The sequence below is a fragment of the Platalea leucorodia genome, assembly GCF_965183815.1.
Source record: "Platalea leucorodia genome assembly, chromosome: 6".
Taxonomy (NCBI): domain Eukaryota; kingdom Metazoa; phylum Chordata; class Aves; order Pelecaniformes; family Threskiornithidae; genus Platalea; species Platalea leucorodia.
The window spans coordinates 43,851,831-43,974,270 of record NC_138828.1 but is presented as its reverse complement, the minus strand read 5'-3'; the positions used below and the strand labels follow the sequence as shown (position 1 = coordinate 43,974,270).

At 37.8% G+C, this 122,440-nt stretch overlaps 3 protein-coding genes across 10 annotated transcripts; 1 reads left to right on the top strand and 2 right to left on the bottom strand.

Moving 5' to 3' along the window:
- Positions 1 to 1,012: 1,012 nt before the first annotated feature.
- Positions 1,013 to 49,094, top strand: LOC309591879 (putative ATP-dependent RNA helicase DDX60; the record flags this gene model as incomplete). Of its 7 annotated transcripts, none has more annotated exons than XM_082314758.1 (39): positions 1,013 to 1,098; positions 1,518 to 1,647; positions 2,955 to 3,314; positions 3,449 to 3,518; positions 5,208 to 5,385; positions 5,528 to 5,869; positions 6,364 to 6,471; positions 8,011 to 8,172; positions 9,090 to 9,248; positions 9,741 to 9,882; positions 11,000 to 11,158; positions 12,555 to 12,657; positions 13,394 to 13,509; positions 15,747 to 15,910; positions 16,941 to 17,193; positions 17,645 to 17,808; positions 19,896 to 20,048; positions 21,146 to 21,295; positions 22,339 to 22,458; positions 23,871 to 23,966; positions 24,700 to 24,815; positions 27,208 to 27,353; positions 27,545 to 27,654; positions 27,762 to 27,866; positions 27,952 to 28,080; positions 28,894 to 29,021; positions 31,719 to 31,877; positions 33,144 to 33,288; positions 34,906 to 35,058; positions 36,315 to 36,419; positions 37,707 to 37,907; positions 38,964 to 39,068; positions 40,515 to 40,653; positions 41,355 to 41,476; positions 43,544 to 43,691; positions 46,066 to 46,208; positions 47,194 to 47,345; positions 48,828 to 48,890; positions 48,977 to 49,094. In XM_082314758.1, 37 exons carry the CDS (start codon positions 2,969 to 2,971, stop codon positions 49,077 to 49,079), a joined length of 5,457 nt encoding a protein of 1,818 aa, XP_082170884.1. In that variant the 3' UTR covers positions 49,080 to 49,094. The 7 variants fall into 7 exon arrangements, 6 of the variants coding, with proteins under 6 accessions (XP_082170884.1, XP_082170885.1, XP_082170883.1 ...); XM_082314757.1 differs by having other exon boundaries at positions 1,024 to 1,098; positions 1,591 to 1,647; XM_082314759.1 differs by lacking the exon at positions 1,518 to 1,647 and having other exon boundaries at positions 1,023 to 1,098.
- LOC309591880 (uncharacterized protein) lies at positions 49,002 to 61,866 on the bottom strand. 2 transcript variants are annotated; one of them, XM_082314763.1, is made up of 9 exons: positions 61,126 to 61,866; positions 59,629 to 59,715; positions 59,163 to 59,396; positions 57,325 to 57,347; positions 56,310 to 56,455; positions 55,633 to 55,733; positions 55,436 to 55,537; positions 53,040 to 54,836; positions 49,002 to 49,075 (listed from the first exon to the last, which is right to left on the bottom strand). In XM_082314763.1, exons 1-8 carry the CDS (start codon positions 61,669 to 61,671, stop codon positions 53,043 to 53,045), a joined length of 3,033 nt encoding a protein of 1,010 aa, XP_082170889.1. In that variant the 5' UTR covers positions 61,672 to 61,866; the 3' UTR covers positions 49,002 to 49,075; positions 53,040 to 53,042. The 2 variants fall into 2 exon arrangements, with proteins under 2 accessions (XP_082170889.1, XP_082170888.1); XM_082314762.1 differs by lacking the exon at positions 49,002 to 49,075 and having other exon boundaries at positions 53,038 to 54,836.
- Positions 61,867 to 63,818: 1,952 nt separating this feature from the next.
- ANXA10 (annexin A10) lies at positions 63,819 to 82,212 on the bottom strand. Its single transcript, XM_082315774.1, has 11 exons — positions 82,140 to 82,212; positions 79,589 to 79,683; positions 75,105 to 75,218; positions 73,185 to 73,275; positions 72,444 to 72,523; positions 69,546 to 69,599; positions 69,328 to 69,421; positions 67,785 to 67,880; positions 67,069 to 67,127; positions 64,775 to 64,897; positions 63,819 to 63,919 (listed from the first exon to the last, which is right to left on the bottom strand). The coding sequence occupies exons 1-11, from the start codon at positions 82,177 to 82,179 to the stop codon at positions 63,851 to 63,853; spliced, it is 915 nt and encodes a 304-aa protein (XP_082171900.1). The 5' UTR covers positions 82,180 to 82,212; the 3' UTR covers positions 63,819 to 63,850.
- Between the last annotated feature and the right edge of the window lie 40,228 nt (positions 82,213 to 122,440).

Here is a 122,440-nt window from a genome sequence, read left to right as displayed (position 1 = left end):
AAAATGCATCATCTAAAGGAATGGAAAATTGAATCTAAAGGTCTGTCTTCAGGGCCTAATTAAAAGCTATATTAAAAGCTGTTGAGGCATTGAGGCTAAAGATCATCTCCCGTTTAATTTGAGGAAAGGAAATAGAGTTCCAATTATTTCCTAGATTGTTCCCTACCAAAGAAAAAGAAAGTGTGCTGAAGGCAGGGAGCAGGGGCTTATCTTGGCTAGCTAAACAAAATAATTCTGATATGCTGGAGCACTGCGGGTGTGTTGCTATACTGTAAAAGATACCGTTCTCATGAGTTTCTGGAATCTTTGTACAGGTCTCAAAGGAAATGCAAGATGTGGAAAAGACCTCTGATCTGCTTACATGGCAAGTGTTACGTGCCAGCGGTCCACCGGGGGGGCTGTCGAAAACCTACCTGGATCCAGGAGGAGGCTATGTACGTATTCCACGTAACCCCAGCGGATCCCTGCCTGTATCCTGCATAAGGATCTGATCTAAAGAGGAGCTGGGCTTTTCACTTCTCACCAAGACAATCTGATACATAAACTCTGGTTTCCTAAATGTTGTTTCAACAGTACTTGGGTACCCAGGTTCCCTTGTGAGTCGAGGCTTCACTATTTTAAACTAAGTGACAGGGGTGTCAGTGACAGTGACTGTTCCTGCTAAAGGATTTGCTGGAAATGCTAAAAAGTTGTGTGAAGTATATCTCTTAGTTTATTTTTATATGGAATTTCCTACTTTAAGAAAGCAGGCTGTAGAAGAATAGATTGTGGTGAATAAAGGGACGGAAATAAGAATCAGTATTTATTTTCTGCGTTGTATATGCTCTTGGACTATTACCTGAAGCCGCCGTAACTGAAAAGCATAATTTCATGGCAGCAAGGAAATACCAGTGATACTTTGCAGTGCTGTGTTCAGGGACGCAGTTCCCCCGGCACCTGTGAAACGAAACCTGAACTTGGCGGCCGGGCCGTGCCGTGAACAGAAACCGAAAGCGGAGGCAGCGGGCGGTGGCAGGGCCCGAGCCCGGGGACGCCGGCGCCTTAAAGGCGGGGTGGCGGCGGAGCTGGGCCTGGCGGCGGAGCGGGCAGCGGCAGCAGGTACTGTCCGGGCCGGGGCTTTGTTAGACGTTGTGGTTAGAGTTGCCTTTAGGGTGGGGTTTGGGGCTGAGGCTGGGATTGGGGTTAAGGCTAGGATTGGGTTTAGTTCGGGGAGGGAGGCTGTGGTTGGGTTTAGTCATGGTGCTGGAGCTGAGGTTGGGGTTTGCATTAGGGTTGCAGTTGGTTTAGGGCTAGAGGTGGCTGGACAGCATGCAGGGGAGCATCTGGGACTTTGCAGGCAGCAAGGGAGCACGCTGCAGCGTGGAGGGGCAGCGAGGCTGCTGGCAGAGTGTCCAAGCCGCCTGGTTGCCTCTGCCCACACTGTAGCCCCAGGCACCTCAGATGTCAGTGTGTACACTGCAGAAAAGCACCGATGTAGCAAAGTATTTAAGCCTTTTTTTTTTTTTTTAAAAAAAAAGGAAATATATCAGTCCGTACATGAGTATGTACAGATACGGCTTGCTTTGAGAACGGCTGACTTTGCATTTTCAGATATAGAAACTCACGCTTGCTTAGGAGATCGCTGAAGTAGTGATGGCCATTTTCTAGGTAAGTGACAATTTCAGCTTGCAAAAATACATGATTCATCCCAGAATGGTGTTCTCAAGCCTTTGATATAGCTTTTTAAATTTAGATAAGAAAATGGACAAAAGTCTTAGCTTTATTGCTGCCTTGACAAAAAGTACCTATGCAGGTACACAAAAGGCGACTTTATGTAGCTGTATGTATATAAATAGCTTACATTTTGTGAAAATAGGTATTAAAGTTCAACTGTAAAGTCACATTAAGCACACGGCTGTAATATAGCACACTATGTGTACAGTATTTTACAAGTAGATGATAAAAATGTATTTTTGTTTCTTTTTTCTGCAACTTCATTTGCTAGGAGTTTAAACTAACACAAGGTGAAAATCAAAAAGAAAATTTCAGCTTAGTTTTGAGTTGAGTTTGTGAAATCTGAAAAATGGAAGTTGCACTTTAGTTTCTTTTGTTAGTTTTTTAAGAAAGGTTATAAGACTAAAAACGACATCTACATATGAAATCGTCCTTTTATGGTCTCAGGAAAATGAAGGATAACCATATCTAAGGCATATGAATACTGCAATGGCAAGTACTGCAAAGATAGACACTGCATGAGGCTGTTACCTGAATGGAAACTAGAGTAAACTAAGTTCAGAAGAACTGAGCTGATGTGGTAGGGAGTGTGCAGGGTTATCCCAAGCTGCTTGTTTGTTCTTTAGCTCAAAGGAACTGAACATCATGGTCTCATAAAGTGGGGAGTTACCCTAACCATTACAGCTGTATGATTACTCAAGATTTGAGAATTCTACCCTTGAAAAAAAAAAAATTAATAAAAAAGCTAAAACTGAATTAAAAAGTGGGATTGATACCAAACCATGATTACAGCCATCGTGCAATCAAGATGTTGTGGCATGCCTACTTGTGACTGGACTAGCACGAACGGTGTGGGTACAAGTCACTTGAACCAGGAAACATGGGTCATTCCTTGGAGCATGCCATGTAGATATAGCTAATATAGCAAATTATGACTAACCCCCCCCCAAGGGTCCCTTCATGCAAAGCACAAAACAGATATGTAATGCTCCTCTTTACTGAACTTTAAGAAAGACAAAAGCTGATGTTTTCCCTATAGTTCACAAAAATATTTATTGAAAATATGTCTCACAGGGACGTTGTCTCACAAGGATGTTCACAAAATGCTTTCTGATTTTTGTTAAAGTTTTATTCCAGTGTGATTACGAAGTAGATAATTTAATGGTTGAAGCCTCAGAGCATACCATATTTCCTGAAAATTATCTCTTGATTGCTTAAATTTTTCTTTTTTTGGATGCCAGAATCAAGATCTGTGATGGATTCTGCAGAAGGCCATTTCAACAAAGTCCTTCATAATGATGCAAATGAGAATGCTAGTGATAATGATAGTGCGTGTAGCGACAGTGAGAAAATAGACTTCATTCCAACAAAGGAACATAAAGAGAGTGACAGTGATGAGGAGGATGAGACCAGTGACAAAGCAGAAGCAGCTGTTATGCAGATGCTTAAAGAAGAGGAAGATAGAGAAAAAGAAGCTGAAGACCCAGATTACAGTAACACTTACAGTATCTCGACCACTGAAGAAGTGACACTGCAGGCATCACAAACAGAAGGCAAAGATTTCAAAGTTTTCCAGCATGAACGTGATTCCCAAAGCCCTGGTGAGGAGCTGTTATTAACTTACGCTCATGTCTGTGGCTTTTATTGCAGTGTCCTACCTTTTGGCTCTTTTGTAATTAATTGATGAGTTATGGTTATATAGTTCTATCAATAACCATATATGTGGTTATTTTAGAAATAAGAAAACATCTTGAATTTCTGAAGAAGTTGAGGCTACATGTTTGGGCATCCCTATCAAGAGCTCAGTAAGTACAGTGGGGTTCATGGAAAGAAATGTAAGAAATGGTAATAGAAATAGTTTCTTTGAACTAAGTAGACGTGATGGTGTAGTCCCCCTTGGAGAATGAAGCTATGTGCTTGTCACCTAGGTTTGTGGAAAACCAGGAGACCTAAGGCATGCTTAGGATTTCATACTTCTTCCAGCCACATGAAGGAAGATTCCCAATATAATAGAATGTCTGCCCAAAGAGTAGGGATCGTCTGCACATTTTAGGAACTGAAGTACAATTTTAACTATTGCTTTTTATTCTTTTTCAAATCCTCTGTCATTCTCTTTTTGAGCATGTTTCCTTACATGTTTTAAGGCTACTTCTTTTACAGCATTTAAAACAGTTTTCCTACAGAATTTTCCTTTTCGTATATACCTTCTGTGTTTTTGCATGTCAGTTCTCACGTATGATCTTCTGCATCTCCAGATTCTGATTCCTTCCCCTGCTTGATATGGAAAAGGATTAGCAATAGTGTCATTCACATTGACAGTGAAGTGTCTTCTCTGCATTCTGGAGCTGACATGCTAAAGAGATTAGTATTAATTAAAGGCAGACAATTTAAATGTTTAAGACAGAAGTTTACATAGTTTTTGTTCATGGAAGGCTACTCATTGCATCAGGTAACAAACTGGGCTTGTAAACCAGAGGCTACTGATCCCAGCCAGAAAGAAAAGGCGGGTCTTCCCAGGTGTGTATCTAAGGTGTGTATAAGGCATTTTTGACAGCCTTGAAGAAAACAAGCACATTCTTATCATTAGAGTATGGATGTTCTCATAATATGCATTAGTATTGTAATTAGTAATAGTGTAGTATGTAATAGACAAACATGAAAGCAGAGAACCTTTACTAGAAGGGCTTGCCTCTTCATCTGGACCTGCAGAAGTTCTTCTGACTCCTTGGTCTGTCCTGGGTAAAACATCATGTCCCTGGACTTTCATGGATTCTTAAAGAGCTGGAGAATGCAGTCCATTCCTAGGATGTATTAAAAACCACTGAGGTGCTGCCTGTTTATATTTGCCATCTTTAGTGAAGAGGATTTGTTTCAAGTTTGACCTAAGACTGATGAATGCAAATTTTATGAACTTTCATAGTTTTCTGAAATGGGAAGGGGATGAAGAAGTCTTTTAATTCTTTCGTCTCTTGAAGGCATGTATTGTGATTGGATTCCTCTTGCTGTTAAGGTATTTTTCTTGGCATAGACATTCCTTGGATGAGGGAGGTAGTTGTCATTGTCGTGATAGTTGTTGATAAGCCACTTGCTATTTTTAGCTGGAAACTCAGGCCGGAAGGCTGTCAAAATGTGTTTTGTCGTTATCTCCTGTGGGGTATTTCTTATAGAACAGATAACACTTTCTGCATAAGCAGACACGGACAAGAGGTGCTACATAAGTCACAGAAGCCTCAGATGCTACAAAAGTATCTGGAGCTGTAAAGGAGAAAATTGCTAATACATTCAATAACTGAAAGGATTGCAAGCTATTTAAGACTAACCTTAGATCCAAGAAAGATGGTTGCTATTGATTTAATTTATACATTTAATGCTTACTTGATTTAATTAACAAAAACATTTATTTTAAAATCTATTAGTAAGTAAATTTCTTCTGTCCCATGTCCCCAGCTTTTCTTGGAGTAATATTATGTACATGCTATTTCTTTTTCTTTCAGGTATGTCAGTCTGTTAAAAGACTTTGTTGAGTCTGAATTCTTTGTGATAGATGGGGATTCCTTACTCCTTATGTTTTTAGATGAGGAAACACAATATCTAAACTTCTTCTACCAAATTGAATGCTTCCTGCAGGATTTCACTGAAAAAGGAGCCAAATACGTCATTGTTTTCTTCAAGGTACTGAACAAGTGCCATTTGTCTGCTGTTTAAACCACTGCACTCCTTCAAAACCAACTGCTTGATTGTAATCAGGATTAGGAAACTGTTCATTGTGTCAACAAATGTAACTGGATAATTTCATTGGTTTTATTTCCCACAGGATGCAGAACAGATGTACTTGCCGTATCCTCATTTTCTTTTCTTACGTACTGCATTAATAGAACACCTGAGGCATAACACAGGCACCACTGTTCACACAGAATTTTCCAATTGTTTATCATCCAAATGGAAGATTTTCCTGAAGAAAAGCTATCCTTACTTCATCATCGTATCTGACATAGGACTGACCTCTCTCCAAACTGACTATTTATCTATATTAATTGCTCATTCACTGTCAAAGAAAATCAACGTTGTGCTTGCTTCAGGACAGGAGTATGATTTTCTTAGAGTTTATGGATATCATGTTCAGAGTGTGTATAAACACAGATTATTTTTTCAAATGGTAAGTTACACAACTTTGTTGTTGGTTTGCAATAACGGTGTTAATTCTGCTTAGCAGATTTAATTAAAATATCTCAATATGAGTATTATATTTTACATATTAAAATTATAAAGCACTGATACGTGGCTCATTTTATGTATCTTTAATCTACTGGTCTTGAAATCCTTAACAGGCAAACATTGTGATTGGTGGCAAATTCCTGCCCTGTCCTCTGTAGTCTCATTTCACATCCTTGTTCACTTAAAATATGGTAGTCTCAAATACAGCCTTTCCCTTAACTTCAATATCATTTGTCTTCGTTGACTTGTAATATGCCAGACGAGACCAGCATTTAAGCCAGGGATGTGATGTTTAAAGGAGTTTTATTTACAATAGATGTTTCTTGGAGGCTGAGGATTGTTATATATCTGAATGGTTTCTGTCTGTGGCTAGTAGTCCCTGATGCATTGTATCTATTGACTTTTGCATATAACTTTGACTTCTGCACTTCTTAGTATGAAGGAGATCTGCGATATGCCTGTGAAAACCTAGTCAGGTACAAAGAACCATTCGTGTGTCTATATGAACATCTCAAGCTGAGCCTGAAAACAATACAAAAAGAGGTAATTGGACTTCTTTGATCCTTTTTCTTTTTTCTCCTCAAGCCGACTGTCTTCCTCCATTCCTTTGCCTGAAATTCTTTCCTAGCCAGAACTGGGCGCTCTCTTCCTTATCCTGAAATTGACACTCTGAGTCTGAGAAGGTCTCCTCTGTGCCCATTCTCCTTCACAGAAGCTTGAAGCTGTTTCTTTCTTTAAAGTTCACTAAAGTAGGATGGTTCAGCTGGAAGCTGATCAGTGGGATGCCACTTAAGGGATTTTTCCCTCTTGGTGACTGCCTTTGTCTTGTTGAAGATGGGAACCAGCCCATTCGGCAGAAAACACCATCTGTGGCATAAATCCAGCTTTAGCCACCTGGGGGGCTGTGGCTACTACCCTCTGGGTGTGCTGTGGCCCTTGCCTCCCCCCCCTTGGCAGCAGCTGGCTCCTGAGGGTAGGATGTAGGAGGGTATGTTCAGCAGCGGCGGGCAAGAGTCGGTGCTGCTGCCAGCAGCAACCTTGTCTGTAGAGACATCTCAAAATCTAAACCTTTCTGTTGCAGCTGCCAAGGCTTGCACACTCTGTTGACTATAAAAGCATGCACGATCTGGGAATTTTTTTTTAAGAGCTTGATTACAATTGCTAGGTCCGTGCTTGTGTGATTAAAGCGATGGATTCATTAATCTCATTTTACAATATTTTAACCGTAAAAGTTTGGTGGTTTTATGTATATATTATACCTTTAGTGCCCAATATACCCCTGCCATTTTCCTGAGTGTTAAGTTGCACTGCAGGGTTGTGACTGTACCTCTGCTCCTGCAGAGGACAGCAGCAAGGCTTCCTTGGACTTCAGTGAAAATGATACTGGTCCAGCAAGCTGATTTTTTTTCATTCCAGAAAAAAATGGTGTTACTTAGAAAGCATTTTAAAGTCAGTAGAAACATGGCTGCCTGGCTACTGCTAATACTTTGTTTTATTATGATTACCTTTCCTGAGGCAAGTTCAATAATTGCATACCCCATGAGCAGAAAAACATCAGGGTGCGGTGAGGACAGGTGGCTGCTCCCCTGGGGCCCAGGCTGTGGGAGCTCCCCTGGAGGCGGCAGGGCAGGGCCTGGTAGCCAGGGCCTATCCCACTGCCCCAGCCCCAAGCAGGGCAGCCGGGGGGCAGCTGCCAGCCCAGGCATCAGGCACCTCCCTGGGAACAGGCTGAGGCCAGACCGGGTTGTCAGCCTGCTGGGCTGCGGTGAGCTGAAGACTGGCACTGCTGCAGCATCGCTGGGGCAGGGACTGACGGTCCCAAGGGGCTGAAATGGGGCCCTGGGCAGCAGGTGGGGGCAGGCCCCAGGGGTTGGGCAGGGACAGTCAGGGCTGTTGGTGCCCTCAGGGGCATGCCATAAAAGAGCTATTTTTACTAATGATTGTGCCCACTTTTCCTTCTGTAGTTTTCATATCCTTTTTTTCCCTTCTCTGATGGAACTCTGTAAAGGATAAGACTTGTCCTTTTTTTTGTAATTTTTATTATAGCGGTCATTTGTGCTATTCATCATGTTATGACTACAGGTTTGCCAGACTGTCCATTTGTTGAAACAACTGTGGCCTGAAGGATCTGACATTCGCCGTGTGGTCTGTGTTCTTGCTTGTGCTGTGGGATTAAAAATATACAGCAACATGTTGGAAAATGCAAATACTTCCATGGGACCAAAGACAAAGCTATCGGCAAGAGTAAGAATTTTTTTAATATCTTTTCAGCACAGTGACCATAACCATTTTGCTAACAGGAGAGATGATTGTACTTCTAGATCCCAAGATGAAGAGAGGCCCAGCTGCTTCCTTCGTGACTGCATTCTGTAAGTGGTCTGGTTCAGATAATTGCTGTGGCCACAGCTTTTCCAAAGGAGCATGGTCTTTCTGTGGGTCACACTGTGCCCCCTGCTGCAGTGGCTATTCCTGGGGAAAGTTTTACCTTAGGACCAACTACTTCCGTAGGAAGTTTTACCTTAGAAGGTAGTTGCGCTCATCATTTTTCTTTTCCTAACGTTCAGTGGCATACTAGCTTTTACAGAATATGCTTTTCCTCAAGTTAGCAAGACATTTCAGAAAAAATGTTTCTTTCTAGATGTGGTCATGACATTGTTTTTGTGACCATACTGCAAGCCTTATATTTTCATCAAGTTAACACAGACACAATATATCAGTAATATTTTGAGACACATATTCAATGGACTACAGGATAGCTACGAGTGGTTAGCACAGCTGGATTTCTGTACAGACTTTTTGCTGTGCAGTTGAGAAAAGAGCATAGGTCTATACATAGATACTAAATTTTCCTCTTAAAATAATAACATTTCTAGCCAGACACACTGACAATTGTTTGTAAGTTTTGTCTTGATTTTAATAGCCGTAATCTTTTCAGAAAAGAGAATTTTTTTTACATTATAACTGATCTGCATCTACCAGCACTATAAGAATGTTCATTTTGAAGTAAGTGTATCCACAAGTAATTAAAATGCACAAATTTTTTAAATAGATCAAAATTATTAGCTGTTTTAACAAAGTGCAAACCATTCAATTAAGTAGAGGTGAACACAATTATTTTACTGAAGGACGTGGTCAACTTTTTATCTGTCATCTCTCAACAGGGAAGAAGTAAACCCCTCTCTCCAGAAGAAGCAGCTGACCTCTGTAGAATGCAGTGTCTTACAGTGGCTTTTCTTCTTCATATGCCTCTTTCACAGAGAGCTCAGATTAGGATCATGAAATCCTGCTGGACTAAGCAAGTTTTGCCATTAATAAAAATGGTATGTGTAGCACTGTCTTACTTCCCCTGTCATCAGGTACAATTGTCATTTCAGTTTTCATTTTCCTTTATATGCTACTTTAGTCATCTGATGAGATCAAAGAATGTAATGTACCTGTTGGAAACAAACCTTACCTGGTTCAGGAATCTTGTGAGCCACAGATCAGTTGGGCTAGGATAAAGTTTGAGGCAATATCTCTATACTTGACCTCTTCTTAGACATCTCCAGTTAGTCAGCATTAGTGTTAGGGTGCTGGGCTAGATGGACCTTTTGGTCTCATCCAGTATGGGAAGTTTGATGGCAGGCCTTTTTATTGTTTAAAGTTGGTTATAACAGTGAAGGCGGTTTCCTGATCACAAAGAAGTCAAGTAACAGTGTGTTGGTTTTCATGTCAATAAAATCTGTGGTAGTTAACCTTGCTTTGGAGATGCTTTGATCCCTCCACATGAAAAGGTGCTCCATAAGAATTAATTCTTTGCTTTATTTTAACAGCAGCAGTTGTGTATGCATTTTGCCCTGACACAGCTAAGTGATACAAGTGATTGGAAATTGGATTTAACTTACCTGCCTGACTTAAATGATGATTCACTGCTCATAAATCTTGCACATTACTATGAGGTTGAATACATTAAAGGTATTTATCTTCGTTGAACAGTTTGCTTTCTTACATTTCTAACTTTATTAAGCTGCAAAATGAGAATGAAACTGCTTGTACAAGCAGAAATGAGCACAATTTTCTAATTACCCATATAATGGATACATTTTATAGAATAACAGGGAAACTTTTTTCTATAGCCAAGTCTAGAAAATCACATCTTTCACCAGTATTCATTCTGAATACTTTTCCATATCATACCTTCGATGTGCCACCTGTACTGATGCAAAGGAAGAGTGATATAGCATAGGTAGTAAGAGCTCTGTGTCAGTGTTGTTGGGTATGCTCAACCTTTTGTTTTTTAGCCAGTTTTCTATCCATTTAATTTTGTCTTAGTGCAATGCAGTCAGAATGGAAACTAGATTTGATCCCTAATGTCACTGTGACATTGGATTTTTAATTTCATGTGAGATTGATTCAGAAAAAAACATATATTGTCTTATAAATACATTGATTTGGGAGTTGGAGCTTTAAGAACACCATCCCATGTGTTAAGATTCACAAAAAAGTTACAGAAGCTGACAGAGCAAGAAAGTATGGAAAAAGAATTGTAGCAAATGTTCTTTCAGAGTAATTCTCTTTACCTGAAATCCTCTGCCATGAGTTTGTCTGTCTGTCTGATAGTAAACCAGAACGCTTTCTTTATGAATCTGGTCACAAAATGTCCTGTATTTACCTCAGTAGAGCAAGTGTAGAGGAATTTTTAAAGGAAGTATAAGTTAGGAATATGAAACATTTGTTTTTATAATGATACCTATTATTGGGCACTAAAAAGAAAATTCTCAATTCAAGATCCTGCCCTGCAGGGGGTGAAGGCGAGAAAACTCTTCTTTAGCTGTGGAGCTTGCAGACTTCCACAGACAGTCTAAATCTGGTGTTTCCAAAATACATCTTCTCAGTACATTTAGTTATTTATATGCTGGGCTATTAAAAACTGTGAATGTACAACATTCTCTCCTAATTTGTTCTAATGACCAAAGACCTTGGATACGACTGAAGTCTTTGTGCCTGATGCTGCACAGGTGAATAGGTAGGTTCTGTTTGAGGAAACTTTTTTAATTTTTTTTTTTCTTTTCTTTCTTCCCTCCCTGCTCAGGATTAGAGTTGAAAAAGGAATTGGGGAAAGAAATGGAGAATGAATACCAATGTTTATGGGACACTGTAACAAAATTGTCTGTGAAATACAGTTTTGGAGATGCTTTCCCAATACGAAAGACCTCCCAACTCTTTCTTGAACAGAAACAGACATTTAAAGGTACAACTGACAACTCCACAAATTAAAGAGTTAGAAGCATGATCTTCATTTCTAGAATTTCTAGTGATAGCAGTAGTGATCTGATTTTATCCTGATCACAAATCTAATCCATGCTTTATGGATCCTCTCTTTCCTTTCAACCCACTAGCAAAACTTGCAGCCGATGCCAAAATAAGTCTGACCAGGCCTTATGGGTGAAATTCTGACTCCACTGTAGACAGCACAAGTGTTGTTATTGACTTCAGTAGGAATTGGGTTTAGTTTCATGATTTGCTAGCCCAAATCTATTGTATGTCCTGTAAAAAAAATTATGATTAGTGTAATACAAGTAATAGTAAAAAGCATAATAACTACTCATAATTAAAGTAACGATTACGCTGCAGGAAGACTGTCTCTGAAGAACATCTTTGTACATGTTGACATAGGGTTATGCAGGTATTGGGCACGGGAGCAGCAAATTAAGTGAGATATAGAATTGTTACCCTAACGGTAGAGAGTCCAGCCATCACTGTAGCTCACATTGCCATCCTTGAAGGTTGTAGAAATGTGCCTTGCCCATAAGTGTCTTAAGTTACACCATCATCCTGTTTAGTAGCCCATAATTGGGGAAGTTGGCTCAGAGATTATTTATTTTCTTCCCTCACTTACAAGACCTGTTCTGAATATCTGAAAGGAGTAGGTAGAGATTTTTGCCTGATATCTGACATTTCTTGAGAACCAGTTTTGTTACCACCTTCAAATGTTTGTTTTAAATCTATCAAATTGTATAAATCTTTAGAAGAGACAGTTGGTAAGAAATTCAGTAAAGGCTGGAATATAAGTCTGCTGAAGTTTGTGAGTGTTCTTCAGCTGATTTCAAAGATGCAAAGTGGGCAAAAAAAGACGGTTTCTTTGTTATCTGTGGGATATTAAGGCATCTTCTGGCACAGCATTTGTGTTGCCTATTTCTGTATCTCCTTTGGAGACCTTGAAGACTGAAGTTGTGGCTAGACTTCAAACGTGGGAAGGATGCACAATATGATGTTACATGTCATCTTTAGTCGTCTAACATAAGTGCAGTTGAAAGTGCATATTTAGGAGACTGTGGTCTTTATGGAATCAGTGCAGGAAAGTACATGCCTGTGAGATGGGATGGGTTGTAACATTCAAAAAGCGTAGGTGTCTAAAATGGATTTTGAGAATATCTACTCAGAAGCAATGATGATGTCTGCTTCATTCTTCTTTCCATGCTTGAGAAGAAACAGGAAGAGGGGAACTAGTGAACTGCTGCTTACTTTTAGGAAATTTTGCTTTATAGGATTTCATTTATAATGTAACTTGACAGAATTTTCAAGTATGATATGCAATTATATATATTCTTAATTAAACTATATTAATTATTTTTTACACCGTGAAGACTATGAAACAGAAATTCATAACATTGGACTAATCCCAGTGAAATCTGGTCTTGTTGAAGATTATGCTGGAGACGTTTTGAAAGACCTACCTGTTTTAGAAAGGTACATATATGAGTTTTATTCTAATGAAATAACATTATATGGGCTTATTTTCTACTCCTCTGCACTTTACATCCGTATTATGCTCAATTTGTATAAATGTAGAAGTGCTTTTGCTATGACTGGGTAAAATTTCACATTTACATGGTGTAAATATTAACAGAAAGTTCAGAACAAGAATGGATAAGAGTCAATATATCCATATTTTCTCATACTGTTATTTGTTTGCATTATAGTCTTTGTTTCTTATTTTACATTCTGGAACTGTTTTTCTAGATGTACAATTTGTATTTGAAAGGTCTTATCCTAAATTGCAAAGCTCAGATTGATTTCAGGAGAAGAAAAACATTAAATAAAAATACTGGAAAAAAAAGTAAGAATAGATTATCCTTTTCATTTGCTCTGCTGCTTGTGGAATTGGGTTCTGTGCTGCACAATGAGTATTTCTTAGCCAGTGTGTGAGTTATGTAGTTACATTGCATTCTGTGATTAGTCTGTATGAAAAGAAGTGAAAAAATGGAGTTTTACTTTGTTTGTTAGTAATTCTTTCTGAAAAACTGAGGCTATCTTGACACACTATATTTGGAGTAGAATTAAACCATATGTTGGTTTTCTGCCACAGTGAAATTGTATTTCTCAAAATACTCTTTTTTTTTTTTTTTTAATGTTTTGAATGTTTCATTAGAGATGCCAGAAAACACTTTTTGTTTCTCCTCTATTTAATGTTTGTAATTTTCAGCAATGATCCTGCAGTTACTTCACTTATTAAATACAAGGAATTTGATGAGCTTTGTCACTGGCATTCTGGCAGACCTTTGAGTGAGGAATACGAGCGAGTACGGTGCAATGCTGATGGTAAGAAAAACTGACACAAAGCCCACGTGTCTGTGTTGGCTAGCACAATATTGTAAAGGATATCGTGGTTTTGGAGGACTTCTCATTTCAGAAAATATTTGCAGCTGTATAAATACTTGCCAAACTAGAGCTACTGCACTAGCTAAATTATACTTAAACTGATGTACCTGTGCATTATGCGTATGCATTGTGTATTATCTTAAATAGCTCTGACGAGTATAACAGAATGAACATTTGTGGTCAGATGTTCATGATACATTCCCTTTTCCTTGCAAAATGTTTCACAGATTTATATAAGCAAACTGTATGTACATATGCAGTTTAATGTTTAAATATACAGTTTGGATAATGCTTGGTAAGCACATCCATACGTGTGCAAAATCTGCTCAGATATTTGCACAGTGCATGCATAGCGAATCTTATCTTTTGAGAACAGAATTAAAATAAGAAGTAAAAGAAGTTGTTGTGGTTTAAACCCAGCCAGCAACTAAGCACCACGTAGCCACTTGCTCACTCCTCCCTACCCTGGTGGGATGGGGGAGAGAATCAGAAAGGTGAAAATAAAAAAAACTCATGGGTTGAGATAAAAACAGTTTAATAGGTAAAACAAATGCTGTGCATGCAAACAAAGCAAAATGAGGAATTCATTTGCTACTTCCCATCTGCAGGCAGGTGTTTAGAGCCATCTCTAGGTAAGCAGGGCTCCATCGTGCGTAACGGTTACTTAGGAAGACAAACGTCCATCACTCCAAACATCCCCCCACTTCCTTCTTCTTCCCCCAGCTTTATCTGCTGACCATGACGTCATATGGTGTGGGATATCCCTTTGGTCAGTTGGGGTCAGCTGTCCCAGCTGTGTCCCCTCCCAGCTGCTTGTGCACCCCCCGCCGGCTCGCTGGTGGGGTGATGTGAGAAGCAGAAAAAGCCTTGACTCTGTGTGAGCGCTGCTCAGCAATAATGAAAACATCTCTGTATTATCAATGCTGTTTTCATCACAAATCCAAAACGTAAGCCCATGCAAGCTACTGTGAAGAAATTTAACTCTATCCCACTAAAACCAGCATGGAAGTAAACAAAAGTTGTTTGTATCTTAATTCTTGATTTTATGCATTATGGTTTCCTGTAAGTTTTTTCCAGTTTGAGACACTAAGGAAAACAAACCATGGACTTAGTTTTGATCTTAGATTTGCATATTTACATGAAATGAATTATATGATACTGTATGTACCAGCAAGTACACAAAACTTTCTCTCAAAGATGTTCCCATCATCTATTGCATTATACAGTGAATTAAACTGTGAAAAACCTACCAGGAGTTCAGAAGTCATGGATTACTGTTGGTACTTCCAGTGTTGCTTATGGTTTTCATTCAGTGACTTAAAAATGTTGTTTCCTCAGTGGATATTTGCACCACTTGACCTATGAAACCAGGGTACCATCTGCTTATCTTTCTGACCGGGTGATTTTTTTGCATTCTTCCATGCACTGCGATTTCAACAGGAAGTTTGGAGAGTATAACATGCAGAATAGTAGCTAGAGCACCTTCCATAATGTTGGAGTTGAAGGTCTATGTCCACTCCAGCTGAAGAGACAGCCCTCTCTCTCCCATGCCTTGCATGAATACTCTGAATGCTGGCATGTGTCATCTCAGTCTTTCTTGTAAAAAACAGAAAGATCTTCTGAGATGGGTCTTCACGCTCAAACTGACTCATTTTGATTTTTAGGGCAGAGAGAAATACCTAGCTTGAGTGTGGAAATATCCATATGCTCAGTTCACTATCTTCCATTGGCTAGCATAAGTGTTCTTCCAGCAGTTTTATTTATGTTCTGATGGCAGAGTCTTGTTTTCATGGGGAAGAGGTCTCTCTCTGATCACCTGAAATGCCTTTGGAAGACACCTTCCTATTTTCATGGACTGTGTGAGAAGCCTAGGCATTTTGCTCAAACAGTTATAATTTCTTTCCAGGCATCCTGCTTGTTAAGTTTTCCAGTATTTTTAATGTGTGCCTAAAGTAGTTTGAATTTGAGTCTGTTGCGTATCTCTCAGATAATTCAAAGTACTGTTGGATTTCAGTGAGTCTTAGTAGCCAGCCTCTTTCAAAATGTGATTTTGGCCTTTAGGTCAATGAGGAATTTTTAGGAAATTTATCCATTACCCAGGTGTCTTTTCTGGGAAATAGATTAGGCTGTAATTCTATCAATCAGAGTGTTTTTTAATCAATTATATTTGTTTGCAGCAAAATCCAAAGATCCAGAAGAAAGAAAACAAATACAAAAGTTACAGACTTTTCGCCATTTTTATGGTAGCACTTTGGAAAACAGCGCTTCAAAACTTATTGTACATCAAGAGGATGTGTCAAGGAATACCAATGCTGCTGTCAAAAAGACACAAAAAAAGCATGTGAGTATATTCAAGTTGCTCTTTCCAAATCTTTTTTCTGTAATCCAGGAAAGGATTTCTACTCTGAGTCTCACAGCTGAAGTTTTATGTTCTGAATGCACTAGTAGTTCTCAGTTGAAGAAATTTACATTGCCTTTGTACTTCAAATTTAATTAGCTAATTGGCAAAAGTATTTTTGTTCTTAGTTAGGAATCCTGATGAGTGATTATATTTTTACAGGCACAAGTAAATAGAAAAATTGATAAATGTGAACTCTGTAAAGGCTGATAGGGTTTGGCTCATGGCCAGTATTATAATGTGGAGTGAAAGAAACTGGAGTTCATGAATTTAATTTTACTTTAAGAAACTACTAAGAAATACTGGAGAAAACATTATTCAGTTATTTATTTCCCTGCAGTATTTGGAAACATTCTCTGTGAAAGATCCTGTAGATATTGCAATTGATACTAACTATGTGAATGTTGTCAGACATCACAGGGTATGTAGCATGTACTTGCATACTCATGAACAATGCTGAGCAATAGTAATTTGAGTAATATTTCATAATAGACTCTATTATGGATTACAGGTTATGGCTTGTTGAATTACCTGTAAAAGTCTGTATGTAAAATAACTTTGTTAACTTCAAGTAAGGTTGAACTCTTAATTTTATTTAACTAATTGAAAAGCATCTCAATATGATCAGAATTACTGTTACCCATGTATAAAATAAAAGCTTGAAATTTTACTTTCAAACATCAGCTATTTTATTTTTCCGCATGTGTGCTTTTTTATGCTACTTGTGAAGCTTTATACTGACTTAAAATGAAGCTTAGGGAAGCTCTTTCGAGCAACATAAATTGGGATTCAGAAATTATATCTCCTTCAAAATAAGGTTCCATTTTAAACAATTCCCAAAACACAATGCATCACACACATGAATTGAAACCTATAATGTACCTGCTGTTATTGAGTTTACGGATTAACTTTTTTTAGATGATGCTTGCACACAGTGATTGTTATTTCTAAATATCTTCCTTTTATTGGATAGAAAAGTAAAGCGGAAACAATTGCAGAGGAAAACAGCAGGCGACTAAAAGCTAAAGAAGAAAAGAAAGAAGAGGAGCAATGGAAAGCCTTGTGTATACCAACTCAAAAGGAAATAAAAGCAAATCTGACTGTTGGTATCAATAAATTGGAGAAGTTTCTCAAAACTCTTAAAAGTAAATCTGTGAAGTTCACCGTAGAAATGGCAGGACTGTCTGCCTGTTTAGAAGTGTGGAAGGAACACTGCAGAGAGCAAGGTATGATAACCAAATTTGTGTTCTGTATTCAACTTCCATTCCCTTTAACCAAGAGAGTTCAGTGACTTTGGACAGTCTCAGCTGGAATAAAGACGTGTAAATACAGCCCTGTTTCAGGACCATGAGAGGTGTGTTTAAGTATTAACAGGCTCTGGTCCCCTTTTGCAATTTCAAGATCCTTTGAAAGTATCCAATGAAATCAGATTGTAGCTGTTTTCCTGTTTTGCTGAGCATGCAGAAGCAGAATTATTTGGGTGCTTGGTCTTCAGTGGCACTCCTTGTAGAGGTCACAGGAATGTGGGTTGTCTTCGTCTAGTTGTCTTTAAATAAAGTTCATTTTTAAATTGTCATAAATGTGGTTGGATATATAAGGTCTGTTCTAAATGTCAGAAGATTCCCAATGATACAATCAGCTCTCAAATAACTGTAAGCTTTTTTTTTTTTTTTAAAGGTAACAAATCTAAAGATTTAAGCAAAGCTGTTCAAGTCATGAGGAGAATTCATATCCTCCTTGAAAAATATCAAGATCTCTTGGAGAAACCACATCTGCAAAAGCTGACCAGATATCTAAGACTTCTTGGATTTGAGAATTTGGCACGTTCTCTATCTGGCCAGGTAACTTTATAGACTGTAATGATTCTACTGTGGATCTGTAGCTGAATATCAACAGTGTTTTCTTAAGCATTGAATAGTGTGTAGAAGATCTATATTGAGCTTATTTTATTTTGTATTGTGCCATAAGATTTAGAACTGTGTATTCTTGCTTCAGTTATTAATCTTCTTTGGTTCCATGGATACATTTCTCTGCTTGATGTGAGGGTTAGCTGGTACAATAGGTCACTTCCCCTTAGTAAATAGAACTTTATATGGCTGTGAAGGTACCCTTTGAAACATGCATCAAGATTAATTTGCTCTAGTTATGTCTGCCTGAGGCCTTAGACATCTCTGAGAGGTACCTGCTACTCAATTCATCACATCAGCTGAACTCTGCATCTTAAAAATAACTGTTAAAAGCTAAGTGGTGAGCACCTGCTCTCTAACAGGCCCAAATGTGCTACTTCAGAAAACAAAATCTTTGAGACTGCAGAGGTGGATGACAGTCCTGCCATTTCTGTTTGCTGTTGTGGTATTACTGATCACCTCTAAAGGAAACAGTTTGAGGTACTGAACTGTTTGTCATTGCTAGCACAGCTGAGACCACCAATAGCTACACTGAATTTGACTCTGAAGTAATTTCTCTAAGGGTTGACCTTAGGCTTTTCTGCATGTTAGCAACCTGCCCACTGGCTGATTTAGTATTAAGAGCAGTTACCCTTGTGTGTAGATGGGATGTTATTAGGGAGAGGGGATGCTAAAGTGGATCTCTGAGGCAGAAGAGGGAGGATATAACTCACAGCCTGCAGAATTTGGAGTCACTAGCAAAAGGAAGGAAGATTATAGTGAACTGTGAAACCAGTATCAATCACTTCAGAGTCTCATTTTTCAGGCACAGTAGAGTTAGGAATTTTTGGAAGCTTATTTCTGGAAAGTGTTTATCATCCTTCGTTGAGGATCAAGACTAAGAGGTGAGGGAGGAAGTGATTGTTCTGTAAGAAATTTTCTTCCCTTGAAGAGTGGGAATTATTTGTCTCTTTTTCTATGTCAATTCAACTGGTGTACGATGATAGTTTGCTCTTGGCTACATAGTTATTGTAAGGGTGTTTGGTGCACCAAATAAAGTATATTACGTTTCAGGAAGTAGAACTGTAGGATCTGAGGATCTCAAAGTCTGTTGTAAAAGTTTGTGGTGATAGAAGGGATGTGTTGGCAAGTTTAATGTCTTGCTCAGAAGGGCTCTAGATCAGTCAGTGCATTTTGGACCTACTTTTTTTTTTTTTTTTTTTTTTGCAGCTGCTTTTTTCTCATTATTACTTTTGCAAAGTTGGGGGAATTTTAGGAATAACTGAAATTTTCAGGAATAACTGAAAATATTTCTTTCAAGAAATTGAAGTTGACATCTCCATCCTTGGAGATAGTAAAAACTCGGCTGAACACAGCCCTGAGTAACCTGATCTAATTGCACCTGCTTCTAGCAGTGAGTTGGATTAATTGACATCCAGACATCCCTGACAACCTAAATTATTATGTGATTTTTCTGATCTTCTGGTGTATGTTGTAAGATGTAATGCTTTTATAGAGAGCTTTCAGGATCAGATGTTGTAATCAGACGTGTCCATGAACGTTAAATTTGGTATGTCTTAGGGTATACAGGCATTGTTTAAAAATACAATGCTTTAAAAAATTTGGGATCAGACTCAGTCTTTATATTGAATTCCTTTTCCAACTGTGATTCATTGCACAAGGGGTCAGGCCAGGCTGAAGAAAAGAGACATAAATATAGCTTTGGTAGGCAATAGCTTGAAGAGGCTGAGCTTTGCCTGCTAGCCAGTTTTCTTAGCTCTTCTGACAACAAAACCAACACCAAAACCACCCCCGGCTATGGAAGACACATTATTTTTAGAACATTTTCTCCTTTGGAGAGGTACAAGCATAACCCTGACATAAGGCTATATGGTGTAGATTTCTGCAAGAAATTATTTAAAAATCACCTGCACTTTCATATGTTTTTCAAAGCTTGCAGAGTTCCACAGAGCAAGAGATGTGCCATTTTCTAAATCTCTTGCTAGCTTTCAAACCAACTTGAATTTCATTTGACGTTATAGACAGAAGAAAGTAATGATCAGAGCATAAGGAATTATACCGTTGAAGTGGGTCCAGCTCGCTTTCAGCTACAATACATGGATTATTACTTGCTCAGAGAAGAGAGAAATGATCCAGATCCCCGAGTGCAACATTTCATACCAGACACATGGCAGGTAATGAGACTCAAACTTTTTGCATAAAGTTAATGGACTATCTTTGATTTTTTTTCTTGTATTCTTTTTTCCATTTAAAAATACACATTATTATACTAATTGTCAAAAATAGTGTTGTTTAACAAATTTAATTTAACAAGTTTAACAAATTCAGTAGATAATTTTGGACCGTATTCCATGTTCTTTCTACACTGAGAGCTTTTCTACAGAGAGCTTGGCCCAAGGAATTCAACATAAGGCATGCCAACTCCATGGGATTTCACTGCTTATTACCATATCCGATGGTAGTAACGCCCCATTTGGATAGTCTTTGAATGTTCATCCTCTGCTCATTTGGCCCTAAAGAATTACCCATAGTATGAGTTGAGAAATAACTTTTCTGTCTAAAGCAGACTAAGTCTAACTTAGATTTTTTTTTTTTTTTTTTTTTTTAATTATTATTGGACTGGGTAGGCCAGCTGAATTCTCCTTTGCATGTCCATATCTGCAAAACAGTTGTTAGCTTGAACAGCAGCTTGGAACTTGGTATATGTGCTGATAGAGAAAGATAGTGTTAGTGCTATTTCTGTTTCCTCTTCTGTACTGCTTCCCCCATCCTTTCACAAACCTATATAAGGTGAGAGAGCATAGAGGAAAACAATAACAGGAAAGAAAACAGGTTAATAAACACTGTATGCTGGGAGCAGAAGAGAGATTTGGACAGTATCGATGTAACTATTATAATGCAAGAAAAAAATACTGCCTTGTCTAAAACAATGAAATTTTTTGCACTAAATTATAGAGTGCTGAGTTAACTGGTTTTGTTTTTTAATTTGAAAACGTCCAGGTTTGGACTCAGAATGTTCTGGTATCAGTATCTCAAACCAAATGATTGAAATAGACAAGTTATAATTTGTAGTTCCATTTTTTTCCACTAACTGTTTAAGACAAAAGAATACAGTCATAAAACAACTAGGTTAACTCTAACTTTCTGTAGTCTAAAATCTGTATATAAAGTCTACATGCAAAAATAAGAGATGTTTTCATAGACAGAGCTCGTTTACACAATAAGAACTTAATAGCAAGGCATTTTGACAGAGTAACCGCTTTTCTCTTAGCGAGAACTTCTTGATGCTGTAGATAACAATGAGTCTGCGGTGATTGTTGCTCCCACTTCATCAGGAAAAACATATGCATCATACTATTGCATGGAAAAAGTTCTGAAAACGAGCAATGATGGAGTAGTTGTGTATGTTGCTCCTACAAAGGTAAGGCTGCATCCTACTCCAGATTCTGTATGTGTGACTATGGTATGATTCTGAAACTGTTCGGGGTAACTTGTTACACAAATTTACTTGATTTTTTTTTTTTTTTTTTTAATTAGAAATGGAATCTTTACTTTCTGTTTTACATTTATTAGAAACAGCATGTTTAAAAAAATCTTCAAAATATTTAAGCTCATGTAGAGTCTATTAATAACTGTATAGCTAATTAAAGGTCAGAATCACTAATATATATGAAAGTGCTGTAAGTAGCATGTTAAGTAAATAGTGAGTACGAAAAGCCTACCAACATGGTGAAAGTAATATTAGAACAGAACAATGACCAAGCAAGTCATGTTTTTCTAATTGAGTTCACCATTAGATGCTTCAAGAGAAAATTTATGAAACTCTAGGCAGTGGGATATTCTTAATGAGAGTTCTATCCCAATAGTTAAAAACTTACTTAAGTGCTGAGGCACAATGTTTTGATTTCTTCCAAAACTTATTTTAATGTTCAATAATATAATTTTCGGATATTAAATTACATGTACTATAATACAATAACAATCTCTATGGACTGTTTTCTATAAGTAAAATTTTTTTTTTTTGTGGTTATACTCAGGTTGGGCGTGAAAAGCATCTTTTCATTTGAATATCAGTCTGAGTGCAAAGATGTATTTTATACCTGCAGCCCTAGGCCTTTGAGATCATTAAAGTGCTGTAGATGCAGTAGAATGTGATCTATTTTTAACTGCTTTGAAAATAATTAAAATACAGAATTGATAACGTATGACTCACTTTACACAACACTAAATTTCTTTGAAAGCATTTGAGTATAATTGAGAATCAAGTACCAGATCTTTCTAAAGGTAATATTGTTGATGGTCTAGACCTAATAGTACATTACAGTCTAGTACATTACAGTCTAGTACATTACAGTCTAGTACATGAATACTGGTGCCAAAATTGAATGCTTTTATATGTCTCGGAATATCATATGCCTTTAGACATACACTGTCTAGTTTTGTTAATGACCTGCTTTATTTAAGGCCCTTGTAAACCAAGTGGTGGGAACTATATACAGTCGATTCACCAAGAAACTTCCAGATGGATTGGTAGTGTGTGGAGTCTTCACACGAGATTATCGCAATGATGTCATGAATTCTCAGGTATATTTTTACAGGTGTTTTAACACACAATAATAATGACTCTTGTATTCCATCTGGCTTCTGAAAATGTTAATTCTAATCATAACAATTGTACCATTACTAAATACAAAGTTCAGGAAAAATTTAGGCGTATCTGTACTGCTTACCAGAAACTTTCAGTCTGTGGCATACAAACTTACCTATTCATCCTTAGGGGGCATGCAGTTGATTACTTGCTCTGGTTAAAAGAAAAAATATTAAAATCCTTTGGTTGCCAGCATATAGCAGATGCCTTACAGAAGTCCAGATAGAATACATCAGTAGCGCTTTCCTTGTCCGCTGATGTAGTCACTCCACCATAGAAGGCCACTAGGTTGGTCTCTCTTATAGTGGGGAGCCCAGAACTGGACACAGGACTCTAGGTGTGGCTTCATCAGTGCTGAGTAGAGGGGAAGGATCCCCTGCTTTAATTTGCTGGCAACACTCCTCCTAATGCAGCCCAGGATACCATTAGCCTTCTTTGCCACAAGGGCACTTTGCTGCCTCCTGTTCAACTTGGTGTCCACCGGGACCCTCAGGTCCTTTTCTGCAGAGCTGCTTCCCAGCTGGATGGCCCCCAGCATACACTGGTGCATGGGGTTGTTCCTCCCCAGGTGCAGGACTTTGCACATCTCCCTGTTGAACTTCATGAGGTTCCTGTCAGCCCATTTCTTCAGCCTGTCTAGGTCCCTCTGGATGGCAGCATGACCCTCTGGCATATCAACCACTCCTCCCAGTTTGGTGTCATCAGCGAACCTACTGAGGGTACACTTTTCCCCATCATCTAGATCATTGACAATGTTAAACAGGATCAGACACACTATTGAACCCTGAGGTACACTGCTAGTTACTGGCGTCCAACTAGACTTTGTACCACTAATCACCAACCTCTGGGCCCAGCCTTCCAACCAGTTCTCAGTCCACCTCACTGTCTGCTCATCTGGCCCATACTTCAACAGCTTGTCTGTGAGATCTTATGGGAGATGTTGTTGAAAGCCTTACTGAAGACAATATCCCCTGCTTTCCCCTCATCTACCAAGCCAGTCATTTCATCATAAAAGTTGGTCAAGATTGGTCAAGCATGACTTTCCCTCGGTGAATTCATGCTGAATACTCCTGATGATTTTCTTGTTCTCCATGTGCTTGGAAATGATTTCCAGGATTAATTGCTCCATCACCTTCCCAGGGATCGAGGTGAGGCTGACCAGCCTGTAGTTTCCTGGGTCCTCTTTCTTGCCCTTCTTGAAGACAGCAATGACAAATCATTCATTCATTCTTGCTTATCTTGAAATCAAATACATATATATATTTAAATGCTTTCTAAATACAGAATCTACTTATAGTTGATTAGTCAGTTTACTTGAAAATAATGCTTTACAAACCTTTCTTCTTAGATACTAGTGACCGTGCCTCAATGTTTAGAAATCTTGATGCTGTCTCCTCGTTGCCAGGAATGGACCAAACGGATTCAATATGTTATATTTGATGAGGTAGGCATCCTTTAATAGTAACCAATCTAACAAATACACAAAAAATCTTGAGGAAAAATGCTGGTGACTCAATTTTTCATTACATACCTTATTGCTGGTAAAAAAAAAAAAAACAAAAAACAAAAAAACAACCTTTCAGAGATGTTATTTCAGACTTGCTTGCTTTTTTCTGTTCGCTGATAGTGTTTATGTACTCCAGTGAATGAGCTTAAAACTCTGTTAGTCCTCAAGAGGACATAGAGTTAAGTCAAAGCTACCAGGAACTTCCTTTATTTCTCTCAAACCAGTCAACTGAAAAACTAAAAGCCACCACTGTAGTCTCAGTGGCACAAACAGAGCATTCCAGACTGGGATCATACACATTTCATATCATACAGTATTTGTCAGTCTTTCCAGGGAAAAAAAATCAATGATTAATCTTGCTGAATTGAAAATTCCTTCTGTATTCTTTCTTTTTTGTAGAATTAATTGCTAATGATGCCTGTGAGTATCTAGGGTACAAACGCTAGTGAATGTAGTATTGAAATTGAGACTAATTTGCTATCCGGTGAAATCTGGAGAGGGATTTACTGGACATTTGATTTGGATCTCATGGTCATTTGCTACAACATAAGAATTATTCAGTACTGATCTTGCCAAACTTTTGATCTTTGCAAAACACAAAACTCCTCTTATGGATACACTTTGATAAGAAACACTTCTTTTCTTTTAATCCTTTTTCCCAAAAACATAGGTCCATTGTCTTGGCGGTGAAATTGGAGCAGAGGTTTGGGAGCATCTTCTGGTAACAATTCGGTGTCCGTTTTTGGCACTCTCTGCTACTGTCAGTAACCCAGAACACCTAACTGAGTATGTGTGGAATTTTCTTGCTCACAAGAGCGTATTTAAATTGGATATGAGATGTTTTAGACAGATAGAGACGTCAATTACTACTGGGAAGCAACTGATTTGGAATTACATTGTTATTTCTGTTATGCTGCCCGTACTCCCCCAACTGAAACAAAACAATACTGTAACTCTTAACTCTGTAATGAGAACAGGCACTACTATTCCTTCAGACCCTATAATTGAGCTCTGAAGAGGAATTTAGGAGGCTTTTACACCTCTTTGAATTGCCGAAGCCTGATAATCACACTGGCCCATCATCAATCAGAGAAGACATCTGCACTATGTTTATATATATATATAATGGTGCTATTTCACATTTTTTATTTGCACCCTGGGATAAGCTGGAGAAAATTACAATGAAGATGGTGAGAGGAGGACTGGAAATGCTCTAGGAGAAATCATAGAATTGTAGAATCGCTTGGGTTGGAAAAGATCCTTAAGATCATTGAGTCCAACTGTTAACCTAACACAACCAAGTCCACCACTAAAGCATGTCCCTAGGCACCACATCTAGCCATCTTTTGAAATACCTCCAGGGATGGGGACTCAACCACTTCCCTGGGCAGCCTGGTCCAGTGCCTGACTACCCTTTCGGTGAAGACGTTTTTCCTAACATCCAACCTAAACCTGCCCTGGTGCAACTTGAGGCTGTTTCCTCTTCTCCTGTCTCTTGTTACTTGGGAGAAGAGACTGATCCCCACCTCACTACAACCTCCTTTCAGGTAGTTGTAGAGAGTGATAATGTCTCCCCTCAGCCTCCTCTTCTCCAGGGTAAAAAACCCCAGTACCCTCAGCAGCTCCTCACAAGGCTTGTGCTCTAGACCCTTCACCGGCTTCATTGCCCTTCTTTGGACACGCTCCAGCACATCGATGTCCTTCTTGTAGTGAGGGGCCCAAAACTGAACACAGTGCTCGAGGTGCGTCCTCACCAGTGCCGAGTACAGGGGGACGATCACTTCCCTAGTCCTGCTGGCCACACTATTCCTGGTACAAGCCAGGATGCCATTGGCCTTCTTGGCCACCTGGGCACACTGCTGGCTCATATTCAGCCAGCTGTTGACCAGCGCCCCCCAGGTCCTTTTCCACTGGGCAGCTCTCCAGCCACTCCTCCCCAAGCCTGTAGCGTTGCATGGGGTTGTTGTGACCCAAGTGCGGGACCCGGCACTGAGCCCTGTTGAACCTCATACAGGTGGCTTCAGCCCATCCATCCAGCCTGTCCAGATCCCCCTGTAGAGCCTTCCTGCCCTCCAGCAGATCAACACTCCCACCCAACTTGGTGTTGTCTGCAAACTTACTGAGGGTGCACTCGATCCCCTCGTCCACATCATTGATCAAGATATTAAACAGGACTGGCCCCAGTACTGAGCCCTGGGGAACACCACTCGTGACCGGCCGCCAACTGGATTCCACTCCATTCACCACCACTCTTTGGGCCCGGCCATCTAGCCAGTTTTTTACCCAGCAAAGAGTACGCTCGTCCAAGCCATGAGCAGCCAGTTTTTCAGGAGAATGCTGTGGGAAACGGTGTCAAAGGCTTCACTAAAATCCAGATAGACCACATGCACAGCCTTTCCCTCATCCACCAAGTGGGTCACAGGAGGAGATCAGGTTGGTCAAGCAGGACCTGCCTTTCATAACCCCATGCTGACTGGGCCTGATCCCCTGGTTGTCCTCTATGTGCCGCGTGATAGCACTCAAGACGATCTGCTCCATAACCTTCCCCCACCACCAAGGTCAGGCTGACAGGCCTGTAGTTCCCCAGATCCTCCTTCTGGCCCTTCTTGTAGATGGGCATCACATTTGCTAACCTCCAGTCAACTGGGACCTCCCTGGTTAGCCAGGACTGCTGAGAGATGATGGAAAGTGGCTTGATGAACGCTTCCGCCAGCTCCCTCAGTACCCTTGGCTGGATCCCATCCGGCCCCATAGACTTGTGTGTGTCTGCGTGGTGTAGCAGGTCGCTAACCATTTCCCCTTGGATTATGGGGGCTTCATTCTGCTCCCCATGCCTGTCTTCCAGCTCAGGGGACTGGGTACCCCGAGGACAACTGGTCTGACTATTAAAGACTGAGGCAAAGAAGGCACTAAGCATCTCGGCCTTTTTCTTATCCTGTGTACTATGTTTCCCGCTGCATCCAATAAAGGATGGAGATTCTTCTTAGCCCTCCTTTTGTTGCTAATGTATTTGTAGAAACTTTTTTGTTGTTTTTTATGACAGTAGCCAGATTAAGTTCCAAAGCAGAAATTGAGCAGATTGTAGTAATTAGTCTGTTACAGCTCTATCAATTTTCTTAAAATATTTTTTACAACTAATTTTTTTTTTTTTTTTTTTTTTTTTATTCTTGCACTGTAGGTGGTTACAGTCTGTGAAAAGGTATTGGCAACGTGCTGAGAATAGAACAGAAAGAAGCTCTAGAAACTCTGGGAATAACTTTACTGGAAAATGTAAAGTGAAATCTAAAGTACAAGGACAAAAGAAATCGTATCGTGTTAGACTAGGTGTGTATCAGAATATTTTGTAACTAAGAAATTTCAGTGTTATTTCTGCAAAAACTTTAATCATTTGCAGAACAAAAACAATCATATTTTGGTTTGGTTTTTCTTTTAAATAAAAACAAGTCTTGCAGGATTAAGTACTTGCTTTTTAAAACAACCATGTACGTCATGACAGCATTTCTGTCTCTTCACAGTCTTGTATGAAGAGAGATACAATGATTTGGAAAAGTTTGTGTGTTCTCTAAAGGGTGGTGATTTTATCATTGAACATTGTCATCCATGTGCTGCATTAACCGTCAATCATGTAAGCATAATACTGGTGTCAACATTGTCTAGCAACTGTTATATTTAGGCAACATGGATTCCATCAAAAGGATTCCTTTATTTTTCTTTTGTTTAAACTCCTTGCAGATTGAGAACTATGGTATTCCTTCAGATCTTTCTCTGTCTCCACGAGAGAGCATCCAGCTTTATGACACAATGGTAAAAGTCTGGCAAAAGTGGCAAAGGGCACAGGTGTGTATACACAGCTGTGAGCAAAATATATAAAAGTGAATAGATAACAAAGTACTGCAATGTTTTATGTTAATGTTGTTTCCAGGAGCTAGATCCTGAGGAGTTTGTCTCTTTCAAGAATAAAGTAGTAATAAAAAAGGCAGATGTGAGGAAATACGAAAAGGAACTGAAGAAAGAACTAAGCAGATGGATTGTGCTTGGCCAAAGACAGAAGGTAACAGTTGTTACAGGGCGCTTTCTTAAGATTGTGTGCAGCTTTAAAATGATGATAATTATATGTAATAATATAATTCTGGGAGTTTCTCCTTCCGTAACTATTATTTATTAGGTTTAACTGCTGTTGTGCTTGAAAGATAAGCACTAATATTTGTGGCATTTCCATAAGCGTTTTGAAGGTGGTGTTTTCACAAGCTTCTCTGGGAATCAGACTTCTGATCCTGCTGTGAGATTTCAATTCCTGATCCCTTTAGGTACCTCCTACAATTAGTGAGAATATTGTACCACTGCTCTGCTTTTTTAGTATACCTCCTTTTTGCTGCTTATTTGAAACCTTCTGTGTAACCACAGACAGTATGTATGTTTCCATGTAAAAGATAGGAATTAAAGCAATGAGCAGAAAATCAATTAGAGGCCACCTATTCCCATATCGTAAAAAGTAATATGAGGAGGTCGTGAATCGACAACAAGGAAAAAAGAAAGAATATCTGGGGAAAAAACAGATTCCTTGAAATATGACATTTAAATGTGAAAATATATCATAATCAGTATGTTAGTAATACTTTATTATTTGCACAGTAATGGTAGCTATGAATGCTACAACAGTTTGCATTTTGAGCTCTTACCAAAGTCAGTTGAAAACTTGCAGACCTCTTAGTCTGTAAACCATATGTGGCTATTGCAGTTCTGAATGATTTAAAAAATTTGAGCTGATAGAAGTGGGCACAGGAAAATGGAGTCTTCATATTTGTTAGCCTCTGGCCGGAAGCTTCTGCCATTAAAATCTCCACAATAATACTACTTTGGTCAGGTGAATGAGCTACTGGAGCACCTTAAGCCAAAACCTGTGGATTGCTCAGAACAGGAAAAGTGGAAGCATTTTGCAAGCTTTGTTGATAAATTACATGAGATGGATAAGTTGCCTGCCATATTTTTTATGTAAGTATTTACATGCCATGTATTATAAGTGTATCATCACCTATATTCAGAAAAATGAGTTTTAGAGATAAGCATTGATATGGCTTGGCAAATGCCATTTATATGGTATTTGTTACCTTTGCTTTAAAACATAAAAAGTAAAGGCCTACAAGCTCTATCAACCCTTGTATCTTTATGGCACTAAAGGTTTAGCTGAAATAAAGCGTTTAATTTCTGTGTGGAAAGGGTAGAATCCATGGGTGATATCTGAGAAAATTACAAGAAACTGAGTCACATTAAAATGAGAGTCAGATTCTCAGTTGCTTTGCCCCAGCGTAGTCAGTGAAACTTGTGGAAGGTGCATGCTGTTTATTTGGAGGTGCAAATAGTGTACGTAGGGGCAGATGTGCTAGGAAAAAGGATGGAACGAGATTCTGTTAATGTGTGCATTTGTCACATGGTGATGGTTCCACTGCATAGCCTCTAACAATCTCATCATACATCCAGTGACCTGCGTCAATCAACCTGTTTTGCATCTATGTGAGGTGTAATTACATAACATCAAACATGCACAGCTTTGAGCCTACTGACAATACCATTATTGTCAGTGATATTGCTAATATTAGTAAAGAAGGTATGTACCTCTATGCTGGATTTAATAATAAAAAGAAGCTGCTTATCTAGTCTAGTGCATATTCTCACTGTAATAATGCATAGGAACAATCATATAAAACAGAAAGTTTTCTCATCTCGGTATGAAGCCTTGCCCTTCCTTACATTGGACACTTTGATAGTTAGGGGTAGAATGCTCACTGCCATTTTAGTTCTCACATGCTTGATGCTGATAAAAAGGCATTTCTGAAAGAACTCTACAAAAGAGGAGGCAAAAAGTGAATATACATATTGATGGCACATCTCAAATTACTCTAGTTGCTGGTAAATTATTTATTTTTCTATTTCTCAGTGACCATCTAGTTATTAGTTAATGTTATGGCAGATTTCAAGCTGAAACCGGTAGTTTTAGAAAGGACTCAGATATTTGTAATTCCTTCAAATAAGGAAATAATTTCAGGGCTGCTGTATGAACTGCAACATCATTTTTGGGCACTCAGTAGGAAGTTCCAAGGTGCTTCTCCTTAGGGGAGATGGATAAGTGCCTTCCTCTCACCTACCTTGGAATGATGGGTCCTTAGAAATTCTTGGTGACTTAGGGCTTTGATAAGGGACTGTGAGTAGAGTATGAATATCCTAGACAACTGATAAATGATCATGGTGAGACAAGAACACATCCCAGACCAGTGAACATGGAGGCAGAACCTAGTGGTATCAAGTTGGGGGATGAGGTACAGCAATCTGTTATCTAAGGGTCTTTTAAGGCACAGGTGTAGTGTAACAGCACTTGGTAGACCTCCCCAGTGTCTTCGTAGTCAGACAAGGGACAAGAGTCAGACAGAATTAAAAAAAAAAAAAAAAAAAAAAAAATCCTGTAGTTAAATGTCCCAGTCCTGAGAAATTATGATGAAGATGAAGAGGATGAGTAGCCCTCACAAGTAGTAGACAGTGACTTGGAGTCAATATTATATTGATATATAATATTAACTTATATATAATACTATTGATTGATATATAATATTGACTTGATATTTATGCTTCATTGGTGCTGGTAAGCTTTTTCTCCCTAAGCCATTATTGATGAATGAGGTTGCAAAGCAGTTATCTTATATGGTGTTATGTTAGCATGGAATTAATGGACACTCCTGAGAGAGCAGATATCAGAGCTGTAGAAGCCAAATTGCAATCGCAGCCATTGGTGGTAGGGAAAAAAAACAGTAATTAGAGTTTGCTTTTCTTTTCTTAGAGCCACAAAGGAAATGAACAGGCTGGCACCACTTTAGTACTCCTTATGGCTGAATAAACTCAGTGATAGAGAGAAGTTAGATCATTCAGTCTGAGCTTCAAAGGGAGAAAAAAAAAAAAAAAAGAGTAAATGGCAAATGACTGTTATTGAGCTCTGTCATCCGTGAAGATGTGAAAAGCTTAAGTCAAGGAGAGGTTACCTCCTAGCCTTAAAATCTGTATTGGTCTTTCTGGATGAAAGGATAAAGTCCTTCAATTTTTGCTCCTGTTCTTGGGGACTGCCAGATTTGAACGACTTGTGAATATTCTAATGGACTAGGATGCAACCTCACCCCATGTGTTGCCAGCACCTTGTATGGTGTTAGTTAACAGGATCTGCCTGCTGCAACAAGAATAAAAATACTTTTTGAGAGTACAGCTGGAGAAATCTTCACCCCAGTTAAACTCCAAACAGTCCAATACTGAAAAAGCTATGAGGGAGAACAGCTATGTAGAAGACCAAGACAGACAGGCACTGATTCTCAACCGGGTAGTTGAGAAGAATTAAAATGACTTAAAATGACAAAGCTACACTTTGTTTTATCTTTATGTCCAGGTGTCCAGCTTAGGGAAAGATAGAGTTGAGCATACTTTCTATAGATAATTTATTGGCAGAACCATTTTACATTTTACCACTCAGTTTTGGAATACTAGCAGTTTGAAACTGAATGCGGACTATGATTTGGAGAAGGAATAGGGATGTGCTTCTAATGATTAGATTCTATTGTCAGATGATAAGGCTCACTGAATATTATTGTAACAGCATTACATACATATTAGAGTTCACCTAACTGATGTATATTATATATTATTTACTTTAAGATTTAACGTGAATTCAGTGGAATGTGCAGCCAAGAATGTATTCTTCAATTTGCTGAAAAAACAAAAAAGTGAACAAGACCCTAATACTGAGAGGCAAAAAGAACGTTTAAGGGATGAACTAAGAAAAGTGAAAAAAACGCTAAAAAAATTCAACCCTCAGTAAGTATTATAACTATATATTATTAAAAAGCTTACATATTACAACAGAGCATAATTTTGTGATAACTTATTTCTGGGGAATGTACGTTACAGCAGCACATTCATCCAGCTTGCAGTATAGTAGTCCCTGCTCCTCTTGGTGCTCTAGCAACCTGCGCAATAGGAGCATCTGTATGGCAGGTATCAATCAGCAGTATGCAGTCCCTAGTCAGGAAGCGGGAAGATACCAGTGTTGCTGACATTGTGTAAGGTGCTGGCACTGCAACATAAGAATCAAAGAGAGACACCTGAGTATATGAGATTGGTCAGTTTGGAATAATTCACTACTGAGATATCAAGATATCAGAATGACTCTTTCTCCAGACAGTAACTTTTCTCTTCAAACCAGTGGAACATCTGACCCTGGTGCTGGGTCAGCCACTGTGAAAGAATATTTTCATAGTTTAGCCTCACCATGGCTGGTTACAGTGGTAGATCTCTGAAGTACAGATTCACCTGACTGGTGAGATGTTCTTTGAATATTTGTCATCCTTTTGCTTGGATTGTACTATATTTGTTTCCCCCTTAACCTTGAATTTTCTCGATTTTGTTATAATAGAGTATGGATTTTTATAAGGCATTTGGCAATGCGATATGGTTATAGTTATCAGGATTGTCAGGAACATAAAGCATCATGGTTTTGTCCTCCTAATCATGACAATTTACAGTGCATTCTTTGGACATAATATCATGAAGGAATCAACTTAGCTGACTTTAATAGTAGCAAGTGAGAACTTGAAAATCCAGTAGGAATTTAGACACATTGACATCACTAGACATTGAAGGAGCTTAAAAATCTGTCTCTAAATAGTTTTCCCTCTCCTCTTTTCTTCAAATCCTGCTCTAAATTCCTACAGTCCATGTAATTATTGGCAGTAAATCCATCACATTTCTCTTTCATGTTTAATTCTTCTACCATGCAAATCTTGTTAGCTTACTAATTTGCTAAATGAGGTACTTACAGTTGCTGTCTTCATCTTCCTTCATTTTTGTATATCGCCATAATTCTTCCTCTCTACTAATTACTTGCTGTTTTGCGTACAAGCCATGATAAAAGGAAGCTGTTAGCATTATCAGTAAATTTACAGTAACAGATCTGCCTACATGTTTGAGCCTACAGTTTAAAAGGGAATGAATCTGCATCTTTCAGTACCCAAAGAATATTTTAAAATTGAGAAATGTATGTTAATTACAGAAATACTATTTTTAATTGCATATTGTATACAGGGATACCAAAAAGTTGAGCTCCAGTAAAAAGGAAGACATGGTATGTCTCTTGACTACAAAACAACAGTTAGAAAAAAGGCTTAAAAGGCTAACTGCTATCCCTTCTGTGTGCACTTACGCTGATTCTAAAGCAGTGGATGAAGACGTAAGTAATTCACTGATAATTATAACATGGTTTTGTTTTTGTATGTCTAAAATGCATGAATTTATGCATAAATACATAAAAAGCATATAATGTGTGATGCAGTTGTACTTCATAACAGTATGCATTGACTTCATGAAATATTCTCAATATTTCAATTTAAATTTGATTCCAAGTATCAATCTTAGGTAACTTTATTTTTAAGATGTATGGACAACTTTCATTCTGCCAAATAAAAAGTTGTTGACTTGTCCTTGTGGTAGGAGTCCTGGGATGCATACTACAATGAATTCATTTCCATGAACTACCAGCAATGCTGTTCTATTACATGTTGATTCAGGTATCAGACTCCTATTTTTCTGACTGAGTCATCAGCATATGGCCCCTTTGTGTGCTTATCAAAACATTTTTAAGCTCTTCATATCTTGTAAAAATACTAAATAATAAATTATTTTAGGCTCTAAAAGTTCTAGTCCCCACAAAGCAAAATTTTCCATGCTCTTCAATGTGTTTATACCCTCTGATGAGAAAAAAAAAAAAAGGTGAGAAAAGCACTGAAAATCTGCAGATGTCCATCAGAAATACTAATGTGTATCTTTGTATACAAATAATTAAGGAATAATTTATGAAAGAGATTTATATGATGTGGTTTCCAGCAGTAGTGGGGGACTGGGCCTTGATCCAGGAGATCCCCTCTGGTCTAAACTTCCTGAAACATGACTGTGGTTCATGTAGCTGTTTCTTCATAGCTGGGTTTCTTTAATTAAAAAAAGTAATTGTGATATATAGCTCTTATTTCGGAGAAAAGGTTCTCAAAATTTTGATGAAGTGTCTCGATAATGCTTTCTGCTTATTGTGATATGTCTTGAAAGAGAGGAACGTTCTGTGTATTGGGACCAAACTTGAAAATTCTCATGATTCCTTATCCTGGCAACTTGGGATCCCAATGGCATTTTTGGGCTGCTGTCAGCCAGCATGGAAGGAACACTGCTTCCCACAGTTGCACATGGGTAAACACAGTGAAGAAGTAGCTTGGACTTTAGAACAGGTGGCACTTAGCTGTAGACTGAAGTTCAGAAAATACTGAAAAAGCTTAATTCAGTGCTATTTCAGAGTTTGGGAAAGCGAAGCTTCTAACTGTGCAGTGAGATGAGATGAGATGGTGGCACCAAGCAGGGATGACAAACAAAAGCAAAAGAGTATCAGCTTCATGTAGCTACTTAGGAATTTGTTCTGTGATAGTAGCACACAGTACATGGTCATGAGGCCATGCTTCAAGTAGGAAAGTAATGAACGTGCAAGCTTGCAATGTCTGGTTGCATTGAGCTGCATGCTATGACAATTGGGACTGTTGTAATGGCATTTGTTGCAAAGCTGAAAAAAACTGATAGGATACAGAAGCGTACCGAAGAACCTGGATTTGTCATCATAAAACATGACGTACATTAGGTGGTACACATCCAATTATATACTTTGGGCTTCAGGCTCACTGAAGATTATAAACAGCTATATTTCTCTGTAGTGCTTCAGACTTTGAGGTAAGACCTTTTTTTTTTTTCATTAACAACATCTGGTTGTGGTTAATACTTAACTTTTTTTTTTTTTTTTTTTTATTTGTAGACTTTGTGGAAGATTTTTCATCGACTTCGGTTTGAGAGAAGAGGTTATCTGCAGCAAATGATGGCACTGAGGGGCATTGGGTACCATCATGGATCTATGTCCGCCAAGGAAAGACAAGTAGTGGAGATGCTTTTCAGATTGGGATATATCAAGGTTGGTAAATTGGGATCAGTTATTTTTTTTAAATTTTAGTTTCTCCATATATATATAATTAAAAAATATAGTGTACCTTTCACCAGTGGTACAATATATTGCATTGGCTTTCTCATGCTCATTTAAAAAATGTTGACGTGAAGGTTTCAAAAAAAAATACAATAAACTGAATTGATAGATGTAGAACGTTATTTCTATCCTTCAGATTAGCATATCATAGAATCATTTAGGTTGGAAAAGAAAGACCCTTAAAACCATTAAGTCCAACCATTAACCTAACACTGCCAAGTCCACCACTAAACCATGTCCCTAGGCACCACGTCTACCCGTCTTTAAAATACCTCCAGGGATGGGGACTCAACCACTCATTGTACTGACTACTCTTTCACTGAAGAAATTTTTCCTGATACCCAACCTAAACCTTTCCTGGTGCAACTTGAGGCTGTTTCCTTTTCTCCTATCACTTGTTACTTGGGAGAAGAGACCGACCCCCACCTCACTACAACCTCCTTTCAGGTAGTTGTAGAGAGCAATAAGGTCTCCCCTCAGCCTCCTCTTCTCCAGGGTAAAAAAAACCCAGTACCCTCAGTGGCTCCTCATAAGACTTGTGCTCTGGACCCTTCACCGGCTTCCTTGCCCTTCTTTGGACACGCTCCAGCACCTCAATGTCCTTCTTGTAGTGAGGGGCCCAAAACTGAACACAGTACTCGAGGTGTGGCCTCACCTCACCTCACCACAACTGGTCTGACTATTAAAGACTGAGGCAAAGAAGGCACTAAGTATCTCGGCCTTTTTCTTATCCTGTGTACTATGTTTCCCGCTGCATCCAATAAAGGATGGAGATTCTTCTTAGCCCTCCTTTTGTTGTTAAAGTATTTATAGAAACATTTTTTATTGTCTCTTACTGCAGCAGCCAACTGAATGTGTTTTAGTTAAATGATATTTTGTACTGTCGTCACGGGAATACTTCAATTTGTGTTCAATTTCAACATTTTTTCAATTTGTGTTCTGTAAAAGATGTGGTATAAACTTCCAGGATGCATAAGTTTAATATGGATATGTAATAGATATATGAACTACACTAAAGAGTGAAACTCATGTATGTTCATAGCTCTGTTAAATTAATCAGGTTAAAGTTTAGCTATATGAAACATGATAGTAAAATTCCTGTTGATTTAAGTTGGATATTACAGGTGTTTTTTTTAAATTGTATATTGCCATTTCTAATAGATATATTCATGTTTGAAATTTTATAGGTAGTGACAGCTACTTCAACACTTGCTCTAGGAATCAACATGCCATGTAAATCTGTTGTCTTTGCTGAAGATTCTGTCTTCTTAGATGCCCTAAATTACAGACAGGTATGGAAATAGAACACCTACTTTGTATTACAAGAACAGTACACATGTAGCTGTCATCACATACAAATTCAGAAAAATGTCTTTTCTTTTGCCTGTACTTCTGGGTATGTTCTCAGTTTTAGCTGTTCATTTTGGTGACAATAATAGTTTTAGTTAAGGTGATTTTACTAATGTTTCAGAACTACGAGCCCACAAATAATGTATGTAGTCAAAAGACCTATTTCAGTAATGAAAGTACTACAATTGCTTAGTGAATTAAAGGCATAGTTTCGACTTTCAGTTATGGGATCCAGAAAGACAAAAACTTTTGTTCTGGCCAGGGTTTTACGAATGTGGGAAAAATATGCTATAAGAACATACTGTGGGGATGTAATGAGGAAAAGAAAGATTGCTGGTTGGATTAATAGGGGCATCTGAGTTCCTTCCATCTTGGAAGTGGCACTCCACACAATGCAACACAGCAGTGGGTAGATGAGGTTGCAAATGCAACAAAGCAGAATATCTCCAGTCATGGCACAGCTTACTGGGTGGGCTGAGACTCTAACCTCTTGATTAGCCCCTGTTTCCTGCTCTTGTGCTGCTTTTCAAACCTGTGTTTTCATTAAGTACTGCCAGTTTGCCTCTGGTTCAGGAGGCCATATAGGCCAGATACAGCTGATGGCATCACCTGGCCCATAGCTCTCAGAATCAGAGTGTGAGTGGATCTGTGCAGTAGCTGGACCTACGTGCATCTCCCTTTTGCTACACATACATATGACTCCAGCTTTGTCACGTCATCTGGTACAAGGGGCAAGTCCCCACAATGGGCCTGACCAAGAACAGGGGATCCAGGCAAGGGAATACACCCTTAGACAGCTTCTCTCTACTCCTTCTTCATATTCTCTGCTCTTTATTCATACTGAGACTACCTCTGCCCCAAATCTACCCAGAAATAACTCAGAGCTAAATGTAACTTGAAAACAAAGCTGATATATAGGTATAAATTAAGTTAAAACTTACCTTGAAGAAATATAAATGTTAAAAAGACGTGTGAGAGAACATAAGTATTCTGGACAGTGTTTAGGTCTTCTATCAAATTTGGAAGTTCATATTTAAAAAAGTAAATAAACCCACCACATTTGTAAAGCAGCTATATTTGAGGTACAACATATTTTGCACACATTATTTTAATAATTCTGCATAAAAGCTTTATTAAGACTGTATAGATGGTACCAGTATATACAACTTAGGTGTATTTTATTTAAAAATCAATAATTATATAACTTTAATAATATATTTTATTCTTAGATGTCAGGACGTGCTGGAAGACGGGGACAAGATATGATTGGAAATGTGTTCTTCTATGATATCCCACTGCCGAAAGTTGAAAGACTTATCAAATCCAACGTACCTCAGTTGAAAGGACAGTTTCCTCTGACTGTTTCCTTAATATTGAGACTCATGCTGTTGGTTGCGAAGGCTGATGACAAAGCAGATGCCAGAGCAAAGGTTTAATATTTTTTTCTTAATAGCAATTTAATTAAATTATAATGTCTCCTTAACATGAGCAGAAAGTTATGCACTTCAGAAGTAAGCAATCTGCCTCCAAATGAAATTGCATACTCTGCTATACTGCTTCTAGTACTTGTGCCATCATCTCACCAGTATTGTACTGTCCATTTTCATGCATTTATTCTTTGCAATAAATATTACCATCAGAAAGAATGCTACTATCGGGAAGGTATTTTTACTGACTCTTGTTCTAGGCAATATTTGCCTTAACTTGGAGAATCAGAAAGTCTTCCAGTATTTAAAATTTCAGCTTTATTTGAGTGAAAGATGTGAACATACATTTCCATAGGGAAGATAGCTATGAAATGCTATCTCAGTTGAAACAATGAGAAAATTCTATGTATTACTTGCTTGTTTAAATATGCGTACTAACTCTCTGGAATCAAAGAATTCTTATTCTTGCTATTTAATGCAGTGATTTAAGTAAACAACCATGATTACAAATTGGTCAGAGATCTCCTCTTGTAATCATTAAGGAACTCTTACCTCCAGATGATCCGGTTTTTACATCCGCTTCAGCATATAGACATTTATTTTCCAGGACTCACTGAATGAATTCAGACATAAGTCTTAAGGTAACAAAGTAAATTGGCAAACTTCTGTGTTAAATATTAAAATATTAAAATGGTACTAAAGTGTAAGGACTATTTTCAAAAATTCCTGGGTTTAGTTTAATAATATTTAAATCCTTGTCTTTTAGGTCTCTATATGAATTTCATGTAATTAACTTTACAAACGTCAGCATAAATGTAGAAAATGCACACACATGTGACACAGAGAGGCTGGACTTTTTCACAAGCATTTCCAGGAGCTGGGCATGCAATTTAAATAAAAATACAACATAACCCCCCCAACATTTTTACCCTGAAAACCAATTGATGAAACAATGTATAAAAGCTGGATATTGAATTTCTTTGCTTGTTACAATATCAACATTTCCGCAGATTTCTAATTTCTTCTTTTTTTTTTTTTTTTTCCTGTTTGTTTGACCAGGCATTGTCAGTGTTGAAGCACTCACTGATGTCATTCAGAAAAGAAAGATATGCTGAAATATTAAAAATTTATTTTATGTTTTCCTTGCAATTTCTTATCAAAGAGGTAGGTTTTAACTCGCTCTCATAAAGGGTAGTTCTTCTTAAATCTACAGATTCTCATTTGTTTGTGTTAGTATGCTTTCATTTAAAGAACCATATATTTTATATTCCATAGCAACAGGCTATTTCTTTCTGTTAGAAAAAAAATTAAGGAAACAAATAGAATTAGAGTGCTTTAAGTTTGAGGTTAATTCTGAGCTACTTATGGAATAAATTCAGTAGGGAAAATCTTATGGTATGGTCTATATGATTACAAATTGATTTGGAAAGTAAGAGTTGTGCATTTATATTGTACATGAAGATGCATGCATGTGAAATGATAGGGGTTTAAAACATGCTAAGGATGACATGATTTCCAAAATGCTGGGAGAAATTGTATCTCTAGCAAAAATTTAGGAAGTAGGCCTTAGAGAAAAGTGAAAATTAGTGGTGTATCTCTCCATAGTAATAGTTTCAACTTGATGGATTCCATTTTGGAAAATTTTTATGCATTACTCCATTTTGGCTTACAGCCCAGGACTACAGGCAGTAGGAGGCACCAATAATGTTGATTACATTAACAAATCATCTGTGCCCAGGTTTCCCAGTCCTGCTCCCAGTAAGAGCCCTAACCAACATTTCTGCCTCCTCTGCTAGGTGTCCCTTGTATGTGAGACCAGGCATCTGATGCTCCCATTGAAGTGAAAAATCTAGTCAGCGTACAAGAGAGATTAGTAACATTTCCAAAAAGTTACAGTTAGTATAAGAACTGGACAATACCTGGCCCACAGACCTTGTATCCTATCTCCAATAATTTTCCCAGGGAAGTGTATTAAAAAAAGGGGCAACCATGATGATTCTCTGGATACTCCCTACTTTCTTACAGGGTGTTATGCAGAGTGATCTCTGACAGGAGAGGTGTGCTGGAATTTATAACCTTTGATGGAGTTTTATTCCATGAGCTTGTCCTGTTGTTTTTTGAAACTATATAAGCTTCTAGCACCCAAACATCTTGCAGCAACATATTTGACAGATCACTGCTTGCTGTGCTTTTATCCCTTCAAATATTTGGGTTAATTGTTGTGTTGTTTTTTTTTTTTTTTTTTAATGAAAGTTGCATCAAATCTGACTATGGTGACTGTATGCACTTCTCATTTGCAACATGATCTGAATCGGCGCTAAAACTATGAAGTCAAGATCTGTGCTTTGCATAGGGAGATGAAGATCTCCCATGGAAATACTCAAATAGTTGGTGACTTGTTTTTCAGTAAGGACAAATTTTTGCCTTTCAGTGGAAACTGAATGGTTTCAATAGGTACCTATGCATTAGATTGAAGGACTATGCTTCTGAATGCCACCATTTTATATTTTTTTTGTCATATCCAAGTTAATCTTTCACAGCTAAGTGGTGTGTTGTTTTTTTTTGTTGTTGTTTTTTTTTTTTTTTTTTTTTTGCTTTTAAATTAAATAGGGCTACTTGGATCAAGAAGGTAACCCCATGGGATTTGCTGGACTTGTGACACACTTGTACTATCACGAACCTTCAAATTTTGTTTTAGTGAGCTTTCTTGTGAAAGGTTTATTCCACAAATTGTGCCAGCCAATTAAAGGTAAATAATACTCCATGCATCTTAATTGCAGTCTGTGGGAGGCTCTGTAACCCCAATGGTTCTGAAATTTTCTGGGTGCCTTCTTGCTGCTGCCACCTTTTGCTTGCCTAGCCTTCATCCTCATATCCTTGGTCTCTGCCTTTGCACACTCTGCATATGCTTATATTTCTGTCTGAGAAAGCCAAGGAACACATATGGCAATGCTAGTATCATCAACCTAAATTTACTGTTTGTGAAACATTCTGATGAGGTCTAAAAGAAAGCTATACATGGAAAAAATAATAATTCTGACTCCAGAGCAAGATTTGAATGCCATGTAGCAAATAAGATGGATGACCATTCTGAATAGCAACAAATTAAAAAAATGGAGTGCTACTAATGTCTAATTACATGAGTAAAATCCATTCTGTGCACTGAGATATGCTGCAGTATGTGAACGTATAAGAATATAGTATGTATTTTATGTATTAATTGCTTAATTTATGTATTTTATATAGTAATTGCTTAATTATCTACCAGAGTTTTTTGTATGTAAATAGTTGATCTTTATCCAACATAGTTTTTCATAACCTCTGTCATGACAATGGCAGCTGGGAAGGAAACTCTTGAATAGGAGCTGTTTATTTTAAGAAAAAAAAAAACTTTTTTTTTTTTTTTTAATACGTTCATATTTAACCCAAGTACTTTCTGTTTTGACATAGGCTCAACTGTTTTTTCAGAAGATGTCCTGGAAAAGCTAGTGCTCATTCTAGCAAACCTATTTGGGAGAAAATATCTTCCAGCCTGCTCAGTGAAATATAAACGCACATTTTGCCAGTCAAAGGTAGAGAAAGCATTGGTCTCTACTGTAACTTATGTTGTGTACCACTTCAATGAACTTGTTTCCTTTTGTCAGCTAGACTAGCATTATTATCAATATACAGTAGTCTGGTGGGCTAGCAGGTAGCTGCCCACCCAGCTGCTCTCTTACTCCTTCATCTCAACAGGATGGGGGAGAAAATAGGGTGGAAATGCTTGTGGGTCGAGACAAAAACAGATTACTTACCAGTTATGATCATGGGCAAAACAGCCTCAACTTGTAGAAAATTAAATTAATTTGTTGCCAATTAAAATAGATTTTGGTAGTGAGAAACAAAAAATAAAAATTTCACCATGGCATTTCCCCCCACCTTCCCCAGGCTCAACTTTACTCCTTCACCCCTGACTCCTTTACCTCCCCCCGCCCCCCAAGCGGTGCAGGGCTGATGAGAAATGGGTTGTTGAGGTAAATTTTTAACAGCTCGCTCTGCCGCTCCTTCCTCCTCACACATCACCCCTGCTCCAGTGTGAGTCCTCTCTGTGGGCTGCAGTCCTTCAGGATAAACCAGCTCCCTGGGCTGTAGTTCTTTCAGGAAATATCCAGCTGCTCTGGTGTGGGTTCCTTCACAGGCTGCAGTGTGGATACCTGCTCCGGCATGGCTGTCTCCACCGAGGGGGCTACAGGGAACTCTCTGCTCCACTGTGGTCTCTTCTACAGGCTGCAGGCGAATCTCTGCTTCACCACCTGGAGCACCTCTTCCCCTCCTCTTCTCTGATCTTGGTGTTCGCACTGCTGCTTCTCACTCTGCCCGTGTGACATTTTTGCCCTTTCTTAAGTAAGTTTTCACAGAGGTGCTGCGCCTTGTGCCTGATGTGGGCTCAGCTCTGTCCTGTGGTGGGGCCATTGGAGGTGGCTCTGTCTGTCACGGGCAGCCCTTGGCCTCTTCTCACAGCAGCCAGCCCTGAACTGCGCGCCCTCCCCCACCCGCCCCCAACCCCTTGCCACCTACACGCCATACAAGTAGCTAGAATAATGAAGACAGCACTTACTGGATTAAAATAAAGAAGCCTTGATTTAACCACAGAAGCAGCAGTTGACTGTCAGGTTAAATGAAAAGTACCTGATCATTCAAGTATGTTTTAGTGATGACAGATGATTATATACTGTCATGATACTGAAAAATGTAAAAGTATAAACGAGACAGCATTTCTTTATACAATACAATACAACTCAAGTATCTCTTTGCCAAATGGCGATTTACTTTCTTCTCCTCACTCTGCTAGAATTTTGTCTTCGTCTAAGGAGCTGTAGCTTTTTGTGACACACACCAATGAGCCAGAAGGACACCAGCATGCTCTGCGGTACATGACAGTGTAGGCTTAGGGCTCTTTCCAAAAATGGGACAATATCAGTAGGATGAGCATTAACATTAGTTATGCACAAAGTTAACCCACCATGGGTAGAGACAGAAAGTGACACACTTGTAATGTGCTCCTGTTGGCTCTTCTGCACAAAGCCTTAAAATTTTGGAGGACGCAGCTGTGGCTGGAACAACAAAGGAAACTTCTTCCAGATCAAGATGCTTATCTGGCCAGTTTCCAGCAAGCATTCCAAGAGGAAAAATGTTATTTATTTCTGAAAAGTGGCTAGTCATGCAGGAGGGATTACAGGACTGCTGTGGCTAATGGCAGCAAAGCATCAGTCTGTCATGTTTGTAGGGAACCTGTTGAACACCAAGATATGCAAAACAAGATCTGGGAAAGGCAGCCCTTCAAAAGTCCCTTTTTAGCTAGCCGAAACATCTTTAATGGAGCTGTTTGCCAAGTACTCTGTGAGTAAAGATCCAGGAATTTTACACTTACTGTTTCTCTTCCATGCCTTTTTCTGCATGAAATTCACGTTCATCTTTAAGATCCATTAATTCTAGATGGTCAGGCAGTCTGACAAGTTGGGTAAAGTTTGGAGCTGTACTCTTTCCTTCTTTCTACTGACACGCTATGTGTGTACTAATACTTTATGTATGTACCAATGTAGAACTGTCACTTTTGGAGAAATTACCTGAATTAAGCAATAAACTGCATGTTATTTCAGGTCTTTCTAGAAGATCTGCCAGAAGACTTTGCAGATGCTGTAAATGAGTACAACACCAAAGTAGAGGAAAATTTTGCTCATTTTCTTCTGACAACTGCCAAGCTGGCAGATATGGAACAAGAATACAGACTTCCACTGTCAAAGACAGGTAGGAAGTGAAAAATTAATGCATATTCATAATTTGTGACATTGATTTTATTGGGAAAGTTAGGTTAACTCTTATTTTGTGAAGAAAAAAATGGTGACTTCAGACATGCTATTAAAAAGATACAATTTCTACTTCACTTCTGTTTTACAAGCATTATAGTTTATATTGTATATGGCAGAAGTTTTGTATGGGAGAAGGATCATTTTAGTTGCTATTTTATTGTTTTGTAGAGGAAATAAAAATCAAACGGACTTTTTAATAGAAGGAAAAAAATATATTAAGTGTAGTTTTTGAATAAAAGCCTTATCTAATCATCAACGCATTTGCAGATCCTCAAATGCCTGTGATACTTGAATTGCTTTCAGAGTCTTACAAAGATTAGATTTTCAACATCTGAACAGCCTTAAGATTAAAGTAACAGTTCAAGAATGTTGCACTATTTGTTACATCAACTAAGTTACTTATGCCAATAAATGATGTTCAATAACCAAAGCAATATGAAAAGCCATGACTATAAAATTACCAAGCAATATGGATTGCCATTAGGTGAAAAATATTTAACTACTACATAATCTGATGTTACTTCCTGGCAGAGAGATATAAAAGCAATGTAGTATACCACTATCCCATTGCCTAGCTCCACTAAAAATAACATGCCTTCAAAAATACTATTTTTGCAGTGAGGAAGCACTTTAATTACAGCAGATAACTCTGTGTATTCATCCTTTTTTCCTACACTGGGACAGTGATTTTTTTAAGTCTCTGTTGTGTACCAATAAAAAAAAAAAAAAAGCCCAAATCACTTTACAAGCTACCCGCTCTTATCATCTACTTTGAGTTTCAAGTATGGGGATACCTGGATCATAGAAAGTTTTGTACGAAGTGGATGTCAGCTTAATACAAAGGTGAGGCACTGGGGGAGACAGATAAACAGATAAGGTGAATGCAAAACAAGATTGAATACTACGTATGCCTTGAGATGGTTAATAGCAGTTTTCCATTTCCAGTACAGAGCACTGGGAAGTGCTGCATAATGGTATAACGTTAGCAACACTACAGTGAAATCCTATTTTTTCATATTCAATTCAAGATTGCTTATTTTAACAATGGAGGGACCCCACACTTTGATATGTTACCTGAAACACATAGGAAATCAAGAGCTGTAAATCAGAGAATGATGGAATTCCAAATTAGAAGAGCAAAGCATGGGCTGCGTTGCATTTTCAGGATATATATTCCTTTAAATATATTAGTGTTACTAATGCCACTTTTACCCAGGATGTGAGCTGTGGAAATTGAATTTCCTATTCTACTTGAATGGTAAAGTTTCTTGTTTAAACGGAAGGTGTAATATGGTTGCATTCTCCCCATTTTGCTGAAGCTGTTTTACTTTGAAAGAAACACTTTCCATTAGATTTACAGAAAAAGAAATGCAAGATCAAACTATGTCCTGTAGTTCAAGAGGTGGTAGAGACTTTTATACTTACTTACCATAACTTGGGGCGAGGCTGCAAAAAAAATACTATGTCAAACTGCTGAGATTTTTTTATAAATGCCATGAACACTGTAACTACAGCATACTTACCATAACACAAAGCAGAAGAGGTTGCAGCATAAGGATTGAAAGTATTGTTGATAATTTGGAAAGAAAGAGTAAATTTCTATTTAGAAAAGGAAAATCAAAAGTACAAATATATTTGGAAATAACTGGACAGGTCTTCTACAGAGTGATTGAAGTTACAGGCAGACCATAAGACAACTGAAATGCCATGCTGTTGTAAAACCAGAAATTTATACTAGGTTGCATAAAGCAGAGCGCTTGTATGTGACAGCCTTCACATACTTAAGCCCTAACAGGGCCTCGGGTAGAATATTCATCCTTTAGAGCTCCATGCTTCAAGAAAAATGTTGGCTGGGAATCCGGAGGATAGCAATAAAAATGATTAGACGTCTAGCTATGAAGACCTGTGAATACAGGTTGAAAAACGTTTTTCTTCAACATAGGACAGAATAAAAGATGGAGGTAAAATAAGTCTTCTAATAGTAACCTTCCCTTTCTTTTTGGCACAACTTCATGCTGTTAGCAGTTCTGGCTCCAGATGAGTCAAGGAGAAAGGCTTAAGTTGCGAAGAGGGGATTTAGACGTAATTATTCTCACCACTAGAAAGCTCTTTCTTATATACTATAATCAATTGCGTAGAGGTTCTTATGAATGAAAGAAACAAACATCTATCAAGAGGGATTTAAGTTTAGAAAATTAACTCTATTGCCTATCATTATCTACTGAACTGAAAACTACTCGCTTTTAAAATAGATTGCTGAAAGGGAGCTTGTGTCTGCTTAGCTAACGTTGTATTTGAAACTTCTTGTGTAGATTTTACACCTAAGAATTGGCATGGCTCTGAACTAGCATCTTATTTGATGGACAACACCAAAAGCATATCTGCCATCTCACCTTTTGCATGTTTGTCTGGAGTGGTTGATAACGATCTATTTCATGGGGAGATCATTAATAAAGTAAGTTATTTTTTCATGGGGGGCAGAATTTTATTAAAGTTCAATAAAAATATTTTTTTACTACGATCTTCTTGCCTCTGTGTAATATGATAGCACTATGCGCAAGTGTCGCTCTTTAGGAGAAACAATTTGAAAGGTCTCAAAAAAAGCCATCAGTACGGAGTAGCACCATATTACCACAGTGCAAGAAACACAGAATAGATGGATGCAGGAAAAAAAATCTGAAAATAGTTTACTTTCTTGCAAGGCCTCTGTTCCTTTCAACTCTGAGACAAGTAAATTACTCTAAAATTTCAGATTCAAGCCATATCCCCAGTTTGTTTTCTCCATGTCAGGAGTTTATTTTTTTTTTAAATCAATCACACATTAGTCTCAAGGATCCGAGCAAAAGGATGCATTATTGCATTGATCAGTTTCTTCTCAACTAGGATTTCAGTGATTACATTAGATAGCGTATGAACTACCTTAACTGGAAAATACATCAACATGTTTACTGTCAGCTTGCATTTTCATGCGGTCTTCTACCTGGGCTTTGTAGCATTAGGGAATTATCACATGACTCATCATTCTGTAATAGAAAAAATTAAATTCCTCCACCTGGGGATTTGAAATTCTCCTTAATCCTTAAAATGTTCCATGCTTAAGGTTGATTAATACATTCAAAGCATCAGGGAGAGTCTGAATACATGATCTATGCATATGGAAAAATCCTCATCTAAAACGCAAGTGAAATACAGTGACCTAGTCAAACTTTAAATTACTCTGAACGTCCCAGAGCTGCACCAGCAGTGTAAGTCACTTTTTACTAACAAACTTGCTCCTGTGTCTACAGTCTACATGTACTTGTGCAGATTTTTGGAGAGGTCCAGGATAAGCGTGGAACTTTCTAGCTGTGGGTCTCAAGGTGTAGGTTTGAGAAAATAGGCATGTAAACAAAACCATAGTAGCTATTCAACAGATATTTCTTTCTTTTTTTTTTTTTTAGGCTGTCTTACGTTCCCTTGGAATTAATGTCACAAACTGCCCCCTGCTTTATTTGAACAAGTATGATAATCAAGGAAGGAGGCGGCCACTCAATGCATATGCACTGGACTTCTATAAGCATGGCTCCTTGGCTGCATTGACAACTGATAACTGGTATGTGCTACCATTTTTAAGACGGTTAAACAGCAGCATTGTTTACAATATGGTACATAAGTACACCTTTTTGTTTTTAAAGCCTTCTCCCTCCACAACTTAGGGATGGAATAGCTGTGAAATATGGTTAGATTATTTGAATGTTTTAATGACAATAAAACATATACTACATTGAAGTCCAGTGGCAATAGCTGTAAAGTACTAGCTGGGTATTCAAAACAGTACCATAAATGGGAAGTCTTGACTTCAGTGACACAGGTTATTTTGACAGGCTCTTCAGAAAGTTTTTTTTTTTTTATTTAATCAAGGTTTTTTCACAATGAAAAACATCAGGAAGGTCCCTGAAATGAGGAAGCCCAATGCAGTAGTCTAGAAGATGGTAACATAGTAGCAGAGAGAGGTCAAAAGCTTGGCCAAATAATAAAGACAAACAGATTAAAGGAGGAATTCATGATCAGTGTTCAAAGACACAGGCATCCAAAACACAAACTCTTTCTGGCACAGGAAGACTGTCATCATAGAAACCTAACTTTCACAGTAGCAAAGCAAAGTTTGCCAGGAATTCAGTATTTGTATCAGTATTGCTTCAATACTTCCCCTTTTCCTAATCTTTTCTAAGCATTTAGCAACTTGTCCTGGTAATTCAATCATAGTACCATCTCTCTTTAAAGGAAAAAAACCAACCACCCACGAAAGTCTGTGCCCAAGCTGGTCGACCACTGCCCTATCTCATCCCATGTTCATGTTTAAGCCTGTGGTACATGCAGTCTTCCTCTCTTCTTTCCTCCTGGATCACTTATGCTCTAGATTTTTCCAAACTGGAGTTTAAATCTTTTCTTTTATACTCTCCTGCCGCATCAAAAGATGAGGAAATATATATTCTTTGATTCTATCAAGCTCACCTAGTGAAAGATGTCCCTGCCCATGGCAGGGGGGCTGGACTAGGTGATCTTTAAAGGTCCCTTCTAGCCCAAACCATTCTATGATTCTATTATTTTCAACACAATACTGACTGTAATTTTTTTTTAAATGTGGTATTCTTAATTACTAGGAACCAAGTTTATTAAAGTTGCTTTTCAGTAATCAGTGGTCATTTTTGCAAAATATAGGGTCTTCGTCATCTGTAGAAAGCTTACACTATCTTCTGCTCAATTTAGCCAGCAGATTCATCTGAAATAGAGCGTTCCAGTTTAGCTTGTGACAGGTTAGTTATTCAAAGTTAAAACCCTGTTCCCAATATAAATAAATTAAATTATCTTTCCAAATATTACTCATAAGTCTTTTATATGTTTAGTATAATTATAGAAACATGTCTCTACAGCATTATTAATATTTTAAGCTTATAGTTTTTCTACAGTACGTCAGTGTTTGAGGCCATGGCATACGCTCTCTGCATCCTTACCCAACCTACGTGGCAGGGTTTATTAAAGGTGAAACAGTATGTTATACTGCATATCCATTTGAATTTTTTTCTTTCATTAGGTTAAATGAAGGAGATGCTTACAACGCACTCAAGGATTTTTTACTCCTCATTAAGTCTATTGGGTATGATAAACTTTTTAATATACAATATAGTTCATCTTCAAAGCAACTTAAAATGAAACAATACCTTTTTTTTTTTTTTAAAACAGAACATCACTGAGTGAACTGTGCGATGATCCAAATGATAACGTTCTACTGGCATTTCAACAAGTGGGCACAATCTATGAAGAGAAACTGAAGCGTGCTACCTGAAGAAAAAAGAAAGGGAAAAAAAAAAAGAAAGGCAGCAGTACATAATACTCTGAGCACCACACAGATCAGCTGCCTTTTAAGTTAGGAAGCGACTAGGGGTCTGAGTTTTCAAATACGTTTCATAATAAAGCTTTAGTAATATCCAATATTAGTAATACAAAGTTTACTTTAGAAAATTAAGCTTTACACATTGACATTTTAGCAGCTCCACTGTCAACTACATAATTGTTTCTAATAGATTACAAAACTAAGTAATTGCACGTATCTTTCAATTGCACTTTTTTTCAGACAGCGATACATGTGTTAAGACAGCTCTCAGCAATCTCACCGTTCTGACAGCTGGTGAGATTAGCCTCTCAGTAGGACAGCATTGGAAACTTTCAGCCCATTTGTGAAGGATGTTCAGCAATTACTTTGGCAATTATAATCAAATAAATTGTTCTAATTATTTTGCAAGGTTTCTATTAAGTTATGAAGTAGTACCTTCATGAACCATTATAAAAGCTTTTAAACCAGCCTGCAGTTTAGTCTACAAAATTTTAACTGTAAAGAGGGTTTTATATCAGTACAATAAAAAGTTTGATTAATAAAATGTTCCAACCATACATAGAATTCCTTCATTTTTCATGTCTTGTATCCTTAAGAGGCAGAAAGATCCAGGACACCTCTAGCATACTTGTCAAAAAGTCCCTTGCAATACAAATTACTGAGTTTAGTAAAATACATTTCCTAACTATTTTCTTGGGTTTTGCTGGGAAGAGCAAAGTTTTCAGCAGTATTTTCATATTATTCCTGAAAGGTCTTCAGTTTAACACTACATTTTAGTCTACTTGTAGTCCAAAAAAATATATACACACATACTGATGTTTAGATAACCTAGGAAAGTCAGGCTGTGACAACAGTCCTCATTGCCACACACAATTTCATAACGATGACCAAGATAGTGATGCAAGTTATTCTCTATTGATAATAGGCAAAACGTGCATTGAGGAGAATTCGGAATCCCATTTCTTCCAGTTAGCTCTGGTGTTCTTCAAACAACCACTGATCAAATCTTTGACTTGAGATCTCTTTAGGCAGCATTAAGCTACAGGCAACATGTTGCTAGGAGATATTGGGGGGAAGACCTGTTTGTAGTCAGGTAGTGCTGCCTAGCTACCATCAACGGACTGACTTAAACTCCTTTTTCCTTACAGTTTTTTAATGTGTGAAACGCAATTATGACAGCAAGGGAACATAGTGGTAGAAAAGACTGCTTTAACTCTGGAAAATACAATTTACTCAAATTATTCTTTACTGTCTGGCAAGTCATGCCATATGTATATAAATCTTGCACAACTGTTCCTCAACTAGGGTAGAGGTGATCTTATTTAGACCTTTCCATGTTCATGTTTCCCGATATAAATGAAGTAATCTTAGCTAAGACACAATTAACTGACCAAGGAATAAAGTCAGAAATTGGTCCTGCTGTGTTCTCACTTACTTGACCTGTAAGCATGAAATCCTGGGTGAAAACCAAACTTCCTAGGTCTATCACAGGGTACTAATTTTATATGCCAAAGACTGTGAAGTCTGTTAAAGCATTAGTAACAGCAGTCAACATTTCACTTTTAATAATTATATACAAAGCACCTCACTCCTGTTATGGCTTTTAGTAAGGAGTTGATAGTGAAAGATGACAAAGTGATAAAGTCAAAACGCCCAAGGAATCAACTTGTGAAAGTGTCAGAAAAATCAATAATTCTACTGATGTAGTATCTGGGTGGACTGTAATTTTACTGCGACCTATTGTAAATGAAACATCCTGCTTACCATTTATCTCCCCCATAAAACCTTAATGCTGAGCGATAATGCACTCAAACAACAACTTGCCATGCTTGAGAAGCAGTCCTAGGACTATATTGAACCCACACACCAACAATTCCTGCTTTCAAAAACAGTGTATCATAGTCTGTTTATTTGCTTTATGATTCTGTAATGGTGTCTTTTCACTAAATGACAAAGTATTACTTTAAAGTTTAACTTTATCAAACTCTCATGAAACAGTGTAATAGAAATGAACAGAAGATACGTTGATAATAAGCAATTTTAAGGAACTCTGTAGGGTTTCTGAATAACCCTAACTCATTAGGAATTTTTTTTGTCACTGTAGCAGAAAACAAACATTTTCTACAACCTTCTGGCAACAAGTTTTATAGGTGCCTTATCTGTCTCCCTAAAATTGTTCCATTTCTCTCGCTTCCATTACAGTGAGATCAGCCTCCATCCATGACACACGCTGCCATTATCACCATGCTCAGCCTTTGTCTTCCAGGAATTTAACTTCATACCTTTTTAACGCTTCTCTCCTACACATGCAGGAGAACATGACAAGAACGTCTAGAGATAGATAAAAGCAGAACAATTCTTAGGAGAAAACTGAAATACAGTAAGACCCAAGAGATGAACATAAAGAACTAGAAAACGAACAATAAAGAGAATTTTCACCACCTTCCTTACTATAATGCAGACGCAAAGAGAAGATTAGTAAGTTCTACAAATTCCAGAAACCATTTTTCAGCACATTTAATACAGGAATGCACTGCCACAGAAAAACTGTGGCCAAGAATTTAATGCAAATCAAATTAAAATTAGGTCAACATTTCCTAAACCAAGAATAGTATTTAAGTATTCTGTCACAGTAAGTATATTGGTAAGCCTTGCAGAGATTTAAATTTAAGTCCTATTTCTCTTACGAAGTTACAAAGATAATTTGGATTTTTTTTTATTTTTTAGAAAAGATGACCATCTAGTTGCCAGTGAAAAATTCTGAAGGGATATTAAACATTCTGCATTCTGATATAATACTTGCCAGTTGACATATCTACCTAACGCAGGATTAATTTATTTAAAATCTGGCACCAGCTCTTGCTGGAGAGTGAACACTAAATGAAATAAGAGCTTTAATCTGAAATAGTACTACTGTCTGCATATTCTAATAGCTAAAGCACAAACGGCTCTTGGATGCAACAAAATAGTTAATAAATTAGAAAAGATGGTATTTTTATCCTCACTTTGTGTCATATTTCACAGACTAAAAATTCAATGAGTTCTGGATCATTAATGCTTACAGTGAGAAGTGTTGTTTCCCTTTTTTAAAAGGAGATTTTTGCATTTTAAAAGCTAGATTCTCCTAATGCTTTCATCAAAACAGCAAGTTAATATCTGTCCACTGATTCCCAACCTGTTGCCAAAAGGAACTGAAAATTAGTTGTGACGGTTACTTTGCATAAAGGCAGCACTTCAGAAGCGGAGCTGACACCCTTCTGCTGCGTATAACAAGAACATCGATGTGGTGTTTCAATTTTAAAAGCATAAGAGAAATTATTGAAATTATACTAGAAGTTGCACCTTCAATGTACATGACGTACACCATAGAAAAAGAAAACAGCCAAAGGGAGATAGGCAAAACAATTTTCAGTAATGCCCTGCAACGTCCTTTATTTTCCCCATGGCTCTCCTCCCTCCGTGCCCATGAGGTGAATGCTATTGCCCGTACTCTCTTCCTGATTTAACCCTAGTGCAAGCGCTGCTGTACCCAGCCAGCACCATCCTGCTTCCTGGGGCTGAGGCTTCACTGATCCTGCCTTCTGGGACACCCCAGTCCCCACCACCCACACGTACCCCAGTGGCACTCCTCGGCCTTCTGAGAGGTACAGCACACATGGCCATACTTGAGCCTGTCACAAGACATGACAGTTTTGGTTGTTTCTTCAGTTTGGGTTTGTACTACAAAAATCACTTTAGTGCATTGTACTTGCTGATTAGCAGTTATGTTTCTAACACAGAGATACCTCGATTGGCAAGACTCAGGGAGAATAACAGTTGTAAAAATCACAGGTATCCCCACTTTTTAAAGTGTTAAGTGGCATTTATTTAATTCCAGCTTATTTAAGCATAGTTCTCTTCCATTTCACTCACTCTTCATGTCTCCGATTTTCTTCTAGTAGATACTTTGTCTTCGGCAACAGAAAAATATTCTGATGCACTGCTGGTGTCAGTAGAGACGGATGTCTGACTGAGCTCTTCAGTGTCCGAATCGCTGTCACTTGGCATTCCTCCTGCCTCGTTTACCGTAAGCACAGATCCTCCTAAAGATGGATCGTTGCATGTACCAGGAACAGAACAAGCTGCACTCTGACACTGTACAGACTCAGGTTCATCTTCCCTCCTAGGACAGGAACAGTTGTTTTCAGCAACAGTTTCACTCTCTTCCTCTTTTACCTTTGTTTCTTGTTTTGTTGCTGAAATACCAAGTTGAGCGGAAGATGCATTCTCATATTGAACAGGAGGGACAACTGAACATAAAGGCTGACTACAAGAAGAATTACTATCAGCAAGCATTTCTGCACTTTCAGTTTTCTTAGACGCGTTCATAGGAAAGAATGAACCTTCCCATTTTGGATGAGTATGTCTAGAAGCAGGCTCTGCACACTCTGAAGATACCGGCTTCCCCAGATCTAGAGGTGTTTTGTCAGGAGATTTCATCTTCTCTTTTTCTGTTTTTTCGGTACCATTTCCAGACAAAAACACAGAGGAAGTCAGCGAATCAGAGGTATTTCCGACAATACTTCCAAATGAAAACACTGGTGAAGGCAACTGAAAACAGTTATGCTTGAAGGAAAATACACAGTTACTGGGGAGAAGGGGGGGCTCAGAGGCATCATTCACCCCAGCCGCAGCATTGGTTTCTGAAGTACTGCAAGCTGCAGTTGTGTCGGATTCCGAGGCATTAGCTTTTTGTTCCCATGAGACAGATGGTTTCTGCGTACCATATTCTGCAGTTTCCTTCACAGAAAGTGTTTTTTCTCTCGTGTGAGATGATGTATTTTTGTCAGATGGCTTCTCAGATTGGCTAAACAATGAGGATAATGGTAAAACCTTAAGTGAATTGCTGACTCCCGATCCTGCAAAACAATCCCTTTCTGAATTTACAAAGGGAAATGAAAAACCTCGCTTCTCACTTTCTGCCGAGTCTAAATTAGGACTGGCTGAAGCATTAGAAACTGTGGTTTTGGTTACAGGGCCATGTTTTCTAAATTCGCTTTCATCCTGGTTATCGATTTTATCCACACGATCACATTTTCCTAGATAAAACTGAGGGAAAACATATTTCCTGTCTTTCTTTTTAAAGGAAAATGTACCTGTATCTTTAATAAATCTGGGTAATGAGTTGCTACATGCGCTGAAAGCAAAAGGCGAAGCAGAAAATCTCTCCGCAGAAACATCTAGAAATTCTGATTTTGAAACAGTAGCAGCTACCGATGCTGCTGGTTTTAAGCCGGATGAAGTGCTAGAATTTGCGTCCATTTCGCTGGAAACAATAACTGCCGATGCCTGCATTAGCAATTTTTCTTTAGTTACTAAGTCTTTGGAGTTTTCTGATAAGGCTGGAGTGGTTGCTTCCTGGGAACTTCTCTCATGAAATAACTTGAAGTCACCATTTGTTTCAGAAAAGTTCATATTTGTGGATGGGATGCTGTGATTACTGGTTCCAGAAAAGCTTCTCTCAAAGCCATCTGCTCTTTGCAAGGTTCCCATTTTTACTTTATCTGTGTTACTTGCTTTGGTAGGTGAAGATACAAAAGGAGTTCCTGAGGACCTGTCCTTCAAAGCCTCAGCAGTTACAAATTTATACTTTTTATTTGCAGGTAAAGTTTGCGTCTTGAAGTCATCGGTGAGCTTCTGACGTTCCATGTAGTATTTGTAACGTAACTCCTACAATTACAGCAAAGAATCCCGTTAAGTAAAATGGCATTTGTTGATTCAGAGGTTATAAAACTCACACACAATCCTCAGACTGAAGAAAAGTTTTCATATATTCTATAGCATTTATGATGTATTTTTCCATTGCTGCTAGAAGGCAACAGAACAAGAGTCATTATGGACTAGATAATTGGAAACTAAACAAAAATGAGATTGGATTCAGTTTCATGTCAAATTATCAGGAATTTAGGTAGCCTTAGAAGAGTGAATTCTATTATCTTCAGAAAACAGAACATGGGCAGATTACTTCCTCTTGAAATAGGCAATAGAGAAACTTATTTGGATTAGAAAGCTACAGATGTGACTCAAAACGCCACACTAAAATATAAAAATAAGTATTTGAAGTCAGTAGTAAGATTAAGTTCCAGCTTTCTGAAGAAAACAGGAAGTAAAATCCTGACAGCTTTAATAACCTAGTCAGATTTACATTCTAGAACTGGAAGGGTACCTTTCTACTAAGAAAACTGAAAAAGATTATAAAAGCTTATTTAGAAAGGTGTGTCATAACAAATAGTAACTTAGCCGTACTTACAACAGACATTCAGTCATACCTCATGACTCATGTTTTGAAACGCTGACATTTCTGATATTGACATTAAGCGAGTACAGATCCTGCTACCATCTGCTAGTGCTTCCTCCTGTCCGGCCACAGGCTGAAAAATGTTTTGCGGCATACATTATAGTTCATTTCAGTAAGACAAAATAAACAAAATAGTACAGTGTTGTAGCCCCATAGTCAATAACTTACAAGAAATGTGTTGGGTATATTCTTCTGGTCCTGCCATTGCTTTGTGTTATTTTTAAACAGAGTATTTTTTGTTGAGTTCTCATTTCCTCCAGAAGTTAGATCTATTAGAAAGAATACAAGAATACTGATGGAGAGCATATTAAGTATGGAAAATACTGAAAGGTTCCTGTGCATCTAAACACAGATTCCAATTAAGAACAGAAGTATATTGCCTTAACTGAGACCCCAGTACTTTTCGAAACTTCTGTGATATAAAGCAAGAGGCCTGTCTAAGAAGTCTGCTAAATGCCCGCCCTGATATAAAACATAACGTTTTCTCCTATGAGGTAAAAGCATTTAATCAGAGTGTAGTTAACATTCATACTACACTACAACAAACGCCCGTCTAGTTCAGCCACACACTTCCGACAGTGGCGATACTGGTTGTACAGGAAAATTATAATGATACTTCTCCCAGCTTCCAAAAACACAGCCTAGGGACATTCTAGAGAAAGCACATTCACAAAATGCATTGAAAAGCCCTTGATGAATTTATCATCCATTAATTTGCTCAGATGCTTTCTGAACACTTGCATACTTTTGCCACGCAGATTGTTTAACAGCAATTAGTTCCGCAAGTTGCAGGTTCCTAGAGTGACTTCCCGAATCTTGTCCCACATTAAGTCCTTCTTCCCTACCTTTAACAACGCCTAGATTAACAGGCATTAACTTCAAAGCCAAGATTTCATTAACCACAGGTTTGATATCCATCTTCTTTTGAGTATACTCTGGTGGTTTTTCATAGCTGGATGCTATATTCATTAAGTCAAGCTGAGTTTTCATTCTGGAAAAGGGAAAAAAAACCCCCAAACTTAAACACTTTTCTTAACGCTCACACGCAACTAAATTACACCTGCCTAATACAAAAAAAATATTCTAAAAAGAAAACACTAAGAGGGAGAAGAAATCAGAAAAAGTTTTCAATAAAATGTCAAGTTTCCTAGATTTTTTTTTCTTAAAACTTACTACTCGACAATTGACTTGAATTCGGTTTCATACACAATGGAAATTGCAAGAAGTAGTGCCTGTAGTTCAGCAAAAAGATTAAAACACCCCCACTTCTCTTAGTGTGCTGTACCTCAATCTAAATTATACTCTTTCTTCAGAGGGCAATGCTAATGTTAGTTTGAACCATGACATATTTTAAAGAACTCCATTTCCAATATTCTTTCTTAAACTCTGCTTAAAATGTGATAAGAAATGTAATTAAGAATCTTTAAAAAGAAATATACAGGGTATGTGCACTGCAAACATAAAAATTAAGACACTGCAGAATCTCCATACACGGCTCTTAAAGATTTGTGTAAAAGCTCCAGGCATGCTTCAGCGTTCCTGAGTTTAACTAAGATATCTAAAAATATCCAATCATCATGTATTAATGAATTCCTATACTCAGTTTTTGTCAGGGAGCCAATTCAAAAGATTGATTATCTCTAATCCCAGATAGTACATCACAAAAATTCTTGACACATTTCCTAAAATTTGGAATACAGAGCGCCCAGAAATCTGAAAGCATTATGATGTCTTAATTACTAAATACTATTTTCATTTTAAGTTGCTATTTCTGACCATATCCAAAGTAACTATTTTCTTAGTTTTTAATCTTAAAATTACACTAGAGAACTAACAAAGCATGAAAAAAAAAATATATACCTTGTATTCAAGCCACAGGCCACCTATAAATAAAACAAGAATTTGTAAGATATGAATGAGTTTTCCTTCAACTCTCCAAAGGAGATTATTGCTTTATCAAAATACTTCAGAGACTGAACTCCCTTTCTTTATTTCACAGAACTATAGGAAATAAACCTGTTAACATTCAAAAAAAGTGAAAAAAAAAAAAAGACCATCTAAATATAAAAAAAAAAAATTGTCTCGGACAATGATTGACCTTGTAGTATTTTGTGTTAAAGACAAAAAGAACACCTTCAGAGCCAAATGAAGGCATTCAAATCATGAATCATGACTGATATGGTTATCTAATCCATTTCAGATGTTCAGATACCTGTAAACATTCAAATGAAATACTATTTTGCATTTCTTGGTGAGGGAAGCCTCTCCTACCCGCTCTCACGATGCTCTTACACCGAGATTAAAAAAAAGCTGCCTTTTAGTTTTAAATCAGCCAGATAACGGCAGTATGAAGTACACTGCACTTTAGTCAACTGACACTTCCCAAAGAATACATAGTGAAAAGTAAAAAGCTGACTGGATTATAGACTAGCTGCTTCCCTGTAAAAACCTGGTGATCTCACTGTACCAAAAACAACAACAACAAAAACCCACCTCACTGAAACGAGCTGTATACTGTTATGGGAGGCGGGCGGGAAGGTGCCAAGTTTAAAGCGTACTAATCACTGGAGTCAGAGTATTTCTTCCAAAAGTGGGAGTCACTTTTACTTTGGGTAAAAGTGAAGTTTTCCTTAACGAGTTGTTACCAGAAACTTAGTCAAACTCTAATTACTTTTAGCTTCTTGTTTATCTGAAGGCAGCAAAAAGACCCATTGCAGAAAACAACAATATGCTGTGGTTGTTTAGGAAAGCTTAAGCCTTGGAAGTTAAAGAAAACACAAAATTCAGTACTTATTCAAGTACTTTGCCCCATATCTACCATCTGCCTAAATTCCATACAACTGCAGCCATACTGTTTGACATAAACGAGATGATGCACTAGCTTAATTAACAGTGAGGATTCAGCTTGTGTCTTGGGTTCCTTTAGCATTTATCTCTAAATCAGAAACAGTGTTTTTGTCTGCAGTTCCCTTAAACACTATGAGGAAGACTTTCCGGGTGTCCTGTATACAGAACTGTATATACTGTGTAGTACAGTTCGTATCAGAAGTACCTAAACTAGCTTTGAATAGGCTGATTTATTTCCATTGCACACCTTGGTGCAAAGTTTACAGCAGGTTTTAAAATCGGTATAATCACCTTCGCTCAGATATCCCAACACAGTATTCCACAGTGCAGCATAGACAAGTTATCGGTTCTGGCTCCAGTCTTTCCCCAAAAAGCATTTTTAATGTCTTACAAGTTTAAAAATGCAATGCAAGTGCTTAATACACAAAGAATTTGAAAATAAATATGAAAAAGCAAATAAATGTGAGACAATTTTGAAGGCAGTCCTAGTAAATAACTCCCTACGCAGCACCAAGGCAGCTTACTTTCACAGCTGGCAGCATAATACAGCAAGTGATACAGCAACAGCTGTAGAGTCAATTTAATTAGTTTTCAGTGAAGAAAATAAGTGTCTACTTAATTCACTAAGTGTCACTGATAAGCTGCAAAGAAAGCTTTTCAAACTTTTCTAAAACAAAAAGCATTGTTATAAAAAAAGTATGAAGTGTTAAATAATTTTAGTCTGTATTTTTCATTTGTTGAATTTAGTTTTCCTGATCCAGTCACTATCATAATCTACAATACAGCAGGCTTTATACAACATTTGAGGTTCTTTATACACTGATATCAAATAATAACAAAAAGGCCATCACCTCCAGAAAACGCTGAGGATCACACTCATGGACAAGCTTTTCACAATCCTTCAAAAAATTCTCAATGGTCTTCTTGTGAGTCTCCTTCATCTTCTTCCAAATCTGAAATTCTTTCTCTTTTTTACTTCTTTGATTTTCAACATCTTCTAGCAATTGTCGTTTCTTCATTTCCAGAGTTTTGAAAATTTCTCCAAATTCTAGTATAATTATCTCTGCATCGTTGTTCAGCACCATCTAGAAGCACAAGAACATAAAAACAGATGAAAACGCAGTAGCAATGTCTACATGGTGTCACTTCCCTAAGTAAGCTCAGAGCACATCTATGCCACAAGAAGCACCAGTATGCTCCGTATTGTGATTAACCTATCATGAGAAGAGAAACAAAGACATATATATATACACACACACAGACACACACATATATATAAAAAAATATACAGAAAAAAATCCAGCATCTGTAACTCACGTCCGTATCATTTGGTTGACTTGCAATTTCATTCATCAGCTTCTCATTTATTATTCTCATTTTTTTCAGACTGCTGAAGAAGGTTAACTGCAAGACAATTGAAACACTTATTACGACTTTATCCACTCCATAAAATAAATACATTTCAGTGGTTATCTACAATCACATCATGGGATGGTCTGTACATCATATTAAACGAAGGTTGTGACTCAAAACATCACTTAATAACATTTAATGCTTTCATAGATCAGTACACAAGCTTTCTTTCGTTATTTCTCTCTCTCAAAGTAATGTTTTTAGGCTCACCTACAATGCATATTGCTAGAATGGCTACGGGGTTACTTTATAGTTAAAATATTGTTTCCATCAGCTTTTTTTTTTTTTTTTTAAACCTCTCCCCTCACACACACATCTATCACAATGTAAGTTTTAATGCTGTTATTCCAGTCTGACAAGCAACTGTGTGATATTCACTGGTTTTTATGCCTCACAATAATAAAATATAAAGCTGTCCATAACTGAGTTATTTCTGTTTGGTTTTAAACTAAGATTACCACTGTTTTTTCCACTAAGTTTTACATAGAAAATATAGTGCAAAGACTGTTTTCCCCTGGTTTCCCAAGTGACACACAACTGGTGATGGGAGAGGCAGGAGGGAAGTCAGTGCAAAAGCAACTTTTGGCTTAAATAATAGTCAGTGCTGTACTTAAACTTTTATACGTATACTCTTCATCACTGCCCTGCACTTGTTTCAGTTACTGCACAGCAGAACTGCAGTATGACATGCCATCCCGCACCCAATTTGCACAGGGCATGAAAAGCTCATTCTACTCAAACGGTAGCTATTTTGGCAAAAATCACAACTACTACCACTACAACCAGTCAACCAACCATTAGGCCAGGCAGCTGCTTTCTCTGTGCAAACAGGAATGCATTTTAGTTTTACATTTGTTAAATTATTACTTACCTAAACCATCTATTTCTAAATACGTAATTATCTATGACCCAAATTACCTATGCCAGCTCAGAGAGCCTTTAAACAAAATATCTATGGGTGGGGTTTTTTTTGTTAGTAGGACTAGCATCTTCCTGAACTTGGAAAAACTGGATCCAGACATACAATAAACTCTTAGCATCAGTGTGTTTTTTCAGCAAAGACTGCAAGTCTCTATATTAAAAAGAAAAAAAAAAACAAACCAAAACACAAACCAACCAACCCAACTCTTCTGGTGCTTTGGTAAGCTGGGTTTCCATCTGTTGATACTGCAATATCGCCTGGTTCCCTGTCTGTGGTGGATGAAGTCTGACGGCAGCAGGGGAAGGCACACCCCGGTAGTCCACAAACAAATCCTGACTCCTGGTTCAAAGCAGCATACTCCCTCGCTGCCTCTCGCCTGCCCACCACACCGCGTTTTTCCCTCCCTTTTTGAGTAAAAGCAACCCGGGCCCGGTGGGATCCCCTGTGGGACAGCCCAACCTCCCAACCGGACCCCTTACTTTTTCCTCCTGGTACACAGTGTCTATGAGGTTGACGGAGTGGAAGATGCCTTGGTGCTCCTCAGAGACGCACTGCCCGCACCCCGCCTGGCGACACATCCGGCAGTAGAGCTGCACCAGCCGGCTCGGATGCTTCTGGCAGGTTCCCCCGAGCGCCAGCGGGGAGAGCAGGCCAGGCCCCGGCCCCTGCTCTGCCTCCCCCGCCTTGGCGGCCGCTGCCGTGCTGGACCGGTAGAGCTTGACCACCTCCGCCAAGGTGGTGTTGACGGGCAGCGCGGCGGCACCGCCGCGGGGCAGCGGGCAGAGCTTCCGGCACAGCGGGCACGACACACGGGCGCCGGCCGCCCCGCCGCCAGCGCCCGGCCCCGGCCCCCCCCGGGAGAGGCGGACCTGCCCCTGGCCCCGCTGCTGCTGCAGGCGGGCGGCCTCGGCCGAGGCCAGGCACTCCAGCACGCACTCCCGGCAGAAGTTGTGCGAGCAGAGAGGCAGCGTCACCGGCTCCTCGAAGAGGGACAGGCAGACGGCGCACGTCAGGCTGGCCTCCATCTGCGACAAGCAGGCGGGTGGCCGCGGCCGAGACCGCCGCTCCTGCTGCCCCGGGCCCGGCTCGTCCCGCTGCCCCGCTGCCTCCAGCTCGCCCCGCCGCTGAGGGGCTGCGGGCCACGGCGAGAGAGCCGAAGACCCCCGCGAGCGCCGAACTCAACCACCGCCCCCAACCGCCAACTTCCCAGGAAGTGGAAACCGGCAGCGGGGGGAGGGGCAAGGAGAGACGCGGTGGCGATTGGGGAAGGCGCGAGATCGACACCGCCGCTTTCCAGTCCGGGCGGACGGGGGGCGGGGGGCGGTGCCACGGGGGCGGGGCGCGGAGCTGCCCGTCCGTCACCGCCGGCCCGGCGGCGCCGCGGGTGCCGGGCCCCGCCCCCTGCCTGGCCTGCGGGCGGCTGGGCCCGCGGACGCCTGCCGGGCCCTAGCGCCGCCGCCGCCATTTTGTGACAGGCTCTCCAGGGCATTCCCGCCCTGCGCCTTGCGAGGAGGGGATCGGTGTGTGGGAAGCAAGGCGGTTGATGTGGAGAGAGGTGTCCTCGCTCCTGTCTGCGAGTGTACAGAGTTAAAGCGAAGTAACTCCCCAGTGCTGAGGTACGGCTGTTATTAGCTACCTCTAACTACAGTTGCAAAATCATCATATAACTTAACCGTAGGATCTTTTTTATGCTGACGAATTGGGATAGTGATCATCTCATTCTCATTTTTGTTCTTAGTTTATTTTTCCTCCCAGAGCCGTTCCTTCCAAAGTTCTGGCTTAATAATTACATTATCCACCTGAAGTATTTTGAAAGGTGTCAAACTCAAGAGGGACTCAACTGAAATTTTGAGTTTATTGTAAATCAATAGATTTGTAACGTGAAGTCAGTCTTTGCAAAAAAGCAAGATACACTGAAAATTACGTTTTCACAGACTGAGGGGACAGGTGCAAACAGCATAAAAGCAAACGTGTATGTTTTTATAGTAGTGCTTTATTCAGTCATACTGAGCTATACTTGCAGAAAGTACCTATTTAAAAAAAAAAAAGTCTGTGTCAAGTTGGAAACCTTGTAGCTGCAGGAGAAAAACAAAGGGCAGTTATTTAGTGAATATTACCACATTTCCCCTTACTTATGTCTGTTTACATAAGAGACTGACAGAAGGTACAGAGACATGGGCTGGCAAGCCTCATCGACAGGCTGCACTGAAGGGACTCAGGATATCTAAAAGCAGCGTCACATTTTCCTGTGGGATGAGGACTCAAGGCCGGGCTCTGCTGCCTTTCCGCACTGCGGTACGAGTTGTTGTCACCAGATGTTGGCAGACTGCATTTGCTGGTATTCTGAGGAGTGCTGCATCCTTCAGGCTCATGTGGAGGTGCGGTGTTACCTACTACTCCTCAGCTCCTGAGTTATACCATCTGGGGCATCCTGGAAATACCTCCGTGCTCTGAAGGTCAATATTCAATTAGTGATTAAAATGAGAGGCGCAAATGGAATTTCAGAGTTTAATCCTCTGGAACTTCTCTGCTCAAAGCTACATAATGCTTCATCTTCCAGGGGTTTCCAGTGCATGGCACTAAATCAAGAACGGTTTGGGATACTTGGTTCTAATTTTTTCTTTTGTTTCAGACAGAAAAAGGGAAATGCCGTTAAGTATGTCGGGTAAATGAAAGAGAATACAAAAGCAGTCTTTGGTGAGTGACTGATATAGACTGGGGCAGATGCTTAGTTTGATAGTAACTAAAACAATAATGTTCAAGAGCATAAATATGAGGTATAAAAAGTGGGAAAGGAAAGAAAAAAGTTACTTAAAGGAAGAAATCATGCTGCTAAAAGTAAATAAAGCAAAATGTTTTTTCTCTCCAGTGTGGAATTGAATAGCTTCTCCCAGAGCCTATTGTCTAATGTTTGGGATGTTGCGAAACTAAGTGATAAACATATGCTTACATGGAGTTATTTTACTACTTGCTTCATTAATTTACATTAATCATAGAAACAGAAATATTAATTAGAACTGGGGATAGAACCATGTTCCTGCCAACATTTTTTCCTGTCTCGAGAAAGATTTAATATTAGCAAATGTACAGCACTGATTTTTCTGTTCTTTTATGTAGAATAGTGATCTTTTAGTGTATTGTGTATAGCTTCAACTTCTATTTAAAATAGATCTATGCAGCCTTCGAAGTTCATCTTCTTCTTCCTTAATAATCTTCAGCATCACCAGCACAGATGGCAAGTAAAGCACTCTCATAATGCCCTGAAGCAAAATGCTGTAAGAAAAAAAATCAACATTTCTGTGACTGTATGTTTTCTTAATTTTTCTTCTCTTGGTGTGTGTCAAGGACTAGACTGATGTTGTAAGGTTTTGTAAAATATTACAGTATTTTCGTAAGGATTCTAGGCCAAGATTTTTTTGATTTCACATACCTTGGGCTTTGGTTGCTTGGGCACCTAGAAACAACCTGCCTTTGAAAGGTGGGATCAAACCTGTTTAATACTTCTCAAGTTCAATACCAAAAAATCATGAGCAATTTCTTACAGTTACTGCACATCTTACAGTTGCATTATAGCAACATAAAAAAGGTAAAGTGCCTTAGCAAGAGTAATTTTATACAATTAAACAATGCCAGAGTTTTGTTTTGAGATATAGAGCAAGAGTACAAGAGGAATTGTTTTTCTGAAGATTGATACCGCCTAAGCGCAAGGATAAAACCAGCTTTTTTATCTCAGTTTTGCCCGAAAGTGGTATCAGCCTAACCTTGCACAACAGTTTGAAAGAAGATGGTATCAGTTAGTGTAGAAACTATTCATGCAAACTATTCCTCAGCATACACTCTCCTGCCCTGTTTATATCCTCCTCTTGCTATTGGGGAGGGACAGATCACATAGAATGAGAGTGAGTTGAGAATGCACTGCTCACTTACTGAAGTTAGCCTGAGGCACTGAAAAGGTATGCTACTGGTTTTATGCATTGCTTTTAAAAAAAAAACAAAACAAAACCCAAAAAGCCCCCCAAAAACACAAGCGGTTGAATGGAGACTAATCCTCTGTATTTTTCTGGTAGAGCTTGGCACAGTCTGTGTGGTGCCAGTGTGGAATATATGCAAAAGTGTGTAAAAACTTACTTTAATGTCATGAAAGAGTGATTTCCCGTATCTCTCTTTGTATCGCTGTCGTATATTCATCAAGTCAATCTCACTCCTGGCAATGAGAATCCTTATAACTGTTTTATTGTGAAACCCAAAGTCCTAAAAAGAAAAGGAGAGGAAACTTGACAGTTAGACAATATGTGTTTGCCTATCTGTATATGCTCATATTAATTTATAATAGATAAGCCAATTAATTAGGCTACCCCTAAAGATATCCTAGATTTTAAAGGAGTCTAAGCATTCAAAGGTTTTATCCTACAGAGTTTTCACATGCTCAAATAATAGAATTCATGTTACTGAATAACAGAGATTCCCCACATATCAGTGTTTTAACCATGCACCGAAACTTTTAAGAAGAAAAACCTGATGAACTTTTGTCAGTAGCCTTAGGTATTCAGTTTGTAGGTAGCTGTTGTGACTGTCGTCGTGGAGTCTATTCAAACTACACCGAAGCCAATAATCTATTTCACAACAATTGCTGCCGAATGTGAATTCAGTGAGATTTTTTTTAACCATTGATTTAGAATTTACATAGCTTGTATTCAATTGTGTTTTATTTTAACTGTTTTAAAATAAATTTTCATATTGTAATCGTGTGGAGAATGGGGACATCTAGTGGCAGTAAAAGTAGTCAAAACAGATTTAGGGTTGGGACAACTGATGACCAGTTTACATTATTTAAAGCTAAATGGTAATTTTATCGACTAGCCATTGACACTGAAATCTTGTTCTCAAAAAACCAAGAAATTAGATATGTTAAAAAGCTGCATATAGAGAATTTGATACATGTTTGATGACTAGATTAAAATCTTTCTTATAAACCATTATGGACTATGATTTCAAGCATTAGAATCCTGGGTGGGTTTTATTATATTGTATTATAAATGGATGTATAAAAAGCTTTTGGTATAATCTGGACATAACTTGGCTGCAAAAACAGACACTATTTTAAATTCTTGCATTTCTTTTGAGAATTACCTGTCTTCATTAAAACACTTTGTGGAAACAGGGTAAAATATTAATTACAATAAAATGCAAATGTTTATTCTTAAAAATTAAAAACTTTTTCCTGCATCACATACATCATCTGACTATAATATAGAAGAAAACTATCTATGTGATATTTCTTAAAATTAAAAATGAAGTTTTGACTTGAAAAGTGGTCTTGATGCAGGATCTTTGAGAAACATCACTTTTCCTCACAGCTGGTATTTCCTGGTACTTTTGGCAAACCTTTTTCATGTCATGTGCCAGAATCCTCTTTTGACCCCTCAGACAAAATATTGCCTCTTCCTCTCAGCCCCTGGGTTTTTCCTTGGTTCCTTGCTGGCCCATGTTGCTGGTTTAGCTGAAACAGGGGACAGCAGTAGTGGCAGCACCTGAGGATGCTGGGGCCCTGTTGAAGTGCTGCTGAATAGTTTTATTTGATGGTTCTGGCTTGAATCCTATCATCTTTGCCATTCCTGCTCTAAGATGATACGTCACATTTTACCCATGGCTGGCTTTTATGACCATCTACTAAAGATTACATTTAAAAGATTAAGCTTAAAAGATTATACTTTATTTTTCATGTAACGTAATGCCTCATTATTTTCACTAATGAATGAAAAACAAAAGAAACTATCTTCAGTGACCTCTAGTAGGAAGTATTTGTAGGTGTTTCTTTGCATTTACCCACATTTCTTCTTGGTGCTCATTTGTTTTAGTATGTTAGCACTTGCACACAAAGATAAAGAACCTGCATATATATATATATATATATATGTACACACACATATGTATATGTGTATATATACACACACACATGTATATACACACATACACACATATGTACATTGAGCCCCACAAGAAAATATGACCATTTGTTTTTACGTAACACTAATTTATGATTTAATGTTTAGTGGTACTTATTAAATCTCTAGATATAAAAATTGCGTAGGAAGAAAAGTGCACATTGAATTCTGCACAGCAGGGGGAGATACAATCCATAGAAAAGAAAGGTTTTCAATTGAGAAAAAAATGGACAAAGTTACTGGACAGATACTTTTTTAAGGAATCTAAATATCTAACCTTTTCCTGTTACTGCTAAATCCTAACTGCTGCTTAGGCACTACTGCTTTGAAATTTATGTTTTGTTTAGTTTTAAAACATGCAATCACACCTTAAAGATTGAACAGACTGATTTGTAAATACTTCTTTAACAATAATCAAGCAAACAAAAAAATAGGGAAGCTACTTTTTATGATATGTGAAGAAGAAAGACTACTTACATGAATTGCATTATAAAGCCTGTAAGCAAAGTAGGAAGGCTTGTCACGAACACAGAGAACTAGGAGAGAAAAGTTGCAACAGGTAAACATAAGATTATTATAAAATCAATTCTATTGGCTTTGGGCTTCTTGAAATATAAAGCTGGGTAGTGCTGTCCATGACTCAGCTTAAAATTAAGCTACCAGTTTTCACAAATATGACTATATTTATAGTTTTAAAAGTCTAGTACTTATTTTAGATAGGTACTCATTACTGTTGCATCGAAGGGCTTAAATATCAGTGAATACGCTCACGTGACATCTTTGTAGAAATGCTATTATCCTTATTCTATAAATGGAAAACAAAGACACATAAAGCTTGAAACTTGTTTATATGCCACTCAAGTCCTGAAAACCTTGCCAGTTATTTAATATATATAGAATGAGTTGGTAATGCACAAAATTGATGACACAAAATTTATTATCAAATAAAGAACGGATACTAGTTCTGCTCAGTCAGAATCTAATGCTGCATATATACTTTTTTAGATTTACACAAACATGGAAAAGTAGTTCAAATATTATTTTCTAATTATCCCTGGAAATTTCATTACACAATATAAGAGAGTAAAGTGGATAAAAATATCAGAAAAATAATATTCTTATTACATCAGAGATACCATACTAGATATTTATTAAGACATTGCTGCTAGTATAAAATAATATTTTTACGTTACCTATTGCAACCAGTAGTTCTTGAAAGTATCCATCATAACATTCGTTAATGGCATCTACTATGTCTTGCCCAGAGATATTTTGGAACTCCTGGAAGACTTGGGGGAAAAAAAAATCTTGCTTTATTCTAGTTCATTAGTAATGATCAACTTGCCTTTTTTTTCCTGCTTCCCCCCAGTAGTATAACTATTGAGTTTATTTTTTTTCCCTATTTATTCTCAGTGTTTCATTATGTTTATATGCCCCAGGTAAGACAATCTAAATGAGTAGCCTGAAACCTGGCTTCCAGTACATTCTTTCTCTGGGCACTCCAAAGCCTATGTTTCACTGGAAGCTTTAATAAATTCTCTATCTAGCAACCTCTGTTTACGAAACTTGTAAGAAAGTCATGTCATTAAGACAACTTCTTTGCTTAGCTTGGCTAAAAGTGGCCAGAGATTCACAGATTGTGACAAGAAGCCATGACATGACATGCATACCATGTCACTATCCAGACATGGATGCTCTGGATAATGCAAGTATCCAGACTTACTTACACACACAAGTATACAGAGTGTGCTTACTCCTTTAGGGAAGGAGGAAAATTTTCAACTCACTGCCCACTGTAAAGCTTATGGAAGGCTACATTACAGGCAGAGCCCTCAATTCTCTGTTACAGAAAGAGAGTAGAGCATAAGCAGATATGTTACATTATGTTAAATCCTATCATCACCAGCCTTACAGGAATCATGACAGACGAATTAATTTGTTGATCCATGACAGCAAAGTAGTTCTAAGCTACTGTTAGAAGTTGGCCTAAGAAATACAGCTGGCTGCACAGTGATAAACTTGTCACCGAACAGACTGTTTTTCCACTGCAAAGCAAAAGACATCTCAAACTTGTCACCAAACAGATACAACACGTTTCTTTTCTATAGTGGAAGATCTGTCTGTTCTCACATAATTTTCTTGCAATCTGTAATTATGTCTGATTGTCTATTTTAAATAAAAATGTCCCATTATGTTTCTGTGTGCATGTATGTTCATTATGAGAGAGCAGATGTGGACCCTGAAGTGCTCCCACCAAAAACTTCTTTGAAACTTCTGTGGAAAAGCTTCAACACAGCAATGTGTTTTCACATACAAACATTTGTTGAAAATACTGCAACTGCCTCTCCCAAGCTGTTTCCACTTGTAGCAAAGAGTTACTTAGGAAAAATGAAGAAAATAGTTAAGAAAAATCTGCCTCATCCTGTTGTGTTGTGTGTAAATGCAGTGCAGCCATAGCTTATGCCTTTCTTTGGCCATACATTCTTCTCTCTGTTATTAGGGATCCTGATGTCTGTTCTATCTGCAGCTGTCTAGTCATCAGGCAAAGTTCAGTTTTGCATTACTTCCAAAATCCCATTAACATCAGTGGGAGTCTGAGAGCTCCAACAGTTCACTTAGGTTTCAGGCTAATACCCTGCTGCACACTGAGCTTCTTGGTATGTAAACCATGGTTTTATTAGCAAGTCAGATTTTTCCTTTCCACTCTATGTTCAAACAGCTGAACCGCTGGATTACCCATCCACAACTGCTGGTAACTCTTGTTGCAGAGAATCATTTGCAGCATGTCTTTGTGTTCGCCTGTTTTCTGCTGACATGCTTCCCATAGAATCTAATATACCAGAAAAAGGAAAAAAAAATGCAGAAGATTTTAAGTAAGTCCTAAATGTCTTTTCAAAATTTGTATTTGTTCTTTTTTTTTCATGTTTGAGAAGCTCACATCTGACTATATTTACCATTGCATCCTGAGCAGCTGTACAAGGATCTGCATATCCTTCCATCCTTGTTCCCTGGGGAAAGAAAAGATACATTTTCTTCAAAAGTTAAATCCTAAAAGACTGTAGGAATATAATATAAAGTTGTCTCTATGTGAAGCTATGTTTCATTTCTTGAGATAACGAATATGGGCTTTTAGATTGGATCAGTATATTCAATGGCTGAATTTGCAACTGTAGAAAATATCTTCAAGTTGTCATGCTATGTCTTCATTTCCTCTAAGTAGAGCAACTCTGGAATGGCAAATGGTCTTGTGAGAGAAAAAAGTAGGGGAAGTGGATAAACCTCTCACATTTTTAGTCCCATTTTAAACAAGCTTTTACCTTACCACTACCATCCCACCACCATTTCCAGTGTTATGGATGTTATATTGCTTACTGTAGTATGTAACTATGAGGGGAAAACAAGGATAAGAATAACATTTGCCATTCACTGATTATTTCTTATCAATGTGCATATTACCAGAAGAATCTTTTCTCAATTTTTTTTCTCCCTGCACAAGCCGTAGGACCAAACACATCGAACAATGGAGATTTTTCTTGCTTATAATTATTGTCTAAAATTAAGATCCAAGACTAGGACATTGTTTGACAACTTTGATACGCAAACCACAGAAGAATATTTCTAATTTTCCCATACGTCTAATAGCTTTTCAGTTACACAAATCAAGCTGATATGCTTTAGTAAACATGCTATGATCTGATTTATATACTTGTTAGAAAAAGAGAAAAGCACATGACTTTTAAAATTGCCTTTTTAACCATAATCGACTTGTAAGGATACAAATCAGCCCTGGCTGCAGAACTCTTAACAATCTCAAGCTGCATGTAATCACTGCCTTAATGATATGTTCGAAGCAATTTACTTTAGTTTCAAATTTACAGTCATTTTACCCTATATGTGAAAGGGAGGATTAAAATTATGTATTGGCTCTCAACTTGTAGAATGACTGATTTGTAGCTCTTTCCTGTTAAAAATGTTGATTTATATTTTAATTAAATTGTAAGAATTTCACACAGTGGAATTCCTAGTAACAAGATGAATTACTTGAAGGAAATTATGCTGGAATGACTGCATAAAGTTACATACGTGAGAAAACACAGGAAAAAAAAGACAGACAAGCAAACGATAAGTTAAATAATACTCTGCATGAGTCAAATGCCCGCTTTCCCCAGTAACATTTAACAGTGACTACCCTTGGCATAGTTTTGCTGAAGAATCCCACAATACCTATAATTATTTTTTAAATTGTAGAAAATTATCATATTTCAATTAATACCCCCAAAAAAAAGAAAATTAGAATAAAAATCTGTTTGTCTCACTAAAATATTAGTTAGCCTGAATTGACTCTGTTAATTTATTTAGGAAGGACTATCACCTATAACTGCTCATCTGCCTCAGTGTGGACATGAAAACCATAAATACCACACTATAACAATTGAATAATTTGCTCTCCATATGTGAAGCACATTTACTTCTATCTGTAGTCAGATGTGTGTATCATCAGTCCCAAGATTTGATAGAAATCAAAGCAAAGGGTGTCTGAAAAAAGCATTAAAGGATGCATTGGAAATGTTGCTATAGAATAATCTTCTGTAAGATGCATGGTACTAGAACTAGAGAGGATATATTTTGATGAAATATCACTGAGTTTTAATATAAGATCATATCCAAACATCAATGATTCAACTAACAATCTTCAGAAGTATACAGTATAACTGAGTAAAGTTGGAACACTTCATTATCTTGAGAAAAATAGCAGTTAGATCTTGTTAGCTAAGAAGTTGCTGATTTCAGGTCTGTGTATCTATATCTGTGGTTTAAGAAAATAAGGGCTAATAATGTAGTCTCAGATAATTTATTTTAAATTTGTTCTTTTGATGAGTAAAATGTGTCCCATGATTTTAATAAAGATGAGAAGTGAGGTTGCTTAACCTGTAGCTCTTCATTTTTAAGCAAGGAAGAATTTTTATTATTAATTAGGGGGAAAAAACATCCAACATTAGAAAAAAAATATTTCCTGTTTATGGCTTTTACATTTGAAACATCTGCTCTTTAGCTCTGTACCTCAGTGAAGCCTGCTGCTTTTTCAAATCTTAGTAAGAAACACTTTTTCCCCAGACACACATATATAAAAATACAGATATACCTTATGTATGCTGTTATCTCCTGGCAGTCCTTTTGTCATTATTTGTTACTCTGGTTTACAAAAGATTTTTAAGATAATGAGCACAGTGACTACAATGAGAATGGGAACTCATGATCTGACAAGGATGACCAACTTTGTTGTGTAAAACTACAAATTGGTAAAACTGCAGAAGTTGGTGTGTGATAGTGACAATTCATTTGCCTGTGTGTAAACATACTGTGATTTAGCATATGCAGTAGCACAAAGAACATAAGGTTTAAAACAGAGAATTATTTAATACTTTCTTTCATAGTCAAATGTGGATATACCTCCATTTTTACATAATGCCTAGACTGGATTATGAATCATATATTCTAACAAAAGAGAAAACAGAGCTTTAAAAATGAAAATCTCATTTGTACATGCAAGTAGACTCCTTTTGAGATGAGGCAGATTGAGCAGAGGGTCAGGAGTTGAATATCCAGGGACTTACTCAATAAAATAGTCTGTTGGCCTTTGCCTCCATCTGAAAGCCAAAGTCAAAGTCAAAGTAGATGAAGGAATTCAAGTTCTCTTCCTCTTCTGTGTTCCTCCCTCTCTTGTTCAAAAGTGTAGCCCTATTGAACTAGCATTAGCCACAATCACCTTAAAATTTAAGACTTCTCAAATAGTATCAAAAGTTATTATGAATTTTTAGAAATGTAAGTCATACTACTTGTTTTTACAGTACCTGAGCAAGGTTCATGAGCGTATCTCTGAAGTGACCTGAAGTCTCAGAATCGATATCTTGTTGAAGATCATTATTATATTCTAGGTTAAAATAAAAATGTATAATCCAAATCACAAGTGAACATGCCCTGAATAGTACTAATGAAGATTAGTAAACAAAGGATAAATAAATAGGGTACAAATACTTGTCCATTTTCTCTGGTGATTATTCCACAGTAACCCGTGCAGGTTCTGCCCAGACCTAGCCGTGGGGCTGGCAGGTCTGCCTGGGCCCTGCTGCGGGGCTCGGCCCTGCTGGGGGGCCTCAGCCATGGCTCCGGCTCGCCTGCCCACCCACCACGGGTGCAGCCCCACCGCTGCTGCTGCTGTGTGGCGGTGGGATACTCGGAAATGCCCCGTCAAGGGAGGTGAGTGGAATGTCCAGCCTGAGTAAGCACTTTTTGAAGGAAAACAGCTTAGGTACTTTTTTTGAATAAAGTGTGCAAAAGTTTCTGAAAATCCCCAAATGTGGCTGCCAGGTATTTCAAATGTCATAGGCAGCAATACATCTCAAAAATACTATGACGTATTTTCAACTTTAAACATTTTGCTTCAGCCTTGTATATAGTTATGGGAGAGGAGGGGGAACGGAACCAGTTAGTATTGAGAAGTCATTTTTGTGGTACAGTTCCTTCATGGGTGCTAACACATCCAGATAATATGCATAGTACAACTGCTACTGTGCACTTGTAAAAAACATTACGCATTAAGTAGGCTTCTTTCATCTGGAAGATCTCCATATTTGATCTTGAGGCTAATATGTCAATTAGACATTTTTCTTCTGTGTCTACTCCCTGTGTGGAAAGAAGTAAATATGAGAAGATTTTGTTAGTAAAAGCTACAGCTTTTAGAAGAAAGCAATGCTGCCCTTCTTAGAAGTTACAAAAGAATAGCAGTCTCTGCTGGAGCAATGCAGAGTGTACTTTTGTATAGTCTACTTGTTTAAGTAGAAAATGACTTTAAATTAATAGTGGAACCCTGTATTTCAAATATCGTTGTACTTAATCTAAATTTCAGCATGTACATTAACAAGTGGGGAATGAAGCAAGACTCATGTTGGCAGAAACATAATGGGAAGAATTTTAGAGCTTTAGTAAGAATTTTGGATTTGCTGAAAGAAATCAGATGCAAAGATTGAGCATACACCCCCAGCAAGTGTTCAGGCAATCTGAAGTAGATATGAGCACAACTATTATGTTGTGCTTCTATCTTCTTTTTTTTATTTTTTTTTTTTAAATTTATTTAGGAATGTTATGGTCTGTAATGTCTACCATAGAACTTGGTATTTAAGTGAAGCATCATGGCCATGCATGCAGTGCTGCAAATCATTGTATTTTCCCACAGGATTTGAATTAATTTTATAAACTTGAATTGACATAAGATACGCTGCATATGCTGCTTTTGATATGCACATATATAGAGTTGGTGAGTATTCTTCATTTGAGATAATGGGAGAACATGACATTGAGCCTGAGCCTGGAGACACATATGGCCTGTTTTTTACTTCGACCATATGAATCCAGAGCAAGATAGAACAATAGAAGCAAGTTTAACTTTGAGCCACATTTAGAAAAAAATATAACTTTGGCATCTTGTCAATAATTTTAATAAAAGTCATGCTTCCAGTGCTACCAGTGATACTTCACAATCCTTTTAATGCCAACTGTAATTTAAAATATATCAGTAGTTCTAAAAAGTGCATCAGTTTAAGTGTCTGACAGACAAGAAAAAACGTTAGTCTTTTTTTTTTTTGAGGGGATTCTCAAAATATGTAAGATAGATCACCTTGCTCAGAGTCATATAATCTCTGTCTTATTTGTGACAGTGGACAGTAGCCAATATTCATGGAAAGAAAAGGAAAACAGTGTTGAGCTCTGATATGCCTTCTCATCTTCCAGGAATTGGCAATTTAGGAATTTCCTGAGAAGGAATTTGCCAAGGATTATTATTTTCAGTAGTGAATAGTGGACCTGTTTTCTAAGAATTTATTGAAGTCAACGTTCTGTGCGAATGAATTTCATCATTTAATTACATGATCTTTGAAAAAATATTTTTGTTTGTTTCAAAACTTCAGTTGTTGAAGGAGCACAGGCTCAGATCCTGGGAATAAAAGGAAATATTTTCTTCAAAATGTGCAATCAGTTCAATTTGAGTGGAGTGATCATTGCTTTGTCACAGAATAATTTGTAAGTGTTTATGTAAAGACATGTTCTGCTAAAGAAGTATTGGTCTTTTTAGAGGTGGAGGCTTAGTGCATGCGCTGGCTGTTCAAATGAATTTCATTCGTAACACACATAAATGCTTGCAGGATCAGGGCCTTACATTTCCTTGTATAAATATTTCTTCATTTACTGAGTTTACCATGGGTGTTAAATGGGTTGTATTTGTTACATGACAAGGATATTATTTTTGCTGGTTTGAGCATACTAATGAATAAACTTCATATAGCACTATATTTCTGATGGCCTAGTGTACTATGTAGTAGTACACTATTCCAGTCTACTAACTTCCAGCAGTTTATCAACCATTTAAATGTAAAAAAAAAAAAAAAAAAAAAATTAACATATGTTCAATACTGTAGTTAGTGACTGCGACTCTAAGCAATTCGGAATTTGACAAGTACCTTCAAGGCATGCCAGAGCTCATGGGCATCATAAGAGGCAGGTGGATACATCAAGCCAACCATGACTTCTTTGAAGTGATGAGAGAGATTCTCTTTTAGGTCTGTTATCAGATCCTTGAAAAGAAAACGAAAATGCATAGACAGGATTATTTCAATAGTCACACTTTATGAAGACAGCTTAAAGTATTAGTGGTTTTCTCTGTAAGTGAATAAAGATGAACTGTTGAAGATGAATTCTGGCTAAAATTAAGTAAAACAGTATTCTTTTAAATAGTACCTGCTTCTTCTAATACTATGGGTGAGATGACAATAGACACATAAGCAAGTAGGCCACATAGGATTGTTGATTTTTGGTTCATTAGAATACAGAAGAAAATTCAGGGGTTTAAGTGCAACTACTACTTAAAGGCTTGGAAACCTGAATACCATGGCAGATAATCTGCAGCTTCCCTTGACATATTCCTTTTGTGAATCTGTGGGAGCTAAGCACCTTTGGAAGTCAAATCCCATAGAACACAGGTGATTTCTTGTGCTTTTTTCAGTGTTACTCACTATGTGAATAATGTAAAAAATCATCCACGTTGCTCCTAGTACATAAAAAAGATCTGCTTTGGATTACTGGAAGGTTATGTGCTTCAATTTACATATATTTTACATTCAAACTGAATTCCCTACTTCTGACAGATGCTGGATTAATAAAAAGGAACCCCTCGTTCCCTGCCGTGTGTCTCAGTACTTGCTTGCTAGGTAGCTGAGTAATGGATGAGAGTTTCCTCCCCATGCTCCGCTTTCCCAGTAGTATCCTTCAAAACGCTGAGAATGCCAACAGCTTATTAGTTTACTATTGCTCTTTCTGATTAAGAAAGTACTTGTACACGAATTTTTTTTTATTATTTTTTGTGTACATCACTAGGCAGCTGTCAGATATGTTCTGACCTAAGTCTGAATTTAAAGGAGAACCAGAAATGGTTCCCATGATATAAACTATTCTTTTTTCAGAGCTGCATCTTTTTCAGGCCTGTACTTTGGTTTTGATACATATCTGAATATAATTAAATTAGTAGCTAGAGTAGCAATGAAGGAGGACTTATACACATTAAAAATTAAATTTATGATGAAGAAACATACTCAGTCTTCAGTGAATGCACATTAGATGCATTTGACAACCACTAAATCACACATGGAATAGAAATTAATTCATTAAGACGTTTCACTTCTGACAACATGCCTGTGGGAAAATGGATTAATAATACAAATGGATACTAATTAAAAATTACTCCTGCAATCAGAACTAAGGGAAGTGAAGTACTGAAAAATAAGAAAAGACAACCCTAAGTTGTCATTATTAACATTTCCTAATTGTCTCTGTTATAAGAAATCCTTGAAGGCTAATTGCAAGAAGGAATCTTAAAGCTTATCTGTATGTCTAAATCATGCAGCCAGTTCAGGGTTTTATTTTCTTTTTTAATATATTTCTCCTTCTAATGTGTCACACTTGACATTTGTCAAATGAATGGGCATAGTGGCTACCATATTGAACAGACTGAATTGCAATTAAGAGGGTGGAGGATTGGACTGACAGGTTTACCATAAATTAAACTGTGAAGGCTAAAATTGTTATTGCCTCGCTGTCTGTCTTTTCTGTCCTGTAGAGTTTACCACTCATAAGCTGGGACTGCTGAATGGCACGTTTGCCCAGTGCAATATATCCATTAATACAGATTACGGGCAATAAAATGCTATCACTGATGTGTGCGAATGTATCTTTTGAAGTGTAAGCTGCAGCAATTCAGGGCAAGACACAGCCCATCCTGTTCAGCAGTTCCAGCCCAAGATAGCAAACTTTTGAGGGCTCAATCAAATAAACTGCAGGGAGTACTAACCAGATTAGCCATTGCAGTATATCTGCTGTCACAGGTGAGACAAAAAAAATCAGCATTCCTGTTTCATCTCTGAACTAGATTAGAGGTAATTTGTACTGACCCCTGTTTCCACATGGCAAAAGGTAGAACTAGTTGGGGTTTTTTTTGGAAAGCTGTCAAGAGTATCTTGGTATATCTTGCGCTATAAAGTATACCCAGCGCTTAACAGATTCATTTAAATTAAAATGGTAGGTGTATATGCAAGATGTTCCATGAGTTTCAGAATTTTCTGTAGCCCTTTGCTGGAATATAAAAATAGTTTGCTTGCCTTTCCCTTCTATTATTATTCATAGTTTCAGAGATTGAAATTACATCTAATGTTTTCTTCGGCTTTTTTAGTTCTTCTAGGTTTTTAGGTCTGTGGCCACTGGCTTTAGAACACCTCAGGTTGACTGAATATGGCTGACAGAGGTATAAATTTGAAGGTGGTGTGGTTTTGTAGGCATTTATTTATTTGTTTATATTTTTATTTTGGATTTGAAAAGAAAATCCAAATAGATCAGTGGAGAGCAAGTCAATAATTGTTCTCTTTGAATACTAAATAAGGCAAATCATAACTCCATTCCTGAAGGACATTTGGCAATTCTTTATTGAGATATCATTAGTGTGCTCTCTAGGTCATCTTCATGGATCACAGGGCAGAAATTAAAGATAAAAAATGATAGGGAGCTTTTAAATGTTTTCGCTTGTTAAAATGATAGGTCTAGTTGAAACACTCTAGAGAAAAGGTTAAAAAAACCCAGCCAGCTGCTATGGATGGGGTAGAGAAGGAGCACTGTCCAGTGATTACAGAGGTAAATGAAAACTTGAAAAGAATGGGCTTAGGTGCTTTACTATCACAGACACCTTTGAGTAGCTTGACATGCTTTAGTTTTCTATAAGTAAAACTAAAACTCAGTGTTGCATGGATAAACACTGAACTTGTGTGGTTTGCATGTGTAATGGTAATGGTAACCTAATAAATACCTCATAATAGAAAAACACTTTTAATCATTGAGAACCACTGATTTTAGTCATTGTCACAGTCTTTGGAAGGTAAGCATACCTGTGATTCAGTTATTTTGCTTTTATGGTCTATTTAAAACATAGTCATTCATTCAAGGCTGCATCTAAAATATCACAAATATTGTGCGTTTGAATTTTTATAACAGTTCAAATAAAGCCAGTGATCTCCTGTAGGTGAGTAACGACACCAGATCAACCCACTGCACTGATTAAATCCAGCTCCTCTCTTTCCCCCAATTCTAGGAGAGTAAGGGGGTGTTCCAGCATATTTAGAGGTCAACGTTTGTGAGGTATTTTGGTATACAGGTGGCCCAAAGGCTGTTTCTGGAAAACTGCTCAGCTACCCAAAGAAGAAAATACGTAGTACTACCAGTTAACAGACTGGTAGGTGACAGACTACCACATCAGCAGTTAATGTGGAGTTTTTGAATGAACCATTCTTAGTTAACTCTAATTAAGGCTGATGGCTGTGTGGTGGGATTTCTGCAAACTCACTGTCCTCATTCACACTGATCGATTCAGCGGCAAGCATGCACTGACCTTCAAGGCATTTTCCAGTGAGCCGTTAGTTTTTCAGGCTTCACAAGAAGAAAACTGGATTTTGTTTAAAATGTTTGGCTGGCTTCTAGCTTAGGGGAAGGGCACGTCTGGTCAATTTAATGACAGCATTTTTCTTTAGCTTTCAAATAGTATCTAGTTTCATACAGCACTTTTCATCACTAGATTTCACAGCGATTTTACAAAAGGTGTTGCTATTATTTTTGTCCATATATAGCTGGGGTAACTGAGGAAAATGCAGGCATTGCAACTTTCCCAAAGTCATTTGGTTAGCAATAGTAGGTCTGGAAATAGGATGAGGATATCCATCTGTGTGTATGTTTAAGAACTCATAAAACAAAAAATTACCTTGTTATTCACAGTAAATATTGATAAAATGCATTTGGAAAAAAAAAAAAAAGCTAACTTTTTATTCTTAAAATTTCTGAAACACCTTTCAAAGAATCATAAATTTAACATTAAGCAACTCGGATTAGTATTGTGCTTAGTGTATAGGTGGGATTACATGGTTTGAGGTCTGAGAATGTCAGTGCTTGAGATGAGAACATTAATCAGTGCGTGAATAAGACACAACTACCTGTAACTGTTGGTATGGTGTTTTTCTTTGGTATTTCAACCCAAATACAATACTATTTTATTATGTATTCCAAAAACTTGAAAAAAGTAATGCAGAAGCCCCCAAAAGCACATAGAGGAAGAAGTAAGTCTGTCCAGAAATTCTGGTTTGGTCAATAGAGGAGGAGAATGAACTATAGAAGAAGAAACTTTCCATGTCGCTTTTTTTTAACTTTGTGTGTGGCAGACGTACTTTTACTGCTATATAAATGACCATTTGAAACTGTCAGAGGTATCAATACACGAGCGAAGTTGTGTGCCAGTCTGTTGGTGCCAGCCAGCTGCCTGCCAGGCTTTTGGTTCCTTCCTGAGAGAAGGGCTGACCAACTGCACTGGAGACAAGAGAGACAGAAGTAATGAAGGTACAAAATGGCTTTGTCATACCCTGCCATACATGTCTCTGTACGCCTCGGCAATCATAAGCCTCTGTGAATTGCAACGCTGCGTTAGGATATCAATCAACACATCTTTTTCACAACCTGTAAAGGAAACACGACACAGACTCTAAATTAAGCGAGTGTAGTTATTTACTTACATTTGTGATTGTTCATGTTTTGTTCAAGAACATTAACCTAAATTCTTGAAAAAAAATAGATCAAGAGATTAATATCCCACTGGTATTTACCAACATCAATTATATTTACCGTGCTTATGTACCTTTCACTTGCTGGTGTAATACCAGCAATACTGAAGTAGTCTGTTATTATCAGATGCATCACCATCTCTTTCAAGCTCAATGGATTTGAAAGCATCAATAAAACAGATAGAGGCTTTCATCTATTCAGAACTAGGCACACTAGCAGAATTTGTAGCTGAGCCTGAGAAGTCATACTTGTATGCTCTGTTGATATTGATTAAATTGTCATTTCACCATTAGGGATCTCTTTTATGAGGATGACAAATTATGGTCAGACCATTTGTTGAAAAACTGAAAGATGATAGATATTTTCAGAGGAACTGTATAAAATAAGTGACGAAGTTTTAAAAAAATATAATATTTTAACCAATTTCCAAGGGCATTTTATTGAAGGTTACCTACGATCTTTTGCTTGATAGCTAGAGCATACTGCTAAACTTCTATAATGAATCAGTATTAACTGCTTATGAAAAAGAAGATAATGATTAACATATTCTGAAAATTATTTTATCATTTTTGTATTTTTTTCCATCCCAAAAAATGGCTCTTGGTAATTTTAGATGGCTCAGCATTTTAATGACATTCCAGCATAAATGTATCTCCAAGTGTAAATCAACTGACTTTATCACACTTGCAGCAGAGATGAATTAGGCTAGAAAGCATGGGGATCAGCTAGCATCTGAACGGAGAAGGGTAGTCTCTCATGTTTCTACCAGTCATTGTTGTATAGGCATATATATATATGTCACAGATACACATTCTGTAGCTATTATAGCTTTCTTAGGCAGATTTTATCATACAGTCTATAACTGACAGGTTCCATTTTGACACAAATGTAACTGGATATTGAATATATTTTTTTTTTTTTTAAGTTGGCAGAAGAAGTCTGTATTTGCTCATTATACAGATTTAGCTCTCTTTCTTCTGGGTTATTTCGTCACAATTACACCAGCTTTTTAGCATGACACTGATTTAACATCAGTCTGATTCTTTTCCATCAAACACAAAATCGATGTATTACTGAAACTCTGTGCATATGGATTTCTTTTTACTTCTCAGAGAATAATTATCACTAGGAATCTGTACAGCTTATACAGTCTCTACAGTAAAAACTGAAGGATTCAGGAAATATTTAAAAACCTAAATAACTTTATTCATTTGTGTAATACCACTGGTATTAGTGGGACAACATATGCGACTGAACCTCCTCACAAGAATGAACGTCATGTGCAAGATTCAAGGTCAGTGGTGTCAGTGCCTGTAAAGGTTATGGAGACTTAAACTCTTCTGAAGCTGAACTTTGTATTTTGCCAATTGTCCTTGAAATTAGAAGTTTGTTCCATGTACTTTGATAGGTAAATTAAAAGTAAGGTTAATGCACTTGTATTTACAGTATTAAATGAAGAGAATGGTATTTGTGTTGCTGTGTTAGCAATGTTGCATTAAAAGTACTGTTTGAAGTATAGCAAAATATTTAAAACTTTTCATCTGTAGCCAACTTAATCAAAAAGATACATCAGATTCCTCTTGATCAATAATACCCATTTTGGTTCATTTGACATTAGATCTGAGTCTTCACATTTCCATGAAAGAATCTGAAAACACAATGCAAGGTTCGGTGCTGTATAGCCTTGTGAAAAGCCTAAGGGGTATAAAATTTTTGATATAGGCAACAATTTCAATGTGAGGAAAACGTTTCACAGGATAGTAAAAAAAAAAAAACAACAAATCAATATTCTGACCCTCAGCAATATCAACAGTGTTCAACAGGAAAACACAAAAGTCTGAACAGAGAAAAATGCTTTGGTGAACAAGATTTTTTTTGTACATAGAGTGAAAGCAAAAATTGCTTCTGAGTGAAAGATAATAAAGTCTTTAAACTTTCTACTCCATTTATTTTTATTTCTTGATGACTGATTAAAAGACTTAATAGTTCCTGGTAACAGTTAATTGTTGAAGTTACAATTAAAAATCTTTCCTTTTTTGGCCTTCACTGTAGTGCATAACACAGAATTCTGTTTTCTTTTTCTTATTTTCTCCAGGAAAGCATTCATTACTCTAAGTGTTGGTATAGATTTTAGTTTAATCTTAATCACCTCTTAGTTCCTGTAAATGCAAATACATGATTTATTTGGACATCACCAGTGTGCCTTATTGCGATACCTTGAAGAATCAAGAGATACGTTGTGACGCTTTTAATTTTATGACTTTATATTTTGCCTAATGCTTGTTATTTTATGGGAGCTTTCTGGAAAAAAAAAAAAAAAAAGGTGTGTTAGAATCAGTCAAGATACTCACTAATTCCCTGGAGGGCTCCTCCTAGCAACTGAGCATCCATAACAGGGTTAAAATTGGGAGCAGGAAAAATCGTTCCTTGCATCTGCTGAAGGAGAAAGCAGTCTTTAATTGAGGTGTTTTACATCTATAGCACTGCATAGATAATTCTGTTGAAACCAGCAATCATAACATTATATTGTCTTTGCTTCATGGGGAGCAGGATGCAAAGTTTTTAATTTATGAAACAGAACTTAAACTTGCAGGAAGCCCTAGGAAGACAGACCATATTTGAGGAAGTTGCCCCTAGCATGAGTTAGGCCTGAAAAAAACCCCCAAAACTAATTAATTTTTTTTGCGTTAAAATGTAACCGCATTTTTGTGCCTATCTCTTTCCCAACCTTTTTCTGAAAATATTATTTTAACTTTCAAAGTTAATCCGTGATATCCCTGACAGTCTTCAATATCTATTTCTCATGGTATTTCTAATTTGAAAGGACTAGTGAGAAAATGATGAATGAGATACACAGGTTGCTTACAACCGTACTGATTTTTTAAAGAAATGATGTTACTGCTAAGTGTGAAATAGCTTCCTGATATGCCATGAGGAAGGCAACACCATTTTTCTAGTTGCTTTGTAACTGATTAAATTACTGTCAGTTCATTCTCAGCGATACTTTATTTCATGTATTTTTTCTTATTCTTTTTAAGAAATCTGTGAATAATAAACAGAACTGATGTACTCATTTTAATAGAATCACAGACCCATATGTATACAGAAGAAAATAACTGAGGTAGAAAGCTACTTAGCTCTGTCCCCTGGTTAACCTCTTTAGTCCCTCTGAGGATTCTACCTGCTTTTCCAGACGTACCAAGTATAAAGTTTATCTTTTATGATGATTCCTGGTCTCAGTCAATACATCTGATTAAAATGACACTCTTAACTTGAAATTTACATTTCAAGGAAAAATGGGATATATTTTATAAATACAAATGGGGTATTTTTACGAATACTTCCTAGAATCAGGAGTTACACTGATTACACTAATTAATTTGTCTGTTTGCTCGCTTTACATACACTTGAAAGCCTTTTATATGTTGTGCCTTCAGTAGTAATGACATACACATACAGATTTTGTGTATGGCCACTAATCATGCTTCCCTGGCTTGCAATTTTAGCAAAGGAATGAAAAAGTACCAAGCAAGAAATGGATATTTTAGATGAGAAGGAAGACATCATTTCTTGATATGTTTGATCATTACTTTAGACCCACCAAGCAGAGGTAAGGGCAACAAATTGTCAGTGGGTAAGTGAGGAAAGGAATGTGTGGTCAGATATTTAAGATTGTTAAAGGAGTTACTTCAAAAAGTACTAATAGAGCAACATGATTTACACAAAGAAGAAAGTACTCACCAGTAGGCAAATATCCTTCTGCAGTTTGTTCATCATTTAAATACAAGGCCCTACTTTTACAACTGAACTTAAAATGCATAGTGCCTTTTTACTCATTAAGACAATCAGGACAATGATGAGAAAAAAAGATCTTTTGGAGATATGGGGATAAATACTGGCCATAGAGCAGACAATGAGACCATGCCAATTTTTGTAGGTTGATGTATGTTGTTGTATGTAAAATGAATTGCAGACTCATCCTTAAGATATACTCCATCCCATCTTCTTTTGTCAGTGTGCGAATTGTCTGTGTACCCTGGGCCTGACTTGTCACTTAACATATCTCTAGGATAGGGCTTTGCAGATATTAGCCTCAGAAATTGAGAGTTTGCATCCTTATGACATCCTCGCTACTGACAGTACACATGCTTCTTCAAATGTCGTTCACCAGAAGTTTCCTAGGCACGCGCTGTTTACAGCAGTGGGAGTTTGAGTGCTGTTTGGCCAGATGGTACATGAGGCTCCATTTCCCCCCCCCCCCCCCCGCCTTGCTAGCATGTCCAATAATGCTGACCTTAGTTCAGTCATCTTTCTCCACAGCTCAGGAGACAGAAATGCTTAAGCTCTGTGGCTGGTCAGCTGGACAAACCACCCCAAAGCTTTCTAATAAACAAAATCACTATGGAAAGAAGTGCTAAAGACACTGTTAGAATGCAGAATCAAAAGTATATATTGATATATGCTATGAGTTAGGAAAAGAAATTTGGCTTTCTGGCTCTGTAATTCATGCTTCCCAAAATGTCTGAGACATCAGTCTTGAGAGGAAAACCAAAACAAATCCAAACCCAACACATCATCAAATATGATGTTAGGGTTGCCAAAACAGAAAACCTTTTGATGGGGATAATAATAAAGAATGGTAGGATGCAAATGGAATGCAGGTAACACATACGAGATTCAAAGACTCTGAGCCTGCACTTCAAACCAAAGGTAGAAAGCAGAAGCATATCTGGCATTCAGTTTAAGTACTCTGAACCTGTCACCACCATCGCTGGTCAGAAGGGTGGCAATGGGGAGGAGAGAAAATGTAGGACGTGTGCATTTATTCAAATCTAATTTAAAATAGCAGTGCTGGCTCTTCATCTCTTCATCAGCTTTGAACACGTTCAATTCCTGTAAAGGTTAATTATCTCAAAGTATTTCCTTTCACACATTCAGGTTTGTGGTGTCACAAAATGAACCACTAAGTCACTGATCTTTTCAGCATTTGTGATACTTGCACTAAAATCAGAAATAAGTGACTAACTTACTTACTTAGTGAATGCTTTAAGGATGGATTCCTGCATAGTCGTTGGAACGAAAAATGAGTAAAAGTTGGTTTTGAAGTAGATATCACCTCTCAGTCGGAATGGAGGCAAGCATTAATAATTTCTGAATATATATCTTTATTCATGAAACAGTCAAAACAAAAAAAAAGTGCCTTGCATGAATGCATATTTGCAAAAATATAATGGAGGGATTGATCATAGAAAAAACAGTTTTGAATATACAGATTTGCAGGCTTGTGAACTTTTGACCACAAAACCCAACACAGCCCCTGTAATGTATCTTTCAGGCAAAATAATGGATTTTTGAACATGCTTAATTCTCACGTGGTTCAGCAGAGTTGCTGAACACTTTTATAAAGTATTCACCATCTCATTATTTGAGGCTCGCCATCAGTAGATTAAACCTGATCTAGTAAACATTTATGTCCTAGCCAGGATCTAATTAAAAACACAATGCTTTTAAGTAGAACCAAATTAAATATCAAGGTTCAGGTAAAAACTTTTAGAAGATACAGTAAAAGACAACTTTTTTTAAATACAAGTCCTTTGTGGGAAAGAGCTCTCATCCTTTTCTTTGTTTTTAAACAAATTAAAATTTAATTAAAATTTTCTTACAGTATACACACATTGTACTTGGCTTTGTCTTCCATCCCACAGAAGACATGTGTCTGGGAGTGTTACTTTTGATGAGGATTTTCAGTATACCTCGTATTTGGATTTTCAGAGTGGCTTTCTCAGCAAATTCAGCATTCTGCCAATATATAACGGTTCTCTGAACTGAAATCTAGGATTTACAGTGTACATGCTATCAGGGTCGTCGGAAGGAATTTCTACATAACTAATGACGTCTTACTGCTGGCATATCTCACAGAGTTATTGTTGCAATGTTGTGTACCTTGAAGAAAGTACTTTGCTACTTTGCAGTGTTTATACAGTCTAACCTTTAGGAAGATTTATCCCACCACAACCTATGTCAGCTTTGTCCTGTAACCACTTTCATAGTTTCAGTCTTTGACAAACCTGCAGAAGCATTCCTGGTTCACTTTATGCACTTAATTTCAAAATCTTCAGGAGTTCATTACTTATTAAAGTCATTCCACCTGTTTTCATTGAATTTTTGAAATATGGGCTCAAGCAGGTCTGGGCCAAACCTTTAGAGCTGAACTTTGGTAATTTTGGGTCTTAATTCAGTGTGATTACCCAGCGAGAGCCTACCACGTCTGTGTTGTAGCCATTCGTTTTCTGCCCAGTAGCAAATAATTCGAGAGCGCTGTGTGATACTTGCCATGGAAGGCAAAGCCATGTAAATTTATTAGTAGACAGTTCAGTGGAGACAGGGATTGATTCTTGGATGCTGCAGTGCTGTCTGTGCCTCTCTGAAGTAAATCCCATGCGGACAATCCATACACTTGTCACAGAGGATGGGGCCTTAGTGCTGTGATGGCAGGTGGCACTACTGTCCTGTGGTGACAAGATGCTACACAGCAGGTGAGAAGGAAAAAACTTGATTCAAAAGCAATGCAGAAATCCAAGAGGCTGCTTTTCTGAGCAAGCGACTGCTCTAATGTCCTTTGGTGTAGTTTTATGGGGAGAGTGAAAGCATGAAAGAGCTTGTGTAGTTTTAAGTTGTTGAGCAAGACTGAGTGCTCATAACAATCTTCTGTACTGAGAGATAAGCCAGGAGATTGTGGCAGGCATTTTGTTTGGCAAAGGTTTGTTACAATCTTATAGTAGATCTGTGGTTGCAACATTCTTTTGCTCCACATTCTTCAAAAAAATGAGAAAACACAGTGAAACAATGTTCACCTTGGGAAAGCTGGGGCTCTGCTTCCATAACCTAGGGCCCAGGGTGAAAAATCATGTTTCCCAAAAAAGTTATACAGGGTTTGCATTCCTAAATGTGCCTAAGAAATACATACCTAGCAGCAGCATACTGCACAAACTGAGGGAGCAGAGCAGGAGAGGCACTTGGTAACTGAATTAAATTACAACAGATTGAATTTTGATTAGGGAGCAGGCAACTACATGGGAATAGGTTGTTCCTGTCCACTATCTTTGATTAGAGAATTTCTACTGCCCTGAAGCAGGGCATTTTTAGGGTTGACTGAACACCTGAGTGTAGTTACAGGTACTGCTATTTGAGTTCATTAATTTTCACTGAAGTCAGCTGCGACTGACCAATAAACCCCTATAATGGAAGAAGGCTCAGAGGAGCTGGGCAAGGGTAGTGTGCTTATGAAACTCAGGGAATAATGCAGGATGTGTGTGTGAATGTCTCCCTGAGTTAGCCAGACTAGTATGAGAGGAGTGAATATGTGGCTCAGCCCAACACAAAGTACAAAAACTAAACAACTAGCAAAATAATTTGGAAGAGAGCAATGGGCGTGAGCTGGTTTCAACCCGTGTATTCCTGCCCAGTGACTGGGGATGCCCAGCATTGTAACAGTGAGTATATTGTAGAGACTAGTAATGGGGATCACGTTGGTATTACATTTGTATTGTGTTTTCAGTACATTTTGTATTATTGTGCTAGATTGAAAAGCCTGTGTAAAATCTCTTATCTTTAAATAAGTAAATTTGGTACTAAACATTATACTCTCCATGGGTAGAATATCTGAAAGAACCTGGTTAGAGAGTATTGGACTCTGACATCAGCATGGCTAGTTTCGAGTCTATGGCCATTTCTGTTTTGCTTGCACATCTTTTTCTCCCTAAGCTTGGAAAAGCATAGGGAAATTAATAATACGATCTCATGACTTTTCTTCCATATGCCTTAAGATGGTCACCTGTAGGTATGTTAAGTCATTCCCCTGTTGAGATTTTCTTACTTAATGTTTATTTTTAAAAATACATTTAATTTTTCCAAATATCCACCAGAAGATCCTGAACATCAAGTGAAACTTATGTGAAAGAAAAAAAGCTACCTACATAGAGAAGAAATAAACCTTTAAACACCCTCCCGTGAATGAAATGTCCAACAGAGTTCTGAGTAATTCAAGGAACAGCTCCCCATCGATCAGGATGAATTATTAGGAAGGCCATAGCACTGGTATCATCATCAGATTCCAACAGTTTAGAGGCAGCAATTACATTACAATAACTTCTTCTGAAGATTAGTTGAAAATATTTTACAGGACCAGAGAGCACATCATAAATCAAAGTGAATAAAAACCTGCAAAATCACTACAGCTTCGTCTGCAAAACAAAAAACATGAGGTGGCAACTGCTGTGAGACAGAGCATCGAGAATGACTGTGATGAACTTTTTTTTTTTTTTTTTTTTAAAAGGGGGGGGGGAACCCCTAATCTAGGCTTTTATGGGAAGCCACCCTAGATAGAAACAAGGTAAAAAAAAATTACTGATGTGCCCAACAAGAGCAGTAGTAAACTGAGACAAAACTCAGTACGGAGCATGTTGTGCACCTTAAGCACTAGGCAGCTATACAACAAAGACAAAAGAATTCAGGAGAATAGGATCAGCGGAACAGTGGCTTAAGGGGCGGGGAGGGAAAGGCTAGGATTGCACTGACATCATCTTTCCCTTTCTTAAGAAATAGTTTGACAATTAAAGTCATTATTGTTTAATTGTAGTTCAGCACTTCTAGATTATAATTTATAATGTTAAAAATTAAATTCCAGCCTTTCATCTACAGACTGAACAAATTTCTTTGATTTGTAAAAAGCAGGCTCTTTTAAAGTTAACCTTTTCTGGTCAGTACTCTAAATGTTAATTCAGCTTTAGTCTGCTGAAATTGGCTTTACCAGTGAAAATCTACTAAAATACCCAAATTCTCCTATATGTCATTAATCATTAAACTATTTTAAGACCTACACCAGCTTATATTAAAAAGTCAGGGACTATTTCCATTCTCTGGAAGGAAGGCAGACCAGGCCCTTATTGCTTTCTGTGACCCTGGGTTTAATAGATCCGAGTTTCTCTCTGTAGGAAAGTCCCATTTTAATTATTTATCGATAACTAGCTACTGTATACTTAATACCAAAATTCAAGCCAGCATTCTCTCTCCAGACTAAATCCAAGTATGTTCTGTGTCTGCCGCCTTCAAGTAAAAGTGATTCAGAGGTTTGCTGGAGTACAAAATAACTAATTGACATAGGTGCTGAAATACAAAACTGCTAAAGTCAGGAAGATGGCGAGACATGGCAGGTGCGGGGGAATAAAAGATCTAAGATTCATGCTCACATCAACTTTGTCATCCCGAATTTCACACTTAAAATGAACATTATGTTGCTGTTTGCTGTGAGCAGATATTACACTTCATGGCAAAGCTGAATCCACAGCAGTGAAAGTTGTGTTGTGGTTGTCTTGGTGATGTCAGAGTTAAGGGTATGTTCGCTGAATATTGTTTCTCTAAATACAATGCTCTCCAACTCACCCACACAAGTGAAACAAAACTGTGACTCTGAAGTAACAGAAATCTTTTTGAAAGTTGAGAAGAGTAGGGACACTTCTGGATCACTTAACATTCTTAGTACTAGGACTTTATCCAGATCTCATGGTTAGTGTCAATGGAGGTCTTTTGATTTCAGGGAGCTTTGGGTTGTGCCCTTAATGAGCAAAACTGTTTTACGTGCTGAGGAAAGCAAGGAGAGCTTGTTGATGGACAGTGGAGGGTCTCCAAGGTGGTCAAAATGCTGGAGGACTTACCCTGTGGGGAGAAGCTGAGGGAATGGGACTTAGCCTGGAGAACAGACAGCTTTAGGGGGACCCAATAGCTGCTCTGCAGTACATATGGGAAGAGCATCAAGAACATGGAGCCAGGCTCTTTACTGAGGTGAATGAAAAATGAAAAGCAACAGTCATAAAACAAATCGGGGAGTGTTCTGGCTGGATGTGAGGAAAACATTTTGTACTGTGAGGATAACCAAGCAGTAGAAGAAGTTGCCTGAAGAGGTTGTGGAGTGTCTGTCCTCAGAGGTTTTAGAAACTGAACTGGGCAGATCTCTGACCACCTTGGTCTGAATTCAGTGTTGACCCTGTTTCAATAAGGAGATTGGGCTAGATGACTTACCAACCCTCCATTCAATCTAATAATTCTATAATTTTTTTCAAAGCCAAAATTTAACAGGAATTTCTCCAATAACATTTTAAAAATAAGTAAACATTATCAAACACCCATTGGTCTCAGTGACATGGGATTGAGTGATAAAGAAACTTGCAGTATGCTCTGGGGGTCAATCCTGTAGAGTGTACACCAATTCCAGACATACACTTTGAAGAATTCTAAACTTTTTACAGGATCAGGCACAAAACTTGACATTTCTGTCAGTGATCACCGGTGTCCCTTGCGCGTAATGTGACTATTTGAGTTATCATGCTGGTAAGAATTGTGTGTGTTGTCAGTATAAAACCACTATGAACTTCATGTGCCATTTATTTATGCATTTTCATTTCCCAAAAGGGAAACTAGTGAAGGTATAATGAGCATGGAGCCTAAGAGATTTGACTGATAGGAGTGACAGACTCTGATACTTGCACAGAAAATGTTGTTGTTGTTTATGGATATTAAGTGAGCCTAACTATAATGTCTGTCTGGAAGCTACAGCAAGCCGGTTTATCTTTACCAGTCATAAATCAATCACATTAAAAAGATTCCTTCCCTAAATAGATTTTATTTGTAATAATCTAGGGTGGATCCCATAGTAAGTGAGGTGTTCGCTATTTCACCAGTATCTGAATGTAGTTACACCTTTCCAAAGGGACATTGGCCTACATTGAAACTGCAGAGCTGAACTTCTAAGTATCTGGAACCAGAGCAGAGTCAGTGCAGACAGCTCATTATTCAGCTCTTTCACAGTAAATATAGTAATTCATTTAAAAAAAAAAAAGGGGGGGGGGGAGGGGATATGTAAATATTGCTTTAAGGAAATACTGATCTAAAAAGCATACAGAAGAAATATGGGCTAGGTCGTCAGTTGGTGTAAATGTACATAACTTTGTCAAATGCTTTGTTTTACACAAGACGATGGTTAAACTTAGATAATCTCCTAACTCCTCTCTTACCCAGATATCCTTCAGATATCCTCATTACTAATACACTGCATGTTCCCATGATCTTCATAATGAACCTTGTGGAAACTCATGCATTATTCTGTGGCTCTTCCCAGATTTGTGTATGTTTAGATATATTCATTAAGTATAGTGAATAGGATACGGCAACACTAAACTTTTCCTTCAAGTTGTCTGCACTCAAAAATATCCATCCTTACAAGTGCATACATAGGTATTTTGCTGGCCAAACAATGTCACATTCAGTTACTCAGTTTGGGTGCAAGAATGTGGATTTTGTGGACATTAGGATGGTGTATTGTTTTGAAATATATTGGCTTGTGATGCAAGTTGTTCTGTGAGCACTGCAGCTGGTAACAACAGGTTTCTTCCAGGTTCTTTTGACCCTGTATTCCTACTTACTTCCTCCAGCCACAACAGCAGCAGTTAATTTCCCCCCTCCTTGTTCCTTGAATCCCCACCTACATTCACGATCCATCAGGTCCTTTCTGAGTCAACCACTGGCTAATTAAAAGATAGGTTTTCCTGTGACTGAGTCCAAAGCATGCATCTACTGCTTGGCTAATGCTAGGCCAACAGAATAAATGACTGTTGAGCTGAAACTGCTGTAGTTTTTTAACTGGAAAAAGAATTTGGTTCTCTCACCTCCGTTGAGCAGTGTTTTCACAAAACTTCAGAAGAGATTGCCATTCCTCTGCCAAATATAATAGAAATTCACTATGAAGTTCAAAGTTTCTGGGAGGGACAGATGGATGGACAGATACACAGAAATACAGCCAAATTTTCTGAAGAAACCAGGGGGGAAATGCCTGGTATGGTCACTGAAAGAACATGAAGAATTCCACAATTTAAAAGACTTTTAATTTTGATATCTGGATTCTAGCATCCCTCATTACATAAGCACCATTTTGCTGGAGCACTCTTTACAAGCATAGTATTCAGCATGGCAGGGCTTTCTGCATTAGAAAGAAAATGCCTTCAAAGAGCAGCTGAGGAAAGTTATTTCTGAGAGCATTTTGGCCTTTTTCTGGGTTAGTTTAGACCAGATGCTGTATGTGAGCATGGAGAAATGGTTTTCATATTGTCTTTCTTCTGCAACATCCTAACAAAAAGGATATCTATTATTCAGAAGTAAGAAAAGCAATAATATTTTGCTTTTTTTCCTCACAAAGTATCCAAGCACCTAAAGGTAAGGCAAACAAATCTCCAGGGGTGATTCAATGATTTTTGACTTTAAGGATTTTAATCCTCTTTCAAGATACCCTCATCTACAAAAACACAGATTTGTTTCCACAGAGGTGGTCTAGGTGGGCACTTTATACGTATCTCTGTGTGTTTGCACATGTGCATTTAAATCTTTTGAAAGCAACAGATTCCAGAACAGCTGTGCAGACAGAAGAGGTTTGTGTGGTGTTAGTGGAATGAATCAAAACAACAAAAGAGATTGGAAAGGGACTGTAAAATTTGTAATAAGTCTGAAAAATGATACTTGCACTCTACCTTCCTTCTGTGCGAGAGCAAGGAAGTTACAGCTTTTCCTAACCAAAGCCATAAGCAGTTCAACAAAAGTATCAGTAAAAGCTGAGGCTGCTTTTATCAAATTACAATGTATAAAGTTCAGGCAATTCAGTCTTGTGATGGAAAAAGCAATCTAAAGTATGAACAACCTTCTAATAATATTTGTTCAGTAAGTCATTCTGCTGATAACAAACAATAAAAGTCAGACTCCTTAGTCTGAATGTTTCCCATAGGGAATATCTACTAAAATAAAATGCTTACTTTATTAGCTAGCTACATGCTATGAGCTAGCTGTACTTTTGCAAAGTTATCCTTTGTGTGCAACTTTATTAAATAAAAATTTCATTACTATTTTGATTTACTGTGAGTTTATTGTATGTGTTACACTTCATTTGAATAATATATGATAAAGTAATGGAAGGGCTACTTTTAAACATAAAGTTCTTTCTCCAAAGCCTCCCATCTTTCCCTGTATATATATTTTAGACAGGTCACAGATGTCATCTTATCTAATTTCTGGTAGTTTTATCTCTGTGGTACTGTGGGGAGCCATTTTCTGTACATAATATCTGATAATGATGTTGCCTTGCATTGCTGAATGTGGCAGAACTGCTGCTGTTAACAGTTTGTACATCTCATTCTTGATCGTGGAGGACTCCATCCTATCCAGTTGTTCATATATAACATATGTAATTACTAATATGTGTAACATGAAATATACAGGAGATAAAGAACCAAGTACATTTTGAAAGTAATACTTCCAATTCTTTTTTTTCATGTTTCTTATGCTTCTGAATTAATGATATATTACTGTTTTGGCATTCCTTGAAAAATATCTTTAAGTCTAACGTGTGCTTTTAAGACTGCTCCGTGTGCTTTAAGTCTAATGTGTGCTTTTAAGCCACTGCTCTGTGACCAACTTTATCTTGAGGAACCAGTAGACATCCAGGGGAGAATGTTTGCTTGGGCTCCGCAGTACATGTCTCCATTCTGTCTGGATGCCTCAGCAGGGAAGTCTGCTCCACTGGTTAGGATCCAGTGAGCTAGTTCATACAAACCCCTAATTTCTCTCCCTTCCCATCCCACAACACATGGAAATGGGAATAAAGAATAAAAAATTACCCAACCTGAGAATCCATCACAATACTGTTCAGAGAAAGCCTGTAATCAGGTTTTGATGTCTTTCCTGAGACCCATATGCACCCCATTGTCTACAGTTGCTTCTCTGCTCTCTTCTGTGATTACAGAAAGAAAAGGGCTAATTGGTGTGTCTTTATATGTTTAGAAGCAGAGAGAACAGAGAGATGATATTCACACCATTTATTTTGGAGTATTTGGTGCAATTCAGAGGATCAAAATTAGGAACTTAAGTTCCTTCTCTGCTCAAGTGGTCCTAAAGGCTGACGAATGCAGAATGATTACATTAAATTAAGCCTAAAATAGCTGGTGTAAACATCTCCCACAGTTAAGAATTCATGTGCAGTCTATTAGATTTTTTTGATAATACTATCAAACTATTGCAATATTATTACAAATATCATAATTACCAATTTCAATGACTTAAAAACAAAAGAATTTCTTCTATAAGTTATTCCATAATGTACTGCCATTAATATCAGGCAAAGTACTATATGCAGATGCAGTGTCAATTATTTAAATACAATTGGTCTCAATAAATCAGTAGAAGAAAAGAAACTGAACTTCCTGACTTCTCCAGCTGAAATGGATCTACTAGCTTTGTCAGATGAAGTTATTCTTCCTGTCTTCCTTTAATTATCAGGAATAGATTAATAACATATAATTAAAAGAGAAAATAAGAAACAAAGAAGAAAATCCCTTTTCAGTTCTTAACTGGTCTAGTAAAGAATGCAAGATCCCAAATTGCAGAAAACCAAACACATTAGTAAAACCCATTCAATACCTATTTCTTTAGAAAAACAAATATATGCAATATAATTTTATAGGAAGAAATACTTTACTGATGAGATTGGAATAATTAATGCAATTATGCTTTCAAATAAAATAATTAAGAAAAAAAGTGTTCATCCTTTAGAAATTCTATATTGATCTGTAAATTTATTGGGAATGCACATGCAAAAAGCATTTGAGAAGAACAAATCATTATTCCTATTAATAATAATTAAAAGACTATGAGAGTCTGTAGTGAACATAATTATCAGTATGCCAAGTGCAGAAAGCAATTTCTTATTTTGCTGTCATGAAATAATAGCTATAGTAGCTTTGAGAACGGAGATTTAAAATTGCAGTATGAACTTTTATTTTCTTGAAGAGTCCTAATGAAGCCATTTAATATATTGCTATAATTTATTGATGGGGAACAATAATTAATAGCTTTTCCTGTGTTATGGCCCTTGTAGAGATAATATTTCTTTGCTTTAAAATATTTTTTACATTGTGAAAAAAACCAAATGTTTATAAATGATAAAGCTATTCAGTTACTTTATGCAGTTACAGACTGTCTTGTGAAAATATAAGCCTGCCAAAATAGTGCCATGAATCAGTATCTTCTGAACAACACATTTTTATTTTTAATACAATTAGGTGATAGTATGCAATTTTGTGTCTTGTGTAAGAGCTAAGTGCAATTATAGAAAACCCACAAACAGAGTCTCACAAAGAGATAAAAGACAAATTATTTTGTCTTGAAAGGTCTAAAATTATGAGACAGGAACTGATAATTCTTTATATTTTAATCTTCATTTCAGACACTTCATATATAGTGTAAGTAACCCCAGAATTAGACCCAAATCACAAATAAATTAACTTCACCCGAGATTAATTTCTACCAGTGGAGGGAAATGGGTCCCAACATGTATGATGATAACTCAAGAGCAATGAAAAGTTTTAAAAAAATTCAGAGAACAGATCATTATACTCACATAATTTCCACAATACATTTTGATACAAGTCTTGAAGTTCTGTTGAGATGAAAATAGTAGCTTTCCTAGAATAAAACTAGCAGTTCAGTAAACTAAATTGTTATAGTTAACTCTTATTCTGTTTTTGAGAATTGAAAAAACCATCCAATCAAACCGATACCAAGTACATTAGGCTCCAAGGTAACAATGAAGCAGGAACACCGCTTGGTACTGTGCGTCCTTGGGTTTTATAGATTTCGCTGTATACTTAGTCATTAATCATATGTAAATAAGTATGATTATAACATAAGTAAACAGAGTCATTAAGCAGACACCCTCTTTTCTGCTGTGTTGATTTTAAGAATCAGAATTCAGCCAGTCACAGAATGAAATGCTCACCTACAGAAAGTGCTTCTGTTAATGATTTACTTTTCAGATTGGGTCTGGTCTAGTTCCTTTTTTCCTTGTGCTGAAATCGCTCAGCTCATCGCTTGTTCTAATAACTATTTGTACCTGGCATGCATAGGAAGATGCTTTATAGCCCTTACATGTTACCTGGAGTAATCAGGGCAGATCCTTGGGCCTCAGTGGAACCGTGTAGGTGACGCTGTTGGAACATCCCTCGATGTTTTCACACAAGTTACAAAAATCTGATCAAAAATCCTGTAATGTTGCTCTGTTAGAAGACTTATACAGAATCTGAACTATCCAACTGACAGCAAAACCACGTTTTTCATAGATAATACCATGTATTTCTCCTGTTAATGATAACTATTATTGTGATAAACCATTGAGAAAATACAAAGTTTTCTCAAAGAAAATAGGATTATAAAATAGACGTGCAGAATCAGTCTGTATATCCTCTAGTACAACTTGATGGAAGGTGTAAGCTGCCATTATCCTGATTGGGGACCAGTATAGAGAGATAATTTTTCTGCAATAGTTGTACAGGAATAGTAGCTCAAAATCTGAATTAAATGAATTCAAATTTTCTTGGTTTTCTTAATGTATCCATCACATGCTTTGAGGCACTTATTAAAAGCTGGATTTTCTTACAATTTAGGAAGACTTTGGAAAGAACAAAAAGAATACTTTATTTTGTAGCCTTAATGTCTTAGCAACTCTTCTAATTATTAAAAACTATCTCTGGGCTTGTATGAACTCAGCAGTATTCATTGAGTACAAGCTTTTGCATGTCAGCCTGTGTTATGCGTAAGGACCACGTGTGTGTCCTTATAAATAGTTAGAAGAGTTTCCCAGAGAAGCATATGCGTGTGAAACATGGGCTTCAGACTGGCATGTCTTTGCTTTCTCTTTTTTCATTAGGGCTGTGGTAGATATTTTTCTTTATTATAATCGTACCAAGTGCTTACTTTAATCTGTTTGTCTCAAGTGCTCTTTGAGGATGGCTGGGGAATATAGTCCCACTGTACAGCTAAGCAAAATGATCTGTAAAGAATCTGGTCTGGCTGGTTGGAAGATGGCACACGTGAAGTGCTGAAGGTGGTACCTAGAGCAGGATCCAGTCTCCTGACAATACATGTTTTAAAGCAGTGATAAGAATATGAGAACATTTTAAGCCTCTCATTTTCAGACTCTAATTTTACATGCATTTCCTTGCTGTGATTAAAATGTAATACAGTTAATCTTCAGTACAACACAAAATGGATTAAGTTTACGGGATTACAACAATGTTTTAGTCTGCTTCTGTGAAAATCTTCAGTGGTCAGGAACCATGGGGTGTAAATAAGTAGACAAAAATGGTTATTCTACGAAATGCTAATACCTGGCTTATAATGTGAGGAAAGTACTTGACTGATTACTGAACTAGATTCTGGTTTTAATGAATCTTTCTGAGAAAAGCCATGAGAGAGTCTCAACCTTCTCAACCTCCTCCTCCATGAGGAGGTTTCAACCTTCTTTTCCCTGTGAATGTCCTTTGGCTGTCCTTTCCTGCCATCTCCCCTCCAAGGCAAGAGGCAGGGCTTATGACAAGGAAATGCATAACATATTTGTCCACGTAACGCTCAGCAAAACGGATCCAATGTTTGTGTACCAGAGTGAACATGTTGAATCTAATCTCACCTTTACATTTTCTTCAAGACTCAGTAGGTCACAGGTGTGAATCATTTCTAAGGGAGGAGCTTATCCTGTCTTTTGGGTGAAAACCAAAGAAGTTGTGTTGCAAGTGGTTTTGGCAATCTCGCATTTAAAAAAAATATGGACTACTTGGAGAGACTGCAGAAGAAAGCAGAAATAATTACTTATACAGAAAAACAGGAAACTGTTTAGACTAAAGAAAAGTGAAGGAGACCTTAACTGTTCAAGAAAATAAAAGCTGTCGCAAGGAGAAGTGAAAAAAATTATTTGTCCTCCTGTTCACAGTGGACTGGACATATGAAAGGCTCTTTTCCTGTTTCTCCCTCTATTTAATCTTTGCAATTCTCACCCAGTTATAGGGTGAGATTTTTGTTACTGTTCTGGGCACCTGGATGCTTTCCTTCCTCTTTTTCTTGCTAAAAAGTTTCCTGTTTCTGTTCCTTCTTAATTTTTTCCTCTCTCACTTTGTTACCTGTTCTTCCTTTCTGGAGAGACTTTAATTCTTTTCTGCAGGAGCGAGGAGGGGTCAGTTCCTCTTCTTCAGGTCTTCACAGGTAATGGGATTTCTCACCTGTGCTAAAGGTTCTTCCTCAAACTTCCCCTCTCCTGCTCATTGATGTGCTTAGGCTTAGACATTGCAACTGATCGTTTCCATGTTGCTCTAATGGACACCTCGTGCAAAAATAGTGAGACATAATTAATTTCTAATTAGAGATACATATACTTCTAAAAAAGAATGGTTTAATTAAAGTGAGAAGTAAACATTATTTAATATGAAATTGTTCTATTTATTTTCTCTGAAAATTAGGTTCTAGCATATCAGTTACATATAAATTAAAACCAAAATTCACATTATGGTATAATAAGCTTCAGGTATTGCTCTGGAGGCTCTGCAGATAATTGAAACGTGAGTGCTAACAAACACATTTGTACCACTGGCTTTGTCCAATATTACTGCAGCGCCAAGCAGTAATGTGTTAAAAGCATAGGACTTTTTACTCTGTGCTGATGAGCATGCAGTTTATGTGGTGGAAAGAAAATCTGAAAATAACCAGAGCTGTTGGAGTTGCTACCCTTCACCAGAGTAGAGAATGTGTGAGCACATGACAGAGGTCAAGAAGTAGTTGAAAAATGTGGCAATGATAATTACACTCACTGTAGGAGCTTACAATCGTGTAGAATCTTACTCACCATGATTAAATGAAATACATGGTGGTAAATACCTTAATGCAATGAATCACTGTAGGATCTGTGAGTCAAATTTAACTTTCGCAAGTCCCAAGTCTGTATTTATATTACAAAAGAAATCTGGGCACTTATCTACCTGTCAATTCCCCTTAGGGTTGCCAGGGCCAAGTTCTGCCCTCTTTCTGAGAAGAGCTCTGAGCACGATATGTGTATGCAGGAGGCAATACCAAATACTGTGAGGACTGGTAATCTGCACCTGGAAAGGGTGACTGCCAGCTGCCAGTTGTGATATAGCCAGTGACAGAAGGCTGACCACATGAAGCGATAGAGGCTTTTAAAGAAGAGAATAGGGTTTGAATGAGACAGCGGGTAATGAAAGGTGTAGTGGGCGTAGCTTTCTAGAAACAGCAGAAGCATTATTACTTAGTGAGTGTAAAATTCTGTTTTCGTCATTGTGTCAATATAATTTAGAATTGCAGTTTCTGGTGGTGCATCAGCAGAAGGTGGTGAAAAAAGTCTTGGGCCTACAGAGCGCTTCTCTGTCCTGAGTGTCACTGATTTGGATACTGGGGAATTATGCTAGGCTTGCATGGATGTTTTTGCATTTCTGGAAGTGCCTTAGCTAAGAGTCCTAGACTGTTAAGTACTCCCAAGTAGTATAATAATTGTAGTGAAGTAGTAGTTGCCCAGGGTTCTACTTTGGCAACAGCTACTAGATTATTTGTTAAAATCTTTGCATACTGTCCACCCAAAACAAAACACTGACACATTTGTGGCAAAGCTCTAATCCTCCAAATTACCAGCTTCACCACTATTGGAGGTGCCTTCATTTGTAAGTATCAGTTTATAGACTATTTAAAGTTAAAGGAGATGCAGAACCCCTTCCTTTAATTTCTCCAAGTGCTTACTGTTTCCCACAAAAAATTGCAGGCTTTTTCCACAATACAAACCATAAAGCTCCGCAGTGTACATTTTGTGAAATCCTTTTGTGCCACCACAAGCCATGAAGTGGCCACAAGTCTCCAAAGCTGGAGGGTAGAGCTGACCCCATCGCAGCCACCATGTGCGGTTTTGGCACCCCAGAGGGAGCTGCTGAAGGCAGAGATCCAGTGGATCTTCTCTCTTTCCACTTCCCTTTTCCTCCTTCCAGACCTGCTGTGCTAATACAGCGATAAGGCCAACAAGCATGTTCAGCTCTTCTTTGAATCTCACATGATGTGCCGCAGGGAAGATTTATTTCGAAGGAGTTAGGTATTGCACCAGCAGCTTCTTAGGCAATATTTATTCTCTGGGGCAGTTGCGCTCTCCAGCACCTCTGGTCATCCTGGTCCCCTGATTATCCATACTGGGTGGGTACCCATTTAAACTAGACATAAGGGCTGAAGGAGCAAAACATGCTCGATTTTTTTGTTCTGTTATGAAGCTGGGGTGTGATAAGGATGCTTGCCTCTACCTGGCAGCTGGGCATGCCCACAAGAATTTGAGAGACATCAGTGTCACATGGGCTTAGCTGCCTAAAGTGGTAACCTGGTAGCTAAGCCTTTTTGTAGATTGGGGCTCCGAAGTTTATTGAGTAATTCACAAGTTAGACTTTGGAAAGTTCAATGTTTTTCATTTCTAATGGACATTTTAATCTACAAACAATCTTGTACGGTATTACAGAACTAGCCATGTGAAGCTGGGAAGGAAAGGAACTGAAGGAAAGTTAAGGAGCTGAAAAGAGACTCCAGATTTTTATGACCTATAAACCCAGAGAGGATCTAGATGACTTCTCTTGGGACAAGCATAGTTTGTCTAAGAACAATCTTTCAGCATATCAAAAGCACAGATCCTTGATTTAAGAGAAAGCACTAAAATTAATGAAGAAGAATAATTTAAAGAAATTTCACACACATGGAAAATAATCTGTTTCTATGAGAAGCAGTTAAAGGCTTTCTGAGTGCAGTGAAAGGATTGGCAGGTTCTGGCAGTTTGTGTGCAGTAGATTGCAGTTCTGGCAGATGAAATCTACCTCTAGCTCTACTGCCTCACAAAACCCCCCCACATTTGATCCCTCAAATGTTTTCTTTCTGTCTGCTCCTTTTAAATGTGCAAGCTTTATTTAATCTACTGTTAGACACGGGAGAGTGAACATGAATGTGTACAATTGTTACTGTATTTGTGATGTTAGACTTTTCTGGATAGAGATTTTTTTTTTTTATGGGATGAATATGGAATTTTTTTTTTTGTGATTTTTATCTTACACTACAGACTCTTTCTGCCACTGTAATTGCATTCATTTACAGCCTTTTTATAGCTCTTTCATGTTTAACCTGTTTAGGTTATGTTTAAAACTATGGCAGATATGTACCTGTGGGTTCCTAGGATTCTGATCACTTGGTTTAGGGAACTGTTTGGAGCATGCTTTTCTTAACAAGAATTCTTGGCTTCTTCCTGTGGAACAATATATCATTTTTATGTATTATTTAGATGTATTGCTTAGATAAGTTTTCCTAACTTGATGCTATGTTCTTCTATAAAGTTATTCTTGTTTTATGGCACAATGCTAGTGTTTGTGGGTAACGTGTGTTTTAAGGGTGTGAAAACTGTTTCTGCAAATTTGCATTTAGGAATGCAAGCAGTTGATGTGAATTCATTTTAAGGAAGATTTCTCACTCTTTGGACCTCACTTCTGCTGACAAGTTTACATGTGTTTCTAAAATTCCTATAGCTGTTTTCCTGAACCTTGAGAACGTATTAAAACAAACATCTGTACGTATGTGGTATTTTTAACACTCAACATTTACGTTCTCAAAGCTTGGTAGCTAAATGAAAAATAACTGTACGTCTCTAGCCAAGAAAAACTTTTCATTAAAAATGTACTAAAGCTGTATAAAAGTATTTCAGCAGAACTTCTGACGCTTTTGGAATGGTTGTATTTGAATCACCATGGATGCATTTTTTTTAAGTTTTCACAGTTTAAATATAAAATCGGAATGAATACAATTAAAAAAAAATTAACAATGACAGTAGCTAACCTAATACTGCAAGGAAAATCACATTATTTCAAAATATTTTTCTCTAACTACCATGGAAGGAATTTTTCACTATAATAAAACTTCCCAATTATTTGCTTAAAAAAAAAGGAAAAGGAGGCAGCCAAGCATAATTAATAGTGTTAACATGTAACTTTAATGGCAATGTGTAAATGTCAGCAGGATGAGTATCTGACCTAGCTATTGTCTACCTACAGCCACTTAACTTTCTCTATGTGCGCCTTTCTGGGAAGCAGATTGTCTATGCCAAACAGGTAAAATACATATCTCTTGAGTCTCAGTTATTACCATGGCAACTGGTAATTGGTATTAAGAATTATTTCACTTATAAAATGAACCGATTTTTATCCATGTTCACAGAAGATATTTTGTTTACAGAAGTTAGTTTAAAATGTTTAGTCATGGATAGCACAGTAAGCTGTGCAATACAGATGGAGCGAAATGTCACTGGAATTGTTTTTATGACTTTAAATACAATACATATTTGTCAAACAAATGCATAGCACTTGGAATGGTTTTATTGTACATTCCTTTGAGGCAATACATTTTGTGTAATTTATTATTCCTTTATTTGGAAGTTGGATTTTTTTTTTCATTTGATAGTTTATGTCTAATCCTGTTTCCTTTGTTTATCTCTCAACTATTGTATTTCCCAAGATTACAGTAAAACTGAGCAAAAGGTTAATGAGTGAAAAGGATAGACATTCAAGTGAGCAAATTAAAGGCAAAGTCTTTTCTCAGCCATAGTCATTTACAGGTTGTATCTCATGCTGAGCTGTATTGTGCATATTTTACCACTGCTTAGTAAATTATCCTGAAATTTGGGAAAGTTTTTATCAACTTCAGGCTTTGTTGGATGTGAAGCTTAAAGGATCATTTGCTTGAGTAGAAACTGTGTGATTAACTTCATAATTCCCTTTTCCTATAATGTCTTGCTTCAGAGAAATATATACTAACCATTCATGTCTGTAACACCTTATACTCAATGATTATGTTTATCATTTTGATCTGTTGTATGCTGTCCCCAGAAAACTGGTAGTATTATCTTATTTTCCAAATGAAGGAAATAGTGATTAAGTGATTTGTGTATTGTCACCTAGGAAGCCAGCAGCAGAGCTGGTAGCAGGTGTCAAGGCTTTCAGACCTTTTAGCAAAACCACTCTCCTATGGTTAGCGCAGATTCCTATTTACAGGAAGACTCTCAGAAATGCTGGTCTAGTGAAAATCTTGTATGGTGATGGGTTGACTGAAGTATATCCCATTAAGGCTATCTGGAGAGTGAGACTAATGATCAGGCATAAATACTACATAGTCTAGTTGGTGTAAACTAGAGTAGCTTTGATTTGCTTCTGAGTGGGAGGGCTTATTAACTCAGGTTGAACACAGCACCAACAGCTCTGTACTGCTTTATATATGCCCACTTTGGGTATGTGCTACGTTGGGGATCTCTGTGCCACGCTCTGTTGTGTGATGTGCCCAGCTTTCTTGCTTTTTTCTTGTCTAGCCGTGGTTTAAATGATTGTCTACTGTCCATTTGAGTAGGTGTGCATGTGTCTACACTGAAGTTCTATGGTGGCATCTCTCTGAATTACACTATATGTATACTAATGTAAACAGCAGAATACATGTAAAGTTGTCAAAAATAAGATTGCCATGGAAATTGAAAGGAACAACATAATTGTGAAAAAGCAGATGAAAGAACTTGCATAGGAATTTAAAGAGAAGTTTAGTAAATAGAGCTGTACTTTGAGGCATAAAGAGCCCTTGCAAGGGTCCATAGAAAAAAAGGCATCGCATGTGCTTCATTCACCCTTAAAATGTAAGAAAATGCTTTCTTTTAACTTTGCCCTAGGGGTTCCTCTCTTAACAATTTCCCTCTAGTCATTTCTCTTTGATAGCTCTGAAGGCTAAAGTAATTAGCATTTATAAGAAAAAACCTAAGCTTTAAATATGTTCACCATAGGAAGGAAATATTTGTATTAACTAAGACAGATCTCTGCTGACCTAGAAAATCTGGCTGTAGTCCAGCACTATATGAACTATTTCTTTATTTTGACTTTTTAAATGAATGTTAGGCTGTTCAAAGGGTGGTTGGGCAGGAGAATTAGGATGTTTTGTGGAGAGAATTAATTTATACCTGAGGCAAATGTAAACTTAAAGAATATAGTGGATCTATGATATATTCAGGAAGTTACATGGTGAGGTAGTGGAAATACAGGTGAGTGGAAATGAGTCCTCCTAGGAGTTGTTTTCTTACACTTAAACAGAATTGTTCTGAATACTACTTAAAACATTCTTCTGGATGTTTTGCATAGTGTTCAAAAATGCCTTGTTTTATTATTTTCAACAAAATCAACTTTTGCTAGAGAGCCATAACAGAGGAAAAAGGTATTCCGTTGAGAAAATATGCACAGAAAGGAAAAAAAAATAGGAAGGTGCCATAAACCACATAATTATCCTAGCAGCAAGGTTCCTAAAGCTGCTGCCTAAAATATTATTTCAAAATGAGAAAGAAACAGTCACCAAGTTTCTTCACTACTAATTTGTGTAGATGGCAGCAATGTTTCATAGCATTCTTGGTACGATGGTGTTCCAGTTTAAAATTAATACGTCTCTCTGGAAATACAGGTAAATAAGGATGAACTCTCAGTTCTGATTGACACAGTGTTTTATTACTAACTTTATTAGTTTCATGGCAGATAAATCATATAGGCATGTAATTTATCTGATAAGGGTTTCAAAATAAATCAGATAATTATACATATAGAATTTGTTGCAAACACTTCAAGGATTTGATACGTTTTATGAAGAACATTTAAAGATTATTTATATAATGAAATGCTCACTGTGCTCCCATGGACAGCACATTACTTTTTAAATGAGATGTATATAAATAAAATACAAAACATTGTGAATTTAGACAATTTGTTAAGGCCAACTGTGCTTGGAAGATGTAGCTGTAACTTTCTACATTGATGACTGGTTTAAATATTGTAAGTCTTGTCATGTGTTGTAAGTTATACCAAAACCAGCATATACAATGAATCAGTGGTTATAGACTACTGATTTACACAGACGCCTGTAGAAAACATAATGAATGTATGATTTCTTGTATGCTAAGCTGTCAAATTACAGTGCTGTTTCCATTATGCAAGCACTTGATCTTGCAGAGGATGGAACATTTCTCTACTGCATGCTTGTACTGATAATGGATGTTGCTCATCTCACATGCAAGCTCTCAGCAAGAAGCAAAGTGGCTGCGGGTGTGTACATGGGGCAGCTACAATTTATCTGGAGAGCATAGCTTATTTGTGAGGTTTTCTTTCTCGCAAGGAACTTTTCTGTTGTAATGACATGCTTAAATCCGTTAGCACGTCTCCCACCATAAAGACCGAGAAATACAATTAGCAAGTTGTTTACAGCAGAGCTGCATCTGCTGTGACTAAAGTGTTATTGATAGAGTGAATCAACTTCTGTGAGAATTGTTTTCCAAAGATGAGTTTAATAAAGATTTGATATGATGCTATAACTTAGCCTTGATTAGGTACAATGTAAGGCTCAATATTACTGCTTCACTGTCAAATTACTTCACATAAAAGTGACATGATATTTTGCCTACATTATTCCAGACAGTTAAGCCTGTTCTTACCACTTTTAATCCTGAGCGGTTCCACTAGCCTTAGAGCCTAGAAGCTGCTTGATGCTAAGCACTGTTGAAATTTCATTTATTTGGATGCCTGAATCTGAAGGAAGGAATCATAATAACTTCCATACTTAAGGTAGAACAATTTTCTGCTTGGGAGTGAAGTCAAAAGGACATAAGTGAAATGTAATGAAAATTGGTGTGTGCAGCAGAAGAAAGAGTAAAATTAATGCTGCCTTTTTAATAACCTGGTGCCAGCTGTCTGTTTTTTAAAATCTTTGCCAATGCTGATAGTCACAACTCATGCATAAACAGGAGATGATTTTATCTGGCTTGTGCTTTTTCTGTGTGTGTGTGTGTTCTCCTTGTTGCCCTAGTAACTGGAGTAAGGTTGACACTAGCATATGCACTTTCATCTGAAAAAATAATATTACTTATGTCTACTATGCCGAAGGAGGAAAGCTTAGAGACATAGCCAATAACATAAGCCTAATTTTCCAAAACTGGCCATAAAAAGTAAGAAAAAAGTAAGAATCATCTTAAACCCCTCTGCAGTGTTGAGAACATGGCTCTTTTCTGTGATAATTTGAGGTTATGATATCTATATCATTTTCAATGTTGGGAGAAAGAATTGATAAAACCCCAAAATGGACTTTGGGGTGCCTGGTTTGTGTTCTTGGATATGCAATCAATGGGCTGAGGCCCCATGGGAAAGTTAACTTACCTGTCTGTGCCTCCAGCTTCCCTCTATCAGTGGATATAACGGTACCTTTTATAAAGTTACTTAGAAGATGTTCACGAAAAGCATTAAGTAAGAACTGGTATGGACATATGGCTTTATCTTGTATGCAATATATTACTCTGTGAATATAAATAACTTACAAAGCAGGAGGCAGGAAAGACTACATTAGGCTGAAAATAAACATTATAAGCTTGATTTCCAATATCTCCATGGCAAGGAAGATATGAGTCCTGTTTCTTTTATTGTTGAGAGGCAAATGAAAACTCCATTTATGATTGAGCTGATCTCCATATTGAAAGATCACCATAAACTTTTGCGCGCATTCAAAGGCAATGTAGCCTCCAGTCTACAGAATTTATGTACATCTAAACAAAATTTTTGTTGTCCTCTGTATGTAGAATCTTATTTTTAAGCCTGAGGATGTATACAACCATACATGATGAAAAATCTGTAGAAGCTTGCTCAACTTGGATTACACTTCCTTCTCATTCTTTCCAAGCTCATTACATTTACCAAAATGGCTTATATGTTCCTGCAATATTTAGGTATTCACATGAACATCTCTCCACATAGAGGAGTCATTACTGCATGATGCTGGGAAACCCATATGTCAGATTTATTTAATCAGTATTATATAGTTATTCCTTTACACTTACTCTCTTTTAAGGATTTTTTAAAAAAATACACAAATCCTCTTGTTTATCTATCAATAAGAGACCTACCCAGTAACACTGTCTTTGCCTTTTGTTGATGTTGTGCAAAATCTCTAATTAATGTTCCCATCAGTAACCTCAGTACCATTCAGTCCAAGTTCTACAAAACCTGTCATCAAAACTGTAGGCAGTGAATCTTTTTTCTCTATTCTGCTTTTTCCTTTTTTCTGTTGCTTATTGCTTCAAAACGTTGTACAGATGACTCTTGTAAATATTGCAGCCATTTGCCTTGAATACTCTAGTCTATGTTTTTGATTCAATATCTGTGCTCTGACATTTTCCTCATCACTGACTGATTGACTGAAGATTTCACAGAAGAGGCTATAATTTGAATATAGCCTTCTGTTTACACTCATGATAGCTGTTTATCTTTGAACCTTAATGACCCAAAACTTTGATTACAGATGTTTCCCTGGCTCTAACATATGTAAGAGTCATGCATTAACTTCCCTTGGCAAAGTACAAAAGCTAGGCAGGACACGAAGGAGTGTCTTCATACGCTTTCAAGAATACTCCTGCTTTTCACCATACAGTGGGAGTAGTCATTCCGGTCAATGATGAAACAAGTTGTGAGAAGACTGTGAGCCTCTACACCCTTGTGCCAGTGGCTAAATGTGTGGTTGGAGGTGATAGTAACAGGTGGGGACACAGGAGTGTTACTGGTTGAATGAATCTGCTGCAGTACTACCAAGCAGAAGCATTCAGAAACATTAAGCTGGAACAAGTATTGTTAGATTTTGAAAAACAAAACCAAGCTAATACTCACCTTGGTTTTGGCTATTCCTCTAACATATGAGGACTAAGAATGAAATTTTGAGCTATGTGAGGTCTTTGAACGAGTAACATTGCTATTGGGGTGCCTGCCTTAGATTATGATGGTGACAGAAACATAGCAGAACAGGTAAAATGGCTTTGAAAGTCATTTGGGAAGAAGACACTGAGCAGAAAATATGGTGGGGGCAATTAAAATTCACTTCATACTTACATGGTAACTGAAAAAGACCTACATTGTAGATGTAGGGCAGCACATTGGAAAAAAATGCATTCATTTTTGTCTTGCTGAACCAGCACTTCAGTCCTCATTTTATGCAATAGTATTTCTGAATATTTTTAGAAACTGCCTGGTGAATCCTGTAAATTGTTAATTCTGACAAAGAAGAATTTGAGGACATCACAAATGTTAATAGTCCCATGAGTAAACAATTAGAAAAATGCTGTTGATCTTAATGATTTACAGTTGATCTTGACCTACCAGCATAATGTATTTGATCTTCCTAAGGCTTGTATTAGGCACCATGGCTCCTTATGACTCCTACTGATGTGTATAATAAGAAAAAATAACTGAAGATGTTAGGAATTCTATGAAACAAGCTGCTGATTGAAAATCAGGTTTGCTGAGGTCCTCCTGTCATAGAGGATCCGTTAACTTTCCTCTAAGTTAGATTTAAAAATTGCTGACTCTTCTGCTGATTTTTTTCAGGTTAATATCTGTTCTCTTGATTCTAGCTTCTGAGTAGGTATTTCTTCTCAGCCCATTCACATTTCTAAACTGCTCAGCAGAGAGCCACTTCTGTTTCCTTTTAAGGAAGGCTACAGACAGGAGGCAGAGATGGCAATCCTGTTCATAGCTGAAGCCAGGTCATTAAGAAAAAAAGGCAGTATCTGAGCAATCTTTCCTCTTTCAATAATGATTCACAGGGTTTTCAAGAAATGATGTTGATGGGCGTCTTTATTGTATCAGAACTTCAGGAGAAAAAAATAAGTTTAAACAAACACCACGGAAGGTAATCTATAGCCAAGGGTGTAATTTGCACCCAGCTTGCCTTGTGCCGTTGAAGCGACCCGTCTCTGCCTGGCACAGCTCTTAACTTGCCTTGGTGGGAGGAATACCTGTGTTTGACAACGCTTCTGCTTGTAAGTGCAGTAAGTGCTCTGAAGGCTAACGTAGCATTGACTGGTGCTGGTGTGAGCTTCTCTCACCCTCCTCCTCTCTCTTGTTAGGAGAGAATTTTTTCAAAAATTTGAAGCAAGTGTTATTTGCCTTCAACCAGGCATTTACGTGGCTGTGGCTCCCCTTTTGGGTTGGTGTGTTTGGGCCTCTTTAGCTGGTGCAGAAAAGCCGCGTATATACAGCTTAAAAGTGTAAAGCAGTCTGAGTCAAGGTGATGCAGCTGTGTTTTGACAGAGGTGGGCCTTGAATTTGTTAGGCAGCTAACCACCAGGCTGGGAGGTGGTGGGGAGCTGACAGCAAGGATTGCAGGGGAAGGGTTACAGAACAGACCCTTGTATGCCCTCAGCCTAGTCTGGATGTGGGATGCTCCAACAGCAATCCAGTATGTCTAACACTGTTTGAGAAGTAGCATATAGTCTATTAATCAGATCACTGAGAGTAAATTATGTTATTAGACAGGGTTTAACCATGAAAGAATGGTTTTATTTTATCCTGTTCATGTAAGGATGAAAACATTTCTGTGATGAAAATGGGTATGGAAGGAGAGCACACACAATCACATTTCAGAATATATTTTTCAAACATATTTGTTTGCTTTAGTTTCTGTCCTGGTTTCAGCTGGGATGGAGTTAATTTTCTTCTTAGTAGCTGGTATAGTGCTGTGTTTTGAATTTAGTATGAGAATAATGTTGATAACACACTGATGTTTTTGTTGTTGCTAAGTAGTGCTCACACTAGCCAAGGACTTTTCAGCTTCCCATGCTCTGCCAGGTGCACAAGAAGCTGGGAGGGAGCACAGCCAGGACAGCTGGCCCAGACTGGCCAAAGGGCTATGCCATACCGTATGGCATCATGCTCTGTATATAAACTGAGGAGAGCTGGCCGGAGGGGAAGGCGATTGCTGTTCAGGAGTGGGCTGGGCATCGTCGGTGGGTGGTGAGCAATTGTGTCGTGTATCACTTGCTTTATATTATTATTATTGTATTATATTATTATTATTATTATTATTATTATTATTACTACTACTATTCTATTTCATTTTACTTCAATTATTAAACTGTTCTTATCTCAACCCACGAGTTTTTCTGACTTTCACCCTACCAATTTTCTCCGCTACCCCACCGGGGGCGGGGAGTGAGCGAGCGGCTGTGTAGTGCATAGTTGCTGGCTGGGGTTAAACCATGACAGTTTGTTTTTAGTTGTTCTTTATTTGCTTCAGTGTTTTCCTCTTCCGGAGGATGACGGCCTAAATGCACTGTTGTACCCCAAGGCTGACATTGCCTGTGAAATTCTCCTCCCCGCTTTTGTTGCCAAAGCACTTTCTGCCGATCTTCCACTCCCTTTACCTTTTTTATTTTTTTTCCCCAGCAATGATTAGGCAATGGGAAATCACAGGGTAATAGAAGTTTACTGTTCATTTGTTAGTTCCTTCCCTCTTCATGAAATCTTAATTACCTCTTCTGTTGTGTCTCAATTAGCGTGCATCTTTCAGCTTGCCTGGCTTCTTCTGTCACAACTCTCTGAAGATACTATGGTAAAACTTCATAATCACCGTACTTGACTCACTTATTCTTCTGTAAGCTTCTTAAAAAGACAAATATGCTATCATGGATAATTAAACAGGAAAAGACGAAGCTGACACCCATGTACAATTAACTTCACTGGGGTCTTTTCTGAGGACTCCGCTGTGGTAACAAGTGCCCATTACTGGAAATCTAGCAATCGTCTGCGTGCCTTGTGCAGATCACTCAGAGCCAGGATCTTCTTACTCTCAGGGGATGGATCAAGATTTAAGAGCCCTGAAACTACTTCAAAGGAGATGAGACCAGTTCCAGTTAAAGCAAGTTGCTCAGTGCCTTTTCCAGCTGAGGGCAGCCACCATCCCCAGCACGCTAGTTAGCGATGGATGGCTAGCAGTCGGCAGTGTTGATAGCTTGTGCTTTCTGACACAGGATGGCTCAGCTGCTGCGCTGTAAGCTTCATGCAGATCTGCCCTATCATCCCCAAATTCTTCAGCTGCTACCGATTGTCCCAGGAGTGCAGTGCAAACCCAGCCCCCCATCAGCATTGTTTCATGAGTGTAGAAAGAGCATGGCACATAGTGAAATTAAATTTCTTTCATGAAGGACTGTCCTTCTCATCTTCCTTACCTACTGATGCTGTAGCTAGTGTCAGGGTCTGTGCTGCTGACAAACTCACTATGAGAGCTTCCTACGGGGCCTAATACACAGCAACTGACTTAGAAATACAGTTTTGAAATCATAGCTACATATTTGTGATGATTAATATTACCACTGAGCATTATGTCATTATGTCAGTTATTCTGTCTAGAAAAATCTTGAAACGGCTGAGTATAGAATAGCAGAAGAATAATTGAGGGAATCTGTGAATTTTCCTCTGAATTTCATAACTACTTATTGATACCTGGCTGCTTCTACAATGGAAGGATGCTTACAGTTTTGGGGGGAAAAGGCCTGGGGAAATTATGGTTTGATCTTCAGTAGGAGACTCTTGGTTGTGCAGGTACTGACACCTTGATAATTTAAAAGCAACACTTAACGTGCTATAATTCCTCATAAAAGAATTGCCTTGTAGGTTTTACCAGGTACAATAGTTAGGAAAGTAACATGTTTAACACAACCGTCCTACAGTTTTACTTCCTTTTTTTAAAAAAAAAAAAAAATAAAAAAATTTTCAACTCGTGCCAACCTAGTTCTGATGAATATGGATTAGCTTAAATTTGTTTAGCTGCAGGAAGGATACAACTTTACTGGCTTTGGAGCAGAACTGTTTGGAAGAATAAACACCTGAATAGCATGTACTTGCAGAGTAGCAGCTTCCAAACCAGTGTAGCTATGCAGCTGTGTAGAAACACATGCTGTATTGTGTGCAGTTCAGCAGATTGCTAAAACCGCAGGGTTTGGACTTGCTGTTAATGCTGTTAATCTCTGTTAATAATGCTGTGAAAATCTGCCTAAATTTTTAAAGTGATAGATATATATAGTATATGTAGTTAAAATGCTTTTATAATCATTTACACCTTGTGATGATCTGGGCAGTGCTTTAGAAGAAAACTATCCAAAATGATCCATCAGTCTGTTTATTAGAAAATTACACACATTTTGCTAGTTAATGTACAGTAGTGCATTGGGGTTTTTCTGGCAATGCTTGTGCAGTCAGAAAGGGTAAATGGAAGCTGCTGAATCCTTTAAGGCTGAAGTACAACGTGTGACAAGTATTGTCTCAGTCCTCCCACAGCTATGTAATTATGAACACTGTGTATTGGAAAGGAGGATAAAGCTACTTCACTATTCTGTTAACATCCCACTTCTTTTTAGTATAGGAAGAGAGAAAAGTGTAGGCAACTGAAACAAATGTTTTATTATTTAACTTTAGGGGAAATAACACTAGAGGCTTGTAGTTAAACTCCCATGACTGAGTCCTTGGCTACAGCTATAGGCTGTACTTCCAGTATTTCCAGTACTGAAAAGAAGGGAAGGGAAAGAAAGGAAGAAAATTGCTTTTAGGGGACTTGCAGATAATATTTTTTTTTCTTTTCAAATTTGGGGTATTTCCAACTATTATTTCTTTAGTTGTATAGGTATAGTTGGAAGAGAAGGATGTGAAAAATCCAGCAGAGCAAATGATATTTTCCTTGGGGGTAAGGTAGAGCTTCCATGAGATTTTGGGGGAAAAATTCCAGAATCAGATCATCAACCAGCACACAAGCAGAGCCAAACCCACTGTGCCAACTTGTCTCCTCTCTTTGCTGTGTTTTTCTTATGCTTCTGCACTGTCTGGTTTGGCTGAGGAGAAAAACCCAAGGGGCCAAAATACTGTCTTATATTCATAAGCATTTCAAATGGTGTGTGTAGATGAAGAAATAGCAGTACCTTTCAGCATCCACTGCATACATACTCACTTTCCATATAGAGATATGTCACTTGAAACCTTTTCTGATAAGCTAAGCCAGGGTTTTAGGTATTAATGTCCTAAAATTTTGAAGTGAGAGCAGTTCAACATATGAATCTAATTGAAAATTTAAAATCCTGTGCTCTTTTTTTCACTGTTCTCATTTACGGTTCGCAAGCAAATAATTCTGAAAATCTTATAAGAACCATGTTATCATGACAGCAGAACCTTGATGTGAAGTTAATTTGATGATATACTAGTGAATTTTGTTTCCAAGATTTCAGAACTGAAATGCATGAAGTGTAGTTCTCAAATCTAATTTTCACGCCTAATTAGGTGCCCTGATTTTCAAAGTTGCTCCGGTTCTAGCGTCTGCCTTCAAATCTTGGCAGTGGCATCTATAAAAAAAAATGGAGGTGAACCACTCTTCTCTTTGAAACTTGGCTACCAGCTGGAAATAACTGCAGTTTTGAGTCTGTAGCTAGTAGGTTTTGAAGCTTAAAATACAGAAGCAAATAGTAATTTTGAAAGCAAAAGCTTTTGTTTTCTATGACAAGTATGAAGTTCGAGCTGAAAGTTTATAAGATAGAAATATGTTACAAGTATGATAAGATCCCATTGAGCTGAGAATCTAACAAGAAGTAATCTTAAGTAGCTAAAATGTTAAGTGGAGCTGCTATAGATATAGTAGGTAGAATTCTGATAAGCCTCTCTTCTGAGCAGCAATGAAGAGATGACACAATCTTCTGATGCCTCTAGTTAATCAGGAGTTCGAAGAAAGAAAAGTCAATAAATACAGAACCAAATGGGTATAGGGGGATACTTTAGCTACACACAAGCTGCATGTAAAACTATTGAGTAATGAGGTGTAAATCCCAATGGGCAAATAGATACAGTGGCTGCCCTTGCAGTGTTTTAATTTGGAGGTTGTCAGTTTGAGGAATTCTCTGCCTGTGGAGAGGAAGAACTATAAAATAATGGGAACTTTCAAACTGGTAGAAACTTTTGCAAGAGAACATAATCAAGAGAACAGAGATCCTTGTGTCACAAGTTTATTAAATCAACAGCTACTCTTTTTATTTGGGCCTAAACAAAAGACAAAGCTTGAAACCATTTCCTTCAAGGAAGCGCTTACAGAACTATATATATCACTTCTTCTTCAGGGATTAATTTAGGTACTCAGTTTCATAAATTTCTTTCAGTTTTAGTTTACATATATAGCATATACATCTATAATACCTGAATAAATAGCTTATATGAATTTCTCATTTTTATATTACACACCATCTGTCCCGTACCTTAGACTGGACTCTTCTTTTTTTGGTGTTGGGCACTCTTGGGCATTCAAGGCTCCTGCTAAAAATTGTTAATATTTAAAATCTTCAATAGATAGTTCTGATCATGGCTTAAATGTATACATAAGCCTTTATGGGTTTTTGCTCCTTGTCTTGTTCCTCTGAAATGTTGTTTAGCAACAAATTTATCCAGGGTTCAATATGGAAATACTGTCAGTCCCCAGCACAGATCAGCCATGCAGCTGCATCTATAATGTATCCTTGTTGTTTGGTGTTACTAGGAATATGGAGAAAAGAACCTGCCTTTGAAGAGGTGATGCTGAGAGGCCCTGACTTTCTCTTGGCAAGGGCAACGAGTTAAGGGCACAGTTTTCTCCTTGAAACTTCCAGAGAACAAGCAAGAGAGTAGTTGTTTTTAAAAAAAAAAAAAAGTTAGTATTTTAAGTGCTGTGATTGAGACTAGACAGCAAAGTAGTCATGTTATAACTTTATAAAATCCAGCTCTATGCAAACATTGAAGAAGGGGGTACCACATAGGAAGAAGTGAGTGAAAGCTGCTCTAAGTACTTCAGTCTATTTTACTCAAGTACATTACTGAGGGCAACATTGTTTTAAAAGGTTTGTTCCAGAAACTGTCTACGTTGGAATGATAAATTATTATTTTATTTGTTTTGTCACTTGCCTACTTCTAAGTTGATTAATACTGATTCCTCATTTCTCACTGCAGTTTTGGAATATGTGGCAGGTCCATTTTTATTTACCACGACACTTTTGAAATAAGCAGAAATTAATGTCTTTGAATAATTACTGACGCAAGTCCAAAAGGATTTTAAGATTACTATAAAATATTCAGGGAGGGAGGGAGGATATAGTCAGCCAGGTATATTTAGATAAATTCTACAGTAGAGATATGATGGTTTCTGCTGGCTTGTGACTCTTAGTGAAATGTGACTGTCTAGCTCAAAACAGAATTTGTTGTTTCACTTTCAGACAAGGTCTCTTGTTTCATTCCCTATATGCTTTTAGAGGGAAATCATGTTTACAGTTTGCAAGATCACCTTAATTTCCATGACAACTACTTTGGAAGTCAAATGTACAGGATTAGTAATTCTTACAATGTCAAGCAAAAGAAGAAGAACAGAGAAAGAAAATTGTTTATGAAAGATGAGTGGCTTTAAAGATTTTCATAAACAACTGCTTTTTTTTGACCATGACTGTAAAAGCACGTCAGACCAACTGTGTATCTAAGACAGTTTCCTGACTCTGAGAACGGCCAATAGTAGGTGCTTGGACAAGAGTGTAAAAGTAGGCCAAGAATATAGCAGGTTTTATCTTGGCAAATTCTTTATGGATTTTTTCCATATGTTTTTTTCTGCTGTGTTTTTCAAATTCAACCATTAAAGCTCACTTAAAGAAAAAAAAAAATTGTGTATTTAGGTAGTTTGTGCATCCAGTTCTCTGTAGAAACATGCAATATTTCTTTAGATATACTGGGAGGTTTTGGTGAAGTTAGGCCTGGCAGGGGTCAGAGAAAGATAAATGTGGGGCTGGTGATCAGAGGAAGCTTTGGGAGGCTGGCACGGAGGACTATGAATAGACTTGTAGGAGTTCTGAGGATCTGCGGGAAGAACGCGAGAGAATCAGTGAAGCTCAGAAGTGATGTGAGAACTGGCCAGGGGGTTATGGTGGACTGCTGGAGGTTGCTGGTGAAGGGGGATTCTCGATAAGGAAGGTGAACTGGGAGTGCTCAGAGGATCTTCAAAGACTGAGGAAAGGTTTCATTCTCTTGTTCTCAGGCCAGCCTGTTCCTCTCTGTCCCCTGTGATAAAACAGCACTATAACTGCACTTCTCCATTGCCATGGGAGGATGCTCGCATCACTCTGCAGCAGCCCTCGTGTCTCAGGTAGCTGCTCAGGAAGCGAGCAGCCTTCCATAAGGAAGGGGGCCCCAGGCAGATGTTCTCCTGATGCTGCCAGGATTGGGCTGGGACTGGGGTAGCGGCTTTTGCTGCTGTGGAAGGCTGTTTCCCAAAACAGTAGCTAACTCTCAATACAAATTCCTGACACTTGGCCAGAGACTGCAGAAGGAGGGAGGCCAGTTTGGCTGTACAGATGTGCGTGGTACTCTAACAGCCAATCCCTGTTTCCTTTGGTATAGGTGAGCAGCTAGTCAATGTTGCTAGTCAGTTTGGTATAGGTGAGCAGATAGTCAGCAGCTAGTGTTTGGCTTGCTTTTGCTCAGGGTGGCATAAGTTTTCTCCGGAAACATACATCTCTATTGCTTCATCTGATCGACATTAGAGAGCAGTAATAGAGGAGTAAATATGACTACTTTAACAAGTCTTTATTTACTGCAGGCCCAAAAAAAAAAAACCTGCTAAACTGCTGCAGGTTTTGGTTGTGAGCATATTGTCCAGAATAAAGCAGTAGTAAAACCAGGTTAAAATATGTTGCTATATCTAGTTTTTTATATAGTTTTCTCTTGCTGTTAGTCACTTCATAATATTAGCTTAATAAGAGACTCAATAGACACTGATAGATTTTAAACAAAGTATATGATGTCCCCAAAATCTAAATATCTGAGTAAGAAGTAAAAATGATGGGTTTTATTAGCAGAATGGGTTTACTGTTAAGGATAAAAGGGTCCCTATCTGTTTGCTGCATTATTTAGCTGAGACAAAAGTGGGAATGAGGATAAAAACACCTTATCTGCCATGTTGCATGGTAGACACAGTCTGTGATGCTCATAAAAGGTAGCAGTAGTTGTTTTTTGCAATATAGATCAAGTGTGACCAATACTCACAGAGTTCCTGTGCTGTTACACTGCATTGGAAAGCTGTGAAAGCCAGGTATCACTAACAAAAAGCATGTATTCATTAGGAGAAAATGACAAACCTTTTGGCATAATCTTTGCTTATGTTGTAGTGGTAGGCAGTGGATCTACTTGTGTAAATGTAGTGATTTATTGGTACTATGGTAACATGAAGGAGCTCTAGCAGGGGCCATGCAAAAACAAGGAGGAGGTTTACTTATACAGCATCTCCAAAATACAGGGAAAATACTGAATGTGTGTGAACATCAGTCCTCTTTGTCCCGTAGGTTACCCTGTATGGACTGAAATGACCAACTTAAGGCACCATTAAGTCCTGCTTACCTAATTATTTGGCATTAAATGACTGGCATGTTTCACTGGTTTCTTAATGGTCTGTAAAATGATGACATTGACATTTTCTATAGTTACATGATGTGTTTTGTACCTCTACAACATCAGTTTATTATCAATGTTTACAGCTTCTGAATTGCTGCAGTTCTACTCTGTTACTGTCTGTAAGAGCTACATTGGTCTATAATAAAGTCCATAACTAGAAAAGTGTTATTTGGCTTAGCCTTATGAATCTCGTGCACAGCTTTTGCTTTCTTGGTGTTAGATACTTGCACTGCAGTTGAGCTGATTCTGGTCCATTAAGCCTCATTAACCCATATGCTGCTGCTGTGTACGCTCATATGTAAATTCCCCAGGAGCTGAGGGGGAAGATGGTACTAATGGTGCAACCTCAACTGGTTTCGTAGACACGGAAGACTCACCTTTGCAGGAGAAGTCCACTATGGGCCAGGTATAGCCAGCTGACTACGCCGCACAAGAAAACAAACTAACCTAAAGGAAGGTGGCAAGTAAAGCTCTCATTTCTTGGTTAAGAGAGTTGATTATAACTGCTTACTGGCAATAGTAATGACTAATGTAACGAGGCTAGGTGAATGAAGAGGGGAAAGGAAACAAGAAGGAAGCACGCGTATAATTTGTAAAGTTAAAGAGCAGTATGCTTTTGTGTGTGTGTGTGAGGAGGGGGCCAAACAAAATCCATCATAAAGGTAGCTCCCAAATAATTTTTCTCTTTGGAAAGTCTGCAAAGAAGTATTTCCAATATCTGTAGAGTCCTGTGACAGAGTGTATTTGAAATGCATCATCTACCCCAGGATAACTGAAAATACCATGCAACTATAATTTGTTTTCAGTGTTTTGACATTTCAGGCACCTTTTATGACCTGACACTGTGCCAGAAGTGAGAGTTTAGAGCATTAAGCATCTGACCTAAAGCCCACTGAAGTTAGAGGTAAACTCCCTGCTCTTCTGGCCTTGTCCTCACTAACCACAGAAGACCTTGTGATGAAGTCCTTGTATCCCTTGAACTGATTCAGACCTATTATATACTTCTCACAATTTTCTTTAATTTTCACTGAATTCTGTTTCCTGATTATTGACCTTCATTTCCTCTGTTTGTTCAAAACCTAATTTAGTGTGTTTAAGCAATAACAATTGAGGCCCTGGGCAATTTCTGGGGATTAATGACTGATTGAGAGGGTTGATAGCCTGAGGCAAGACTCAGGGCCATTAACTTCATCCAAAGAAAATTTCTCAGGAAGTATTTTAGACTGAAGTTGTTGTTGCTTGGAACTCTGCAGCTGTGCCTGAATTGAGGGAGGGTCACTCTATGGCAAAAGCAATTACCCATAAAGTCTGAATTGGTTTATTAAAAGGTACTATTACAATTTTGTTTTATAGCAGCTCTAAAAGGCCTGACCTAAAATGGGGATAAGGTAGGAAAATGGAAGGGTTTGTTCTGCAGTGTGCTGTGCAAAAACAAGGTAGTGGACTGTTCCTCTCAAGAAGCTTTTATTATCTTTGAAAAAGAAAAAAAGGTATTGTGGAGCTTCATAAAGTAGGTGATTCCAGTTTTTCTTATAGTTTTGAATATTGTACTATTCAAAAGTATTCCAAAATGAATCTTTAAATCAGAGTTGCCTTCTGGAAGTATTTGATACCCATAACCTCTTAAAATTACATTCCCAAGTCCTTAAATATTAGCAGAGACATATTCAAATGCATGGGAATTGGAGACACTGCTTATATGTGTATGTAGATCTTCTAATCAAGGTAAGCATGTGTCACAGGCAGTGAATTTATTCCCATACAACTGCTTGAAGTAGGATTGTGTCGTTACTCCAGTTTACAGGTGGGAGTCAGATTGTTTGAATGACCTGCCAAAGGTGAAACAGATTACCTGCAGAGCATGCAGAATATTTATCCTTGGAGCTTTCCAGAACTTGGCTGGATGAGGCCCTAAGCAACCTGCTCTAACTTCAGAAGTGACCCTGCTTTGAGCAGGGGCTTGGACGAGATGATTTCCAAAGGTATCTTCCAACCTGTATTATTCCGTGATTCTTTGCTTCTATGTATACGTAGCAAAGGCAGGAGTTGAAATTTAATCTCGCTGCTCCAACAGGACCTTGAACAAAATAAAGGCTATATTAATAGCATAATAATATCCTTTAAATCTGTGACTTCCAGTGGGATACAGGCTTGTAAAGTCTTTAGCAGGTATTGAAATCCTTCCCTTAGGTGCTTTGCTTCTCATTTAAGCTAAGGAGGTGCATGCAAAACTCAAATTAGTGGTTCTGTTTATTTTTTTGTTTTTGCTGGTTTTCATAGTTAGTGTTAGCATTTTACTTTCTTTTCAAAATTTGTCTTCACTGGGGGTTCTCTTTTGGGCCAAACACCTGTATTTCGTAGTTGGTCATGGGAACAAATGTTAAATGGCTTTTGTCAAGTGAGGTGCTCAAAAGTGCATTTGAAAATATTTCTGTGTTCAGGCAGCGAGTTTGTAGTGAGTTGTAGCATACCTCCTCACAAGACTGCTATTTAAGGTGTGCTGCTGCAAGCTCGCCTCTTCTTGTAGAGCATGCACTCTTCATGCTCCAGCCCCGCAGAGCTGCTTTTCTATTCTTATGGTTCCTGTTATCATTTCTCTTGTGTAATGTATTTAATACGCTACGTTTTCTGTCTGTGATGCCCATTACTTTTGACCTGGGATAGGTGTGACAGATAAGAAACTTTTTCGAAAGATGGACACAAGGATTTAAGTAGAACTTGAATTGAGCACGCATACATTTTGATTTGATTTTCATTTTTGGCCTTCGCTCTACTTCTCTTTCTGACTTGATTTAAAAAAGGACATAACAAAACATTAAGAATAGGTATCTCATATGAAAGACCCATGAATATACCAGCTGAGGAATTTTATGCCTAGGTTTTCAACTAGTGTTGCATCCACAAAACTTGGGTGAATACAGATTTTGAACCTGTTTGCTGCTTATCCAAATCAAAGCTGTAGCTGACAGCTTTTGCCAGGTGTTCAAGAACCATCAAAATGCCATCTTTTCCCCCTTCTTAAGTTAACACATGTTTAGGGAAATTGAGAAATGTATTACACCAATATTTTGAGTTTTCTACTCATTGAATTTGCAGCATTTCTGAAATCTTGTTGTTTCAGACTTTGAAATACAGCATCAACATTTTTAGTGACACTTATTGAATAAGAAAAGACAATTTATTGAACATCAAGCTTATGGAAGGCTTTTCCCCCTGAGAGCACAGACTTCATCCAAAGAATTATGGATACTTTTCCTGGTATTATTTTGAGAGTCTTAAAACTCCTTAATGATACATGTGAACAGCAGGCAACATAGAGCTGCTGCACATACCATCTGAGTATTTTCTAGAGCTAAATCACTGCAGGGAATTAAAAAAGTGGATTAAAAAAAAATCTCTGAGAAGTTATTCAGATCTACTGGATTTATCTTTATTTGTCACCCAAAGAATGCTTTGAGGTGCCTGTTTAAGTAGGGAAGCTCTTACTAGTTTCTCAGTGTAATACTTCTTCAATATTTAGCAGATCAGTCTACTTCTGAATGATTATGCAGCAGAGGATGAGGGGCATTCAGTGATTGTTCTCTCTTGTGTTCCTTTGTTGGTTTCAGCTGTAGTAATGATGTCTGTCACATCAAGCTGCAAGATATTTTTCCATATGGAATCTACTGAAAAGCAGACAAATTACATATATACGTGGATTAGAACATTGTTTTGTGTCTGTTTCTCTCCAAACATCACCGGCATGTATTTTGGTGTCAGCGTGGAACACAAAGGAAGTTGATAATATTTAGCTAAATTTTACCATAATCAACAAATGGAGACTTGAGAGCCCCACTGCCTTTCTGTGTGATACACCTCATGATTCTGCTTTAAACTCTTGCATTTTCTCCTGAATCTTCTGGAGTCTTATTTTGTTTTCTTACCACCTTAGTAACTGCAGGTTTAATTCTGCAGGTCCTTCTGTAGGCACACCAGCTGTGGAAGCCCTGGCCCTTCTGGGATGTAGAATGGTATCTGTGCTTTGCAGAGATCATGCTTGGTTTCGTTGTGCAGATGTTGAATGAAGATATATCCGTTTCTCTTGAGAGATACCATTTTCGACTTTCACTGCTTCTCTGACTACTCTCATGAGGAACTAAGCCTATGTTGTTATTGTAGCTGCATAACAGCACACAACTTAATGAGTTTTGACTGTGTTGCTTGAAGAGGAAGTTTCTTTTTCTGATTTCAGTTATTCCAGGTGATGGCAGTAAAGGACCTTTGCTCTTTCAGCATGTTCTGTGAAGTACAGAAAGCTTTCAGACTCCTACCGCACCTCCAGGGTAACGGACTCCCTTCTTCCGTTCCTGTTCCTTCCTTGCAGCTCGTTATGACATCCATCATGAGATGGAAAAAAAGTATGGCTTGGATTGTAGGCTGGTGGGTTTTTTTTCCTCATTCTTAATAAATAATAAATACAGTATATGTTTTTCACTTGCTTTCACTCTGTATGGGCCTCTCATGCTGTATAGGCTAGTATAACCTTTCAATAGATTCCATACAGTGCAAGTTGTAGTGTTTGGTTTTGGTCTTAAGGTATTTAAAACTGCCCCTGGAAGTTTATCATAGATTGTGTGTTAAGGGACAGAGTGTGTCCCAATAAAGCTGTTTATCTGGGATTTGTCACTCAGGCAGATGGTAACATAGCAATGTTATGTCAAAAACGTTTTCAAAATGAAAAGCCTTGCAGTGAGCCTGGAGTGTACCTGCTGGAACTGGAACAAATCAGCCATTCACAACTAATGTTTTATTGATGGCCTAAAGGAAAGGAGGAAAAAAAAAAAAAAGTCTGGACCAGAAAACACTTACAAATTAATTCAGTGTGGCCTTGAAACTTCCTTTCTTAAGCTTATATTTAACGAGCGTAGGGCAGGATAGAAAAGTGATTATCTTCCCCCTTCTCAAATAAGACACTGCGATGCCTGTTAATAGAGGATGTGTTTCACCTGTGGTTTTGATTATACTGAATAGTGCTCTCATGCTATCAGTGGGGGGGAATGAGCCAAATGTTTTCCTCATGGCAAAATCAGGGTTGGGAACATCTGCTGAAATCATTGCTGCTGTAGATTAACTTCAGGGAGGGTACCTGGGTCTGTGGAAAGGTAAGATTTTGTCCATCTAAAACTGTGTGTAGCTTAAGGCTGGCAGTGCTGTAAAGACAACAGTCTTATGTTTTAATTCAGATGGAGAATGAACATTTGAAGCAAATGTCCTAGTTCTGTCCTCTTACTGAGCTTTAATTTGCATTGCACAGTAGTTTCCCAGAGTGTGAACTGGATTGATTTCAGACAAAGCTTAACTGGAAAATGTGTTCCTGGTCATGCACTCTAGTCACAACAGAGTCGGACTACAGT

Bases quoted from the DNA above. Each gene is read 5' to 3' on its own strand.
- LOC309591880 (XM_082314763.1), bottom strand. From the start codon at position 61,671: ATGGAGGCCAGCCTGACGTGCGCCGTCTGCCTGTCCCTCTTCGAGGAG. The intron at 59,397-59,628 runs GTGAGTTACAGA...TTGTGCTTCTAG, and splicing joins GTCAACCAAATGATACGGAC to ATGGTGCTGAACAACGATGC. The intron at 56,456-57,324 runs GTATATATTTTT...TCCCTTTTCCAG, and splicing joins GCCTGTGGCTTGAATACAAG to AATGAAAACTCAGCTTGACT.
- ANXA10 (XM_082315774.1), bottom strand. From the start codon at position 82,179: ATGGATGCTCAGTTGCTAGGAGGAGCCCTCCAGGGAATTA. The intron at 73,276-75,104 runs GTACTTGTCAAA...CTTTCCACACAG, and splicing joins AGCTCTGGCATGCCTTGAAG to GGAGTAGACACAGAAGAAAA. The intron at 67,128-67,784 runs GTAACGTAAAAA...TTTCTCTCCTAG, and splicing joins AGAACTACTGGTTGCAATAG to TTCTCTGTGTTCGTGACAAG.